The sequence below is a fragment of the Trichoplusia ni genome, chromosome 17 (genome assembly GCF_003590095.1).
Source record: "Trichoplusia ni isolate ovarian cell line Hi5 chromosome 17, tn1, whole genome shotgun sequence".
Lineage (NCBI taxonomy): Eukaryota > Metazoa > Arthropoda > Insecta > Lepidoptera > Noctuidae > Trichoplusia > Trichoplusia ni.
In genome coordinates this window covers 2,784,805-2,928,983 of record NC_039494.1, presented here as the reverse complement: position 1 = coordinate 2,928,983, position 144,179 = coordinate 2,784,805, and the positions used below count along the sequence as shown (strand labels likewise).

The 144,179-nt window shown below is 34.5% G+C and overlaps 1 protein-coding gene across 1 annotated transcript; it reads right to left on the bottom strand.

Moving 5' to 3' along the window:
• Positions 1 to 24,399: 24,399 nt before the first annotated feature.
• On the bottom strand, positions 24,400 to 136,389 carry LOC113502284. The gene is made up of 31 exons (XM_026883792.1): positions 135,294 to 136,389; positions 73,988 to 74,148; positions 73,571 to 73,650; positions 68,698 to 68,820; positions 67,361 to 67,530; positions 64,448 to 64,602; positions 63,084 to 63,252; positions 61,640 to 61,799; positions 60,747 to 61,491; positions 60,220 to 60,363; positions 58,306 to 58,506; positions 53,756 to 53,937; positions 51,882 to 52,028; positions 50,805 to 50,923; positions 45,657 to 45,835; positions 40,421 to 40,544; positions 39,271 to 39,382; positions 38,603 to 38,881; positions 36,349 to 36,520; positions 36,001 to 36,119; positions 35,665 to 35,925; positions 35,260 to 35,430; positions 34,823 to 35,017; positions 34,389 to 34,587; positions 33,941 to 34,078; positions 33,668 to 33,754; positions 33,280 to 33,424; positions 33,000 to 33,072; positions 27,271 to 27,375; positions 26,778 to 26,856; positions 24,400 to 26,127 (listed from the first exon to the last, which is right to left on the bottom strand). Exons 2-31 carry the CDS (start codon positions 74,097 to 74,099, stop codon positions 26,111 to 26,113), a joined length of 4,962 nt encoding a protein of 1,653 aa, XP_026739593.1. The 5' UTR covers positions 74,100 to 74,148; positions 135,294 to 136,389; the 3' UTR covers positions 24,400 to 26,110.
• Between the last annotated feature and the right edge of the window lie 7,790 nt (positions 136,390 to 144,179).

Sequence of the window (144,179 nt, the reverse complement as noted above, 5' to 3'; positions counted from 1 at the left end):
CATTCGGGTTTGAATACGCTTCTGCGTTACGCGTACGTAAGCCGGAATTGTGTTTGTCATGGGCAGAGTTTTTTACATGCTGTATGCAAATCCTTTGTCGGTATATGAATGTTCATTCGTGTTTCAGTGTGTCGGATGTAGTCATATACAAATTACGTACTTTGGTTCCGTTTGCGTGAGGTAGGTACTTAGGTACTTACATTGCTATTTTCAATGACGGATTTTGGACTTTTGATTTATCATGCTACCTGAAAATACTTCCATTAATTTGTTCTTACTCTGTACTTTAAAATAATTGGTAATAATTGGTAATATTATATTGAAACATAGAACGTACGGCATTTTTTCATTTACGCATAATGAAATTGAATATTTGCGAAGCGGGGGCTTTCTCAAATTTTCAAGTCACATGCGCAAATACGCCCAGACCAGGACAACATGAACCGGCGATATGTCGCTTTCATTGGGCTTGACGTGGTGACCTTAACCACTCCACTATCCATGCATCTAAAAATTATTGTTACTGAGAAGACAAGTGACCTATTCCTACTTGTACGAATATTTGTACACGGATAAGGCAGCTACGAGGGCTAAACAGTATTTTGTTTATACGATATCCCAAAGTATCGAAAAATTTTTCGCTTCTATCGCAACCTTTTTAAATTTCAGTACAATTTTTTGGCAAACCACAGTCTGACCCTAATTTGCATGCCAAAGAATTACATTAAGAACCTTTAACAAACAAACTTTTTAGATGAACGTAATACCCAAAGGGAATATTGGAATATACAAGTAAAATTACTTTCCGATTCTTTGGCTGAATAAGGGGAACTGGGAAACTGAGTGACGAAGTCAGAAGTAAGCAGAACTTTATTCTCTACCGAGTTCATGTTAATCGTTGGTTGACCAAGCTTCAATGGGAATGATAACTTAGGAAAATGAACCTTATTGCTTTGCTGAAGTTTGTGTAGAAGTCAAAGATTTTGTATTTACACTAAGCTATTAGGAATTAAAACTAAATTTAGGAAAAAAATGATTTTTTTTTTAGATTTAGAATGGCCGCTGCTTGGTGGGATTTTTTTTGCGGATCGTATAATATTAACCATCGCCTCCCGCTTTGGGTTGATCGGAATGTGTCAGACTTTTACTGACTTAAACCTACCCATGTTCCTTTGCCCTTTGTGCATAGGGGCCGTGGTACACAAAAGGCAAAGGACAATCCCGCTGGCCCGGCAGTGCCTGTTGGGCCTATGCATTTAAGGCCTCATTACCGAGGATAAAATTATAAGAGCAAATGATATTATAATTTGCCATTTGATATGTATAGGATTATTTGAGAGATAGTCAGAAGTCACGTAATAAAATACCAAACTTATCCAAGGGCAAGCAACGTTCCACTCCAATGTGTGAGAAAAAGACCTGTTTGACTTTCCAGTATGTATATTAAAATATAGAAAAGTAAAAGTAAATCTTGAAATCGTAGCTAAAATATACATGATATTTCCACTCACTCGACAAATTGGTACGTCGCAAGAATTTGAGGACGTATTTTGTGAAGAGAATCTTGATTAAAGTCATAGCGGTATTTTCAGACGCAAACGCACGTATATAATGATCAAATTGAATAAGAACGCCTCAGCTTTGCAATGAAGCGAATAAAATGATAATTGAACTGTTTGAATCGAATAAGATCTTGGATATTTTATGAAGCGAAATATAAATCTTACCTAGATTTCTTCTTCCATGTTGATTTTTAATAAATCAGTTAATAAAAAATGAAACTACGTAGTTTAGGTCAACAAAACCTGTCCAAAATTAGTTAAAACTATATTGATAACTTATGCTTTTAAATGATATGCATTGGCAAGTGACATTGCATTTTTTATTTGCCTAACCATAAACCTTTTATGTACAAAAAATAGCACAGATTTGATATCAGAAATTGTAATAAATAATGTAAATGGTTTCAAGAGGAGAATCTATGCTATGAATCACTATGTACCTTAATAATGTTAACATACCTAATTGAATTAACCTAAACCAATCTTCTACTGGAGAGTACAATTACATTTAAAATCATTTATAATAACAATAGCCACTAGAAGGCTTTTAAGGTAAAATTAAACTTATTTATTCGGTCGTTAAGTACATAATCGAATGTTCACTCAAATATATTGCCGCAGGTGGGAATCACAGGCGGTATCTTCAAAAAAATTGTTTTAATTAGGACCATTAAAGAAATGGCCATTTTAAAAGGCAATTCGGTTTGGATTGAGTGTTATTCTCCGTTACTGGACATTTGAGACGAGTTATAGTGTTTTTAATTGGTTTTCTGTTATGGTGGTATAAAATAAATCTTATTACGTAATTGTTTTCAAAAGGAATTCAAATGTTATTGAAAATAACGGAATAATGACTAGAAATTAATAGTTTGAACAAAATGAGGTTTTATCAATTTATTACCTTAAATTTATATTTCAATTCTTTACTGGAATAGTTTAAGCAATTAATCCTTTGATAAGTTATGTAATTAAAATTGTACGTATTTCTGTCCGTGTATTCTAGTACTTCGTGAGGATATCTATAACTGTGGCTCAGGTCAAAGGCCAAAGGCCAGAGGTCAAAGGACATGGATTACAGGAAAGATCTGGCAATACTCATACAGACCACATAAACAAGCTCTGCGATAAACCCGTGATAGTGGGACAAACCGACGATAATCTGATAGAAATTATGATAATTTTTTTGAAAGATATCTTTGGATAACTGTCTATTATATAAATTTCTCTTCCGAAAAGCCTTGACCGATTCTCATGAAATTTTGTACGAATATTAGGTAGGTCTGAGAATCCGACATCAGGTTTTCATACCTCATTTTGTTTATAATTCCCTAGAACTCATTTATATGGCAAAACAAACTTTTGCTTCGACAGCTAGTTTACTTGATCATGCTTAATCCTTCAAGAACAGACTACAAGTTCCCAAAAATCTCCTTAATTACGCAACTTAGCGCTGACAATGCTTACACAAAATTACCGCAATGAAAACACACTTACAGTATAATGGAAGTAAAACAGATCGCTAAATCTACAAAGTGGTGGTTCTGAAACAGTTAGCAAGTTTGTGTGTTGCAGAGTGATTGGAAATAAAGACAATTTAGAATAGTTCTAGGAATTACCTTTTTATAACGATTGACGATGACGAACTTTGCATTTTATAACGATTTTCATTAGATGACGCGGCGCACGGTCGAGACTCATATTTTTAGGTTTCGGTTGGGTCCGAAACTAGTACAGAATTGTTTTCATAATTCTAGGAATATTAGGAACTTTTGAGAAATACAACTTCTGGTTCTCCCATAGTCATGCAAATTACATAGTAGTTAATGGGTACGGGTAAGGATTTTTTCACCTTACGACGAAAATCATTACCTAATTACAATCAACATTCAAAAAATAAAAACTTCAACAGTTCGCAACTTGGCAAAAATAGGAGGAATTCGCCCGTCTAACTAGTTAGGTATGATCGTACTCATTCGGTAACACGTCAACTAAGCGAATTTAGAAATTTCAGGGCGAGAGAGAATTCAATTTTTAATTTGCAGCCTCGTCTCTTAGTTTCAATTATTCATTCGGGGTTCGGGCCCCGAACATAAAATCTTCACGAAGATTTGCCTAAAAATACCTACCTTAGCTAAAGTCTTATCTACTTAGATATTCGAGTCTATTCTGAGTTAAGAACATTGTTAAGTTTTGTTTTTAAGAGATTTGAATTAGAAACATTGAGAACCAATTTCGTTGAACTTAAATTAGTATCGTATTTTTACTGCCTCATCGCAAACTGCTAAAACAAAAGACGGACTTTGACCAAAAATAGTTTTAGTGTTAAAAATTGTTTGTATTTCGACGATACATAGATTTAACCTACAAAATACATTTAACATTTTCTGTTTAGTTTCTACATTTCCGTTAAGGATAAGCAAAAAATCGATCCCATTCCCTTTTATTTTATCTTCTTTTAAACACACTACACACTTATTGTCTGCGCGAAAATCATTGTCTTATATTATAATTATATTTGTTACCTAAGTTTAACTAGTAATTCAAATTACTTTAGTTTCACATTCGATGAATTGTCACCGGTACAATTTAGTGAAACTATGCTCAGAGTTACGAATCCTTCGTCTCGTTGCCATTTGGACTGGTCAGCTTGGACCTCGAGAGAACTTTGATAGTTAGAATATTGTTTGATTGTCAGAATTGTTTCTATGACCCTTGTTTTCTATACCTTTTGTGCACGAGGCTAAGGCGACTCCTAGCCTCTGAAGTGTGCTAATAAAGTAAGTTTGTTGAAAGTCTGAACGCCACAGACTAAAATTAAATAGGTAACCAAGGGTCTCGCGTTGCTACGTAGACAAATCGGTAAGTATTTTATTATAAGTATAGGGCTTCCGCTTTAAAGTTTTTAATCCATACGTTGCGGGTTTTTAAAAACATTTGGCTCCCAGATTCACTCATGTTCTTTTCCGACGCTGCGAGTTAAAAATAGTATATCACTCGGCTATCGGCTAAATAATGATTCCTATTGTATTGCTTTTTTTGGATCAAAAATTTATGAAACAGCATCCAACTACTAAAAATAATGCGAATTTTAAACACATTAATAACCATAAGTCGATTTCGTAAATCAAAAAGTGGTTATAAATCATCCTCTTTGACGCCTCCTAAATTCCAAAACCGTTTAAGTATTATGGCATTAAGAAAAAAGCAACTTAATTCTTCGAATTCTGTAAATACTCTTAAACATAAATAATCTTAAGAACTTGAAGCCTTTGAAATGCGTCTCAATGAAAGAAAAGGATATTTGATCCCTGCTATAAATTCTGGGAATGTTTCAAAAATTCTTTATTTTAAGAAAAATAAGCTTCTTATAAATTTTGTATTTTGTTCTCCAAGTAGGTATAATATTCCAGACATATTTCAAATTTCAAACAGTTTTTTGCCGTTTTCATAATACACTCTGAAGGTATCATTTTAAAAGATTTATTTTTTTATCTTTAAAATTCACACGCTACAGTTTAAGCCTAGTTCAAAATTTGTAATTCCTAGATAGTTTTAGCCTAAATACAGTTTGGGTAACTTTATAAGTTGGTATACTTGGTATTATGAAATAAGTTTAGCCTGCGGTTAGAACTTGACATGTAACAACTAAAAGTTTGATTCAAGGATCTATTCTTAGTTTAGCTTAATGTGTTTGATAATAAGTTGTTTCTAAACTTTGATAGTGGTAATTTAGTTCAGTAATAGTAAGTGCCAAAATAGCTGTAATGTACATAGAGGATTTTTTCTTATTTTATTTTTACATTGCTTTTTACTCTGTTCGAATGTGTTTTTAATAAATTATTTGATATAATAGTTTACAGTTTTGGCAGTATGAAAAATAAACGTTTTTACTAAAACACTTATTTAAAAATGTTATTTAGTTATATTATGACAAAACTCTCGATTCGATTTGCACTCCTAAACGCTGCTCAGAATCGTGAGACGTCGGTGAATCGTCAAAAAAAAATTACAAGTATTTATTGGTTTATAAGAAGATTATTATCTATAGTATGAGACGGTTTTCAGGAACAAGATGAATAGCCCGTTATAAGCTATCGTAGCTTAGCTTCGGTACTAAATCTTGTTGCAATACATATTATGATATTATACATAAAATGACAAAAAATACCTTATTTTTCATATCAAGTCAATCTATCTTTATAGTTTCGCATGTTTGTCTTCAAAAAAACCTTCGTCTACCAAAACTATTTCTTTTCTTACATCTTCATTTACCATTGTAAAGTGTTCCTGAATTAGTCTTTATGGCTTACATAACAGCGAATACCGAAACTTTTATGATAAACTCGTAAAGCCCTACACGTGCCACGCTATCTAGTACACAAGGTATCAATACAACAATGTCATATGATTTTACACCTATTGTAATAAACGTTTTAGGTTTGAATTCGGTTACAGCGTTTGCAGTTGCAATGTAACGCATTCGTGTGTTAATTGTCGAGTGCTTTAATCAGAGAAGAGATTAATGTTTAAGTTGGTATTTAATTTATTTTAAACGATAGTTTTTTAAAGTTAAGTAAATGCTTGAATTTGTTCAAATACCGATTACATATTATACTTATAGAAATGTTACTATAATTACAAATCAAAAGTAAAAAAAAGGTTTTATAAAAAAGATTCAAGCATGAAATACTCACACAACATACACATAGAAAGTCGTTGTTATATACAGATTTTGTTTCAACATTTAATCGGACTCAACTCAACTCAGTGCAGGGGAAATGAGAAAACTTCCCGATTGCCCACACCTACGCAATCGTGTCCTGTATAAAAAGTTTTTAATTGATTAAGCCTTACAATTATCGCAAAGACCTCACGTGACACCTTAAAACTACACTAGCAGTTGTGGAAGCGAGACAACACTATATAATTCGTAAAGCATCATCTCTTTCACACAACCGAATCAATGTAACTTTAAAATGTGGTAGGTACGTATCAACTTTGAGGCCGGCTGAATGATTGAAGGTAAACATACTAATTTCAAGCGGACACTTTTGGGATAACGACAAAACTTTTGGCAGTTGTTATTGAAAACGAACGATATTTCATATTGGAGCTGGGATAATTGCCTCCAGTTATAGTCTACCTGTACCTATAAAAAGAAAAGGCCGTCGAAATAGTGAATTCGCAAGCTTTTGTGAATTTCCCTTTTTTTGCTTTTGATTTTAAATTTTAATAGCTGTCCTGAGGTTTTTGTTGCATATAATAATCAATAAACTTGTACAACTTAGCATTATTGTAAGAGTTAACTATGAAGTTTCTTGCCCATTCTTCTCTAAACCAATATCATTTTGGAACGTTCTAAGGCAGCACTCAGCTACCGGAATAGTTATAAAGATTTAATTTACAAATTATTTATCTTGTTTTTTTTCCTCATATTTTTCAATTCTTCGTCCTTATTTTCTTTACTACAAAAAAATCCAAGCACGAAATTAGACGACGTCGTTTTCAACCGAAACTAATCAAATCTTCCGAAGCATTATGCTTTAATGCTACATATAAACATTAATACCTTTCTTATAGCCTCATTAAGGCAGCCTAACTGGTTTCCAGGAGGCCTACCATCACATCTCAAAGAAGGACGGTTGCAATTGTGTGAGCGAGATACCGCATTTCAAGGCATAGAGTCTGTCTCGTTTCCACGACACCAATTTACTTAAAGAGGTGGTGCTAGCCCGCCGGTTCGCGTAGTCGTAAATATAGCTCAATAGCATGCGAATGTCCAATAAACAGTACATTAACGAACAATTAACTTGACAAATAATTACCGACTGTTTATAGAGTTTGGGTTTGTTCGATTCTGAGGTTTAGAAAAAACATGAGAGTATGTATGTATGATAAACAATGAAATATATCGTTGCATTCTTAATCTTAATTTTTGTTAACTGCATGCCGTTCATTTTTTACTGAAAATTCAGCGTTGGGTAAGCTCGCTTTTGTATCTTAATAAAAAAAACCTTAGCTTAGAAAACACGTCAAAGACACACTTCTTTAAAAAACAAAATGTTTAAATGAATACATGCATAACACGAGCTTAATTTATTGCGACAATATAAAATCTGAAGCAACAACGTATTCAAGTGACACTTCCTTATAAAAATCTGACCTACATACGACAGCCTTTCCGCACACAATATTTCCCCTACCGCTTGAAAATACACCCACATTACAAAATATTTCCCTAAAACCAAACAAAACAGAATAAATCCTTATTGATCACAACCTCTGTGTCTGGCATGCCACGATAACGGCTTTTGTCTTCGTTCCATAATTGAAATCGTGTCAAATCGGTTCTCCTAGTTTATGAATTACAAACAATATGTGTTTGTGTGTGCGTGTGTGCGTATGACAGGTAATGTGGGTAATCAAATAACTGGACGCTTCAAATACTTAGTTGTTCCTGAAGGGATAAAAACAATGAATATTTAAATGCTTATTTGAATTTTGTTCCAAATCGTTATGACAATCTGTTTGCTGCAAAAAATTTCATCTTTTTTTCTCTAACAATTTGGGGTATCGGAAACTTACCTAAAACGTAGGAAAAAAAAAATCGAAGATTAACTAATCAGAGTGGTCATCACATACTACGTTTTATGAGACTTCCAAAATTCTAAGTGTTGGGAGTACGACTTGCACATGACTATTTTTACTAAATCCAAATTAATCGTTCTACCTTAAATTCATGACATTTCTTTATTTGCCCTATAACTCTTCACGCAGATTCATTTTCTGTAACATTAGATTTGGACAGACTACATTATTTAGTTTCGTTTCAAACTATTTGAGGCGTCGAATTTATTTAAGGCTAGTTTGCCAAAGTAATGTATCGTAGAAAATCTCATAATTCAACATTCTTTTTGAATTTCGAGTAAGGTTTCCCGTACGCAACGTGAGTCGTTAGACGAGACGACTTTATCCTCAGAGCGACTAAAGCCGCAAAATCTTACGGAGAGAGAGTTAACGCATGTACTAGGACGTTTCGTGATCGGTCCCAAAACTATTGGATATCCCAAATAGGAAATGATCCGTCATTAGAAACAGGTAATTGTTTCTATCAGTATAATTAACTTCGGATAGAAGCAGATTCACATTTTGGCTTAATCTCGTCAGCCGAGTCTTTACACATAATGTTACTAAGACGTAGTCTTAGTATTTAAAATGATTTCGTACCCGAAACTGGATACCATATTAATGCAGAAAATAAATTCGATTTTGCTATGCCTAAGACATCCCTCGTACATACCCTTAACTTGGCGGATTCTAAGTCATCGTACCTGACTCGCGTTGCCTCGTGTACAAACGGCCTTACTTACCCGTGGGAGGTATCGAGTCCTTTATTGAAGTGAGCGGGCAAAGTGCACTGACTTCACACTTTATTAGATTTATATTAAAGGATTTTTCATTTCTAGCAACTAAATCCCTATTGGAGATGGAGGTCTTTTACTTTTTAGTTTAAAAAGCGAAGTTCTTAAATACCTAATAAACCTTTTTTTAGATAAGAGTTAAATTTATGCGATTTGTGTAAAATAAACTTAAACGTTTAGAAATCTGTTTTGACCAAAAGTTTTATTTCTTTTATTTTTGGACAGATTTTGTCGCGGCTTATTACAATAATTTGATTTTAGATTATGATAAAGTATATAAGGATTAGGATTTGTTAATTAAAATTAATGTCAATGGAATTAGTAAATCTATTTCGTTAGGTAATATCCAAACAGCAGCACATAAAATTAAACAGGAAAACAAAAACAAAATCTTTTGCTGGTTTTACAAAACATTAAAGACAAATCAGAATGAATATATAAAAAATGTATTTGATAACTGGGTACATAATATGTTCTGACGTCAGCAATAGCCATGTCGATTAGCCTTCCATATCAACATATTTAAATAGAGCTCTTGTTTTTATACACATGTTCATGCTGAGCGATGATAATGATTGATTGATAAATACATGTAGGTACAATTAATATGTAATATCATAGCATATAATATATCTGTACACCTGATTTTTCTTCAAAACAACATGATTCGTCGATACGTCACATTTCTTAACATTTGGTAATATCGAAATGTAAAATTCTAAGATGGCGTTTGAAGAAATAGTCGAGTTATATAAAAAAGTATGTAGCTTCAGCTTCATAGCTTCTACTCAACGCAGGTTAAAACGTATTGCCATACAGACAACTTGAATGACGTAGTACGGAGGTTTTGGTTCATCATCATCATCAGCCCATATTCCTCCACTGTTGGACATAATATATGCATCCTTAATTGCACGCCATCGAGATCTATCTTCAGCATCTTAGATAAGTCTGACGTTACCCTCTTCTTTATCCAAGGAGGTGGGTGACTATGAGGATTTGCCAGGCTTACCAGGAAAACGGGTTTCCAGAAAGCGGGCTAACCTTGGACAGCCCACATGCATATGCTACCAGCAAGCAGCGTCAGCAACCGTTAATCATTTAGGTTGTGTATATAAGAAATGTGTAGAGAAATGAGAGCACAAGCGTTAACAAAAAAATATACGATAGCTTTTTGTTTGTGGAAACTAAAAATTGAATACGTATGGAATTACAACTGCGAGATGCTCACGGTCTGTGTCAGACAATCAGAGGGTCAGATTGACGACTTTTAGACCTGTAACTTTCCTAGAGAATTAGGCCATAAACAGCGTGTTAAGTTATTACAACCGTAGAATATCAGTTTTTATGTATTAGCCTCCTACAAAACTTTTATATCTCTGGGAATTAATTGGAAATTCCTCTCTATTACACGTGCCGTTATAATACCCGTGAAAACATAAAATGCAGGCGGTGTGATGGATATTTTATGGTGTAGTTACGGCGAGCTGATATGGCTTGTTTGATGACCATTGCAACAGACATACGTTACTGTATAAAATATATGTGAATAATCTGATTACTCGTCAAAGGATTAAGATGATTGTGTAATGATTTTAACTCATTTGATTCTACTTTTCTCTTCGTGTTGATGTTCTTATTATTTTAGTGTTGATACTGCTTTTTTTACTGTTCTTGATGACAAAATTACCTGATCAAAATTTTATTTAAATTAGGCTACTAAGTTGCATTTCTTGGAAGTAAGAGTCGAGATCGAACAGCACCTTGATTCGCCCGCTCTTAACCACTTGATCAATTGATCTTTAAAAGATTTTAGATGTTATAAATGTATATTAAAGAGCTACCAACTCATCTTACTAATTTCTTGGTGGCTGTTATACACGGTGATTTTTTAGTCGTCTTACAAAAGCAGCCCAGTTCATGTATCCGACGTAATACCCCTAGGCGCGATTATAATTTTTTTATCATCAACTAAGATAATAAGTACGAAGAAAATTAAACAGGAAAAATCTGAAATATACTCTTAAAAATGATAAAAACGCCGCCGCCCGCGCCCCTCACCATTGTTACAAGGCTGGGACCGCGCTCGCAACAGAGCTGTGTTTCCAAAAAACTACGAATTGCATCATAATATTGAATAAAAATTGCATTTAATTTTTTTTTCAAACCTCATAAATACCTATTTTTTTATCATGAACATGTTCTAGTCATTGGATGCATGAACTGGGCTGCTTTTGTAAGACGACTAAAAATTCACGGTGTATATGTCTACTTTATATCTTCTTCAGCAGACTGTCCCTTTAAATCTTAGGCGAAGTCTTCAAGATGGCAAACTTACATAACGCCTTATGCATGTATACAAACCTCTTTGGTATTTCGCTTTATTCTTCTCAAATATTGCACGGAATGCGTGGCTAAGGAAATGTTTACGTTAATATTCTTGATTAATACTTTCTCTGATAACGGTCATACCTAATCAGCTAATTAAGTCTTCATTAATGCAATTATTGCGATATAAGCTTATTTTGTGTGACGTCACCGAATATTATAGATTATAGTTTTTAAAGGTGTGTAATGTGTATCACATGGAATCACCAGATGTTACTGAACTATTTTTAAATAATATATTTGTTATTTTATTTTTTGTTGAACTATTTGTCAAACTGTGGGATAAAAAAGTTAAGTTTAATGTCACTATCTTTTACGATTTACGAATGTTACTTTAAGTCTAAGCTGCTCATACAAAGTTAATGAAAATAAGATAAAAAAATATGATCGGGGATTATTTAGACACGTTTAACAAAAAAGCGATAAGTGCGTTTCACCCTTCAATTTTATGACCTCTATAATAGTTACTTACCCATCTGTTGTTATACAGCTATGTTGACAAACAGCGTAGCCTTAGTTATTCTGTTCCATTTTTAAACTTTTGGGTACCGATTCTCTAAACAGGTTTTTTGATTGGCAACGTTGACATATTGAATTTAAAAAAAGAAAATATTTTCTTGCCTCACATTTATACGGCAAAAAAATAAAATGAATGACCGACCCTAAGTTTATTTTGGCTGAAGTAATGCGAAATGTAATATTGTATTTTCAACCGTTTCTTAGGTATCTCTTGACAGGGATGTCTTATAAATGTATTCCCGTATTCAATTCGTAATGTTTGTTAATTAAATAGTTGGTGTTACAGTTGTAACTATGGAACAATTCATAATGGAAAAGAAATATTGCACTAAAATGTGAAAAAAAAGTTGTTAACATACTAGCTTATATACTGTAGCTATGATTTATTTAAAACAAGGATTTCAAATTGTTTAAATTTGTGGAATACGAAAAAAGAAAACCTATTTTCTTTTCATATTTGTTTTTTATTTGTCATTTGCACGGATCTCTTCGTGTCCTGAGTCCGAGTCCTAATCCAACGTTTTTTTTTACAAGAGGTTGTATTAATCAATCAACTAAGCTTATCCACATCACTTTAGACATAAACATGGCTGAAAACGAATCCATCAAAACAAAATAGGTTACATACAAACACGATCTTTTAAAAACAAAAGGTTCTCAAAATAAGAACGTCGTATTTATGAAATAAACCCCTGTACATTTTGAATAAAGAATTGCAAATAACGGAGAGAAGCCAGCTTGTTTACCTGGCGTTGACTCACAGTTTAGTTTGAAATATGAATTTACTGTGAATTACAGTGTTGCCAGGTTGTCCTGCGCTGTTTTGCATAATTTATTCGGGACATCCCGCGAACGGCTTGTGGTCAGCGAGCGAGTGGGCAGCGCGGGTCAAACGCAGATGTGCCCATGGCTTTATATATCTACAACATTGTAGCGATGTTTCCATCTAAAATTATATTACAAACAGAATTTGGAATGAGCACCGTCAATATTAAATTGGATTGCAAACAGTGTTAGACCGCGTATGTATACAGATAAGTTGTAGTGCATTTTGATTTGAAATTTCATACGTATATTATAAATCACACTCGCGTTTGTTTGTTTTTTTTTTTGTCGTATTGACCTCCTAATTTGACATAGTAGTCTTCATATTTTATTAAAAGGGTTACGGAGTTCCGCTAAAAGTACCGACATTTACATTTTTCTCGTATATTCTCAGAATGTATGCTTTGGGACATTGACGTCGCACTTCCAAGGTTTATGTACCTTGAATGGCCCGGGGTGGCTGAATGCGCTCATAATTATAAACCCTTCATATTGCTGAGACAAGCTTTATGCTTTTTGGACGTGCTCGTTGGCTGTTCTTCTTGTATATTTAAAACCTAGGTTGTTTCGAAACATGACTTTAAAGCGTTTTTTGGTTTCATTATACTTAGATCTATTAGATCTGATCAGCTTTGAGTGGAAGCTCTTCGGTCAGAAATTATTTCAATTAAATAAACTTGTCGCATAAATCGAATGCTACTTACGTAATTAATGTTAACGTAATTAAATTAAATTAAAATTAGTTTCCTCATACTAATTCATATTTTCACGGTACGAAAACACAATTTTTGCTGTTGTTACAGTGTATAGTGTTGCCACAATATACTCATCGTTACAAAAAGATTGGACAAAGGAAGTAAGGAACACATAATATTTCGTGATTACCCTGCCTACTGTTCCTGTACGTTGCCCCAGAATCCGTCTGAATTTCTCGGATTTGTCCTCATTTAGCCTTTGTTTGTGTTGTAAGATGGAGGTTTTTAAGATCTGTTATTTTTTTTATTTAACAGCCGTTATGTGTTTGTGCAATTTCATTTAGAAGTTCTGGCATTGGCAACTCTTGTACTACGGCTAAACGGAATTGATTGACTATCCCACGAAACGTGCCATTATCACCTTTTTAGATCTTGAAGATTGTTCCTCAGATACAAAAGACGATCTCGAATCTTCAAACGGCTAAAATATGAATCGTAATCATCTTTCATGAAAGTACTTTTATTCTAGTACCCTTTGTCTTTTTATTCATGACTGGTTTAAAAATTTCAACGGATTTTGCGCTGACATTTTATCCTGCGATAAATAAGTGGCGACTCTACAAGCAAGTATGAAGCTAAGCCATCACCCACTACCAATAGTAAGACTGCTACAGATGTAGAAGAGAGATGCCTCTCTATGTTGTATAGTGCTGTCTCGTTCCCACAGCAGTAAACCCGCTTTAAGAGATGGTGGTAGGTCTACAGGTATATGAATCCCTGTCTGCTAGAGATTTTTCCCCTTCTTGCGAAATAAGTGAGGACTTCCCGCGTTTCTCATTAACCTGGAGATCGATGTTGAGAAGCGCGAATCAGCGTAATCCTGTGTGCTTTATAAGCGCTGTCACTGTGAGGAATGTGTGTAAATATTAAGAGTTTGGTACTTGAGCAAATGGATCTAAAACATTTTTTTTGGGTTTTTACAGGGCTCAAGATTTTATATACTTGCAGGCTGTCCCAAAAATAATGTCACATGTTTTTAAAATTTAGGCTTATTTTAATAGTGATACGGTCACTATTAAATCCCCCGTAATACAAGCATGAAGTGCTCTCCTATTACGGGGTATTTTCAGAACATTCTCAGTCACATACACAAAGACGATTGTCTCAACCATGCGGAAAAAAGTAGTTGTACATTTGCATTCTGTGCCAATATTACTATTTTACATACAGCTTCATAAATTAATATACACAAGTTAAGAGCATTACAGTTTCGATGTAAAGCACTAAGAAGTTTAAATGCCTGTCGAAAGTGCCCTGTATGAAACTTGCATCAAGTCATAATAGTTGGAGTATACTTGTTCGCTAACCATTATTAAGTTTACAGAAACTGCGAGTTCATTCTGATGTTTTAAAGTTTATTGTGATGTCATTTGATTTGAATTTCGTAGGATATTTGTGGTGGCTGGTCATTTTCGTCTGAAATATGTTGATGCATGCCAAGATCTCTTGCATAAGAATGTTAACGAAGTAACTATTTAGTAATTTGTGGTTATTATTTAATATTAACTATTTAGTATTTTCAATTAATTAATTGGTTTTTTATTCTTTTTTTTCCATTTAATTTTACACCATTGCTCAGAGTTTACCTAAATCATGATAAATATAGGTAGGTATCAAACTAGCAACTTAACGACGTACTCACATTCGGCCCTTTCCTAACCCAAAATGTAAGGTCAAAGGGAAAACTCATCAAAAACCCAAACGTTTATGAAAAAATCCTTCATAAAAATGTATGTTGAATAATTATGCACAAGTAGGCAACATGTCCTCGTTGCCGGGTGGTTGACATCGACTCGTGGGTAGCTGAGACCTGTCAGTTCCGTACGCGACTGTACTGTGTACACACCAAATTGTGGGCGGAGGTTTGAGTGACAAGCGACGGCCATTTATATTTTGTATGAGATAAACGTCGATAATATTGTAGGTTTTTATAGTCTGGTGGACATTCGAGGCTTGTATCCAGGTTACTACTGCATACTGAAAACTGATGGCAATAATAAAAAAGTGGAAATGCTGCTTTTGTGACAAAAAAAAAATAGCAATTTGATGGCAATAACGATTGTAATCAAAATGCTAGTTTTCGACACGAAATTAAGGACAAAAAATATATTTTAAGTCTTTATTGATATAGTGGTTTCTTAGGTTTACGCGAATGTTAGACATTGAAATGAAACTACTTTTACGGATTTTATCGCGGATTAATTTTGGATTTTAGTTTTTAGTCTTTATTGATATTTAGATTATACCATGTTACACCGGTAAGAAATATGTCTATAAGTTAATTATTTTTCTATTACTCTTCCGTAAAGTATGACAATAAATTATGCCGGATTCTTTTAGACGTTGAAACGGGCACTTTAAGAAAGTATTTCTCATGTCTTGTACCAAAAAGGGAGCTCTATTTCACCTGAGAGCTTTCCTACTGTGTAGGATCAAATATCACTCGCTTTCTTCAACAACTCACTTTAATTTCACAAATAAACAGTGACACATTATATCGATTTAATGCATGGTATCAAATTTATGTAATTATTAATGATATAATAATAAATAACTCTGTAATTAGGTATTTTTTAGGGTTTTGTACCCAAGAGTAAAAGCCGTATTTATGAGGGTTCGCTGTCTGTCCGTAAGTCCGTTACTAGCCTGTATCACACGAACCGCTAAGTAAACAAGCAAGACAGTTGAATTTTATGTAAATGACGTATTTCTATAGCCGTTTGATGCTATAACGTCAAACTAAAAAGCTTAATTAGCCTGTTTGTGCGAAACCGTCCGTAACGCGACACACTTTTAACTGGTTTTAATTCATGAATTCATATAGTAAGTATCCGTTAGATATCATCAAAAACCAAATCCTCGATTGCTTATTATATTTTCATAAATTTTGGTCAGAGGAGCTCGTGGCTAAGCTATAACCGCAAAAGTGATTTGATCACAGGTTAAGCTATGCTTGACGCGGTTAGTCCGTAGATGGGTGACCATCTTTGTCATAACGGGTTCGACCCGTGTTTCGGAAGGCACGTTAAATTGTGGGTCCCGGCTGTTATTCCTACATCTTTGACAGTCGTTACAAGTAGTCAGAAGCTTGAAAAGTATGACAGCCAGTCTAACTAAGGGGTATCGTGTTGCCCAGGTAACTGGGTTGAGGAGGTCAGATAGGCAGTCGCTCCTTGCAAAACACTGGTACTTAGCTGAAACCGGTTGATCTGATAGCCGACCCAAACATAGTTGGGAAAAGCCTAGGCCGATGATGATGATGGTCAAAGTTAGAGCAAAGTCAAGAATATGCAGCATTGAATACATTCTAAATTTCAATTTCATCGCATCAAAACTTCCTTCACACATACATACACAGTATACATACCTATACGACACACCAGTCAGCTTTACCTAAACTTATATCTAAGTCGGATATCTTTGAAGCAGTTCGAGGCAGTTGGAGAGTCCTCTCGAACCGACCGCACTTAATCTTTGATCAAACATAAACAACGATACCAGCTCCCTTTCTGATCTACAAAGGCAGAGTTCTGTACATACTTGAGTTCCAAGACTATGGATTTTTTAATTAGAATTTTTTGCTGGATACGATCAATAAATTGTGGTTTTGAATTTGTTGAAGTGTTCCACAATCAACCCCGGTTTTTATCTGCAATTCATTCTTAACCCCTGTATTTTGTCCGGACTCAACCCCTCACAGGTTGAATTTTGGATTTGTATCGAATCAAAATTAAACTTCCCAAATATATTTTTTTAGTGGAACTATTTCTAAGTATAACTTCTGTTCTTTCTCTTAGTAAATAAGCGTCCATTCTGCAGTATTCAAATGAGTTTGTATTCAAACGAATATCGTAGTTAAATCATGACACATAAAAACTTCGCATCACAATGAAACGTTTTGATGTAAAGGCCGACCTCATTCGATTTTATCGAGTGTTTTCCACAATACTGAACATTTCAGTGGTTTGGCATCCAATCAGTTTCGGGCAAACTGGTTGATCAGATCAACCGAATTTTAAACAGTTGAATGTTGAAGTAAGCTGTGATTTAAACACGAAAATAAATGTATGTAATATCTTTTACATCAATTAACTATCAAGTATAAAGCGGAGTGTATTTTTTACTTGAACTTTCAAGCAAAAAATAGGTAGACGGTAAAAGAGAGCACATAGTCCCAAATGGACAAACTACGTAGCGATATTCTTGCAGAGTATGTTGCAGTGTCTGTTGCATATCATAATTTTATACAATATCCAATTACATTATTCTATCTGTCGCTGTCTATAGAGTTTTTCACCCACTTTTTTTACAGACCATTACATCTATAGCCTTCACCGATGCCGATTTGTCGTCCATATTTGCATTCGTCTACGTATCTTGGTCATCAGGTTATATTTTTTCATCAACAGCTATTTATTTCTTTTAGCCGTTGACTAAGTTATGATTTAAAAAACAAATAAATAAAATTAATCCCTCCATATCCCACAAAATACTTTCCCGTAATTAACCCTAGACAAGTTGGAAACCTTTACGTTTCATAATTAATTACGTCAGTCACCTGTTTGACACTTAATTAAAAGGCAAAATGATCGCAATGAAGTCAACGAGACATCAAATACATTTCCGTTGCGACGCGAATATTTTTAACGAAAGTTTATTTATTTTTCGGGAGCGAATATTTTGGAGAGTGCTCGAGGCTGCTCTACATGTCATCGTGTTGGCACCCAATCAGTGGTGTGTAGTGGCGAACCGGGTCGCACTTAATCTCTGATCAAACGTAAACAAGTCCCCGACATGCGCCGCGACACGTGACAGGATTCAATTAAGCCGCAAAATACTTTTTTTCGCCTAAATAATACAACAGTTATCGGTGATTGGAACAACAGTTGGTTAATATCAGCCTGTTACTGCTTCGATGTTGGGAAAACCTCTTTGCTGAATGAAATCACGTTGGCTTAAAAACGTTCTGGGTTGCTGTTGATTGGATTCCGGTTACTCGTCCTATTGTCTTCCCCTGCTAAAGTTGTCACTAAATTATTAATCACTAATTATTATAAATGGAAAGGTGTATGTTTGTATGTGTGTATGTATGTGTGTGTGCGTTTGCTCTTCACGCGAATAGGTTAGATTTTGTTGATTTTTAGTAGCTGACACTTTGGAATAACACAGGCTCCTTTTATCTAACGTCGTCAAAGGAGTTTAATATTTTTTTTGCAGCTATACCAACAACGACGAACTGGAACGATGGCGCGATAAACTGGATGCGTACCACAAACAGTGGATGGCAAAAGCAATAGACCGGACAGAGTGGAAGAACCTAAGGGAGGCCTTTGCCCTGCAGTGGGAAAGTAATGGCTGAAAAAAAAATTAAAAAAATACCAACAACCAGACCAGAGACTCTACGAGCACCAGCTAGTTTTGACATATTTATTTTTGACATATACCGTAAAGCATTCTTGCATTATTACGTTGTCTTGGTAAATATTTCCTCCGGAAAGTGCTAGACGTAAACGATTAGTTCGAATTAAGAAGTATAATCTTATTGACGTGTGGTCCAGTTTGCTAATTGTGTTGGTATGTTTGACCCAATTGCCATCGTGGCCACTCTGCCTTTATTGGACTAAGAGGGAACCCATGTTTGGTCGTTTGCGATGTCTTGGAGACTGTCTATGGAATATTCTGACTTATTGAGGTGACAGAGTTGGGGCCTATTTTCGGAGTTATGAAAGGAAAATTATGTCAAAAATCTTTGCTTTTCAATCTATAATTTAATAGTTACTTTTAAATAAGATAAGCAATCTTAAAAGAGTTTTAGTAGTATTCCAGTCCATCTGTTTATTCAAGTTTGCAACTTTACATTAGTTAACTACCAAGAACTTTGTCAAGGTAAGCAAGAAAATCGGTAAAATTCGAGTCGGGTTCCGTGAAAACAGGCCAAATATCTTTATTTTGAATGTTCGTTGTTATAGCGGCAGCAGAAATACATCAACTGTGAAAATTTCAACTATCTAGGTTACAGTAAATGAGGTATAGCCTGGCGAGGGACAAACAGACTGACAGACTGACGAAGAGATGGTTGAGTGCGAAGACCTAAAAACAGAGCATACTTGATTCCAGACTCGTGAAACTATATGACGCGTTGTAGACATTCAGACAGACATGAAAACGACTTAAGCAGCGGAATGCCGTTACCCTCCTTCCAGTCCGTTTGTCACAGGAGACACACTTCCATACAAACCACTGTCCATACTCGCCTCGTAAAATATAACCTCCATGGAGAAGAAATCTGTTACGTATTTATCGTAAACGTCTCGATTTTATGAACCATCATTATTTTTATGCGCCATAATCCCTCTCCGAAGTTTCATTAAGAAAAGTTTCCTTATAAAAAAAATGATGCCAGATCGAAAGTAGATTTGAACTTTATTACGTTGTGACAAGGTCTGTTTTGTGACTTTTAATTACTTTTTTTTAAGGAAAATTACATTATCAGTGGAACATTGTTTTTGGGGATCTTTCGGTATTTGTTTGTTTGTAATTGGAATTAAGAACTGATTGCTGGATTTTAATGAAATGGAGATTATTCTTTGAAGTTTATAATTTTATTATTTAGAGAACATTATCTTCTAAGTAATCGTTTTCTTATACTGAATTTAATTCTAAAACTTTTTATGTTTACTGATAACTGGCTTGAAATATAATCGACTTTCAACTGTCACAAAAATGCCATTGAAACTGTATAAAAGAACACTTTCAGCTTTCAATATACAGGCTTAAAACCTGTATAAGAGTTTCTAAGATGTGTTCAGCCTACTCGAAATCTTGAGGCCCATTTCTGGCGGTAATTTAGCACTAATTACGAACCAATTTGGGTCCGCGTTAAGCACATTTCCAGCTCAATTAGTAGAGGTTCGGTCTCATGTTACTCGTGTTACGTTCAGTTACGTATATATCGAATGCTTGAAATGTATTTTTAAAATTGCATTCAAAATTATAGGTCTGGTAGAATTGTTTTTGCAACGGAAAGACATGGGCCTTGAAAAGATGTTTTTACAAAAAAAAATCCCTCATAATTAGATAGTATGATTTATTGTGAAATATAACATAATTATTATAAAGATCCTTACATAAACAGTCTAATCAGATTTCGTAGTCCAATTTTAATAAAATTTCAAATTATGAAAACACAAGAGCATAATTTCCTATTTAGTAATACATTTAAAACAGTACACATTATCTCGTAATCATGACACATTGAAATATAATCAGTTATCTGATTAAGACTGATCTTAGAGAGCTTAGAAAGATACAGATTTAGACGTTATCACATGTCGCCAAGATCCATTTTCCTGAGACAAAATTTCGCTTTTTATTAAGCAGCTACGAATTACTAAATCTTGTACTTAACCGTATTTTATCACGCAACCCTTTGCCTCGAAACAGCCACAATTTTCGTGTACTAGCGTTACCGAGCACCCAGAATGTTATAGAAAATGCACAGTGGTACATGGACAAAATGTTACTGATCAAAAAAATGGTTTTCATTACACCACTGCTGTATGTGGTCCTGATGTAGTAGAGCTTACCTATATCAACAACTATCTGATAAAAACCAAACGTGAAAATCAGCACGATCATTACCAAAATAATCCGCCTGCAATTTTCTGTTTTAATACTGTTGGTCAGAATTGATTTGAGAACCAAAATTAGGATTACAGCATTCGCGATTAAGACAGGCCATTTTAAAAGTACTAAATATAAGACAAAATACTTATAAAACTGGTCGCCACTGGTGAATAGAATATAGAGAAATGGGGTTACCATTCCGGGTCCCATCCACGCGCACAGTGAGACTACCCATATGCTTGAATTTTCAGCGAAAACTTTCACAAGACTGATGTACATTTGACGACTGAATATAAACATCCATAATACAAGGACCATCTCGGTGTAAAACATGCAAAAAATGTCTAAAGAGACGAACTTATTGGTCAGCGGGCATTTCTGGAACATCGTTTGAATATCCATGAAGAATCGGAATGCTGAGTAGAAGAGTCTTGCGAACATTAGTTGGATGAGCAGCTGATTCTTGTAGCTTTTTCTCCATTCGGCGAACAGTGAAGCGGTTAGGACGAGCAAGGTCAGAGCCGCTGCGGTCAGTGCTATCCCGATGGAACTGCATACTAAAGTGACAATAGTCCAAATCGATGTCTCGTTACTTGGTGTAAACACTAACATGTTCTGATGGACGACAAGTCCTGGCATGCCCCTCACGCTTGCATTAACGACATATTCCTGGCAGGGGCTGAAGCTATCGTTCTGCATAATGGACTTCTTTTCATTTCGACAAGTTTCTCAACTGACGTAGCACACACCGATAATTGTTAATCCACTTTATCACGACATTCACTTAGCACGGTGGGCGAAACGTGAATTATCTTTGAGTGATAAACAAAAACACTTTTTGTATCGTCAAATTTGTGCCTTGAATATTCACAAGTTTTACAAGTAGCCGGCTAATGCGCTCACTTTCCCTAAATGACTAATATATTTTATATACAAGCTGTAAGTTGATAAAGCTTATCTCTCATTGATTAGATTGGATATTTTGGTATTACCAGAGTACTTATAGATATGTAATTAGCTTTATCTACTACTGAACCAGCGGGATCATAATATTTACGAAATAATTATCGAATGTCGTTGACATACACTCTCATGTATGGTGAATAGAGTTTATCATTTAATCCTTTTAGAGAATGAAACTACTTGAAAGTAGTTATCGCTAGTCTATTTCAAGTATCTATTATGAGGTGACTTGTGACTTCCAAAATTGCTGAGTGCAACATTACAATACCATTTGTAATTTTGAAACAATTATTTTGGAACTTAAAATACATAAGTATTTGTCTTTACTGCTTTTGCCAGCTACCATTAATAAGGAAATAAAGTAAATCAATGGATAGATTGATTATCTATTTGTATTGATGTTATCAATGTTAAACCAATTAGTCACTCAAATTTTATCTTACTTTTAATACAACACTATTTTGGTTTATAACCGAAATATCTAATAATTATTGAAAAAAAAACTTATTTTGTATTGAACATTAAGTCTCATTTCATTCATCAGATAAGCCTTTTAGCCCAACTATGTTTTGGTCGGCTTCCAGTCTAACTGGATTCAACTCAGTACGAGTGTTTCAGGAGTGGGGCGACTGCCTATCTGACCTCTTTAACCAAATTACCATGGCAACACGTTACTCCTTCGTAAGACTGGTTGACATTTTATTAAGAGGAAAAAAATAAAACCACAATTAAGAAACACAGAGGATATATTTTCAGATATAATGCCACGACAGGTCAAAAATAAAACTCACCTTAGTGAGGAATAAGAAACGATAAATATATAAAACTCTATACAAATAGTTAACAAGGTGACAGTGTCTAACGATTAGTAATAAAACTTATTGCGAAACCTACTGTACACTCGAGGACAAAAAAATTGACCACACAAAGTATACACACTTGAGAGTTTTTCAACAACACTTTCTGGTAACTCTTCACACTTTCGAGAATCATTTTATCTCGATGTTTCTCTTTTATTTTGTCCTCAAGTGTAAACCTATCGAATTCCCTTTCAAAACACTTTCAGCTTGTTTGTGACAGATTTGAGAAGCGTAGAGTGCCGCGCATTGTTCAAATGTAACACAGAAGAGAATTCAGTCCTATTCGGCTACAAGTAAGTGCAACTACTTATGAAATATTATTGCATTGTCTAATTTATACATACATAAGTAACATCTATTACCAACATTAAAACTTTAAAAATTCTACACGATAAAGTAATCTACTAATAGCGTTACGCTGCGCCAATTTAACCTCTATTTAGATACAACTAAGATCGATAATCGATTAACGTAATGTCTACTAAAACTGTCCCACATGTAACTTTATATGTTAAATGAATTATACGAAGTTACTTTGAGTTGTAAAAACATCGAGTCAACAAAATCTCTAACCAATAAGTTTGTTATCTCGGTTGACAATTCACTGATGGTCACTAGACAAATTCTGTTCGAAACGTTATACATATATTGTGACAGTACTTGTACAAATTTTTACTTTAATAGTTGTCGACGTTAAGTTGCCAAAACGATTTTTAATTATATCTTGAATTGAGTGACTTACTTTTGGCTCGTCAACCAAGATAGCTTATACCACATAATCACAAAATAAGTTAGATTTTTTCTATAAATTACAGTCGTTCTAATCAACTTTTATCGTAGGGGTGTAAAAGCCTAGCATTAGGTTTTTAAATCTTTATACAAACGTGTTTTTCTTTGACTTTTTTGTATACAAAGGGATTCCAAGAAAGTTACTTTTTAGTCCTAATATGTATTTTTTTTTATCATTGGTATTTAGAGCCCTCTACCACCGTTCTTAAAGTAAGACAGAGGTGTGAAAGCAAGATAGCGTATTATACGGTGTAGAGCTGTCTTGCTTCCACATCTGATGGTAGGCCCAGTCGGTTGAAATGTGTGATGTAGGAAACAAATAAATAGAAAAGTGTTCAAATGTTTCGTTTATAAAACATTTCAATAAGGGTCTAACAGACGATTATTACTAACTATTCATAAGGATAACTCTTGTTTGAATACTATGTGTACTTATATAGAAGTCTTTATAAGGGATCACAGTTGGAAAACACTAGTTCGATACACAAATCGGGAAAATTACATCTATACCTACTTACACGACTATAATTTAATTAAAAATATTCTTAATTATTTAGAATTCAAACAATATTACCAACAAACTACATTAAATGTAAGATAAGAATTCATTTATAAATTAACAAAATTCAACAATTAATTGTAATATTTATACAAAACTTATTAAAATTGTACATAATTAAACAATACACGTTAAATTGCATTCATTAAATTAACATACGTTTTCACGTTTTTTAAGAAAAGTAACCTAACTTTGGTACAACGATACTGATTTGAAACAAATATTACTTGTAGGTGTGTTACAGCATAAATTACAGCGAAATTCGTTTTAACACCTAAAGTGTACTTTAAAAATAGTTGCTTGATTAAAGCTCATAAAACCAGTGATAGATAAAGACATCGAAAAGCTTCTCAAAATAAGGACACGGAGGTGTATTCTGATGTCTCATTGCTATCACAGTTCTATCGTATTAAAGAGGTTGGAGATTACTATGCAATACATAGTTATAGCATGATATATTATTTGAATTTTTTTCGCTTAATATTGTATTAAAATATGATATTTGATAGACATTAATAATAGAAATATGTTTAATGAGTGATGTAAAGAATTGCTTTTACATTAGTGTTTTTCCTTATACAGTCAAATAATTGTTAACTACCAAAGTGACGTAATTCTTTAATCATGTTTACACTTTATTTAATAAACATGGCAATTAAATTTGAAGTAATCTTTCTTAAAAGCGATGAATGATTTCATAATGTCTTTTATGCGATAGATCAGCGATTGCAATAAGTTTTCAGAATAGGACCCCTGAAGAGTAAGAACTACATTCTTATACATCTAGTTATAATCTATATTATACCTACATAAATACTTATAACAATGTGCGATCGTAACTTTATCAATTGTGAACTATTTTTACTTTGAAAAAACAGAAATCGTTTTTGATTTGTCAAATCAATATATGCCTTGTGGTTACTGAATAGAGTTGAAAATAATATTCTTAGTACATATGCATACATAATGTAATTTGGAAATGGAAAGACATTTTTTTTTTGAAAGAAACTACTCCCGAAAGGAGTCTAATCAAGTCTAGAAGATCACATTGCGTACATTTTAAAGGTTACTTATTTTTTATAATAGTTCTCTACGTAAGCCCACACTGAAAGTTCTTGACTATCGATGTTTAAAGAATTATCGCCTTAACTTCATTACGAAAACATTATAAACCTTTCTGACGTAGTTGGGAAAAAACTCAAGGTTGGAAGAAGAAATATACATATTAAGTTTCTTTTGAAAACGTGTTGTTAACAAACCATTCGATTTTTTATATTGCGTCTTTTAGAATAGGTATTTATATTAGGATATTTTTTCTGTAGGTTTAAGTGCTTGTGTAGTTATTACTCAAACACTATCACTGTGGTGGAAGCAAGACGCTGCTATGCAAATTATATATTCGCTATCTCGCTCTTACGAAAGCCGTCACATCTATGGCACAAGACTTTTGGAACTTTCAGCGCGGCTCTACCACGAGGCATTTAGTGTTTACTTAATTCGTTTATTTAAATTTAAATCTTATTACCATACAATTAAATGGATTTAATTTAAAGATAATTTCAATATTTAACAATAAAAACAACTGCGAAACGTTCTACCATTTACCTCGATTCAATATTCTGACAGACTACATTTAATCATAACAATTGATAAAATTATTACAATTCTAATAAAGACATCTTCTGATAAATTTGTAATTAAAACAGTGTAGACGATAATGTAATTTTAAAGTAATCATTGTTCGTCGAAATTAAGCAATAGTGCAATCAAAACTGAGATCTACTGTTACAGAAATAAATCGTATTTTTAATTAACAATTAATTTATTCTCAAACGTTTCCCAATTACTCAACCATGTGCTCTGTGAAAGAAATTAAATGTGTTATGCTATGTTATATTGAATCTAGGGTTTTCTATATTCTACAAAACTTAAGGATCACTACAGAAATTAACTAAAACAAAAAAAAAATAAGAAGCATAACACTATTTGCAAATTGCTGGGAAGGCGTGTTGAAAAAGGAAACTAAAAAAAACATAATGGTATAAATCTGTACTATGTAGCTCAAGTTATGTTGTCTTTGTGTAAGCAAGACGGTGCACTGCACTTCGTATAAGTATTGCTATCTCACTTTTACAAAGGCAACAGAGTACATAAGCAGATAAAAAAAAAAAACATAAAAATGGACGATTCAAAGATAGAACATCAACAATTTTTACATTTAATTTTACTTTTACAAAAAAAGCATAAATTTTCGTAATTCCGCAACAGTTGAACACAAAAAGATGTGTCCTTTTTCCATTGTCATTCTAACAATAGGGACCTACTTTCTAAGGGTAACAAAATGGGCTTTATTAAACAAAGGAGACAACAGATGGCGAACCATCACATCTTAAAGGAATATTGTGAATGAGGAACAGAGACAGATAACACGGTGTAGAGCGGCGTCTCTTTCCCTCAATTACTTTAAGACGTGAGAAAAGGCCTAAAGATGGGAATTTATACGAAGTTACCTTGTTCTTCTACCGGCGTGTGTTCTTCATCTGACGAATCGAATCGGCTCTCGATTAAAGAACTTTGTTTCGTCAGCGACTGTTACAAAAGATTTAATTAACGAATATAATTACAATGTGACATTGTTCGAGAGTTATTTTGTCGTTATTCAATTTGTTTGCTCTAGGCAATGAGTTTTAAGTTTAAACAGAGTTCTTGATGTACATATTTATAAATCTATTGGAGTCATTTACTTAGATCTGATCAAGTTATGTGACTAGGACCAAACGATAGTGCGCTTTTGTAAGTAGTGGAAAGAAAAATGGATATTCAAGAATTAAATGACTCAATGCTAGAAAAAATCAGCTGAATTATGATACCGTTAAATACGCATAAGTTAACCTGTAATGGTTAACTATTAAGAGATTAATTTGAAAACAAAACCCTTAGGATATAAAATCATATTTCGGAAAGAACTTATAGGTATAATTGAATAAAAAATATTCATGGTACCTTATTAGAGCGCCGTCGTGGCGGAGATATCTTGTTCCATAAAGCTTCAAGTTGATCGAAGTGCTGTGACTGCGCTATCGCCGCCTCCTCAGGACCTAAGCTCACCTGCATTTGACATTTATAACATTCGTTTGAGTTCTGGGTTCCGCAAATTGAAGTAAAACCAAGATTAGAGTTAAAAATAGTCTATTCAGGCACACAATGTTCATACACAGTAAATATTCTTAATAACTAGTAACGGTCGCGAGCGCAACGATTTCGTGCGCGCTGCGGCGGTTGGCGGGAGCGAACTGTCGATCACGCGAGCGGCGAGCGACATCGCGCGTCGTCCTGCGCGGGGCGGGAGCGGGACGGGAGCGGGAGGAAGGAAAGAATTCCCGCGTACGCGCTATGTTAACATAGAAACGACGGTTGGGCAGGGCGTTACACTCTCCCCCTTTTGACCAGCGGAAGGTACTCCGAGTGGTCAAATACAAGAAAAGCGCTGCGGTTAGGTCACCTTTCGAGGGCGACCTCTATTACGTTTAGGGATAATCGGCTCAGGACATTCACCCTCCCTAGCATGGTAAGGACGCAAATCTGATACGTGATACTTGCCGATGATTTCTCCTGTCTTATCATGAGCTAGGAGGAATGTAGTAGGACTCACCTTTTTAGAGACGACGTACGGTCCATCCCGTTTCGGATTAAATTTCGAGGTGACACCTTTTGATGCGTTACTGAGAGTATGGGTTCGCATTAGGACTAAGTCTCCTTCCTGATAATCATGAGCTGACGACCGACACTTATCGGCATATGACTTACGGACATCTTGCTGCCGTTCCAGAGTCTCTTTGGCCGTCGAGACGGTATCTGCGAGTTTCAGCAGATAAGGCGTAATTTGGGGAACAAAATTCTCCGATTCCACCACTACTCGGAGATCTGCCTGAGCAGTTAAGGGTGACCGCAGCTCACGACCGAACGTCAAGTAAGCTGGGGTACGATCCGTGGATGTAGTCACTGAACTATTAAAAGCAAACCGTACAAACGGTAATACCTCTGGCCAAGTCTGATGGCGACCTTCCACTAAGATGGCGAGCTGAGCCTTTAGGTCCCTGTTCTTTCGCTCGACTGGATTCGCCTGTGGGTGATATAAGGGCACCAGGCTTTGTTTCACACCTAGAACATACATCGCTTTTTGCATAACGTCTGCAACGAATTGCACTCCGTTATCAGAAATCATCCGCCTAGGAAGACCGAATCTCATAAATACCTCATTGACCAAAGTTTTAGCACACGTCTCTGCTGTAGCTTCGATGAGAGCGAAGACTTCCACCCACTTGCTAGTGGTGTCCTCCACGATGAGGATCCATCTCTCACCTTGGAGTCCTTTAGGCAACGGACCAAAAAGATCAACTGCGATAGTTTCAAACCTTTGAGACGGGACAGGAGTTTGAAGCAAGCCGGCTGGTTTGAGAGTTGATGGCTTGTAGCGTTGACACTCGATGCAAGTCTTCAAGTACTTGGTTACAAAACATCTCATACCAGGAAAATAGAATCTTTGCGCGATACGATGTATTGTTCTATCAATCCCACCATGAGCGGCGGTAGGCGAGTCATGGCATTCGAACATGACTTGATTCCGCAGGCTCTCCGGTACGACGAGTTGAGGCTCCTCGGAATCAGTATCAGGGACATACCGATACAGGACACCTTGATTCAGGAGATAGCCTCTCTCAGACCAACGATTTATGTTAATTTCATCATTACCTTCGAGGTCATGGATGATCTTCGCAACTTCCGGATCAGCTAACTGCGCATCACGGGTGGAAGATGCATTCCAGCGCGGTACGTCAACAACAACAGGACAGACAGCCGATTCTGATGCAGGACCATCGTCTGTCACGGGGCGGCTGAGCGTATCGGCAAGAACGTTGACCTTACCTGGGGTATACTCGATACGCAGGTCGAACGATTGCAACTTCAGGGCCCAACGTACTAATCTGCCACTTGGAGACTTGAGGGTAAAAAGCCATTTTAGGGGCTGGTGATCGGTCATCACGTTGATCTGGTGACCATCGATGTAACCTCGGAAACGTTCCACTGCCCACACCACTGCGAGAGCCTCCCTCTCCGTGGTGGAATAATTCTGCTCGGCTGGAGTGAGCAGACGGCTGGCATATTCAATTGGATGTTCTTGATTTGGTGACTCCCCCTGGAGTAAGGCTGCGCCTAGTGCGTAATTACTAGCGTCAGTCCGCAATACGAATGGTTTCGTATAGTCCGCTTGTACAAGAATGGGTGCTGTGGTCAGAAGTTTCTTAAGAGTTTCAAAAGCTTTACCTTGCTCCGTACTCCATACCCACGCCTGAGACTTCCTAGTTAATCGAGTAAGTGGTTCGGCCACTTTCGCGAAGTCTGGTATGAACTTACGAAACCACGAACACGTCTGGAGGAAGGTGCGCAGCTGTTGAAGGCAAGTAGGCTCTTTCATACCTACCACAGCAAGCACCTTCTCCTCATCCGGGGATATACCTTCAGGTGAGATCACGTGACCGAGGTACTTAACCTTCTCTCTGGCGAAGACACACTTGTCCCGATTCGCACGGAGCTTAAATAAGCGGAGACGGTCAAATACCGCACGGAGATCTAGCAAATGACGAGCATATGAGTCAGATATCACCAATATATCATCAAGGTACGTCAGTACGATGACATCTTTGAGTGATGATCCTGAACGGAAGCGATCTATAAGCCTCTGGAACGTAGCCGGCGCGTTCTTCAGACCAAAAGGCATTCGTAAGAACCGATACGTACCAAACGGCGTGACAAACGCGGTTTTATCCTGATCCTTTACTCTGCATTGCCAATAGCCACTCCGAAGGTCACAGGAACTCATCACGCAACCTTTCTTAGTAGACTGGAGCAACTCGTCAATACGCGGCATAGGATACGCATCTGTTTTCGTAACAGCGTTGAGGCGTCTATAATCAACACAAAACCTGTACCCACCATTGGACTTAGGCACCAAAACAATCGGTGCAGACCATGCAGACTCGCACTCTTCAATAATTCCATCTTCTAACATTTTATCTAGTTCCATGCGAATTAACTCCTTCTTCGCTGGCGTAACACGGTACGGTGGCACGGCAATAGGAGGATGATCGCCCGTATCAATATGATGTTCGGCAAATGGCGTCGGTTCCCCGTTTTTATCAAAAATATCGGAATACTCACCAAGTAAATTCTCCAAGCCACCACGCTCCTCCTCAGTCAACAGAGTGCCCTCATCTCCCCTCAGTAGGCTGAGAGAAGCACACTCCACCACCGCCTCGCGAGAACTCTCCGTCAGTAGGGGGTGAATGACCTGAGGCCGATCAGCTGTATACCATGTCATAGAGGAAAAATTCAACACCAACTTAGACTTTGTAATGTAATCTATCCCTAATAGCGTTTCGTTATTTGAGGCATCGGGAAAAACCACAAACTCAATGGGAATACACAGAGACATACAACTTACATTAACACATGCTAACAATACGATATTCGTACGAATACTACCATCCGCAAGTCTAACCGACATCAGCTGAGACTTAAATTTGACACCTAAACGTAGAAGTAGTCTATATAGGGTTGAACCCGCGATACTACGCCGGGCGGCAGTATCTATAAGCGCTGAACCACTATAACCTAATATCTCAATATTTAATATAGGTCGGTCTTGCATAATGATACTATTCGTGCTTGTATTTACATTAATACAGTCTTCTGCCGTGGTAAGTGAATAAAATACATTATGTTGAAGTTGTGGTTCATTTGAATTAATAACATTACAACTCAAACTCGATACATTACTTTTACAAGTAGGACAGTTTGCTCGAACAAACCCTTTTTCACCACAACCATAACAAATAAGGCTAGATTTATTATTACTAGACGATACTTTAGAGTCTTTCTTTGGACACGATTCACGCGTATGACCTCGACCTTTACAATACACACAAAACAACTTTGATACACTCGCGGTATTATTATTATCGGCACTTTGCAATTCGTTGCACATATTACGTACGGATCGAACCTGCGAACGCGAGATCGACTGCTGCGCTAACGCACCACTGAGCGTCGGGGTCATTGCACCGTTTCCCGCCGAATTGATGCACGGAGCAGCAGCGCGCGGCGGCCGCGGGCCGGCCTGCGCGCAGCGCGCGGGCGCCTGCGTCGTCTCCGTTGGCGCCGACTGCGAGGAAGTACTTGCGTTGGAATGTTCCGTGATAGATTCTTCTATATCTCGGGCTTTGTCGATTAGCGACTCAATAGTGTTAACCGTGTCCCGGGGTAATCGCTTTCGAATACGTTTATGTAATAATCCGTATATAATATCTAACTTAGCTTCTTCGGGTAATACGTAAGGTAACTTAGTGATCATACCTCGTAAACGTACAATGAAGGAGTCCGCGAGTTCTTCATTTTGTTCGTTTGCGAATATCTTTCGATACAGCTTATGAGCAGGACACGGAGTACCGTACATACTACGTAGTCGTTTGACGGCTTCGGACCACGAGGACACCTCCGTCCGGATCCCTCTCCACCATACTGCAGCCTCGCCGTGTAGCAGCATCGGGAGACCACGAAGCGCAAGGTCATCGGTAACCAATGCACACTCCTTATACATTTCGACGGAGTCAATGAAGGCTTCTACCATTTCAGGGTCTCGGTTTTGACCATCAAAACGTGCCGTACACTTGGACATGTTGCCTGATTTACTAGTTGACGACGACGGTGTCGGTGAGGGCGTCGCGGTATAACCACGCGCCGCGTGCGATGCCATGAGGGATTCAACGAGCTGCCGATTTGCTTCCGCCTGAGTGTTCGCGAAGGCGGTCAGAAATGAAGTCAGCTGGTCCCCAGACATGAGCACTGACGAAGATCTTCCAGGTTCTTCATCCGAGCTGGCCTGCGCGTCAAGGTCACCTGGGTCAGTTCGTACTTTACGTGGAGGCATCTTCACTCTTAACGTGGGTACCAGAGAACAGGAACACAGGAACTTAACACCGAAAAATCGTTACCGGTCGACAAGCACAAACTGGTTTAAACTGGTTCGCGGCCACGAGTTGGAGCGCCACTTATAACATTCGTTTGAGTTCTGGGTTCCGCAAATTGAAGTAAAACCAAGATTAGAGTTAAAAAATAGTCTATTCAGGCACACAATGTTCATACACAGTAAATATTCTTAATAACTAGTAACGGTCGCGAGCGCAACGATTTCGTGCGCGCTGCGGCGGTTGGCGGGAGCGAACTGTCGATCACGCGAGCGGCGAGCGACATCGCGCGTCGTCCTGCGCGGGGCGGGAGCGGGACGGGAGCGGGAGGAAGGAAAGAATTCCCGCGTACGCGCTATGTTAACATAGAAACGACGGTTGGGCAGGGCGTTACACATTTTAATAAATTCTAGGATCATAGGAAATATAAGATGTTAGGTTGTCAGAGAAAGAGAAGAGAGATTTGATTAAATGAGTAATCATTTTGTGGTAAAGGTGACATATTGATAGAAAGAAGAAAGAATTTAAACGAAAGTGATCATTTAAAAATGACTTGAATTCTTTTGATAAAGATTAGTGAATGTCGAAATGTAGTGGTTTATAGAATCATAAATGGCGGGGAAAAGGATAATTTAAAATTCATATCCTTTTTCTTAAGACAAAAATAGTAAATCTTATTCTGAATAAAGTTATCATGATTTACGTTACCTGCGATCCCAAGTCTTTGTTTTTAGCCTCTTGAATTTTTGAGATTTCTTCCATTGATGCTGATACCGAGAATCTAGGAAATTTTAAAGCATTTAAGATGGAAATACTAAAATTATTGAGACTTAAAAAAACTTTTAAAAAGTTTACAAAAGTCTGATGGAGAATCAGAAAGGGATTATAATATAGCATTTATGTTTATAAACGCTTTTGTGTAGTCCGCTTGACAGACTTTCATATCCAGACTAGTCTTAAATTAAAATTAAATTTGGAACGTTGTTACCTTCTCTTTAAACGTTCGTCGACTTGCGCCATCATGGCCGCTGACGTCAGATGTCCATATTTCTTTTGCCACGTGTACGTGTCTAAAGAAACCTCCTTCTTCAACAATCTCCTCATTGGCCTCTTTGGTGCCAACGGACGAAGCTCTGTAAAGAAATGTATTGTGTAGATTTCTCTGCGTCAGTCCTTACGTATTTACGAAAAAATTTCCTCTATTAAGATAATGAGAATTGCTTTTGTTAATACGGTTATAAAGGGCAAGTGCTCTTACAAGTTTAATCCTGATTTTGATAAGGTCATCTGGATGTTAAGGTATTTTGGGATTTTTTCATAAAATTAAAATTAGTATAATTTGTTAGTATGTTATGCTATAGACTTACTTGACTTACCATCTACATCTTTAGTAGGGGCGGCATAAGTAGGTATTTTAACATACGTGGCTGGTGTATTGTGGAGGCAAATCATTGGAAGACAACCTGTGGGAAAAATCAATAAAAACCAGACATTTCATTAAAAAGCATTTTTTTCATGTTACCTTGTGCATGTTATTTAATAAATAGATTAGAAGCACCAAAATTCATCAAAGCAATATAATTTTTTTTATTTTTGTTTTGTTTAAACATCTCAACTTTTCAATTGCCAGAAAAGTAATCATTACATACCTCTGTCTAACAGGTGAACAGCGATACGTGCGCAATCACTGGTTATCTGAAAGCCGAGCAGGGGCACGTGCAGCGCCAAAGATGTCAAAGCCAGACCCCTCTTAGTTTCCCAGATGATAAGTGTTTTATCTTCCGCACCTAGATTGGACAACAATACAGCACTTACGAGAAGAAATCTATGAAATGTATTTGAGTTTAATTTAACGATCCAATACATAAAACATGTTGAAGTAAAAATAAACAAGAGTATTGGCAATTAAAAGGGCATTTGACTAAAAAGATTTTAGATATTTTTCATGCAATCACATCATTAATCTGTCTGACTTACTAAATAGATTGTTTTGTCATATACCCTATTGAGGCATTCAGCTGTTTTATTTCGTGTCCTAACGTTCACAGAGTTTGACATAAAAGGAACTTAATTTAAAAATAAAAAAAAACGACTTACTAGAAACAGCAATAGTTCCGTCTCCAGTCACTTTAACGCAAGTGACTTTTCCAAGATGGCCGGACAGCAGATGTAAATCTGAACCGGTGTTGATGTCCCACACTATGAGGTTACAGTCCCAAGACCCGGATACGATTTGAGTCTTATTTGTGATGGATACGGCCACGCATGTGACTATATCCGAATGACCTACCAAGACCTGTTGGGATAAAGGTTTAGTTTATTGATGTTTAAGTTCGGAGTAAAAGAAGAAAAAACTTCACGAAAATTTTACTAGAAAGAACAAAAGCCTAAAAAAAGAATCCAAAAAATATTCACTTGAATTTTATTGTAATTTGCGGACAAATTAACATTAAGATCTAACCATTAAGGCAGAAAATTGTATTAAGGAATTGACATATTTGTGTCGCAGCTTAGACAAAAGTACGTCATACCTGTGACAATTTCCCTCCATCGAGCTTCCAGACTTTGAGGGACATATCCATGGAGCCAGTGACGACATGCTGCGAGTCCGCCGTAAGAGCAAAACAAGTGATGCGTTCTGCGTGAGACACGTTCCTCTTTTCCTCTCCACTATCCCCACCCGCTAACGTCCAGATACGGACTGAGTTGTCACCGTCTGACAGGACCTATAGAAAGTATACTTATGAATAAAAAAAGTGCTTGATGTTTGAAGTTTTCATTAAAGTGGTGTTAAGCCAAGTAAAGTTCTAGAAAATGTAAAACGCTTGAAACAAATTGATACTTAGAAAAGGGACCAAAATCTCCGAAAATTTAAATGACATAACTTTAGGGTCGAAACCAGTAGTAAAACTCGGAATGTATTAATCTAATGCTGCGGTTTTAACGGCGATGGAAGTTAGGAACTTACTGCGAACTTCATGTTGAGAGTGACGTCAAGACTGGCGGTTGGTGCGGAAGTTGAGTGAAGGACTATTCCTGAGTCGACGAGCCATACGTGCACGTTGCGAGCTCGGTCGCCAGACATGGCGCGTCGCCCGTCAGACATCATGAGCAAAGTTTGGAGAGCTGCCGAGTGCCCCTGTGAATAAGCTTGCTTAGTTAAGTTTAGTTTGGAGTTAGTAACTGACTTAACGTGTAATAAGATTAAGACTGGAAATAAACAAGATGCCATCGATGAAACTAAAGTTGATTTTAAGTATAAGAGCAAAAACACGCACGAAAATAAGTAGAACCGTTATTTTTTATATCGTTTAGTTTCTTATGTAACAAAAAACTACCATTAAAAAACACTTCTTGTATTTTTTTTACTAACCTTATACGTTAGAGAAGGAGAATTATCAGCTAGTTGCCAGACCACCACCGTTCTATCTTCCGATCCGCTCAACACCAGTAAATTGTTTGGCGAGAATGTAACACAGGTTACATGCCCTATATGTCCATTTAATGTGGTTTGAAGTCGATGGGTGGATAGCTGCCAGACTCGGACGAGACCGCGGGCACAGCCACTGGCACCCAGCTGCCCGTCCCGGGATACCTCAAGGCAGCTTATTGGGATCAATTCACTTTGTTCCGCCTATTAAGACAATAATCATGATTAGTAGATTGTGTTTTGTTTTTAAAAGCTGGGAAAATGTAGAGCGTGTCTTACCTGTAACATTGAAACGTTAGTCATTGATTTTGTTTGACGTCTCTTAGTCTGTTTTGTAGGTCGGAAATTCGTCAAGTTATCTTCTGTGTGGAAGGAGTATATTGTTACTCGGTTACCCCCTGAAAGCAAAGATAAGTTAACAAAAAAGACAAGGAGCCATAAAAAAAGCTTGTGAGAATTACACAACATTATTGTTCTATCTAAAACGATAAATCATTGTGTACAAGTATATTGTACAACACAAAATTACCCATTGTATTTATAGCGGTGTCAGTATTTTAACCGTAATAGTTACCTCGATTTAAAGAGTGCACATAAAAAAAAACACGATAAACACAAAAGCCTTACCTGCAGCTAACAAGAAGTGGTCTTTGTCAGCTACAGCCAACGCCGCGAGGTCGTGTGCCACAGCGAGGGTCCGGAGTAATGTTGCTGTGTGAAGACTGTATAGGTAGATACGCTGGTCAGCGCAGCCGACAGCCGCTCGGGATGAGTCGTGGGCCACGCAGAAACACTTTACCTACGGAGGATTCGTTGATGATTATGTAAGCTTGGTACATGCCATACCTAAGCATATAAAATATAACATAGCGTACAGTTCAGTTTTTACGAAACAGAGACTTTTGTTTACATGGATTGTTCCAATATTAACGCTTAAAACATTTCTAACATTTATGACATCAGAAAGTAACTCAACCGAACACAGTTAATAACTGTTACCAACTGGGTCACCAAAGCGAGCAAAACTCTCTCACGAAAACAAAAATGGCGAAAAAATAAAATGCCGCTTCAAGTATAATTCAATATCGAAGAATCCAATAAACAAAAGAAAAGTTCTTGGAACCTCAGTATATGTGAACGTAACAGCACCGCTTAGCGGCAAGTTCCCACCAAATGTAATAAGAGATGGTTGGAGAGCACTTAAAAGAAATCGGTGGTAATCTATTTCCCGTAACGAATAAAGTGGGAGCTTAACCAATTTGATGATCCTCAATTATTTGGGTCGACGTGTGGAAGCCACGATGAGGTTTCAGGGAAATTGCTTTGAATATTTTGGGGTAGGCGTCTAGTTTGCATTGAGGTTAATTTGGAAGGTGATTGTATCACGTAATTATTGTTACGTGTGATAAACATTATTTTATTACCCTCAGTTCTTGTTGCCTTTAGGAAATGTATTACCTTAATTTCAGATTTCACTGAATACGAATTTGCTGTCCATTTAGCTTTTGTGCATGGAAGAATTAGCGTATTCCTGCACTTAGCCTAACCATATTAATCATGGTTTATAAACAAAATCTTCGTATAAACTTCAAATGGCTAGCAAATTAATGGATAAACTCACAAAATCCCTAGTTTATCTACGGATACCCTTAGTCCCAAATAATGGAAAAGAATTGCTATAACTAAGTTTAAGATAAAGTTATTGTGGGAACGCGACGGGATCCCGTTTCGCTTAACTTGTATTTTTTGCTTCCAAACAAATTGAATTGGATGGAATAAAAGTGAAAATGATTCGACGCCGAGAAGATTAAATTTATTGCGGAAACCAAATTAACTGCAGCGAGGGGTCTAATGATACTTTGGATGCTAAATGCTGAAAATACTGGGGTTGCAATAAAGTTCAAAATTGTTTGTTGAACACTTGACCTGATATATAAAGCATAAGAAAACCATGCACCTGAAAGTTAACCTCCATTTAGATTTGTGAAAGGACATATAGAAAAGGATCTCGTCTAATTTATTTGAGTTGCATTTAATAAAAACTAATTTGCCATATTACTACCACTTAACACAAGAAAACAGATGACAATATTTTTAGGGTTTTTAGATATGAAATTTTGGGTACGAAACAATTTGATACAGGTTTTAGTGTAGGGTTCCTACAAATTTATACCCAAAATATAAATTTCGTGGATCACGGTACAATCAAATAATTCAAACAAAAAATAAACTTGCACTATTGTGCGAAACTGAAAATTATTTGATTATTTATACAGGTGCGTCGAAGCTAAGATTTTGGATACATTTTTATTAATGGTATCTGATAGTTTCGTTCATAATAACCTCTCCTCCAGGGATTGGAAGTAAGATATTGAATTATCCAGAGTAAATAGTATTTCTCTGAGCCTTCCTATAATTAAACTCCTAAGGGATTCGCAGTGGATCTTAGACAATAGCGTCTCTTTCTTTACTCAGAACAATAGGTTTGTTGTTTGTTCTCAAAATTAATTAGACTTGGAATAATTAGATTTTTTTATAACTGCTTCACCACTGACTCGGAATTTGTTATTAGTAATCAAGTTGTGCATAAGGAACTGTAAAAAAACTTTTATGAAACTAAAGTTAAGCGGATTTAATTCTATCAAACTTCCAAAAAATGAACCAAGTTCTTTTTTTACTGTTTAACCATTTCTTTGTGATAATTTTTGGGACAATATTTGAAAAAAATTACATATGCAAACTTTCAGAAACACTACCGTATTTCATAATTCATACCCACACAATACAGATAATATTAAATATACTACTCATTCTAATGATAAAATGTTAATAATAAAAAACTCACTTCTATACGTCAATCTCAAAATAATCAATAACTCACCTTCGCCTTATGCCTCTTCAATACATGCAAATGAGTCCCCGTTATAAACGTTCTGACATGAAGTTCGTTCTCTCCTTGCAGAGTGATCAGGAACACGTTGTCGTCTGTCACTTCCATCGTATGGATCGGTACTCCTGCGTTCACAGTGCTGAGCAGTGTGAAGTTGTCTACATTCCAAGTGCAGACTGTTCCGTCTTGGGAGCAAGTGACTAATATTTCGCCATCTTGAATCACTTTGACTGTTGTCACTGAGCCGCGGTGGTGGTCGAGTTTTGTTACCTGGTTAACATTTGTTTTTATTTTTTGGTATTTGCATATAAATGTAAATGTTTGTCAAATATTCAACCGAATAGTATATATACATTGGTATCAAGTAATGTCTTGAGGAATTTTATGGTACACTTAATGAGTATTATGTTTTGTAACAGTTGCAAACTATTACGATTCTTATGTGTATCTTCTATCCATAGTAATACATTTTTTTGATATATTTTTGACATAAATTAAAAAAATCTGTGATTGGATGAAACCATCTGTAGTTGAAAGTAACAATTTCGTTGAAAAAATATATTTTAAAATCGAATTTCTGTTCAGCGATATTTTTCAAACTCAATTCAAAACAGCATTGTTTACAACAAGTCCAATAAGTAAATTGAATAGCTATTTACCAGAGCGCCATCAACGAGTGACGTCACAATAACCGCAGAGTCCTCTCCCCCGCTGATCACTAACGACCTGTTCACGATCGCTGCCACACACAGCACCGGCGCTATGTGTTCCCTAACAAACAATAGAAATTACAACGCATTAGTAAACTCAATATAACTTGAAAGAAACAGAAGATCCATCAATAGCAAAATTTGATGAAAAGCTCTACAAGTAAGATGGTAGCTACTACGACCGTAGCAATCGCTACGAAACTCGTAGCAGTTAACGGATTAAAACTGTAGTTTCTAGTGAATGAAAATAATGTACGAGTAAGTTCTGGTTTATTTAGAACAACTACTCGTATTGATATAAAAAACAATGTCGAAAAATATAGAGCAGTTAGTTCAAAGATTAGTTTTCGAATTTCAATACGTCGCTACGTTTTTTGCTCGTAACTGCACGTGCAGAGCAAACTTTTTACCGTTATTTGCTGTGTATACCTTTTATTTATTTTTACTCCTGTGTTCTACTATTAGAGTGGATACAAAGCTTTATGTAACATGCGAGAGCTGCTTTTGTGAAAAACAAATGGTATGGTATTTTTTGACGTTCCGTTTTTCAATTTGATTAAAAATGTTTGTACTTTTTACGTAATTGGAATGGATTAAAAGCTGTAGTTCGATTCCTTTACTCTATGGAGGTTTAATTCTTACAGAATTCCTCTTTTTCTTTAAAACCTTTTTCGTCTTTTGCGATAATTGTTTATCGACTTTTTTAAGTTGTTAAGAGTGAGGCTTTTGCATTATTCCTGCTTTTTGATTCGCGTTAAGCCCCGTTAATTGTAGTAGATGGCCGTAAGTAACCTGATTAACGTTGTCGGTTGCTACTATACATATGTTAGGCTGTTAATTTACAACATTTTTTTGTGGCAGTTATAATATTTCAAAACTATCTTGAAAAAAAAGGTACAGAAAGTGCTAATTTTTGTTACTAGAAGTTTTCTCTACCAAATATGGTGTGAGACACAAGTGATAGTCCAATAAAGACGATGGAGACGAAAAGATAGTCAAAATTTGTGTAACTATATAAAAACCGTCTTCATAATTTATATCTACAGAAGTTTTAAGAATATATCAAAAATACAAACCAGGTAAATTATAGAATACTTACAAAATTTTAGTTTTCACAGCCAAAGTATGTAGATCCCATACGATGACGCTGGTGTCTTCAGATCCAGTGAGGAGATACTGCGACTCTCTCGTCACACACATACAGAGGATCCTGCCTGAGTGACCTGATGACAAGAAAGAGTAGTTCAATATCAAAATCCAATTCGTTTTTCCACATTCACGCTTTTCGAAATTGGACAGCACAAAAATTCGCCCTTCACTGCTTCCAAAGTGGTCTAGTTGTGATGAAGAAACGACAACAGCAACAAACTCCACGGCATAGAAGTTGTCTAACAATGATGTATGTATACACCGTGATTTTTTAGTCGTCTTACAAAAGCAGCCCAGTTCATGTATCCAATGACTAGAACACGTTCATGATAAAAAAATAGGTGTTTATGAGATTTGAATAAATTTAAAATGCAATTTTTATTCAATATTATGATGCAATTCGTAGTTTTTTAGATACATAGCTCTGTTGCGAGCGCGGTCCGAGCCTTGTAACATTGGTGAATTATTTTAGTTGATGATAAAATAATAATAATCGCGCCTAGGGGTATTTTACGTCGGATACATGAACTGGGCTGCTTTTGTAAGACGACTAAAAATCACCGTGTATTGTAGCATAGCATATTCCCGAGGTATATACTTCATAACAAATTTCTCGCAAAGGTTCTATATACCCAAAATACAAAGTAAAAATTCGCTTTACATAAATGTGCTGAAAAGATCATCTTCAAACGACGTCCGCGATATTTTGTCAATAAATTATTACAGCTTACACTGCCTTTTGGAGAAAAGCATATGTTAGCTGAACAGAAAACTGCGCGGTTAACGTTTTCATAGAAGCTTGGAAAGCCTTAGCGAGTGGAAAATATAATATGGACGTCCGCTAAACTCTACAGTAAATTTATAGCCAGATAGGGGAATATGCCAATCAATGCATATTTTGCAAGGAAAAATTGTAAACAATTTAGTAAATTAAGTAGTTTTTTTATTTTTAAATATGTAATCGTAGATAATATTTAAAAGGTACCCAGTTTTAACAGTACTTTACCCACCAATTTAACTGGTTTTTTTTTATCAATTACTTCATGTAGAAGAGGTAATGATAAGGTTTCGCTTTATGTTGACGCTTGAACTTAATCCTTACTAATTTTAAGAAACAGATAAAGCAAATTCGATATTTTCTTTCCCGTTCATAATATGCCACAAATTAATAAAAACTATAACGACTTAAAGCTATCGCTGCCATAAAATGATGAACTAATTGCATTTTTTTATATCATATGTAAAAAACCGATTTCATGCAAAATGTGTTCTATTAGTTAAACATTAAGATACAAATTGCTAAACTCAGAAAAACAAAGAAACATCATTTTCTCATTTGTTGACTTAAGATTGCGAAAGTCTTAGCTTTTGAGACAACTTAGTTTAACATCTAATTAAAGTTCTGATTTGGTTTAAATAAGGACTAAAATGGAATTGGAATCGTGCAAAAGTTAATTATATAATTTTATAATTAGTTAAAACTATTAACAACGAAATGTTTTAAGCAATTTTTCAGACAATTTTCTTCTATTTCACCATTGCACCCAAAAACTATAAATTTCCCATGTTCAAATTAATTGCCGTAATTATTTTAACCGGTGAAAAATATAGCTGCATTGAAAACCTTTCAAAATTAACAGAAGCCTAAAACATTAAACGTTAAAACAATAAATAAAACCTTTATAAATCGTAAATACCAATACCTATTTAACATGTTCGTAAAAACTCGAAGCCATTACTCACTTTGTGTAATACGGTTATAAAATTTACAATATCGAAAAAGGTCGGTAATGTAATCGGAATTTTTGTACAGACAGCAACAAAGCGATTATCAAAAGTAGATTTACAAACTGTCTAAAAGCTTTAAAACTACTTTAATATTGGTGTGAAAGTTTCTAGTAAGATTTTAGTCTGAAACAGACAAGTTACATTTCTCCAAATGTTGATGTTGACGAATCGCTTAAATGTACTGTACCTTTATGTTGTAAACAAGAAATTTTATTTGCGTACATTTGAAGTTTTCTATTCGTGTATCTTTAATGGTATGTTACTTTATCTATGGTAGTGTCACAAATGCTAATATTATTCTTGATGTGGAAACCTGACAATACGGCGAAGAAACGCGATAATGTTACTTTAACACGTGGTTGAGGGCTGGTCCGGTCTATTGTTTCAAATTTTAACTTTTTTTCTCGTCCTCATTCTCATTACTGTTCTTGATTACACTCTGCAACATTTAAATTCTAGTTTCATAGTAATCATGCAATATTGTTGTCGACAGTACAATCCAATTTCCAATCGAGTAGACTTACAATAATGTTGAGTGGAATCGTATCAAGATAATTACGACTGGATATCGAGTTTAATCTGTTACACAAACAAAACCCAATGGTACGGTTTAATGAGCACTTGTTTGAATAATAAGTCTTTGTTGGTCAAGTAATTAAATTCACAATAAAATTGTTTTTGTGACGTTGCATTCTATGTAATTATGAAATGCGTCATATCATCTCAAAGATACTTTATACATGGCCCCGATTCTCCTATTGACAATGGCTGAATCGCGTTATTCGTATCACTCCTCTCCTCTGCTCTACGCCTCTTTTATCTGTGCATATTAGACTGCACAAGTTCTAGTAGAGTATAAGGGCGCCACATCAATTGCTATGGGAGCGATCTCTACTTTTCACAATCCTAAAATTATGGTTTAAATTCGATCTTTGTGTTTGTACGTTAAAACCCTTGATACAAATCGATATTGTTTTCCAAATTGAGGCACCAATGAAACACTATCTTTATTTATCTTAATAAACATTCTAATAATTTCTTTATAAGGTAAAACATCTTCTTCACAAAACGATGCTTTAAAAATCGATGTTTTGTTGAATAAACTTAAGATTGAAGAGAGCAAAATGTTTTCAAAAGACCAATACGTTTGAACTGAACAAATCCAATTTTCTAGATCGATCGCGGACATTTGCCGCGTCGTTGAAATTGATAGAGGAAATATATTTATTGGAATAAAAATTGACGAAGTAGATAGTCCGTGGGAAATACTGGCTGTATATTGCACTGAATTTTAAAATGGATTTATATTACCAAAGTCATGGCATTTTAAAATGCGAAAAAATGTTTCTCGTCGGTTCCTTTCTGCAAAATTCGTAAAAGAAACATTTTTGATTACTTCTTCTATTCTTCAATTACTAATAAAAAAAAATTCAATCAACTGTTAGAATACAGGACGTTATTATACTTTTTATATATATATTCTTAACCAATTTTAAGAGGACGTCCTTTATTTTTCTCTATTCATTTTCCACCTTAACTGTTTTGTCCATAAAATAATTTTCAGTATAGTTTTTACTACATTTATTTATCAGCTATTGAAGTTTTTTTCCAAAAACATTAAATAAAAACTAAATGGAATTTCATGCCTGTGTTTTAGTTTCCCCAGTACTGTTCAATCCCTACCAACTCGGTAATAAGTCGACCGTTATTCATTTGCTATCAGAAGGCGTTATTAGGATGTATGCAATCAAGTCACGTCGAACAAAGGCCGGCTTTCATATTATATATGACCAGGCCTGCGAACCTTGGAGTGTAATAACCTAACCTAACCTGTAGAACAGTTTATGAGGCTGAAACTGTTCTTGGTTTTATATTAGAGGTAAGAAACGCTTAGAACAATTTATTTGTTATGGTATTCCTTTTTCTAAATCTTTTAACTCAAATCTGAGAAAAATTAAATTACGCCATGTTTTAAGTAAAGGAACTCTTTTAAAATCACTTTCTTTCACAAATCCATCTGTGCGGCGGTCATTAAAAGCGCGGGAAAGAACTACTTTACTGAATAAGAATATACTATAAATTCCATGACTAATGTTCACGACGAGATTAATGTTCGTAATAATCACAAATTCAACTTTTACTTTATTATTATTATTGCAACTTACGTAAGGTGAATTCAAAATGATATACGATTGAATTGTTTAAGTCTTGATGCCAATCATTAGTTTACAAGTATAATCTGACTTTGACTTCTTTAATAGTTTACCCAATGATTTAAAACTATGTGGTAATATGAATAATCTATCTTCAAAAGTAATTGAAAATATTGTGAATGTTCACTATAAAATTAACAACTCTAAAGGCAAAACCCTTATATTTAAGTGACTTTCGTGAGGCTGATTCTTTATTGAATGTATGAATACCGTTGCACGGTTTACTCACGCTTATCGGTATTGGCCGACTAGTTGCGCACCCAACTGGAGTTCTTAATCATGAGTCGAATTCGCGAACCCCGTGACTAAACCGTTGCTTATCTAATAGATGGACGTACTTACCTCAATCTAAGCAAACTAGTATAGAATATTCTAGCATAGAATGCCTTATTAGATATGAAATTCTATAAACACAATTGTATGTACTACATATTCCGATAAAATATAGAGCTTAATACTAAAGTTTGCAATATCGTCGATAATACAATAACTGTCACGCAATCAAACCTCCGAATCTAATATGAAATAGGACAACCTTCGTCATTCTGACAACCAGTACTGAATATAGAAGGGACAATATTTTCTTAGCTGATAAATATATTGATACATTTTATATGAGTCGCAGCGTATGTGAGGCCGGAGACCCATGTCCAACAGAGGATTGGTGTAAGTTGATATATTGAAATGTTTCAACTGTTTTGTAAGAGATTGCGCTATGTAATGTGGAATAGAAATCTGGTGGATGGATGGTACGTGCTTCGGAGAAACAAAATATGGCTTCTGTGAGTTAAATATATAACTCTTCGGAATTAAAAACAACTATTTCCAAAAATTAAATTCGGGGGTCCCATTTATATTTCCGTTAGTTGATGTAGCCATCAACTGCCTCTTTAGGATACTGAAAGTCCTCCGAAAAAAAACTTTTTTAAAAACGGCTATAAGTTTTCGAAACATTACCACTTAGTTTTTTTCAGTGAAATATTTGTCTGAACCTAAAAAAACATACAAATTAATTCAACCAAAGCTTCATAACAAAAGCCTTCGGATTAGACTTTTGCGCTTTTGGAGGATGTTCTAATGGCTGGACTGACAGTCCAAAGCCCCAAAGCCAGTCTACTGTCTCAAGGGTCCGATTCGGTGCCTACATACGGAATAAGGAACTCACCACAATTCTGAAATGCTTACCTTTAAAAGTATGTACTCTGGAGTTGGACATGACATGCCACAGTTGAGGGTCACCAGCTGAGGGAGCTAACACCAGGTGCTGACCCGACGGCGCGAGCTGAAGTAAGCGGGCGCCGGCGCCAGGAGACGATCCACCGACCGATACCACTCGCACTGTTGATGCTATTGGTGGTTGTAGCCTAGGAAGATGACAATAATTTGTATTTAATGATTGTGAATCAGACTGACTGAACGGATAGCCCAGTGGTTGAGGTCAGTAGTTGGGTGGTTGAGCATTGATCACCACGCCAGCTCACTGCGGGTTCGCGATTTTAAATTCCAATATTTGGAATCCGAAATCTTCACCGTTTTATAAAGTAAGAGTGATACGCTTATTGGTGCGTGAGGCTTGGATCTGCACCTCATGCACAAAACCATAAAGCCAGAATTACTAAGTTAGGTACTTATAACAGCTATTAGATTTGAAATACCGCAAGGCCGAAAGAACAAATAATAACTCATAAGTACCTAAAGCTAGACACATCAATACTAGGCTCCCCTCTTACATCATATTGTATTTCAAGTACAAGAAATAATACGAAATCACAAAAAAGATGTCGCGAGCAAACTCCCAAACAACGGGAAAGAAGTTATAACAGCTTTATCGATCTGTAATCCAAGTGATAGAAAGTAAATGGCTCTGTAGAAATCTTTCTGGGTGTTCATTTACAGACATTGATATAGCTGTGATAGAAGTGGGCATCTATAAAAGAAAATTTGACGCGTATTATTGATGATGTAAAAGTGGACGTGTACATATAAAAGAAAAATTGACGTCTTTTATTGAACTTCTGATTTTGAATCAATTTTTGTAATTATGAAAATTAATTTGTTATGTTTTTATTTAGATGACATATCTCATATACTTATAGATTTGCACATTTTAATGCTTTGCACCGCCAAGTTAAGTGAGTCTCATACTTTTTATCAAATCCTCATGGACTCGAGCCCCCTCGGGGGAGGAAGAGGGAAGTGTCTGTATCTTATTGAATAAACCAAAAGTGATACGTCCTTCCGCCTTTCAATGCCGATACACGGTAATGCTTTACAATCCTCCAGACCAAATATTTTACACAATCTGCTTATTTGGAAACACATACAGAACTTTTAAATCAAAAGAAACAAATTTTTAAATCAACTTACATAAGAATCTATAAACTTAACCAAGCAAAAACAAAAAAGGACCTTGAGTTGAAGAGATCAAGTCACAAAATCATTTTGCGCAAAAAAAGTCCTAGTACTTTATCCTCTGTAGGCTAACGGTCATTAATTACACAAAAAAGAAAAACTTAGGAAGATAGATAAGTGGAAAGATTAACGAGTTAATTAACGTTTAAGGACGGGCGGGGTCTCGCGACAATATTGCCGTACCTTTCTCAAATATATCATTAAGTCTTTATTTCTCCAGGGAGAGCAAAAATGTACCACGGCGAAGTGGGATTCGGTATAAAATATTGACTTTTATGAAGACTTATCGTAAAAATGTTGTAATAACAATGCAGCCTTCGCAATATCCAATAATGTGACAGACACGACTAATTTAATTGTTAGTAAAAAAAAAGTTCGACTGAAATCGCAAATATTATGACGTATACAGATGGAATATGTTTGGTACAAATAAATGAATTGATTGATTAAAAATGTGGTCAAGTACGAGTCAGACTCGTGACACTGGATTGCTCCGTAGAAGAAGGATAAAACAAACAAATTTGCAAACGAAATTGGTGAACCCTCAAATTTGTAACATTACAACATTAAAAACCAATGCTTAACCTCAATACTAATCCCTACTAATATTAAAATGCAAAAGTAACTCTGTCTGTCTGTTACGCTTTCACGTCTAAACCATTGAACTGATTTTAATGAAATTTAGTACAGAGATAGACTTGACCTTGAGAAAGAACATAGGATAGTTTTTTTCCCGGACTTTTGAAGAGTTCTTTTGGAAACGCGATATAACCGAACACGACGCGGGCGAAGCCGCGGGCGAAAAGCTAGTTGTCTATATTTCTTTAAGCTCTCTATTAACAGATAGACATAGAGTCAGGGGTACATTAGTAACAGGGTTCCATTTTTACTCTTTAAAAACGGAACCGCAAAATATCTACGAGTACTTATCATTGAATACTTTCCAGTCCATGTACTCAAACAATGATTCAAGTTTAAAAAAAACATGTGATTATTTAAATACCAATATTCATCTTACAAGTGCCAGCCCTATATTTTAAAGCGCGTCACGTCGCCTGTCAAAAGTTGTCTCTAGTAAGTCACTTGGCCTTAGGGAACGGACTTTTAGGCGGACTTGCGGACCCTTTTTAATTTACTTTTTTTTGTAGAAAAACTATTACGTCAGCCAGCCTCCTTGTTTATAGACCATTAGTATTTTTGATTGTTTTTTTTTTATAGCTGAATTCAAATAAGTTATTTTTAGGAAAGAAAGGTTATTGTATTTTAGAAGTGCCCCGTTGTTCTTGGCGTATGTAATATACTTAGCAACCATAGGGTAAATTACAAAAATATTTTTGGCAGTCCATTTATTGTGAAGGCTTATTAAGCAATAAATAAGTGTAATATCAACATATAAGCTTATAAACATCCTTCTGCTAATCTTCAAAGGATTTGCCCAGCAGTAGGCAATATAAAAAAAGAATAAATTCATTCCATATAAAAAAAAAATACGCATTCGAGATTTATATAAAGGGCTTTACTACAATTTCAGCGTAGCTATATACGGTATACACGTAAAACGCACATATATCACAAGTCTCGTGGAAAACAAACCACTAATGGGTTTAAAACATACACAGTTTCTCCATTTGGAAGCAACACACTGGCTTTGCACTTAACTGCGTATTTCTTTGATATTTGTAGCCAATTTTGAAACGAAAAGAGTCCTTAACAGTAACTTTTTGTATTAATTTCTAATGATATTTGTATTATTAGTATTTATGGAGATTTTTAAGAGATATAAGAAGTTTAAGATGATAATTCAAGAATTTAAAACACAACTAAATAGAGACTTGTATTTTAACGATTCTAAAAAGTTCCTACTTGACTAAATCGGTTTAGATTATCACTATGTGTTATAGTAGTATATGGAATCACGTATAATTCCAATGCTACACATGATGTCAAGAAATTGTGTTATTATAAAAAAAAAACCTTTAAGAAGGTGTAATTATTGACAAAAATAAAAAATGCAAATAAATTAAACGTATTGAATAAAAAAAAATCTATTTACTTTTCTAACCAATAACAATTAGCGAATACGAAAAACGAATTCCATTTTCAAAGTAAACTTTTAGTTCCACGTGTGTGATCAGGTGCGGCTGGTCGCATCCAATTTTAGCTGAGTGGCCAGTATGTAATTGAATAAAACCGGACAGTATTATTAGCTGTATCGATTGGCACTATGTTATCGAGTTGAGCGCTAATCGATCACTCGTGTTGGTTTTAGCTTAGGGCAACATGATTAACGGTTTCGATTTTGGAATTAGCCCTCTCTGCACAATGTAGTGTTGTGTTTCGTTGATTGCGTTTAGTTTATTAGTACATCATTGAAATCGTGTTTAATATGATTTGTTTCGAATTTGTTTTCCTATACAAAATACATCGAATTTGTTGCTAGTGTATTTGAGCCATTGGTTTTAGCGTTGCGGTAAGGTCCAAAAATAAGTTTTGAATAAAGTAGCGATTACGTTTTTCAATATTGCTGTCTTCAAAGTATAGTATAAACAAGGCCTTGAAATAAGTAAAAGGAATATCCAATTTTACCTAAAAGTTAAGCCGAACTTGGGTAGCCCCTTTGCGACCACTAGACCATGTACGGTCGGCAACACAACACGTAACAGGAATTTCAAAACAGGACCTTAACGCTTTGAGTTAAAGATATTTTTAAGATTGACGTGTGTTAAATGTGTGGTGGATTGTACAATACTGTGATACATTAAGTATGCAGCTATCGTTCCCTTTCCTTTTATCGTGCTTACCGTTAATATATCACGGCTGAGGTCTTAAGTAACGGTCAGGAAATTAAAAGCTTTTCTCAAGAGTACTTAGGTGGAGTGTTGAGCAATGAATTATAGTCGTTAGGAAGTAGGTACTTAGTAATTTATGTAACGGCCATTTTGAGATTTAATGAATAAATCAAGATTTGAATAGAAAGTCAAAAAAGGGCGATGAAAATATCGAAACTAAAACTTGAAAAAAAAAGTTAAGTTAGCAACCAGAAATCACGTTTTGCAAAAAAATATATTTCAAGGCTCTAAAAGCTGAACCAATTACGATGAAAATTGGTAATAAATAGCTGGCACCATGAAATTATAAAGGCTACTCTTCATATCCGTTAACGACGACAATGCGGACGAAACCACTTCATCAACAGCACCAGCAACAGCTTCATCAATATCATTATCTTAGCCTTTTCCCTACTATGTTGGTGAAGGCTTGTCAATTAAGAAACAAAACCCTGAGTTACCTTTAGCCCTTTATTAGTGCAGTGACACGTATAAACACAAGCTACGAATACCTGCACTCACTCAGTCATTTTAGCCCCGGGCAAGCCTTTGTAACAACATCGATTCTCAAATGAACACAGTATTTGGTAAAGGATGCAAAGTGTAGCCCGGGGGCCTGATGTATCAGTTGTTGTTCAATTACCGACTGTATTACAAAGAGTTAAGATCACTATTCGATGTGCTAAAAGATATACTTTGTTAGCCTTGATACAGTGTTTCAATGACGTAATATTTTGGTTTTCTGGTAAATAATTGTTTGCAACAATTTAAACATCCACAACATCCTTGACGTTGTTTTAAATTAAAAAGTAAATATGAATATGTGCACGGAACTCGTACAATTTGAAAAAGGTTACAAGGCAGAAGAAAAGCCCGTAATGATAGTTTGCTTAATAGTTATTACACTTTAACGGAATTAAAGAACTTTTAATACGAAACTGTTAATTACTAAAAATCCCTTAGTACCGCAAAAACGCGAGAGAGCTATGACGCAGATGAAATCTCGATAGTTTATAATAAAGTTCCAAAATATACTGTGATACTAATTGTTTTGAGCAAAATGCTATCATATAAAAGAGGTTTAATAACTTACCATCCATTGAGAGGTACGAGAAGAGGTTTATCGTATCCATCGCACCAAGCCATCGCCGAGGTGACGAGTGTTGCCAGAACGCCACGCCGAGCCACCGCTGGCCGGAGCCACGCTATTATCTGTTTAAAACAATTTAGTATTTAATTATTTTACCCAAAAAATAATAACATTTAATTCAGTCCCAATGTTTAATCCAATATACAATCTGGTTTCTTGTTTTTAATATAACCGTGTAAAAAATGTGGTGTGCTGATTTAAGCAACTTTGTAGTATGCCCATGATATATTAAGAAAGTTTATAAATCTCTCTGAATAGAAGCATCATTCATGTATAGAAACGAAGAGAAGAATATAGGACAAAAGTTAGTAAGCCATTCTGTATTAAAATCGACCACAATATCCTCAAAAATTAATTCATAAATTACTTTACCCAATATTTAATCACCAATGAAATTAAATAGAAATACAAGCATAATTCAAGAACAGCATAATTTATATAACAGAGCCTTCATAAAATTCCAAGAGCCGTGCGACATCAGACCGTATATTGAATTTTGTAGGCAGTATAAACGTATCTCAAAGTTTGGCTTGAACAAAGGCTTATTGAAACTTGTTAAAGGGCTTTGTGGCCTGCTGACATCGAGGGTGCTTTATTGATTGCTACTCGATGCCAGATTAGATATCTATCTTGTTATATTAATAGCTGTATATGTAGGGGAAGAAATAGCAATCATTTTGAGCAAATAAATGTGGTATTACAACAAAAATTGCGGGTTGACGGAAGGTTGTGATGCCAGAGGCTTTAATAAAAGAAGATAATTTTGTTCTTAAGTTTGCCGAAATTTTAATCATGGACATACTGAACAAATTCAAGAAGAATCGGATAGTAGTTTTTTTATCGTGACTCTTAAACCGGGAAAATTCAGGCCTAAAATGTTTTATAAATGACCTTGTGACCATATAATACGCTTAATAAACGTCCATTCTTATTAACACTTCCTCAGAAAAGTTTAATATAATTGTCAACCATTTTTTCTCAGCATTCCAATATCTTTTACTAGAAACTCGCCAGCCTTACCTGAGCCCCCAACTGCATGGGATCCCTGGTGAGGATGTCACTGGCCTTCCGCACCGCCCCGTACACCAGCTCCACGTCTCGGTCCAGGATGTAGCAGCGAACGTGCTCCAGGATACAGCGGAGATACGATATGGTCACTGTTTGTACCTGAGTGCAAAAACATCGAGCATTTTACACAGGATTACTTAAAAAGAGAAGAAATAATAAATATTGTAGGACAGAACTTTAACGCTGCAGATCCTGTTTTTAGGCCTACGGTTTATCTGTAGATTTTTTTCCCCGACCCTAATTACTCCATAATATTATGTTCAGATAGGAAGAAAATTTAATAAACGCTATTTCTTCCATTTACTGCGTGACATGATTCGACGTCGAACTCTCATTCCTAATGAAGATGTATACAGTAATTATAAACAATAGCACTGTCTCATATAAGCTGTATTAATCAAAAGTTACCAAACACCTCAGAATTGACCTTACGCGGTCAAAACTTTACGAGACTTGGGCAACTAGAACCTGAGTATACAAGAACACTTCGCTATCCAGTTCTAATTTTATACTTCATATTAATAAAATACAGAACCAAACTAAATTCCCTCTACTGGAAGTAATGTATGTATGCGTGTATATGTATCTCAGTGTAGTAACGGGCCAGACTTAGCGGGTGGGTTGTGGAAACCGCATGCGCTGCCCAAGCCGCCTTACTAACCGCGCGACCGACAGTCCTATCGCCACAACATTATAGAGGTTTGACATGAACTTAAAAGATACTCTTCTGAATCATCGTAGAAAATTACTTGGCACTTAATTAATATTTAGATATCGACTTGTCAAGGTACAGTCTCTTCTCGTTCCAAAACAATATGACAGTTTAAATTATTTGCTCATTCTGGAGAATTTCATTCGACGAAAAACTATGCACGAGTTGTTATTCTTTTTATTTACATCTTTTAAATTCGTCGAAATATTTTTGATCAGCAATAGACTCCTACCAAAGTTTATATTTTCAGATTATTATATTATCATAGCCCAAGCTTACTCTCCACTTTGATTCGGTTTTCAAAAAGAAAACAGCATCACTTATCGACCCAGTGTTATCAGCATCTTTAAATGTCGACAGAATAACTGTTAGCTCTCGAACAGGTGCCACTGCGAGAATAAGCACAAGTATCGACTACCAAAGCACCAACTTGATATCAATCCGATTCTGTCCGGCATCCTACTGGATTGCCAATAAAATACATTCCACCTTTCACGACCAGCGGTTTAATAGCGTTAGTTTTCCAACTAATCGATCATTTCAGTTCAGGAATTAACGTTTAATGTGTAGGAACCGTCTCGTAAAGTTTGCGAGGTCGCCCATTAACTGTGGAACTTGGAAAACTATCTGTTATGTAGTCTGCGCTAATTATACCTTTGGACATTGTTGTTTGTGACCACTGTGTGACCGTGAGAGAGTGTGACACGATTGATGTGAGTCTTCGTAGGAATTCTGGCTGTGTTTATGTACCGTGTATCAGTTAATTGGTTACTATTTATGTTTGTAATGTTCTTCTGATTAATTGATGCGGGAGATGTTCAAATTAATTTCATTTGTTTTTCTCTCCGTACAAATTCGAATACCATATAAATGAAATACTTTAAGCATGTACGATATATTCATGTAAGCAAAACAAGTCCTTAAATCTGCCTCCGAAGGTTCTTTTTTAAATAACGTTTTGAAGTCTGTGTGAAAAAGTGCCTGTTTTTGGACGGTGTATTATCAAGTTTAGTGGCAAAAAAATAATCACCTAAAATACTTTTAAAAATAATCGTAATTTGCTAAAATAAGCACTAAACAATGTCGCATAAAAAGGTTAGTAATAATAACTTACCGAAGCCAAAAGGAAGTCGAAATTGCAGACAGTAAGATCCTTTAGCTTCGAGAAGTCCCCAGCTAACAAGAGATGAAGCCAGGACTCCTCGACGTGGCGCTGAGTGAAGGCAGCCGCTGTCCTGCTGCCGGAGTGGAACGGAGTCGAGTCCAGCAGAGCATCATCGTCATTGTCCACACAACCTGTTAGAAAGAACAAAGTTCAAAATTAATAGATTAAAAAGAACTCAAAAAACCCACGTTTTTACATGTCACTCCATTGAAATTTTATCAAAATCGGCCCAGCCGTTTTCAAAGTTGTAAATTGCATTGTCATCTTGTTTGGAGCTACCCTGAATATTTCAGCCTGCTAGCTTATCGCGAAGTACCTCATAATTGAGTTACAAAATTCCAACCGGAACATACAAAAAAGAAAGTGAGTGTATAAATACGTGGGAAGTAGAAAAAGAAAAAAGTTCAAAGACTATGAACTGGGGTTCTATCACCAAGATGAGATACGTCATGTCAGTAGGAAGTTGTATGATGCGTACTATATGTACCACAAAGGTTTAATATAGGTCATATACTCAAATGCAAACCTGCTTTTATCCAAAATTGAAACTTGTGACGACGCGATGAGAGGCAACGGAATAGTAGTATACTCTACAGCGAGCAAATTTCATAATTATTTTCCTTCCTCTTTTATTATTACCGATTGAGATATATTAATTAAATATCAATGGATTTTTCTTTCATAGAGCGCAATCCAGGCTTTCTATTTGTGTTGTGTGGAAGCTAATTTCCGTAACCGAGCTCCCGCGGTTATAAATGATAGCTTGATACAAGATGAGTGCACTTACATTTGTTTTTTTTTCTGTTTAACGAATGCAAGTACTTAACTTATTTATTAAGGTATCTTTGCATAGATATATTTTTTGCGCCACGTAATTGCTCATACAAATACCAATTACCACAATAAAATACCATTAAATCAAAACTAGTTAAAATTAATAATTTATCGACTGATTTTTATCAAACACATCTACATCGACCTCCAATACAAAATACATTGAAATACACATATCTCAATCCTTTTGGGAGCTGCCACAGTCAGACGGACTGACATGTCAAAGATATTTAAAAAAACTTCAAGATAGAGAATAGACAAGTAGGCAGGTATCCTGTGAAAATATTTACGTAGTAATATTAGTTTTCTGTGCGAAACTTTCTGGCTTTATCTCCGATAGCTAAAGAGATTCCGCTTTGTGCGAAGTGCACAATACGAGTAGTAGAGGTACGGAATTCAATCAAATAGAATTGAATGACAGTTCCGCGTTTTCTGTGTTACACGAACACATTTTCGTTTGACTTTCTCATATATTGAACAGCTTTTGATAGATTTCGATCTGCTGGTTTTGATACTCTTTTGTTATGAAGCCTGGAGCGATTCGAATGTAAGGTATAGGTAAAATAGTAAAAGGGTCGCATTGGTACTAGTTTGAGAATGATTGAATTCTCTTCTCATCCGACTTCAAAAAGGTGGGGATTTTCAATATGTCTGCTTTTTTATGTTTGATACTTTAGAACTTCGGATAATGAAAAAAGAAATGACAAAAGAACTGATGAACAGATTTTTTTCATTGAATATACAATAGCTAGCATTTGGTCCCATAAAAGTTCATCAAGTTTGTTTCAATATAGTTTTATTGGAAGAACACAGCTACCTGGGCCACATGATATCCCTTAGTAAGACTGGGTGTCAGACTTTCTAACAACCGTCACGACTGTCAAATATGCGTAAATTCCGCCGGGACCGCAATTGAACGTGCTTTTAGAAATACAGAGGAACTCGTTATGAAATAGATGGTCATCCAGCCACGGAACCGACCGTATTAAGCTTAATCTAACCTATGATCGATCAACTTATGCATTTGTAGTTTAGCCACTTTTGAGTGACGTTTACATTATTAAATTGTTACCTAATAGTATTTAGAGAAAGATACATATATTTTAAGTTTAAAAAAACACGTTGATATAAAGTTAGATCAAATCCTTACATATTATAAAACAAAGTCCCTCGCCGCGTCTGTCTGTCTGTCTGTTCGCGATAAACTAGAAAAGTACTGAACGGATTTTTATGCGGTTTTCAACGATTGATAGAGCAATTCTTGAGGAAGGTTTTAGTGTATAATAAGTTTAGGTTTTGTGTAAACTGACGATATTACAGCGATATTAGTTAAACATGTCGGAAAAAATTAAGCCATTCGAGAGCTTTCATCGAGAACGCTGCCAAAACCTTTCGAGTTACAACAAAACAATGTATGGCAAGTTTGTACCTCTTTAATAGATCTACAAAAAAGTCCGCGGTGGTATATGTCTATCTTCCAAGGATAACCCACAATAACCATTTTTATGTGTTTTCTTAATACAGTAAAATTATTGGTTACTTACGAACCTCTTTTTAACAATACAGTATTAATCCTTATCCAACTAAATAAGTTAGATATATTATGCATGTAATATAGAACAAATTGCCTTTTACACTACGCCAAAAACGTAAATAGGTAATGAGTTATCGTAATATTAAAATCTCCGCGCGAGAAATTAAAAATCGATGAAACGTAGCAAAGATATCGTTGGCATCTATATACTAATTGTACTATATATATACTAATTACTATGTATATACTATGTATGTACTATGTTTATACTAATTGTTTGTTTGAAAGCGCTAATCTCAGAAACTACTGGTTCAAATTGAAAAAATATTTTTGTGTTGAATATACCATTAATCGAGGGAGGTTTTAGGCTTTATGTATATCATCACGCTGCGACCAATAGGAGCGAAGAAAAAGTCATAACTTATATCTTCTAACCACGCAGACGAAGTCGCGGGCAATAGCTATCCTTATCCTTCCTTATCCTTATCCTTACATATTATAAAACAAAGTCCCTCGCCGCGTCTGTCTGTCTGTCTGTTCGCGATAAACTAGAAAAGTACTGAACGGATTTTTATGCGGTTTTCAACGATTGATAGAGCAATTCTTGAGGAAGGTTTTAGTGTATAATAAGTTTAGGTTTTGTGTAAACTGACGATATTACAGCGATATTAGTTAAACATGTCAGAAAAAATTAAGCCATTCGAGAGCTTTCATCGAGAACGCTGCCAAAACCTTTCGAGTTACAACAAAACAATGTATGGCAAGTTTGTACCTCTTTAATAGATCTACAAAAAAGTCCGCGGTGGTATATGTCTATCTTCCAAGGATAACCCACAATAACCATTTTTATGTGTTTTCTTAATACAGTAAAATTATTGGTTACTTACGAACCTCTTTTTAACAATACAGTATTAATCCTTATCCAACTAAATAAGTTAGATATATTATGCATGTAATATAGAACAAATTGCCTTTTACACTACGCCAAAAACGTAAATAGGTAATGAGTTATCGTAATATTAAAATCTCCGCGCGAGAAATTAAAAATCGATGAAACGTAGCAAAGATATCGTTGGCATCTATATACTAATTGTACTATATATATACTAATTACTATGTATATACTATGTATGTACTATGTTTATACTAATTGTTTGTTTGAAAGCGCTAATCTCAGAAACTACTGGTTCAAATTGAAAAAATATTTTTGTGTTGAATATACCATTAATCGAGGGAGGTTTTAGGCTTTATGTATATCATCACGCTGCGACCAATAGGAGCGAAGAAAAAGTCATAACTTATATCTTCTAACCACGCAGACGAAGTCGCGGGCAACAGCTAGTTTAATATAAATTGATTGGCATGTTACTGCGCGCCATTGAACGTGTCAACAAGATTATTAAAACAAGCTTATGCGGTTCGCTTCCTTACTATGATCAACGTTATAATTGAATTTTGAGCGCAGATGAGCACAAAGTAAATTTTATTACATTGTACATTACGTTATACAGAGACTTTGACATTCATTTCAGATGATAATGTTTTAAATGAACGTCAAGAATTTGATATTACCGTCTCGTTTTGAACGGCAGATGAATATGAATGAGTGTTAACCTTACATGCCGAAGAAAGTCTAGTTAATATATTCTTCTTTGTCAATTAAAATAAAGTTTAAGAATAATTTACTCTAAATACCAAGGTTATTATTTTTTGAAGCTAATGAATGGCATGCTAACTTCTATGTTTATTTATTGCGGAATCATTTGTGCGGCGTTTTTGTTCATATAATAAAAATAAAATACCTCTTAACTTCCCTACTGTGCTTTGAAATAATTAAGGAATATTGTATTTGATTAAAAACAATATTTTTCATCCGAAACTTTCCCAAAAAAAATTAATACGTATTTTTCAATTTATTATTCCACTGTATAGTGGATACAGTGTCTTTTATCATTTACCAGATAAAAGAAAAAGTACGAAATCAACATTATTTGGAATGGTGCCTTACGAACTCAACCAATTGTTTTGTCAAATATTCTACTACTACTTTCCAGTTAGAGTCTTATTTATGATAATCATATCTAATGTATCAAATTACTTTCAACACTTCAATACGGTGTATCAAACTCACCCGGTTCTTGTGCTTCAGAAGTGTCAGTATCATCGGCGTCTTGTAGGAAGTTGGCGAAGTGTAGTGTGGCGAGGTCTGAGTGTGCGTCCCTCAGCGCGGCCTGAGAGCGGACGTAACGGCGGCGGGCGCGAGAGCCCGCGGCCGCCGCGCGCCAGCGCCACGTACACCGACCCGATACCACGTTCTCAGATATTAGAGTTCCTGTAGGAATAATGTAATTAAAAATTCATTAAGATGAGGCCTGAAAACATGGAATTAACGCTTGTATAATATGTTGATGTCAATTTTTGTCGCTTTTATTGCTGGGTGGACTGTAAAAATAAATTTAAAAAATATTGAGATAAGGAACACATGGCGTAAACGCTTGAATTATGTTCATATGGAAATATTTTTATCCATGTTTTGATTTTCAGGTGATTTTAATTGGACTTTGGTCGATAGAAAATATTTTTTTTAAAAGACATAATTTCATTGACAATGCGTTTAAAGACCCTTCGGTACAATACGGCGATAAAAACACTCGTCGATTTGCGCATCAACGTTTAACGTATAAGAGAGTTACCACCAAAATTAGTACAGCACATTCGACGAACGCGAACAATAACCCAGCTTATTTGATACACAATTTCATCATATTATCATCATAAAAAAACTAACAAAAGACGAACGATGACAGTAAAAGTAAGTGCCAATTTATTTTTATGTATAACGAATCGTTGTAATATAAGCCAGTGCTTTTCAGATGTATAACAATGACAAATGAAACGCATATCTGGAATTCGCTATTCAAAAACGCGTATCAGAGAATACGCCAATTGAATTATTTCAAAGCCGCGTCAGGTTTTATTGAATATGTTATTATGCCAAAGTTATATTGTTAAGTATGTAAATTATTTTTTTTTTGTTTTCGATTTTATCGAACGAAATTTCCGAGGCATTTCATTTTTACATAAAAAAATAAATAACTTATTTTTCACGTAGGTACTTTAAAAGGACAATAATATTAAATTCGGTTTATAGTCTTTTCTGTACTTATAAAGCAACAAATCTCATTTTAATAATTAATAAGTAAAATTAAATCAAAACGAGTATTTCTGGTTTCAAATTACAGTAAAATCACGTTAAAACGAAATTATTTTGTTATTAAAACCCAATCTATCTTAATTACAGCCTGATTAAAAAAGTTATTGGCCGAGTTTTACGGATGGACGGCCTGTTTGCCTCTATTACCCATTTGGTTGAACTCACGTAACTCAATAATTAACATGATGGGATTAAATTTGGCGAGTAAAGCTCAACCGAGCCGATATTATTACGATAAAATGTTATTACGGGAATAACAATAGGGGCGTTATGGGTATTGCGCACAGCTGATATTGAATTTGAAGTTTGGCCGTACTTTTGGGAAGTAGATTCAAAAATAGCACTTATTATAATAGGTACAAAATGCAATGCACTGACAAGATTATTAGTCTTTAAGTAAAGATTGGTTAGCTTTGTCACGTCTTAACCTACGTATAATATTTAATCCAATGATTTATTAAAACTGAACTAATGTTGTTTCAAATCAAACAATATTAAAAAAAATCCACATACTATTTGACACTAAATTGTAATTGAAATAGTTTAGATACGACCAAATTAAGATTTAGAAAACCCTCGAAGATAAAAACTTTCACCCACCACATCTCTTAAATGGCCCGCCCTATTTTCATCAAACATATTTGATGTTTTTTCGAACACTCGCATATAATTCACAGACAGGCACCCATACACATCCAATTTCAGTTTCAGGTTAACAGTTTTTAATATCACGCAATTCCTTAAACCTATTTTGAAAGTCGCTACTATTTTTCATTCACAAATACGAATAATGCTAAAATCGCCATACCAAACATCCAAAAACATACTTACTCATCATACATTTCGCTACACATATAGTAGAAAAGTTGAAGTTAGCGTCCTTCAACTCTATAACTGCATCGCTGTTACTGGTCGGCATCAGCAGTTCCAACAATTCCAACTCTGTAAGGCCGAACTCCGAACAAGTTATGTAACCTAGAAACAATAAGAAATGTTACTGGCAGTTCGTTTGTTTTAGACTTAATTGGAAAGCTTTTGTTGTTATGGCCGTAAAGACTAGTTTTGCCAGCTCGTGGAGGGTCGCAATATTAGTCGTAATAAAACTATTTAGATTTGGTTTCAGTTTCTACTAGGGATACGTAGCGCGGAATTTGTTTTAAAGGCTAAGAGAGTCGTTTCATCAATAAAAATCTACAAAAGGCTGACTAGTAGGTACAAAAATACATCCCCAATGCTATGCATCAGGTGCAATTCAAGCTTAAGACAATGATAGTCAATAAGAAATAAAGTTCAGACTCTCATACAAAGACACAATTATACCTACAGAAATAAGATGATGAATGTCTTGTTCCACTTACTCGCTAGTTTACTAAACGCTTTAGCACCGAAGACAACTTCCAAGTTATCGAAGGCACCATCAATATAGTCTCCGTAGCTATTATTTTCCGGAGTCTCCTCAATTTCGTCTAACAAATAGTAACAGTTCTGAACTTTGAACTTTTCCTTCTGGGCCGGCGTCAGTTGCAGCTGTTCCAAAGATACGGCGCTAGTACACACGAGGAATACGTTTCTTGGCAACGACATCGGCAGCCAAGATAATCCAGTCACTATGTCACACTCCAACGGATTCACTCGGTGCACGTTGTCGATAAATATCAACAATATCTCATTTTCCATCTCCTCGCATTTCCTAAGCAGACTTTGGAACCAATTGTTGATATAAAGAGGATCAAAACTTGCGTCTTTCGGTAAATACCCTTCAGGAATGTTTAAAATTATGGATATTTGTTGACACATCACTCGCAGAAGCTCTAAGTTGTAGGCCGATCTTGGTGTGGAAGCAGAAAACCTTACTATCCTCAAAACTGGTTTCGGGAAAATTTCTTCGCATTTGAAGTAAAGGTGTGTTAACAAGGTGCTTTTTCCCGAAGCATCTGGGCCGTATATGAGGGTTGGAGGATGTCGAGTGCGATTTTCATAATTTTCCTTAGCATTATTTAGAATACTTTTGGCTGCTTCTTCAATTTGTTTAACGTTAACTTTATACAAACGATTATGTTCTATACATATCCTAAGGTGAGTAATGTGTTCCAGAAATACTTCCTGAAAGTTAAAACGTAAGTCTATAAATTATTCATGCAGGAAAAGTTATGACGTGGGGACATCGAAGTTTGTTCGATACTTAAACTTGTAAGTTAATTGTGTTCTTTGGAATTCTTAATTGCTTTTTAAATACTAATGGTGTTGGTACCTGTACAGTCTTTTTTCTGCCTTTCCCTTGGTCGGGCTCAGTGCTAAGGCTCTCGTCAACCAATGAACTGACTACGACTTGAACCTTCTCCCTGAAGGGAGCTAATTTTTCTTCATTGTCCGAAGCTACGTCAGTCCTCGAAGAATCCGCTGATGAAGACCTGTTAAGGAATTAAGTGTTTGAATGTGGGTGCCTGATATTGTACCAAAAAGTTTTTTTAACAACTTTGTATGATGGAAACTTTTTAGTACCATACAAAACCACATGGTACCTTTTTATTTAAGTACAGAATTTCAGTTAAAATTTTCATTATAACAATTGTTCGCAGACTGCGACCCTTTTCACCTTAAACTTCATACTTATACTAAAAGCTTTCTCAAACAAAGGTCCGAAAATTGATCATAATTACTTTATAATTATTTAAAAGCCTCCAAATTAATTATTTTATAAACTTTTGATTTAATTAGTGAGATTGAAAGTTCAATCGTAGGTGAACTTAAATTACCAGCCCTATACATTTTTAATTCATTTAGATTAGATATTAGTCTCAGACCATGCATCACATAAATTATGGACTCTTATATGCTTAGACATTAAGGATTAGAGTTGGATATATTGGTTCAAATGTTGGCAGAACACATTTGGCCAACCATTAGCCTTTTCATAATGCATGAAGATGTATCTCCAACATAAAAGCACATATTCCTTTCTCAACATCCCTTAAACCCCACATCAGTCATCCTATTTAGATCCAACGAGGCAATAAAAATATCACAAAAATATATACAAAATGTTCCATTTTCACACCTACAGGAATAAACTACTAATCGTCAAAGGTTTTGTGTTGAGGAAAATATTTTTTCTTTGTGACTATCCATGACTCTTGAAGTATACTCATATGTAGCAAATAGGATCATATAGTTATTTGACGTAGACTTGTCAAAAAACCTGAAAGTATTATAACCTCCTTTAGGAACAAATAATACCCGCACACATTGTTACTAAAACTAATTTGTGATGTGAAGAACAATATGAAATATCTCTAAAAATATAATCTTGTTGGTCTGAGTAAGTCAGAGAGAATAATCTGTCTAAGAAACAATTTTTCTGCTTGCTTTTTTAAATCTAGGTCTCGGAACAAGGTAGTATATAGCTGATTGTCTGGACTTTAAAAGAGACTGTGACCCCTTGAGTTTGTTTCGACATTTCTTCTCAGGGTAGTCAGATAGGAAATGTCGACTCCAGCGATCTCAAAAAAATAAGAAGACATGTAAAAGTGATGATATATCCTACTTACAGAATAAATGATTTCATTTCATTTCATTTCATTTCATTCAAGTTGCTGATTTTTGCTGGTTGTTTAAGATTAATTGGTCATTACATCTAGATAAAATTTTCGCAGAAATATTTATACCCTTGTATGTAAGTTGCATCTAAAACTTACTCTAATCTGATGAAATGTGTTTCAGGCAACGTGTCTTCAAGTTTCCTAATTAATTGTTTCAACCTGGCATGAGCTATGGCTGTTATTTTAGAATCATCGGGCTCAAGATCAGGTATATCTCGTACTGCTGCTATCACACCTTTCGGATGATTACCATTTGATAAAAGTTCTGAAAGCAAAAAAATAAATTAATTTTCTAGAATTAAGAAAAAAACTTAAAAGCAAATTCAGAGGCCAGAAGATTGATTATATTTCTTTGAGTACGCACGCTGATGAAATTGCTCAAATTAATTGAACAGAGAAGTTTTACCTACGTCACTTGTCGAATAAGAATTTCCTACTACTAGGTACTCTACTAGGTATAAGTAATTTTATCATGGATTTCAAACAGTCTATTCAATTAGTTTCACATAATTTCAGATTATTCTTACAGTAGTTCCCAACAAAGTTAGGTCCAACATTCCCCTTAACCCCGAATGACGGCTGGATACTTTAGAGACTAACGGCAAAAAAAAGAAAAACGAGTTTTCAACCGGCCTGCGTTGTCTGTGTAATTGGATCACGGCAACGTTCCGTTTTTAAGTTTTCAGTGATATTTTTTCAGGGTTGCGTACTCATAGGGTAAAAACGGGACCTTATAACTCAGAAACCGCTGTCTGTCCGTCCTTCTGTCACGACTCTGTACCTCAAGAACACACAGCTACAGGGATATTTCTCTTTTGCCATAACAAAAAAAAATACACTAATAATAATGATCCAGGTTAAGCAATTAGCATAACTGTTGTGTAGGGACAACAATGTTTTATTGCAATTTAGTTTTCCTTTAGGCTGAATGAACGGAACTGCAGCGGAATGGTCAAATTCTTTGTGACGTTTTAATTGAATCATTTTCGGAATTCCACAGGGAATTCATTGATTAGCCGACTCCGTAACTTTTTGTTAGAGTAATAAATTCTTCTGACATCCAATTTTTAATCAGTTTTTGTCCATGGTTTCTATGTTTGTATTTTTATGGCATTAATTAATAATTCTTTACCAAGATGATATAAAACCGAGTTCATAAAAATCGGGAAGGTGCGAGTCGGACGCAGGACATTTTTTTATATATATTTTTTCAGGCTTAAAATATAACAAATTGCAAAATTATATTTTAATCAATCATGAATATTATTTTTTGTAACAAAAAATACTTAACCTGTAAATATTTCAACCTTTTAGCTATGACGTTTCATGAGATACTGTCTAGTGACAGACAGTCGTCAAGACGGAGACACAGTCTTACTTACGGGTTTCGTTAACAGGATAAACCCTTTGGATACGGAACCTTAACGTAGAGATAATATATAGTTACATAGTCTACTTACCTAAAGCTAATTCGCACTGTAATTCAACTGGGCTTTTCAATAAGCCAGTAACTTCAGCTCCATTTTCCAGTGCTTCGAGCGCTATAGTGTTGAAGGCTTTTTGGACCTCGAAGAGGCGATTCCGCTGTTCCTCCCGATCGAGCAAGTCGCTGAACCTGTTAAATGATGTAAACTATTAATATTCAAAAACAGTTTTTCCTTTTAAGTAAAACGTTTTTAGCGACTTGGAGATAACTGGACGACAATGCATCGGAAGTCTATTACGACAATATGGCATAACGTTTCTGTACGATCCGGTTTTTAAATACTATCGAATTTATCAATATATAGTTAAAAAACAATAAATCATTTTTTTTTAGTTTTAGTTTAATCGCATGTGATGATAATTATAATATAAAATGCGTGTAAACGCATTTATTTGAGAAATGATTATAGCAGTCTACTTCATGAAGTGGTGTTCACCTGATGAGGTGCATCTCTACCAACAAGAGACATGAGACTAATTGGAATCTAAGTAAAAAAGTTAAAGCTACCCTATAACACATCTGCTTATATTCATTCTGAATTGTGGCAAGATTAGAAAAAAAAACATCTGAAAGAGAATTTACTCCGACCGGTTTTAAAGTAAAAGTAAATAGTTTATTCAGGCTTGGTGTCATAAAGGTTCTGTGTCTCACTGAGAGAAGGCTTTTTCTCTTACCTTCGTTGTTTTAGATTTACCTAATGAAGAAAACCAGCCTTGTGCAAAAATGCTCTGTATTAAAGAAAAGACGGTAAAAATCCATTCCTTGACGTCATAAACAAACTCCCGAAAATCGTCAAAATCATTCTAGCTAATAATGTAATAAATACATTTATATTATGTGTCCCCAAAACTTATTGTACGTAATACATGAGTAGTTATCACCGAGACAAAGTGCCCGAAACTTCATAAAGTCGATATTGTGCCAAAACACGTAGACAGTGGCAAAACAATAGCTTATTATGATTATTGTTATGTAAATGGTATTGCTTTGGACAGTCGGCAAAAGAACTTGATTAACAAAATCCGATTTAAAAATGGCCAATATTTTTTACAGCTTTTTTATGTTCACATCCCTTTGTCTGTAATCAAAATTTGTATGTTAAATTTGACCTATTTTCCGGTTTCCGATTAAATTGAAATTTAGCTTGTGTATTGCGTACAATGTAATATTCTGAAATGTAATCTATAGTAATATATAAAGCTGAAGAGTTTGTTTGATTATTTGTTTGTTTGTTTGAAAGCGCTAATCTCAGGAACTACTCGTTCAAATTGAAAAATTCTTTTTGTGTTGATTAGACCATTCGTCGAGGAAGGTTTTAGGCTATAAACCATCACGCTGCGACTAATAGGAGCAAAGATACAATGGAAAATGTGAAAAAAATAGGGCAGGTATAAATCATAACTTATATCTTCTAATCACGGGGACGAATTCGCGGGCAACAGCTAGTGTACTATAAGAGCTTTGTAATGAATTAACATAGCCCATCGAGTTTGTGCTTCTTTGATTCATTTCGAAGTACTTTAAATTAAAAGGTAGAAAACAAGCCAAAAGTGTTTTTTTTCTTTTACTTGTTCAACGCACTTAGTAATAGTAGTCATTGTCAGTTAGGTATCTATTTATGTAAAGTACGAGTCGAGTCTTTTTGATTTCGCAACAGCAAATAATTTAATTGTATCTAAGTATTTAATTGTGTACAGCTTTTAAAATCTAATTTTGTCAACCGACTTCTGTTCCTGACGGTACAACTCAAAACGCTTATGGTTAAGATACAGAATAATATTCGCAAATGTATTTTGTATGCTGTATTTACACTTCGTTTCACTTCAGTTAATATTGAGTACGCATCGCGGCGCTTCCTTTGCATTCTGATATTTGTAAGGCATATCTTATAGAATTTTCAAGTTTCGGAATTTTTTGGCGGTGTTTTCATATACCAATTTTTATGTAAAGTTCTTTAGCTGTATGAAAACTCGAGAATAACTAGATTGCTACTCGGTTATTTGATTTATTTTTTTCAACTACTTCTCAAATGAGCTCGTTAAATATCTCAAATGTGACTTTAGCAATAATCATTTGTTCTATCTACTTCATTAGCAATAATATAATACTGCCTGAATTGCCTTCCAAAGAGCCTCATATTCATAGAAAAAGTTTCATCTGCCTCAATAGCTACTACCAAAGAAAACATCATTCTATTTTCGGTACAATAAAAGAATTCAATATCAAAAACATGAGGGGGAAAAAGCGACATTGTGCCAAAAGCCCAAGAATATAGCTTATTAACGCATTTATTTTGATCGTCTATTGTTCTATTATCATATACGTGCTCTCACAGAATGGTCCATCGTGTCGCGTGTTGCGTCTTTATACCCTCATATTTGGGTTCCGCCGCAATAAAAGATAACCTGTGGGACCTACTTGGAGGTATATTTATGTGGACGGAACCCTCGTGGCGTAAAATAAATTATTTATTTTACGATCCCACTGAGTAATCGGACCTCGGAAAGGCAAGGCTCGTAAACTCTTACGACCTACATGAGAAGAGACGATGATACGCACTCTTTGAAAATTATTAAATAGAAAGTCAACGCGCAGATGCGAACAATCAAAAGTTTCAGGAACGCGATACAATAGCGACTACTTACAAAGTGGAAAGATTGTAACTTTGTCTTCCAAATGAATTTTTTAAAGGGAAAGTTTGATTGTCCAATCCAGAGCTTTTAAATAAAAAGGCGATTAAAAATAAAGGCATTACATAATAGTGGTAAGAAACGAGAAAAACATAATAATGGGAAGGCCAATAATTAATGATTTCTACAAGTCAGCCAATATCGTTATTATAACGTCATAAGGTTGAGTTTCGTAGTCAACTTAGCCTAAAACTGACCATTTATCTTCTCCTTCGAGATGATAGCTGCCATCACCGTTCAGTCTGTAGCAGGCCCTGACGAGCGCAGCTTGAGCGGAGTCCGACTTGACCAGCTCGTCGAATGTAGGCTCTGGAATCTTGTAGGGAAGCACTGGCTGGTAGGAGGATGCGTCGCCGCCGATGAGGCACTAGATGGGGAGGAAGAAGTAAAAATATACCTATTATACACGGTGATTTTTTAGTCGTCTTACAAAAGCAGCCCAATTCATGTATACGACGTAAAATACCCCTAGGCGCGATTTTTTTTTTATCAGCAACTAGATAAATAGATAATAAAAGTACGAAGAAAAATTAAACAAGAGAAATCTGAAATATACTCTTAAAAATCATAAAAACGCCGCCGCCCGCGCCCCTCACCATTGTTACAAGGCTCGGACCGCGTTCGCAACAGAGCTGTTTTTCTAAAAAACTACGAATTGCATCATAATATTGAATAAAAATTGCATTTTTACCTATTTTTTTTATCACGAACGTGTTGTAGTCATTGGATACATGAACTGGGCTTCTTTTGTAAGACGACTAAAAAATCACGGTGTATATATTTTATTTAAAATATTCAAAGAATATATTACAATACCATCAAAAAAGACAAAACCCCTTCTTCATTATCATAAGAATTTGAATAGAATATTCCTTTCCATAATACATTAAATTTTTGCTATTAAAAGTTAAACCACTTTGTAATTTTTAAAAGTAATGTAAATATTGTAAGGAGCGGCTTCTAAGTTCAAATTACCCTTGCCAATTAAAAAAAATAACTTAGAAAGTGCCTTGTACTTGGCTAAGGCATCGCGTAATGGATTGTAGACAGTTTGTTGAAGTATTTAATATTTAATAGACTAGACACCGGTGGTCTTGTGATAAGAGGGTAACCTTCTCGGAAAAGTAAGTCTTGTTATGATGTTTATTTGAATATTTCTTTAATAAGGCATTTTGTTGGGTAGTAAGATACTTGTGACTTTTGATAACTGAATGTTTTAATTTGATTTGATTTGTCTGAAGCTGTCTTTTATCTTGAAAATAAAATTATTCCCGTACCAAAGAATTATTTTTTTTTATCGCGTGGGGTTTCACAAACATTCAAGTTACATACACAGAGACCCAAAGATTCAGGACAAGCATTCGTGTATCGCACAATCGCTTGTCCTACTAGTACGCAGGGGGCGGTTATTCGTGGTTCAAAAACATCGTGTATTACAATTTCTTATACTTAACATCGCTAATTACTTGAGGTTATATAACTTTAGGTTTCCTTGACCACAATGAGATAATAATATTGTTCTAGAATTACTTACAAGCAAGTATCCGGCTTTTGAGGTATGATTGCAGCACTGTATTTCGTCGAGATAGTGGTGTAGTAGTGCCGGGTTAGTTTCGTCGCCTCCGTCGGTACCGTAGTGCATGTCCACGAATTCGATCTAGGGAAAGAATGAATAAGGTCATAATCAATGTGAATGTCTTAGATAATTAAAATATGGTATAAAGTTCTTATTTTATCCCTTAGCTCTTGTACAAATAATAAATCATACCTGTATTGTATTTACATCACTTCTTTTTATTTTTATAATAACTATCGTGAGACTGATTCATTATTAAATGATGTAACGGTTTACTCACGCCTATTTATCAGGGTATCAGTTCGTCTCGCGATCTGCTCATGATTAAGGACTCCGGTTGGGTCCGAAACTAGTCGGGCTACCCCGATAAATACGCGTGAGTAAACCGTTACATCATTTAATAATCACTTCTTTTTATTTATCATAGTTTAACACAAGAAAAATTAAAGCGGCAGAAAATGGAATACAAATAAAAATGGATAATTTTAGCTTAATATGGTGATGGGATGTTAGATACATACATAATATTCATGCATTCGGTAATTATTTTCGAATTGCTTTACTAGAAAATGTGTATTTTATATGTGTCAAATATTTTTGAATGATACTTTTAATACGCTTTTGTGAAAAACCTAGAATTCCAGTCATAAAATTTTGATTTGTTTTTTGATAGTAACATTTTTAGAGTGGAATTTACGAAACCAATAAAACAGCTAGTATAGTTTTGAATAAAATACATACTCGTAAAAAAGGGAATAAACATTTAAAAGCTTTATAATTCGGAAAAGGTTTTTTTTTTATTGTGCATTTACAACATATTATTCGGAATATTTCAGAGAACTTCGCACCAAAATTGTCTATTGTATGTTTACTAGACATTGAAATAATGAAAACTTAGAATACAGGAAAATTGAAGTCTTTTAGTTAGCTTTTTACTAAATGGTGTTTTAGTAGAGCATTAGTAAAGTACGATACAGTAGTAGTGTTTCACGTAGGTAGAACAAACAAAAAACCATTCATTGCAACCTATGTCAATACCTCATACTTAATTGATTGATAAGTTTTACAAATATAAAGAAAAAAAAATAACAACACATATTTGGGTTCGTTTATGTTTCTGAACTAAGCCAGGAAAGAGACATAGAGATGTTAAGAGATACTATATGAATATGAGCTACCAGTTAAGGGCGAGTTTTTTTCTATGTTGCTCTACAAGTTTACAATTTTAATTGAATGTTTTAATGCCACGATTCTATTTGCCACGCTCTGTATATAACCTATAAGGTCTGTATATAACTACGACATTTAATTCCATCAACAGTTCCAAACCTCTTTCAAAATAAAAACTAATTCAGTTAAATAAATCTCAAGTGTTTGCTCCGGAAAGCCTTAAAACCGAACCGTTCGGAAAGTTTCTTCACAGACCACATCCTACATAAGTTTCGCATTAACTTACTTTATTGTGAGGTTACGTAGCGTTTGGGTTTTATTGATTTTGTTACATTGAGCTTTTAAATTGTACTTTTTAAAACTGCTTGTTTTAGGGCTTCTGAATCCAAAAGGTAAAACGGAAGCATGTATCTGTCGCACTGTTGCAAGTCCGTCTGTAAGCAGGCTGAATCTCATGAACTATTTCTAGATAGTTAAAATTTACACAGCTGCTTGTCCTATGCGGGGATCGATCCCGTAAACCGACAGCAAATGTTTGACCTCAACCACCCGGCTACCCACGCAGTCAAATATGAAAATATGATTCTTAAACTACATAAATCGGCTTGTGTGAGAAAGAACGAAAATGAGTAGAGATCAAGAAAAAAGCAAGTGCAAGCAAAAATCTCTGGTATTTCGTCCAGAATTCTAAAAAACGACAAAAGAGGTATCGATATGTGATTTTTGTTGCTTTAAAACATTATGATGCATGTCACCAACCTAACCCCATAAATCATTCCACTAAAACTAAACACGCCTGATTCAGATCGTCAAACAAACCTAGCAAACTATTCCTCATTAGTACAAACAAGAACATCCATTTAGCACTCAACATCTATTAATCAAGTCCTATATCCTATATCTCCTAAATTTAGTTTAAGTTCTGAATACTTGCTCAGAGATTCGGCTTTATCAATTATGTGAACGGCAGTTCCAAGGATCCTACTACAAGCTTTTGAAGTAAGACTGTTGCATTTGCAAGAGCGAGATGAAACACAGTATACGATAGAGCGACGTCTCTCTTTTAAGAGGAGGGGTATTACCCCGTAATGACGTCAAAGTTTCAGTTGCAGTTGAATAACGCGTAATAGGTGATGCGAGCCGAACTGTAGAAGAGAGTAAATATATAATGATGAGGAGTAGTTGGATCGGTTTTTGGATCGGATGGATTGTCAACTGTTTTTTTTTGTGATATTAACAGCTTTAGTATGCAAGTGAATATTTCACACCTTTCACAAGACGCCATCAGGTCCCAAACTAAGCAAAACCTTTGATAAGAGTGCTAGACAAATTTAGATTAGATTAGATTAGAATATCCTTTATTGTACACCATGGAACTACAGCAGTGATTCTCATTACATACAATGTTAGGGTACAATGGCGGTCTTATCGCTAAAAGCGATATCTTCCAGACAACCTTTGGATGGACAGGAAAATTATCAGTATATACAAATTTAATGATAAGCATACTTATATTTTTGAAATAGATACATACTATAGATAAATTACACTCAGATTCGTCTTGGGAATTGTATTGCAAAATTTATATGAACAGAAACTTTTAGGTCGCTATATTTAAAAGCGTAGATTAATGGTTGGGTTACATAATGCCAATGTCACTCTCAAGTACCGGAAAAATTACAGTCTATTCTAGAAGAGCTGTTTATTTTCCCTCTTAAATTAATTGCAAAGATGAATTTACTTCCTTGCACTAATCAGGAATCTCATTTAAAAGAAAGAAAATGTTTTTTCCTCCCGTAGTTATTCTATAAACTAAATTAATGTCTGAAGCGCCAGTGAGCAAACAAACGTCAGATAAAGAATAAAAAATCCACAGGTCACGTTTTAAATCAGAGTTCCATTTATCTTTTTTTATCTTTTACAGTAGGTCACGGAAAGATTTCAATCTGCAGTTCGTTTACAAAGGAAGCATTAAGTATATTTTTTAAAGGCAAGTCCTTTTAATGGTTTCGTTTAAAAATCTTGGACATCGGCCAAGGATTAAAAAATATGCATTTTGTATACATCCTTTGATACCCCATTTCTGCTTGATATTCAAACAGCATTAAGAACATTTTTTCATTTGTATTATACTAAAAAATTGTTTAAGTTTTAATCGTATTTGAGACACTGAGTATTCCGTGCACGTAGGCTACAGAAAAACAAGTCGGTTCGGTGACAATTGGTATAGGTAATCACAAATTTATTGGTCAGCATTTTATTGATAAAAATTGATCATTATTTTGTCAGATTTCCTTTATATAACGTTAAATATAGACATAGCTCTATCTTCTCAGACACAGTATGTATGTTTATACATGCATCTCCTATTTGTCGAAGTGGAATTACGTTGTTTGTTGTTGCTATGAGCACGGATTCTGTGACGTTCTAACGGCAATAAGGCAAAGCAAGTTAATAGACAGACCAATATTCTAGGAAGTTTGTTATAAAAATATCACGAAGTTATATACATATATTACAAATATCACATCGATTTAATTAAGGATTTTGTAAATTCAATACTTGTATTGAAATACAAGAATGTTCCGTTCCAGTCAGTGAAACAGTTGGCAGTTCTTTTATACAACGTGCCTTGTAGCAAACGTTTGAATACATAGAGAAGACAAGTCACCTCCATACAATCAAGCTTTTCCTTTCGACGCTAATGATTCTAGAAATATCAATTTGGTAATTTGGTAGAGGCATCTGGACCACATTATACTCCCATATTTGATATAATTAATTATTCATTACGGATTCATCTAGGTATGCGAGGTCAAGTGTTATCAGACCACTAATCCCTCTGTTGATTAAATATAATTGCATACTCAAATTTTAATTGGATTCTACAGTCGAGAAGCGCGCGTATACAGAGATTTTGCATCTTTTTTCCATTATTTTAATTGCTACAGATTGTAGAACTTATTATTGCATTAAGCTGTTGCCTGATTTATGTGGCCATTTTCATGCACCAAGTTTATAAAGTACCGAAAACGTGTTCCACATTTTAAAGCAGATATTTTTGTATGTTATTTTGGAAACTTTGAGTTGTGGTGTGGTTTGCATTAATAGACACGCATAAATGTTCTTCTGTAAATTGTTATCTACTTTATCGACTATATTTCAAATAATACCTAAAAAAGAGAAAAAAGCTAGTAGAACTCGTGACAGTGAGGTAGCATAACTTTTGTAACAGAAATCAGTTTTTACTCTAAGGCTAGGGAGCCCATACAATCGAAACAAAAGTTACAAACTATAAATTCATTTAGATTTCGCTAGCTAATACGTTTCCTAGTAACCACACCGCATTGAAAACTTCAGGTAGTAAAGCTTGTCCAGAACTTTTCCTCGTCCGGGATCGAACATTTGCGGTATGTAGTTAAATGGTAACTTTGTGTACACAACTTTGTTAACTGTAATGCGATAGGTATATAGATGGCGCCACTGTTGCCACGCTGTGTTTAATAGAAGTATTCTAAACAGGTGTTCGGGTTTACATACCGGGCTTATCATGGTTTACACTTCGGACAACCGAGAAAGCACTTTGAGAAAGTTCTACACGGCTTTGGGAGTTGGTTAAACCAGTTGTTCAGCTTATATGTATGTAAATAAGTAATGTTACCTCAATGTATCGATCGTCGTACGTGGACTGCAACTCCGGTCCGACCAACTCCAGGATTTGTCTTCTCTCTTCGCGGAAATCTGTGACAATAAAGGAAAGTGTTTATTTTATCATTTTATCTACTGCAACCTTAAAGTTTAAAAATACAGTACCGGACCCTGAGGTGAATTACAAATGACAAGGGAAAACATTGGGCAGTTCAGTCGGAAGTTGAAACTTGATGTCGTTATATTTCGATCATAGGTAGTCCTAGTTTCAATAAAACTACTCTTAATTCAAGTGGCTGTGACTTCGCCCTCCACCCTGACATAAGGTGTATAAGTTTCTCAGATAAATCTACAACAGCTCTACGAAGTTATTTCTTTTGTATATAATTGGGATTAAAACCCAGTACTAGAAGATATAATATAAACGTACCATTGTATACAGAGGCGACATAGATCTTGACAGCCCTTGGTCCGGGCCACTTCTCGTAGTTCTGCGTGAAGCCTTTGAGTGCGTTGAGCACCGAGGGCTCCGGCGCGCTCATCGCGCCCCTGCTGCCTCACCCCGCGCCACTCACGTTATGAAGCCGCATTCTGAGGACAAAATTTATGGTTAGATTCGAAAAATATTATATAAGATAAGACTGTCAGTTAACTTCAAGAAGGAACCTAGGTATACTAGCTGTTGCCCGTAGGCCTGTCTGCTACCAATCTTAAATGACGAACTGGAACAAAAACTAGGAATACAAATATTTCCTAATTATAAACCATCTGTGTACCAAGTTTCGTCTCAATCCGTTCAGTTGCTAATTAACCTATTCGGTTCATTTACAAAAAAAAACCTAATTTCAATTTCCTGTATATCAAATTAAGAAAATGAAAATACATGAATTCATAAATATGGACCCCACTACACACAAATCCATAGCTAAAATATTCAAAACATGTTATAAACAAACTAATATCAAATAATCCAGTATTCAATGGAACAAAATTTCAAAACTGACAGTTCCACCTACTACTTATGCACGCGATCTGATAAACGACCGCTTTTGATTAAAATTTAAACAATAAACGCGCGAATCCCGAATTAGTTTCACAACTACGTTCCAAAATTAAACAAGTAGTAATTTACAAACTATGAAATCATAATTTTCAATGTGTCGGTTGCCAGATACCGAAATGCTTGCTACGTCATTCAAAAGTTGGACTTGGTTGTTGCGGGAGCGTGATAGCACTCTACTCTGCGTAGAGCGGTGTCTCTTTTGCACAACTGTAAATTAATTATTAGCCCCGAAGCTGTTTGAAATAACTTGGCACCTTCTAAAGGTCTATTATTATAGTAAAGGAAGGAAGGCACGGTAGCTCTCGTTGCAGATTGAGCTGAATACAAAGAAGGCTAATCAAAACCTCTTCGACTGGAACCTTTATCTAGACTCAAAGTTTGAATCCCGATGGATTGTTCACGGAGATTTTATTTTCAATCGTTATGGACGATTCTTGGACATATTTTTCTCAGATATGAAAATGGGTTGGTTTGGTTGTAGAGTTATTTAAAAAGAACAGAACATAAAGGTCAACAGTTCATAAGCATATTGGAGGTTACTATTATCTCATACGGAATAGAGATGTAAATATGTTCTGTAGGCAAACATGTAAAAACTTCGGTAATGGACAGTTCTTAGTAACAAATAAGGTGAAAAGATATGATAATCATGATCAGAGTTTAGAGGAATCCATTTGTGTTACATGATCTTAATAAAATGTATAAATCATTAGCTGTTGCCCGCGACTTCGTCCACGTGGTTAGAATGTTCCCCGTTTTTTCCATATTTTCCATTGTATCTTCGCTCCTATTAGTTCGCAGCGTGATGTTATATAGCCTATAGCCTTCCTTGATAAATGGTCTATTCAATCTAAAAAGAATATTTCAATTCGAATTAGTAGTTCCTGAGATTAGAGCGTCGATCTGTTTATCTGTAATAAATTGAAGCTTTCTGATTGGAATGAAAAATTAACAAGTAGAATAACAGGCATTTTGATATCCAAATCTAACTCCTCGATTTGCGGTTGAAGCAATGTTTAAAAAACTTATAAAACGAGGTTTAATAGCCTCACAAATATACTAAACAAACTGTTTACGTAAGACATGTCATTAGATCAACTAAATAGATTACAGTTAAAGCAATCTCAATGTAACACGAGAGCACAGATAAACGCTTTGAATGAAAGAGAAAATGTTATTCGTTAGGAATCCGGATCGGAAACGTCGTTAGTATAAATTACTAACGCTTTTGAGACATCAAGAGACTGAATCGGATTCAAACGTAAATACTTATGAAAACTCAACGAAGAAACGTGAAATGAAGATGGGTGTTTATGTTAGACAACTAGCTGTTGCCCGCGACTTCGTTCCCGTGGGTAGAAGAAGATGTAAGTTATGATTTATACCCGTCCTGTTTTTTTTCACATTTTCCATTGTATCTTCGCTCCTATAAGTCGCAGCGTGATGGTTTATAGCCTAAAGCCTTCCTCGATTAATTGTCTACTCAACACAAAAAGAATTTTTCAATTTGGATCAGTAGTTCCTGAGATTAGCGCGTTCAAACAAACAAACAAACTCTTCAGGTTTATATATTAGTATAGATTATACGTATGTAAGGATAGTGGTTAAACGGGGTGGTAATAAGATCTTATTAGTCATTATGTGGACTTACACCGAAGAAATGTGTGCATCTCGGTAGATAGGTAGCTCGACAAAATAACTTAAAATAATCTTAAATTTAAAGTACTAAGACGGTTTATTGAATATTTTTGTAATTCTCATACATAAAATTTGTTAAATTCTATAATATTTTTACAATAAATTAAACTAAACTAATATTTACGTTTTTAAAACTATACCAATATAAAAAGAAAAATATACATTATTTACAAAGCGTCAAAAAAGACATCTTCATCCCTGCCAAAGTCGGGAAAGTTATTGAATATTGAAATTATTTAATGTGGTAAACACCTCAAGAATAGTAGTGCCGTAACGTGTTACGTTACGTAACGTTTTACTCTTCCATAAGAAGTTATAAAATCTTTGCATCACGTTTCGATAACGCTACAATTGGCAGGAAAAATTGCAAAATTTGTTTTAAGCATGGCATAGTTTTAATAACAAATCAGTTTGGAGGTTGGCACATGATGGATTCCAAAAAAAAAACATAAACAGGCAAAAATGTTGAATTATTGTACCAGTTATAATATCAATTAGTTCAAAATATTCCCTTTACATTACAGCATCCAAAACCTAGTATAACGTCGAAAGTATAGTGACCGCTAGTATGCGGGAACCAGAATTAATTGCTTTACTGAACACTGCATATGCTCAAAACAAGCTGAATTGGGATTAGTTTAATTATATATGGTAATGTATGTTACGCTTGGTACATACGTTTATTCGTATATTAGTGACGTAATACTATTTGTATTAATGTTATTCCACAAGTTTCAATTTCATCTATTGTCAAACCAAGCAAAGCTTGTATTATGAGTGCTGAACATTCTTATTTCTTTATGAATACATGCATGATATAGATAAAATATACCCAGATATAGTAGAAATGATCGTCTTCATCACTCAAACATTTATTTTGTTCTTGGTTTACCTCCAGTGTTGCAGTAAGACCAACAGGGCAGTAGAAATTAGTAATATAACCTTGTGTAGTTTTGTTTTCGCAAGAGATAGGCGAAAGTTTTATATTAAGAGCTATGTGCAGCAATAAGAATAAATATATATTGGTAGATGCTTTTAGAAGTCAATTGTTTTCAATTCGCAGTGCAGTGCATCGTCCTGCTTTTATAACGGACATAAATAAGTGACAGCCTATAGAACGCGTTCTGTGTATTTCTGTGACATATAGGTACATATTGGAAGTTGGGTTTTCGAGTCATTTATTTAGAGTAAGATGCCAGTATGCAAAGTGCAGTGAGTCCTCTCACCTCCACAAATTTTATGAGCGCATATATAAGCGTACCGTGTATGATTGATATATAACAATATTGGCAGTTGAGTTTCATCAGTCATTTGTTTAAGTCCGCTGAAGAAGCGAGTCGCCGCTAAGCGTCATACAATTCGCTTTCTCTCTTCAACAAAGGCAACAATTCAGTCAGAGCAAAATTAAATAGTAAACTTGCTAATGTGTGCGAGTAGCATAATATACATTTATCTGATATTGAGTTTTCGATGGTCATTTGTTTTGAATTTGCGTAATCAAGACCGATTTGAAATTATCGAAAATTAATTGCATTGCATTCACCTAATAATTCCAATTTTGGAACGAAATGAATAGTTCGTTTCGGGTATTTGAAAATGATAAATTAAATGTTAGTTAGATTATCACGAATAATACCTACTTTTAAAAAGCAAAAAAAAACTTTTTTTGCGACTTTTCCATATTTATCATCGTTTAAACCTTCCCTGGACTTCCACTAATATCAAGACTAAAATAGGCCATGTCAGTTCAGCTGTTCTTGAGTTTTAGCGAGAATAACGAACAGCAATTCATTAGATAGATACAGATAGATCTACCATGCGGCCGAAGTCTTAGTTAGTAGTTTTTTTTTTATAAACAGCTGCTGTTAACAAAAACGGTAAGCTATAAATAAATAATACCTTTACACCACTCCACATCTTTCCATTTAGTGTTATGTAACATTAGTGTTCATATTACCACAGCTAAGTGCTAGTGCCTACATCAAGTCGTGTTTAAGTAGATACGTAATACCTAAGTATGCTAAGTCTGAGGTGGGATAATTAAGTTAAAGTTACGTGTTTGCTAAGTAAAGTCAGCGACACAAGTCGGTTTATAAAATCTTATTTTCAAAGTAGCAATTTTTGTCTTCAAGTCATGTTAAAATTTTGTTTATTTGTTGTGGTGGTGGAATATGGTGAAACTATTACAATACATAATATCGTAACCCGGAAACTTCGCAAAATAAATGAATTTAATGAAATTTAATTTGGAATGATCATTATCACCATCATCATCATAATTTTTCTTGCCTAGATAAAAAAAAAAACAATTTATACTAGATGTTAAGTCAATTTTGCTACCTAATATCACAACAGCTCCTTTCGGAGTTTGACTGTTTATTTCTAATTGTGTTGCTGACCGTACCTACGTTTGTTAGAAAGCTTACGTGTTGAGGTTTCGTTTTATTTGGCTGGTTGCCTTTTGTTTTTCTTTCGCTTGAATTATCTATTTAAATTATTGAAGTGACATGAAAAGATAAAGACAGTTTTTACCTTTTCAATGAAAACTTTTTTAAAGTACAAGCAAACGAATCGGTCGAATGTTAATAATCATTTTATTTTAATTTTCTTTTTTTTAAAATGCGGACAACATCACATACATTGTTCTGAACCCAAAGTAAGTTGCCAAAGCACTTGTGTTATGGAATTCAGATACAACGAAGGTACCACAAACACCCAGACCCGAGACAATGTAGAAATATGATTTTTTACATTGACCCGACCGGGGATCGAACCCGGGACCTCAGAGTTAGCGACATCTTGAAACCGGTGCGTACGCCACTCGACCACGGAGGTCGTCAGATCAATTCACTCTTAATATATTATACAAGCGGTCAGTCATTTGACTGATGAGGTGATCGACCCAACAAATAACTCATCATATTTGTGACCTTAAGAAACGTTACTTCACCCCAAACTTTATTTTCAGTATTGATTGTTAAAGCTTGAATAGAAATACGTCTTGCGATTTATCGGTTCATGTGATATAACATGGTGAAAGACGGAAAAAAGGAACTTTAATAGAGTTGCATTTTAACCTTTGCTCCTTTTTGATTGAACTAAAAATAATGGCTTTAAGACAAACATCACTAGCACCTATTTATGTTTTCGAAAAGTAATATAAGAATTGAGTATACTATTTTCAGTCTGTGTGAATTATTCATCTGTAGAATAAACCGCTGTATTCTTAGCCTTTTACAGCCAGTGCTGAAATGGAAGTGGTGTTACATTACAGACATGCGATACGGGAGTATAAAGACAGAATTACATCACTCTGTATTTTTATTATGTGTTGTAAAGTAAGATATAGTTGCGTTGTTATTTACTTCGTATGTCTTTGGTAAACAAGATTATTATTCTGAGTGATTACTTGGATTCAATTTTGATTATTTGTAAGAAAATTTTGGTAGTTGTGGCAGTATTTCAATGCATTAATTGGAAATTGAGAACGATGATTACTAATTTTTTAAATACCTAGAATGTTGTTTTTATTATTAAATCGCGTTTATAAAGCAAGCAGTTGTGAATTATGTAGAAGCATTGCAGTGATATTTTCGGACATAAAAAAAATATATTTATTTAATAACTCTTGCCTCCAGCATGTTTTCCAGGATTTTTCGGTTAGTTTCAGAACTTGCTAAAGCCGAGTTCAGTTCGACAAATCACGTAACCACCTCACGAAAGTTATTATAAAAATAAATCTTACAAAACCAACAACCATACTTCTATTTGTACTATAGTTACAACAGGTGAGATCTATTTTCAATTTAGGCCACGTATTCATCTCATAATTATATAAATAAAGATACTATGAAAATGTTTTCAACCCCTGACCCTCCCTTTTGTGGGAGCAACCCTTTCAGTATTTATTGAAGCTGCTTTATTTTACGCGCCCCAAGTTATTCTATTATGATTGCTTAGCTGGTTATGAAATATTCACGAAACATGTTTACTTACAACTAGTTTAAGTTTGTATAGTGTAACATGCGTATAGTCTACATACTATAATTATCCTGTGTATAAAGTGGGGGTAAATAAAAAGTATTAATACAATTTTTCTCATCCTAATTATCTAAGAAACAAAGAGGTAGATTCTCAAGTTATAACTGTGTTTTTAAAAGCAATATTAAGTGCTATTAGGGTTAAATATTTCTGACAACAAATATTTCTTATTTGATGAAGACTCAAGATAAAAATAACTCTTTATAAATTTGGCAAAGTACTGTGACAGAATGGTGGTCAGGATAAGGAGAAGGGAGGGGGTCCGGAAAAAGATTGGTCGATGACATAGTAAAGGTTTGGAGTCGAGTCTGGATGAGGCTAGCACAGGACTCGTAGAAATTGGCAAAAGAAAGGGGAGGACAAGTGGGTGATGATGATGACGGTCTAAATATCTAACAACTTAAATCTAAAACGAAGTCTGCTTATGAATATTTTCTTCTTTTCTTATCATTTGACATGCAACCAGGTTTAAGGGTTGTTAAACAAATGCTTGTTCTAAGGGATCGAACGTTTGACATGACCTTTACCACTTAGCTATCTGTGTAGTTATAAATAATGCACAAGTTCCACAATTAAAAACTTCTAATGATGTGGTGGAGCAGATTATACATACGTCAATAATTAATGAAGGTTCATTAATAAATGTCTACATAATTGAAGGCTCCGGCTGAAATTTAATTGGAAAAGCTTTGCTGAATTAGTGAAATAGTTTGTAATAGTCATATCAATATTCATTTTAATTGCTCGTTAAAATTATGATCATTAAGGTTGTTTGTGGAGAGAAAGAGATAAAATGGGGTCATCACCTTGGGGATTGAATTAAAAACAATCCTGCCTTAATGGTCTCTTAAAGTATAAAAGGGACCTGCGTGAGAGTTTTTACAGACTATTAGTTAATGAGATGCGCCTGTCCAAACAAACCAGAAAATAAAAAGAAGTCCCAGAAAATCAGCTTGTTTTACGAAAAAAAAGCAACCATTTTAATCCGTAATACTATGACACGGAACAATGTTAAATAACGTAGGTATAAATTAAAATAAACTATGTAAATTCTGAAAAATGTGGTCGTTTTGTTTTGTCAGTTTTCAAGCCTGTCAGACATTCGTTGATTTCCATTCGTCCGAGAAACATTTTTGTTAACCTGTCTCAAATAGCAAATAAAGTGACTGGCATAGTTCAATACAATCAGTTTATTTGCAAGCCAGAACAATTGATTTTTTAACAGAGTCATTGATACCCAAACTGAAGCGTGCATTCTGACTTTTACAATTCTTATGATCATGCTCATAGTACCGGCAATCTGATCAAAATAACCGAATAGATACTCCATATTGCCACGACATTTATTACATAGAACAAAACGAAATTCATTTGTTTTCTAGAACAAGGTTACTGACTAAGCTAACATTTTTATTGTATCACACATTTTCGTTGTTTACACATTTCCCACGCATCATAAAATCAAATAAAACAGTTGAGAAATATGAGGCAGTTGTTGATATAACTGGAGCCATTAACTCTAGAATTGCCCTACGTTACGTGAATAGCTGAAAGAAGTCATTATTAGAGGTATGAAGTTGATACTTGTATGAAAAAAAATGTTTGTAATACAAACCAATTGTTTGTACATTTACACTCGCATTTTTAAATTGTCTGGAATTTCTAAAAGAATAGACCCCTGAGTTTGTTTCGACATTTCTTCTCAGGGTAGTCAGATAGGAAATGTCGACTCCAGCGTTCTCAAAGAAGATATGTAAAAGTGATGATATATCCTGCTTGCAGAATAAATGATTTCATTTCTTGTAAAATAAGTGTTATTCATTTGATTAGGTAGAGGTACTTAATAAGGTGAACAATCTTGGTCTTTTGAAACTAAAACATATTCAAAAAATAAACGAGACATATTTCTGTGAAATATTTGGTAATCTTGATTGTTGTTTTACCTTTGTTTTTTTTAAAGATACAAAGTACTTCAACAAATTTGCTTTCGGAGCATGCTATATCTATTCCGTTGCTTGCTAGCTAACGTGTTTGCATGTCTAGAGTTAAAGCTGTTTAATGGCTTTTGGCTGTTTTGTTTATTATAGAACTTTCAGACTGTTAACCTAGATTTTTATTTACATACAAAACGTTGGTTACAGTTACAGACAAAATTTGATTATTTTTATTTAAGCTCCGGTTCGAGTATGAAAGGAAAATCCACAATAAAACAGCAATGTAGATTGCTTTTTAGGGTTCCATTCCCAAAAATTAATAAAGAGTGACTTAAAAAAAAATTAAGAGTTAAAAATGTTTTATTTGACTTTATTTTAATAATATTTAAAATTACATTTTCTAAATTCCACTTGGACGAACTCGCTGGTACATCTAATACCCACAACTACATTAGACCAAGATGTGGTCTATAGCATCGGGCCATCAGCAAACGTGCCTGTTGCTCGTCTGTTGACATGACAATTGATGGTCGCAATTAAGCCGATCGAAATGCATGACAATCACACCATTAGGCCTTCTGGGAATTCTAACTATGTAACGACTGAGTTAGGTGATATTGGCTATGAGGCTTAGATATATTGAGGTTATTAAGTGAGCAAAGTTGTTTAATGTTACAATAATGCTTTCGTTTCAAAGCACATTAATTCGCGTTTATGAAATATTGAAAGCAACGGTTTTTAAGATCATAATTTGATATCGTTGTAAATTGGTTCTTCCTTCAACCTATTTGTTTGGAATTCTCAAAGTCGCGAGGCCTATTCTTGAGCGCTTAATTTACAATACTTACACTGGCTACACTGCACTTAATAATTAGCAATGTTAACATTCATAGCGTATCCACGCATTAACCTAACGTTCACAGAAACATAACCCTTCTTCTCACAAAGTGGGGTAAAAAGCGTGTTATCCCTTAACTTTCAATTACAAGCCATTATGAAGGCTGGTTTAATTAAATTTGTGAACGTGAACATTCATGACGTCAGCGAGCGGTATCTGGTGTGACGTCATTGCAATACCTTTTTCTGTATCGCGGTGTAATCCCGTGTAATCCTGTATTACGTAGGTACATAAGATTAAATTTGGTGCGTAAGCTTTGATAGTTAGTTATGCGGTTATTTTGGTGTTTAATTCATACGATAAATGTCTGAAAAGATTCCGTAGTCGAAGGGTAACAACAGAAACCGGTCAAAAAATTGAGACAAGACACCTTGTTATAATGTAAATAAATAATAAAAGCAAAATATTAAGATCTAAAAACCGGTCAGCGTACCAAAATTTTCTTGCACCCAATTCCCCGCGACAGTTTTCTCTAGACAATTTAGCATAACAATGTGTTTCGCCGTATAATCATGGCACTAACGACCCCCAGAAGCCCTGCGTCATGGTATAATGGCACCAGCGCGCCAGTGCCAACCCACAAATGTATTTACCCCGATTAGGCAAATTGCTTTCACACTTTAATTGTGTCGGTATTTCCCGTGGCATGTCGTTGCTGCTGATGTTATAAGCGTGAAGAAATCTAGGTTTTAAGGCTATTTTTGGCGCTTATTCTCTGAATATACTTATAAAGAATTAAGAGTTTACACGTGGATGGATGGAGAGGGAGAGGTAGGCCAGGAAATAGATAGATAGATTGTGTAAAAAGAGATATTAAAGAAAACAATGTAAGGAAAAACTTCTTGAAAGAAACAGGACAAAGAAAAATTATAAAAAAAGAAGGAAGAAGAGAATTATGTGAATATTACGTACTTAGTTAAGATTTGCGTCAATATTTTGTCGTAGATGTCATTTTAAGTTAATATAGGATAAAAATGCTAGTCTAGACTATAAAACTCGCAAATAACATGACTTCCTATACCTATTGGCGAAAGATTTTAAAATTTCAATTTATTTGATCCCCAGATTACCCATAATTACCACGTAATAAATCAACAAACTAATCGCTTTATAATATTGTCGATTACAAATACTTTTCCGCACGATTAAAGAGTTAATCAAAACTGAGAAATTATCGGAACAAAAGACTAGCTATCAAAATAACCTAAAGTAGGTTCTATTTTATAACTAAATTACATCACAATTCAACCTAACACGTAAGAGCTTCCAATATCTAGGTCACACTAGAAACAAACTATTTATTTAAATTACACCAAAGTTTCCTATTTAGCCTGGCTTCTTAGTCCCTAGAGCCAAATAAATAAACGCTGGAAACAAGCCATAAATACAAATGTCAACTAAAATGTTCACCGCATACAGTTCTGGCACTAAATTTAGAAGACTAGTAGAAGCTCTACTAAATGCATTACAAAATAACACTAAAATGTGTATGGACACAAAATAATATCTTAGTGTAAGCATATTGCAACTCATAGGGTATTCGTCTTTCGGAAGGCACGTAAAAGTGTAGTCTTGAGAGAGATATATCTCCCGTTATTTCGGATTGCCGTTATATCTGGCTTAAAGAGTTAGGAAACAGAGAGTGCACCTGTGTTGATACATAGTTTGTGCATCATATGTCCCGTGTAGCTGGTAGATGTCTTGCAACACTAGCCTTTGTGGCAAAACTTGATCTGGGAATATTATGATCCTCAATGATACAATTTAACGGGTTTTCACCTGTCATATTAGTTGAGACGACATAGTTATGGATGATAAAAAATATTCACGCTTGATACATGTGCAGTGATGAGTGGTGGTTATTTACAAGAAATAACCAAACCATTTTTATTTTTGTTTTGCCGTTTTTTTTCCTAACGTTGTAAAGGAAAATTCGTTATGTTCCAGCCTAAAATGTCCCACAGCCGACACACGAATGTATTTCAGCACAATTAAATTTTCCTTTCATCAGTTCTTTACAGGTACAATCGCAATAAAAGCCTTGCAACCAGTTATCTTTTTCACGTACAAAATCTGCACGCTACTGTAGTATTGCGTGACCAAAGGTACTGCGTCACGGTTGTAATAACCGTAGAACTTCTGACGGTTGAAAACCGTTTTGTTGAGGTTTAATTTCAACCCCGACCTGCTATTGTATGGAAAATACCGATAGCTTTCGTTGCTGGCTTCGCTTATATGGAATGATGTGCTTTTTGTGACTTGTTGGGTATGGTTTATTGCGGTAATAAAACTCTTTAACAGAAAATTTTAGTTTGACATTCCATTTAGTAGGTAGTTTTAGCGGAGGAAAACTTAATTCGACTTACGTTTCACGTTTAAAAGATAAACTTTTCAGCAAAAAGTAGTTTTTTTCCAGTTTCCAGATTAGTCATCGAAGAGCAACGCGGCGAGCAACTATGAAATTATATTTTCGATAAAGTACTATCAACTTTCTAAATGAAAACCAAACGTTCTTTCTAATCAGAGACGACACGATCTCCCAGTAGAGCAGCATCCCGCTCTTTCATTGAACCAGTGTTTCATATTACCCAACCCTGAATAAGGGGTATTAAAATGCGAACCCTGTATCGTTGGCTTGTAATAACAGCAAACAATAGACGCGAATACTTGCTCGCTAATCCTTGCGCATTTTAAAACGGAAGTAAGTCGGGCCTTTTGTTCTATTTATGGAACCAGTTTTGTTTAAAAAATACAAAAGGGGTGAAAATTCTAATTTATGATGACGCTATTTTTTAATTTGCGTTTTTATTTTATTTTTTTACGGTGAAGTTAGAATCTACAGTTCTGAAGCTTATTTTTAGATAAGAATAGTGATGTCATGTTTGATATGCGAAACCCTTGATTTCCCTGTACTACATGACTCAAAAGGCTCAAATAGAGAAGATAAGAGTGAACAATGAAGTACAATCAGAAAATCATCATCACTGTAGTCTCACGGAATGCAGCTATGTACCAGTGTTTTACAAGGAGCGACTGCTTATCCGACCTCCTCAGCCCAGTTCATTACGACATCCCCTAACGTAAGACTGCATAACTAATGTACAAATAAAAACTAAAATAAGATAAAATAAAATATGATTCCAAATTACATGTAGGTACGAAATATTGATCCAGTACCCAGAACAAAATATAAAAAGGGTGCGAATAATAAAAAGTTGACGAGAAACGTGTTACGGAAAAAGAAATGGATGGTTGAGCAAATGTGTTAAGATTTTCGTTAGTCAATGATCCAAAATGATTGATTTGATTTTGGTACATTACGTATGTATGTATCGAAAGATAGAGAAAATGTCGAAGACAGACTAATCTGTTTATAAAAGAAATTTCTTCATGATTTATGAGTGAGCATTATTATGGGCGTCCACTGGTCAATTTATAAATTGGTCAATAAAGACCGAAATAAAGGGGTCGAAATGGAACTGATGCTAGACATGTGATAGACCTAAATAGATATTGATTATGTAAACCTATGATAGATAGTCGAATGGTAAACGTCACCACGCCAGACCCAATGTGAGCCATGTCTCCCGGGCTCAATTCCCGCGTAGGACAAGAATTTGTATGAATCAGGAATGCTAGTTCAGAGTCTGAGTGACTTTGTGCATGTGACTTGGATTTTTGTCGAAGTGGAGATTTTAAGCCTGATGCCTTATGGAAACGTGAGGCTACGTCGCACGTATAAGGGAAATAGAAAAGAAATGAAAGTTTGTCTCAAATTGAGAACTTATGTTAAGCATTGGACAGGGATGAGATAAGGTAACATACTGATATTAGAAACCCTTACAAAGAGAAAAAATTACTATGCTATGAAAATGCCAGTAACAGCTTTTAAAATATATTATTTTTTATATGACCAAGCATTTTCAAACACAGCGTATAAAACAATTCATAAAAGAAAGAAAATTACGCAGCAATTTGTGCACAATATGGTAGATATATTTTTAATAAATACGTTTCGAGCCTTTAGGCATATTTCTTTGAATTCCGTAGCCTTTGTAAGCCTGTACACTCGCTGTAGGATTCCAATTTTACTGAAAGTATTCGTCATTGAAGTACCTACATACGGTATATGGGGCATGTATTCGTAATATCCAGACGTATAAAGGTCTTTTAATATCGGTTCCTTTACCCTCTTTTTTGGAAAACATCGATATCAGTTGTAGATGATACGTATCTAATTATTATCTAATGTTTTTTTACTTTGAACAACGGCTTTCGAAGTAAGGAATTTAGTATTTTTATCGCGGTAGGTTTCACAAACTTTCAAGACACATGCACTGAGCGAGCGTTTGGTTTGGTGACCTTAACTATGCGTCATGCCATAGGATATATAAATTATAATTACCTTTCGAGACAAATATTTTTTTAGTTTTACTCTTTCTTTCTTTATTACACCTACTTACGTAAAGGAACGAGAAGCACAATTATTATTGCATTTGTCTTTAGAGCGGGTTTCTAACTAACATAATAGCGACATAGGTCGCTGCACTAAGGACATCCGAAACTTGCTGTCACAAAGACAATTCCGCTTTGAGCTGTCAATTATATCACTGTCAATAAATCTATAACATATTCAACAGGTATTACCCATTAAATGGATAAACAGATTCCATCTCATATGTCCATAAGACACCAGTAAGATACAGACTTAAGCCCCATAAACCATCTCCAAAAAATGTGGGAGCATATTATCCTTGTGATCTCGTAATCTTCGTGTAATACACTCCGGATTCCAGAAAGCAAATACTTAAGCCCATAACCAGATAATGAGATTGAAACTTTTTGATGCGTACGTACGTAATCTTTGTAAAATGATATTAAACTTGTTTAATTTAAGGTTGTAAGTTGGTTAAATTAAATTGTGATGAAGTGGTTTGGTTGTAGAATGTGAAAAGTTTAGTGGAAGATGTTCTTGTTGTGTCAGTGCTCAAATCTGTATGGTAAGATGTGTCGAGCCGTGGGACTTTTAAAGGGTCATGACAGTACTTGCAGTGTTCTTAATGGTTTACAACAAGATAAAAAAGAACCATAACTTCTTGCTAACTTTTAAGATTTTTTTAAAATGTTGTAGTACCTAAATGAATAACTGTTATACCATCAAAAATAATGCGTTTAAAAACATGTTATAGGAGACCTTATATTAATAAAAATGCATTAATTGCTATACCAAAATAAGGTAAACAGGAATACTTCACAAAAAAAACCCGCATGTTGTGATAAAATTATTATTCACCTCAATTTATCCAGATTTGCCGACCAACAAGCATCGAAGCTCAACAAAATTGTAGGAACGAATCCCCGGACTTTGCTATTTGGGTCAACCACACACATGCGTACGTTTCCCTTCCACAAAATACCTACGCCTTAAACAAAGAAGATACAGAATAGGCAATTAGTGTGTTATCAGAATAGCTGGTGAGGTAATAGGAAATTAGGGATTGTTTATGCGACCTTAATTAGTGGGAGGAGCAGAATCGCGTGACTTCATAGACGTTTTACGGTAAAATATACCTGTTAATGACTGGGTTTAGTGTTTTCACGCTTAATGGGCGTTTACAACTGAATTTACGGTGCTAGGCTTTTTGTACCGTACCCGTTCGTAATGATCTAGGTCTGAAGTGCATCGTCCATTAGGAGTTTAGCTATTGGCTCGCTTGGTACTATCAGGTTGTATATTATACTTCACCCTTGGTGGATTCCCTTCTACCTATAGAGGCTTAAGCTAGGTAGGATTCCTACCAAGTACTTCAAGTGGTAAAATCATTACCATTAACCGTTCCTTAACCGTGATGTTTATTTTTTGTCATACAACATAGAAATATACTATTTGTGAAATTTTCAGCTGCCTAGCTATCACGGTTTATGAGTTAAAAACTGATGGCGGACGTACAGATGGACAGCCCCACAGAATTAGGGTGCATTACCCCTTAAAAAGCGTCCGAAACACGGAGGAACTCGTTATGACAAAGATGGTCACCCATCTACGGACCAACCGCGTCAAGCATAGCTTAACCTGTGATCGAATCACTTATGCGGTTATAGCTTAGCCACGAGCTCCTCAGTTCCTCTCCTAGTTTACAATAATAAAGAAGAAAAATAAAAAAGAAAATGAAATGTACTAAGAATAAAATTACGGATTTCATGAGCGCTTATAACCCGCAACTCATGCAACGCATTGCACGCAATAGCTTGCCATGATGCAAGCAAATTATAACCACGTTTTTTTTTAACCTTTTATATTGGAAGTAGAAAAGTAATTTGCTTTATAAATGGCAGCAGAACGGAACCTCTGTAATATGGAGATTTATATATTTATGCTTGTTCGTGTACTAACAAGCTATATCTAGAAACAACCCATTTAGTTTATAATTGTATGTTTCTCTTAATGTAATTGTAACTAGGGATTTTTCCTTAGCCTGTTCCCAAACTACGTTATGGTGGTGATCCCAGCTTACTGATGTTTTTCTAATGTCTCAATAATGAATATTTCTGGCTAGAGAAGTTTCAAAATTTCAAGTCATATGCATAAAGAAACCCTCAGTGTAAGCATGCGTAGATGACACAAACGCTTTTCCTACGCAGGGATTAAGCTCATGACAAGTCGTGAACATTCGGTTCTGCGTCGTGACCTCAACTACTTGGCTATCCTTGCAATCAATTGGGAATTGTTGAGACCAAAAGAAACAATCAAATTATACTTGCTTTCTAGTGGTCATCATCAGCCTATTGTTATGCTTTATCTGACAAAAAAGCCATTATTTAAGCAATGTTTTTATCATACATGGTAATGAAATAACACAGCTTATCCAAAATCCCTTTTCACTCGTCCACTCGCTCCCACATTTCGACCAATTTCCCCTTCCAACATGTACGACGGTTATATAAAAATAATTTCATTATGAACTCGTCCATTAGGCTTGGCTAGCCCAGGACACCTGTTGCGAAGCGCAATATCGATCCCAACGCTCCCAGCCCAGCGAATGTTTATGATAAATGTATTAAATATGATAATACGACGGATAATTGTCACGGATGGAATTGATCCGTTTTGGCTTTTTCAATTGTTTTTTGGGTCATTGCAAAGTCGTGTTAATTGAAGGCGTATGTTTTGTTACGGGATTTGAAAATTGAGGAATATTTTTAATATTCCACAATTTTTGCAGACCGCTATCTAGACCCAAAACTGAGCAAAGCAACTAGACAACTGGTCACTCGTAAATTAACATTTGTAAAACTAAACACTAGCCCAAAAGATACTACATATTTATACGTAAATAGAGACAAAAGCTATTCTTAAAGATAAAATCTTTTGACTATGACTATTCTCACTAGTCAAATACGTACTTACGTATTATCTTCTGCAAATATTTTCCATCTCCAAGTATTTGAGCGTGAGTGCGTTCCTGTTCCCACCTACACATTTATGCGAAGAGTCATGCTCATAACTTATAACCAGCATTACAATAACGCTACCTGTATACAAAACCACGCCAAAAACATGATATTACAAGGCCATTACGCAATACAAGGATTGTTTGCAAAAGTGCGTGCACGAACAGTCAAACGCACAACACCGTAAACACTCCATAGTCAAAATCACCTTTATTCCCTTATCATAAGGTCGGTTTTTATTTGTTCGTCGAGGTTAGTACTGTGCTATTGACCGTACCAGCTCCCTAGGCGCACCTGTTGCGGCCATTAATATCGATCTATCCAATCTTTACGTAGCTGCCATCTTAACAACCGAATCTCTTTTACGAACTTTTATAGTCGGCATTTTCGTCGCGGTATGAACGAGTTTGTCATGAAAATGTCCGTCGTGATCCACCCTGTTGGTTCAGTGAACTTTATGGGTGTTTCTTTTGTCTAGATTTTTAGGTATTTTAGTTAGTTACGTTAACGAGTTTGCGGTTTGAAAGGGGTTTGTGTACTTTATGGCTTAAGGCTTTCGTGTTTTTCGATGAGTCATGTTTTATACTGAAATAAACCTGATGTTGTAATTTTAACATTTAAATATGTTTTCGTAAATTACTTTCTGGAGTGCTATAATACCTTCTATTATAATTATGTAAGACATCCAACCCTTTACTCATGATTCGAACGCGGAAGCTTTGACTGATAAAAAAGGAAAGCAATATTAAAATTTCAAATTACAGAACAATTATTTCCATGAGCGATTATTATTTAGCAGATGTTCCAGTCATATTAGCTCATCAACAAACAGTAGTATCGATTACAAAATTAACTATAGAAAAATTCTTTTAAAAGATTCCTGTAATACGCTATTTGTTAATTGCGAAGTGAATTTCAGCGTTTTACGGGCGCTCATCACTTGAATGGGAAATAGCTGTAAAAATCTGAACCGACAGCTAATTGAATTACCCCGGTACTAAAAAGTTATGAGAATATTGAAATGTTTTGTTATATTCCGTAAGTATATTATAACAAAACAGAATAGAATTTACTTTATGTTTCAGTTCAAATTCCTCGTCTCACTGCTCAAAGCATAGCATTACACACCAATGCTCTTCGGGCGAATATGCATCAATCGTTTCCAGCACATTCGTAGCGAGCAATACGTTTCAAAGAACCAATGCTATCCCTTCATCAATAGTAGATATAATGTAACACTTTCGATCGAAGAAGACACCCTTTATTAAATGATGCAATGGTTTAGTACCCACCAGGAGTCCTTAATCATGGGGTGACTCGTTCGACTCGGTCTCCGGTTGGGTCCGAAACTAGTCGGACAATCCCGAGAAATACGCGTGAGTAAACTTTAACCTTACCATCTTTTGTAAATGAATCATCTTAATGAAAAGTTGCTATAAAAAAGATTCGATAGGACTTAAATAACGAGATGCGCGGCCGCTGACGTCAGTTCGACTCGCGATCCCGCCGCGTCTGATCATGATTAAGGACTCCGGTTGTGGTCCGAAACTAGTCGGGCTACCCCGATAAATACGCGTGAGTAAACCGTTACATCATTTAATAATTAAATAATAGACATTAAAAAAAATATACCAATTGATCTCATAACATGCAAATACTTTTAGACGATGGATACTAATCTTAGTATTTTATTTTCTTGTTTTGACTAAACAAGTTAACATTTTCCCTTCATAGTAATAACATTTATTTGATCAACCGATTTGAAGTAAAAACGATATTACTATCATAACTCTTAATTTATTGGAAATGTAAAACTGCCGGTCTATTGAAACGGCGTGACCCTGTGGAACGAAGCAACGGCAAAATGTTAACCAATAGAGTTATATTTCTGGAAAGGATCGAGATTCCATGCAACCCTGTTAGTTAACGTTTCTCAGTTAAATAGATAGACAGAATAATATTGAAAAGAAAATAAAACATTTATTTTGCAAGTACGATATATCTAAATATACTTTTACATCTCTTTTTGTGAGAACGGACTCGACATTTCTTATGTGACTGCCTTGAGAAGAAAGGTCGAAACAAATATGGTGGCGATACGGTTTTCTACCGTCTCTCTAAAATTAATGCTTTTTTCTATTTCTTATGGTTCATGTAAAACCTGATATCAGGCTTTTAAACCACGGAATCAGATTCAGAATCAGTTTATTTGTATAGAATGTAGGTATTACAAGAAGCTGGTAACACAAGTAGCCAGGCACTTGCCATGGGCTAGTACTCCACACCTCTCACGATGTTTTCCACCATCATTTTCAACAAGTGATAAGAATATACTTTGTGGCAAACACTAAATTATTACACTCATATGGTTTGAATGTTTGTGAAACCCCCGCGACATACATTAGGATTAAACTACTTAGTGTTATCATTTGTAAATAATGCTATTAATAATAAAAAAATAAAACATAAAAAGAAAATAATGAATGATTAATGTGTTGTATAATTAGTTTCTGTTTTAATAATTATCCAAGTTCGCTTCACAAGTTTTGACTGTTATAAATGATAGTATAAAACTCAATTTATCTGAGGTTTTCGCTTAATTATATATACTTTATCTTTGTTAACAAAATTAGGAGTGACTTTTAATATTTTATCTCATTAGTTTAGTTAATGAGAAACGAAATGACACGATGGGAATTGAAGATTAACTACATAAATTTTGTATATTATATACTAAGACACATCTAATGAAGGGATGAAAAAATAGTACACAAAAATTGTGAGAAGACTTGCAGCGTAATATAAGGCGTAAAGCTATATATCTATCCACACCTATAATGATAGTACTTTAATTCGGTCTTGGATCCATCCAGACAATAAAAGAAAAAAAATAGAATTATCAACTTAATTATCTGAAAAATACCAGAAGTTACAATAGTGTATCTACAAAGACAGTCCTCACTTTAAATATTTATGTCCCAATTGTGGGTATATGGTTAAACGTACCCCTCAGGGGACTTGGTCCTTTGAAGCCAGTTTATTTACCTTGCTCGCAGAGAGGAGGGTCACGAGATACGTGGTAATGTGGCCCAAAGGACCATCGTGTGTTATGAAGACTCCGTGGACCGTCATTAAATGGTAAAATCTGCGGCGAGTAATTACAGTTGTTTGGTATTCAATAATAGATTTGTTTTTGTGGTGGTTTTGTGTGTATTAGGTACATCATAACCTTAAAATTCACATCGATACTTTGGCTGAGTTGGGATCGAACCAATACATGCATAGAACCATGCGACACCTAAGTCACGAACCATAAAAAAATATAATTTCTATAACTTTAAGCACTTTTTTTAATTTTAACTTTTTTTACGGGTGTCAATCTGTTTCAGACCAGTACATTTCCCACAAAGCCCGTATTTCCTGGACGCGGCACCTACCGGTTTCCCTTTGAGTTTTGTAGACTGGCACATGTCACTTGCATAGACCGATCAAACGCAGAACATTGCCAGACATCTGACAAAGTACAAAGCTACCGTTAGAAGTATTTTAAATATTTTAGGTGGAATTTGAAGGAAATATGTAAGGTTCAATTTTAAATCTATTTTAGGGTGTTTTGTCACATTTTTTCTAGTTACTCACTGCTTTGAACAGGCAGACCTGTTTAAAGCAAGTGTTATTGGACTTAGCGAAATATAGGTTATATTAATGCACTCGCTTCTGCCCTAATACATTTTCCACGATGACGACGAAACGATCATAATATTTGTAAGAAACAACTTTCCGAGTACCTTCCACAATCGCTGTGCTATCAAGAACCAGCGCAATCGATATTATTAATTAGGAACTGAAAAAAAAACATTTCATCATTTAACCCTAAAACACAAGGTGTTAATCCCAAAAGTAAGCAGACGCCTTATTAACGAACTCTTTACAAGAGCATAAAAATAAATACGAAGCAATAAAAGTTTCAGCCGTCTACCTAAGAACATAAATAACTACGATTAAAACAATCGAAACACGCCATGGGAACACCATATTATTGAGGCAGTAAAATTTTATATGAAAACTTTGGTGATAACAGGAGTTTTATTTTTTTGAGTTCCGATGTTATCGGGCAAAAAAGCGTTTCTCGTCACCAGCCATAAGAAATGTACATTATTACAGTACTTTACACTCTATATTTACTGGATTAGGGGCGTTTGGGTTATTATTTCAACTGTTTATTGTTCACGTTTGAATTGTTTAGTGAATTCGTTTCGTGTATTATTGGCTGTCGAGTTGTATTGAATGGGCTACGGTTTTAGACGATTATGAGGTTGAGGTTGAATATAAAATAATAGGTAGACAAAATGACGAGTCGGGTTACGGGCTTTCTGGTTTATTAATAACTTTATTACATTTGTATATGGAAAGAACACAATGGACTAATTATAATTAATGTCTTCATATGATATTATTAATGTTTGGGTTTTGAGTATGAAAAAGATGTGGTTTGAGTGCAGTAATAATATAACTTTTTCTTTTAGAACTTAACCTCGATGAAGTTTCCCTATAAACTAAATTTTGTGTATGTCTGTGTCCAACTTATTTAGATGTAGAAACAGTTAACTGTACAAAATAAGTTTCTCAATTCTCTATTTAAATTTTCAGTCTGTATACATGTTCTTCAGCCTTCAAATTGAACTCAGAAACATCTTTGTCTATCACTTTAATTACTCAACAGATTAATCAAGCACAATCGTTACAATGTTATCACGGATCGCTCATAAATTAATCTGTATTCATACATTTTGAGTGCGCAGCCATTATTCCCGTTCATCTCACTGACGGCTGGTACCATAAATTACCGACGACTCATCATGCTCGCTGAATTTTCCCATTAGGGCCGGCACACATGGTGGAAATCACAGCAGCAATTTCTTTATGTCATTCGAAAAGAGATTTTATAAAAGTCCAGTGCGAGTCAAAATTTCTTACGTCTTATAGTTACCGTAAATTTCAATTTTTTTGACAATTGTAAATGATGCTTAACTCAGATGTTTATATTATTGCAAAGACAAAATAGTATAAATAACGGAAAAAACGCCAGTGAAAATTTTAACTATCTTACTATGACAGTTCTTGAGGTACAGTTGGGTGACAGACGGACGGCTAGACGATCAGCGGAGGCTCTTTAATGGGTTCCATTTTAATCTCTCACGGAACCTTAAAATGTTTCTTAAGAGAGAGTATAATAGATTTTGAGCACTGGCTATCACTCGCCGTCATGTAATTGTGAACTTTCCCCCAACTGTGCGCCGGTCATTACTACAGCAACGAATATCAGTGTTGTTCTGTTATTCATGGATAGCACAAATTTTAATGAAGATGAATCAGATATGATCTAGTGCAGGTATGGCAATAAATTTTATGACGGGAAAAATATTCAGTGAATATGGCAGGGTTAAAACAATACCGTTGTTGTTGCAACGATAAATAAACAAATGTTAATTGAAAGTGAACCTTATGTCTGAAAGAAAAGGTTTATGCATGGTTTGACAAGCTTTTTAAATCTGGCGTAGGTCGAGTCCAACCTTGTTCATAATCAAATATCAAACTTATAGTAACTTATATATCAAACGTATAGGCTTGTCTTTTAGTCAATAATATTCAGTTGTGTAATAAATTTGACTTCAGATGATCAAACGCAAAAACCAAAGTACGGATTTAGACGAAACTTGGTACGCAAATAGTTTATAACCAGGATTAAAACTGACATTTTGCTCCAGATTTATTTTCCCGTGGGGTCATTTTCAATTCGTAACGGACGGACGCCAGGTAACAGCTACTTTTTACCAAAAATTCTGCGAAGGCAGGTCAAACTTTCTGAAATAGGATAACACGTCAGATTTTTCGAAACCTGGGTGTTTCTATGCATGTGATTTACAAATAAACTAAGAAATCGCCTTTTGTTCATTACTTGTATCATATTGTTTGATAACTATATTAGAAATCTATCCATAGGCAGGTTTATCATTAATATTGGCCAATAATTATAATCAATCATGTAAACCAGATAGTGATCAAACCAGGTTTCCACGTTTGAATAGATTTGAATCTCCATATAATTACTATCTATGATTGAATGGGTTTACCAGTAATTTGATTTAATTAACAAATAGTCAAAACAGAGCGTATAAGCTTAGAATTGACAGCAGAATTTTGAATTAATTGAATGTAACTTTAGTTTAGTAGATGAGTGATAAATTAAATAGAATTATATTATGTTATACATTAGGTACACTCGATTTTGGTTTGAAAAAGTGAAATGTGATCAGGTTCCTTATATTTTCCTAAGGTTAATAGTTAAAACGTAAAAAGTTTAAATATAGTGCTTTGTGGATTCAAAAACTCTTGTTCCACTTCTTAGTTTCAAGAAGAGAATTCGCTTGAACTATAGGGACAGCACGCTTTAGTTTCATTCGCTGACTAATTTAATAACTATAATCTAACTTTACTAATACAATAATCCAAAATTAAACCGCGATAAAATCCGAAAAGTAGTTTCTTTTCAATGTCTAACATTCGCGTAAACCTAAGAAACCACTATAATTTGATAAACTTATGTTTTGTGGGACAAAAGCAAAATACGTAGGTAATCATTATTATTTAAGAAACTACAGGACTTACATTGAAAAAAGTATCGCCGTCTTCCCAATTCGTTTCCATGGTAACCTATAACATACTCATACTATCAATGTTTCCCGAATACACAAAACAAACGTTACATTTTCAACAAAACGAATAATTTTTGGTATTTATTAAATAGGGCGGCATGGCGTTATCAGCCCCTGATATTTATTACTGGGGGCGAAGACAGCTGACGCGCCATAAATATTTAACGCTGACAGAGAGTTTAAGGAGAACGTTAATTATTCCATTATTTATCGTGTAATGTATTTTTTTAAGCTGGAATGAAAGGAGGATAAGTTTCTATTGTGAAAGAATTATTTCAGGACGTTTTGAAAGTTGTATTTTAAAACATGTTGGGACGTTTCAATGTTGTTTTTTTTTTTTAACACGCTAAGTAATTTAATCCCTGTGTCGCGGGGTGTTTCGCAAACATACAATTCACATACACATTTCTTTTTGACCCACATATAGCTAAAAATGACCTACAAATTAATACATTAAAATTAAAAAGGTTTGAAGGTATTTTCGTATTTTATCAGCTTGTTCCTATGTGTAATGTATTGATTGTATTTGCTATCGATAATTTATTAATTGCTCGTTAGCCTTCAGGGACGTCACAAAAGAAAGCTTTTAAATAATTGATATTGTGTACGACTGCTACTTTAGTAGATAGTTGGTATGTTGTTTGGTTCATGTTCATGTTTTTGGGTATATTTTATGGTTTGCCGTCACTTGCTTATTTATGTAATAGCTTTTAATTAATTCGTTATGACAGGCCAACGATTTGATGCTTGCTGTTATGTTGTGCATGTAATTTGGTAGATAAATGTGTAGAGTTACAATTTTTAATTTTAATAGGAAATACTTTTAATTTTAATAATGGAATTTATTTCATTTAATTTTCTTCCCCTACTATCGCACCTATTGTAAAACTCTTTGTATTTCATTAAAAACATATTTTTTTTCAAGCCCACAGTTTCCCAATGCTGGACACACAATTCTCTATCCTGAGTAAATTAGGACCAGCCAACAAAAAATAATTACAGCAAGAAACCCACGGTACGAATTTTGAACATCACTAACAACTGAACATTTCATTATTGTTGACATCTGATTGTGCCGATAAATACACCGCAGGAAACATGTCAACATGTTAATGATAATGTAACCATAATTTACAATACGTGAACCTGACATTAACAGAAGCTTTCGTAAATAATATATTGGGAATTCGAATAAAATTCTTCGGATACTGCGTGAAAAACAAAAAACGATCGTGAAAAATGACTGTGACGGTGAAACGTTGCGATAATGCGCGGAGTTTTTATTTATTTTTAAAATAACCACTTATTTATATTACTTTTGCTGTGTGGAAATTTAAATAACGAAATCATAATTCATTGATGGTCGAAAACTTACATTTCTACGAGCGGCAATGGTGATTGAATCGCTCAAATGGTAACTAACACGTAAGATTCGGATCACAAAAATAACGTTTAATTTGTCTCTTTACATTACAAGTTTATATACATTTAAGGTTTTCTTTCATTGTTACATAGCCAAAGCCATCTGAGGTTCTGCGACAACCTTTATAAGCAAAACTTCTCCCGATGAAACGAGATAGCACACTACAATTCGTGTAGCACTGTCTCTTTCCCTCCCAAAAACAGCGACACGATATAAAATGAATTTATAATTTCACTGATGGTATCGGAAACGGGTAACCGCATTAATATCTCGTTTAAAAACTGATATGACACGAGCGAATATTAATTTTGTTAATAAGCTCGATTGTGCAATCAAGTGCAGCTTAACTCACTGATAACCTGGTAGCTGGTAGCGGGTAGCTCGATTGATTTAAAGAAATGATCTGGAATATTCAGGATAGAATTTAAATTTTCAGACTGTTCTTCATGTTGAGTTACATTTATTGTTTGCTTCTATGTAGGTGATATTGGTGTAATATAAAATTTATTGCACAATACCGTAAATATGGAAAAACTGGTGACGAGCGAGCCGGACTCGCGACTATGGATTCGATACAAGTGGATTTAAAATGAACAAATTAATTAGGTGGAAATTGAATCAACCAATTCATTTGTCACCCATTAAAAATGTGTGACCCTGAGAACAGTTGCTTAACGTCGATCTTTATTTTATGTTAAACCGACAACAGAAATAGATCATCGGTAAAATTTTTAAATACCTGTCACAGTTAACGAGATTAAGCCCGACCGTTGACAGACGAACAAACATCGAAAAAAATGGAATGGATATTTTAAACTAAGATCTTGTAAATTTGTGTCTGTGTGCAGTCAACAGTATTTAATCTAAACTGCAAGCAGCCTTTGATATCTTAATGTAATTGGTTGGTAAATCTCAGTAACCTCAATAGCTTCCACAGTAAACGAGGACCGTTAACAGTTACAACAAAGTTAAACAAGAAACTGTTTAACCGACAGTTCAACTTAACCAAGAGATAGCGTAACAAGGAATACTGATAATACCATCCTTATCTAATATCCTTGTTTCGCGTATTAAGCAATAATCCACATGACCTTATTCTAAAACAATTACAGTTCTCATTCAAATGAGGCGAGAACTTTCGTGCATTTGCAATCGTGCATTACTGGCGAAGATCTATAGCTTTTGATACTAGATCTTGGTGAGTACGCAATGTATGGCTCTTGTTCAATATTTATCGTCTTGTCTAAATGAAACATAACGGTCGTGACGAGGCATACAAGGGTGATAGAATAGAGTCTGGCTCAGTGGTGTTTGTGCATTGAGAGAATTTGAATGCTATAGTGCCGTATGTCAGAAGCTTGGTTGTTTCGACATACGGCACTTGGTTGTTTTAGAACGGCCAGTACCTCGTGGCTAAGCTGTAACTGCACAAGTTAATCGATCACCAGTTAAACTGCACTTGATTTGGTCGGTCTAAGGATCCGTGACCATCTGTAATAAGGAGTTCCTCCGTGTTTTGGAAGCAAGTCTAAAATTAAAATTAAATTATGTTAGTCGATTATTTGTGAGTCTATGCTGTTATGACATCGTCTTTGACAGTAGTTACGGGTAGTTAGAAGCGAGAAAGTCTGACAACCAGTCTTACTAGGAGGTAAAGGTAAGTTTAAGGGTTGAGAAGATTAAATAGATAGTCGCTGTATAACACTGGTACTTAATTGCATCCGGTAGGACTGAAAGCCGACCCCAATAGTTAGGAAAAAGTATTTAATTTGTTAAAACTAACTTTCCTACCTTGCTTGTACAAATAATTTGTTCTGTAATTGTAATTTAAGGTGCTTTTGATTTTTGGAACAAACAAATAAATTATTATTATTAATTATTATACTGCGTTTAAGATACGCCAAATTTTATATCTATCAAGATAATATATCATTTTAATAGTTGAGTACCGTTCAAGATGCCAGTGCGGTAATCTCTTTAGTTCATCTCGCATCGCTCACCTCACTGCGCAGATAATATTGTCTTGTCTGCTCTTATGTAATTAGATGAAAGGTATGTACGTACATACATAGTTTATGTATAGGTATAAACACTATACGTAGTTTATATATAGAATGTGTAGGGTTGAACTACGTATTGTCTGGCACGTAAGTGACTCCCATTGTGGTCGCTACCGTCGGAAACTTACAATAGGGATGACGACAATTTATTTTCAATGCGGACTATTTAGGTAAGTAATCTTTTGCCGTAATGTAAATTGTTTGAATTCCAGTAAAAAGAACTTTTGCGTGACGTCGCTCCTTTGTAAAAATTTTGGTTAGCCGTTACGTCACATACTCCAAAACTTTTAAGCAGTTTATTTCCGTCAACTTTCATTGTTTTAATAAAGACTTAAATATGAGTATATTATTATTTAATTATCAATCTGACGAACTAAATGTAGAGTTTGACGTTCTATAATTAGTTGCCATACCTGTCAATTCCACATTTTTGTTATAAGAATGCCTTGAATTTATGGACATTTATTAAGAAACAATTATTACAAGTATCACTTCCATAATGAAGAGAAAGAAAGAGTGAAAAAAGGTACTGTTTTTTTCTTCAAGGAATATAAAGTGTAAATTTAGTAATGTATTACTAACAAGTAATTGTGTAAGAGATTTTTTGTCTCTTAGCAACGCTATCTGCTTTAACTTATTTTGAAATATCGATCTGCAAGAGCTAGAATGGATCAAAGACCAAATACCACGTCCTTGCTTGTAACATCTGTTACTATTGCCGGTATTTTCATTACCCAAATTTGTATTATACTGTAATATCAGTATCTCATCTTGTGACACCAATCGCATGGTATAGTAAACAAATTTGTGCCGCTTCGCAACACGTGTGCTGATTATAATAGGAACGTGTTTCAATGTTATGTACGATGATAACAACATGCTGGTAGATTCTATTTTAAATCTACTTCAACAAAGAGGTGGTTCTCAATTCTGTCTGTTTTTTGTGGCAGAACTTCGGACTGAATGAACAGATTCCGTTGTTTTTTTCACGTAAAATAGCTGATATTAGGTCCCATAATTTCGTCAAGTTAAGCTCCGTAGTTTTTATTTAAAATCGGTTGTATGTTTTTGTTAATATGACCAAATAAGACATCAATCGATAAAATATACAGTTTTTCATTATTTATAAATTTTGAAACATTTTAAATAGTAAAACGACTCGATGATAATGCAACTGGTTTAGGCTTAAACAGACATAAAGAAATTAAGAGATTCAACAGCACACCATTGACATTCAAAAAGTGACTTTGTACGTTCAATTAAAAAAAAAGTCTTAATTATACCAGTGTGGGGCGGAAAAACCATTTTTGTTTCCATTTGCTCTTCAGCTACGATAGCCTCTTTTCTACAGTTTTAATAAAATCTGTCCTTTAACAAAAAATAACATTTCTAACAAAAAAAAACAATGGCCAAAAACAAACCGATATCTTAAAAGAAACAAATCCTCAGATCTGACCAACAGATAATTGATTTTAAACCAAAATCTTTATCTTAAGCCCTTCAAAGAATTTCCCCGATCAATATTGGCTCGCTTCAGCTCACAAAAGGTTTCATAATAAAAACAAGATAATGGGTCGATCAGCACAAAAATAAGTAGGTATATTGTTCCTCGGCTTTTATAGAATCGTTGACCGTCAAGGACTATGTTTTTCTACGAGACTGTTTTGGATAAAGGATTGAAGTGAAGGAAATATTCTTCGTATTATTACGTAAAACTAGCCGATCCGGTTAACTTCGTTCTGTAGGGCTGAGTTGCAAATCTAGGAAATATGTACAGGCACCACACAACAATAACAATTCCTCCAGTCAGGAAGAGTTCAGTGACACACAGACCTGAATTAGGTATATAAAAAAATACGTTGACAAAAAGACAAAAAAATAATATTTTTATTCTTAGCTAAAGGGTTCTCACTGTGGTTTCAAAAGTATATTATGATGAAACATCGAAGAATTATTTGATAATGCCTCTATAGGTCACTGTGTACTTAGTTCATAAAGTGTTTTAAATTCTACTGAAATAGATTAAGAGCCACAATTGTAACCATGGCTGTACAGAAAAGGAATGAAATGCTGAGCTTTCAAACTGTGTTACAAGGACCAAAAATGATTTCACATGAAAATTATACATCTAAAGCAATTAAAACATGTTGGTTACAATGTAAGTACCGTTTTTAGAAATCACCATTAGAAATCAACTTCTAAATATAGACAGACAGGCATGATGAACTTTTAAACAGAGAGACACAATATATTACACATTTTAATCAGAAATAAAAGGATCAACCACAGAGAACTGATTATACAAAGACATAATAAACGAGCATTGATAAGAAACGGAATGAAAAGATAAGAATTCTATTATCTATGGAACAAACTTCGGTTAAGTAAGTTAAATATTTAAGCGGATACCTTTCCATTTACAATCCTTGTTTGTTATGCAAACAATGGGAGATGTAAACACAATAGCTAAGTTTAGGTGTTGAAGGTTTGCACGAAGTTCAGGTAAGTCCAAGACAGGTTCATGACTGAGGACAGCTAACTTCATAGCGGTTAGTATCAGGTGTTGTTGAAGGAATTTAGAAATTCTCGAACAACTGTATGTTCCTACTAAACGATAAAATTTTGAAAAAAATATAAGGACTAAATTTGTGAATGATATTTAGGTGATTGGAAAACGGATTATCTACTTGTGATGCTGACTATAGGTAATATGAAGCTTGAAAAACTAAATCATAAAGAGGTTTTCTTAACCCCCGTCGTAAAAGAAATAATGTTGTAAGTTTGGCCGAGTTTTGGATCTAATATTATTATATGTGTTTGTCTTTGTACCTGCCTTTGTGTGGAACCGTAGCTCTTAAACGAGTAAACCAATTTGGATGCGTTACTTTTTGCCTACAATTTAAACTTTTCAATTTACGTGTCTATGTGTAAAATTTATCCACTTCCGAGTTTTAGTCGTATGAGATGGAATGAAAAGGACCTTTATTTCGTGACAAAACTTCATCAACAACCAAAGAACCTAGTTTCAATAAGGATGCCAAAAATGTTTTATTAAAGCGAGAAGTGAAACGAAAAAAAGGTCCTATTTCTTATTCAACCGGCATGCTACCCCACCCTACACCATAATTCACAACACACGTGTACCAGTTTTTCCCAACCCTAGTTACATTATGACTAAGGTACGATCAGCTACATCAATCAGAACTCGGGGTACAACTTTTTTTACGCCGTAAAAAGGAGTTCAAATAGGAAAATATATTTTATACGTCCACTAAAACACTTGTTTACACAACATAATCCACTTTTTTTGCCATAATTTTCACCTAATAAGGTGACCTCTACAATATTTGCGCTTGGTTTAATCTGTGTCTTGGTTTTAATTTTCGGTGACATAGCATATAGCTTCGTTTAAACCTCTTTGGTATTTTGACCACTAGCTTAGGGGCAAATGGACTTTACCTTACCTTACTAACATAGGGAAAGCTGTACCTACCACGCATACTGAGTTAAGGTACAATGAACTGGTATGAATGCTGAACACATTTATAAACATAAAAATGAAATGCAGTTACTTTACTTTGTTAATTTTTTATTTAACGACTTTTCTTGCTGTCTGTACTTCGCTACAAGGTCTAAAGTAATAATCGGTTTGTTCATATAACTACGTAATCTATGGTTTCAGTAGCCGTGACAACGTCCAAGTAAATAACGTAAATAGGTAAACGTTGTTCACATATTACTTAAATAAATAATATATAATGGAACGTTATACAATGGTATTTACTTGGCATGTATGTGTATGTGCATGGTTGCTATAAGTCGAAGGTTTTGTAAGAAGATTTTAATAAAAGTCATAATTTTGACTGCACGAATAGCCTAATGGTTGAGGTCACCACGCCTACCACACTTTACGCGTATGTAACGGGTTCCAACCCTCCTTAATAACAGCGTTTGTATGAACCACGCACGCGTGTCCTGAGCCTGGATGTAAATAATTAAATACATTCAATTTGACGAACTGGATGCGTACCACAAACAGTGGATGGCAAAAGTAATAGACCGGACAGAGTGGAAGAATCTAAGGGAGGCCTTTGCCCTGCAGTGGGAAAGTAAAGGCTGAAAAAAAAAAAATTAGACGTCGCTGAAGGCTTTTGTGTCTCGCAAATATGTAAGTTCGGTGATGAAAGCGCAGCGAGCAACTATGTCATAAAAAATATCAATTTAAAATGTCTAATAATTAACATTCATATTTAAAAATTCACATAGTGCGTGTCATATGTAATCAAACAAGAAGTTAACATAACTCACAAGAATTAAATAATGAATCATAAAAAATAACCTATACTCTGCATATTCACAATTTATAATAAACACACGTTTATTTATAAAGCTACAATACACACACAATTTATAATACTGACCTGACTTCTGAACATAAATCAATTCTAACTTTAGCACATCAAAAAGCCATTTTTTTCGTCCGACTATAATGAATCATGGTGTAGAAATATAACAGTTTATAAAATATATATAGAACGACGGAATGAACAGGTTAACGTATAAACCAGTTTATGAAGTTTTGTCTTACGTATTTTAACGTATTCCTTTCACATGTAGAATACTCTAAAGTATTCATCTTAACTTACTTAAAAAATGTAAGACATTGAAATGAAACAACTTTTACGAATTTTATTTAGTATTTAGTTCCCGACGTTTCGACATCTTTGCAGGTATCATGGTCACGGGCAGACTGAAACAGAACGTCGGGAACTAAAATCAAAAATTAAACCGCGATAAAATCCGTAAAAGTAGTTTCATTTCAATTACCTAAGAAACTTAATATTTCTTACATTGTTCAGTCTATACCAACATTAAAAAAAATACAATAAACATTTTATTTCATCTCATTCTTCATTTATCATTCACGTCACGTTTAGGACCATTAACCTATTTTTTGTTTAATAAATTATGACATTATAATGATATAATTTATAAACTCCTTTTTATATTATTAAAGTGCATTTTCAAATAAGATTAGTAACGTAAAGCGAAATTAGGTTAAACAAAACTTGTTGCTTCGAGAAAACCCTTTGTGAAATTTAACCTTTTTGTTCAACTTTAATAAGATTCACTTTCGCTTTGATAATCTCAGACTATTTATAATTGCCTTTGTTGAAGAAAAGGGTTTAGAAAGATTTTTAGTTTTAGTAAAATGCAGTAAAGCTGCACACTCAATACTGAAGCTTAGCGTCTTGGAATCAAACAAAAGAATGCGACTTTTTTAATATTAGTACGAGCTGTTATAGGGTTTGAGAGGGTTATAGATAAAAAAATCCCATGAAAATTATATTGCTACTTTAAAATGAGATGTAAGCTATCCTATCTTTCAAGATATAGCAAGCTGCACATGGTGTGCTAATTTGATTGAAATTGAGAAAATAATGAAGAAGTCCATGGTGGACGTACAACATGACATGTTATTCATATAATTTAGTTGCCAGCAAACGTGGTTTTGCTTAATAAATTATTTCTAGTTGTTTGTATTTTTTAATGCCACATTATATAAATAAAAACAAAAAAAAATCGTCCAAAATAAAATATATTTTTTTAGTGTGAGCAACCCTTAACACTTAGGGGTATGAAAAATAGATGTTAGTTGATTCTCAGACTTACTGAATACGCATATAAAATTTGGTAAAAATAGGTTAAGCCGTTTCGGAGGAGTACGGTAACTAACATCGTGACACGGGAATTATATATATTAGAAGATTAAGATAAGAACTAATTCTTTCACTGGATTTTGAGTGAAAGAGTACCTTACAAAAATCCATCTACTCTTGCAAACTTTAGCGCATAAAATATTTATAGAATTACCAAAATAAGGGCGTTTATACAGACGTATAAAATGATAGGAACAAATTATAAAATGTTATTCAAATCGTACAGCAAGTCTTGATGCATGAGTGATATAATTGTATAGATTTGGCGTCGCATAGACATGACGCAATTAATCACGTATCTGATGGGTGAATTGAATTAATTTAAGCGGAAACAGAGACGTCTGTATGTATTTGTGTGGTAGTTCTGTGTTTGGTAAGCCCGTTTACCGATTAACACTAGGTTATAGTAATATTATTTTAGAAAATGTTCATAATTGTCTTCTAAACTATGATACTGAACGGACTGCTCAAATAAGCGGAAGAAAAATGATACATCATAGAAGAATAAATTGAATAGATACACTTTTTTCGTAATTTGTATTAGTTTTAAATCTGTAGGGAGTATTTTTGAGCGTACTGCAAAAATCTTTGTGCTTGAAAATGTTTGCATGAATACACTGATATTTTCTACAAATCAAGGATTTTCCTAAATTCTGATATTCGATGAAGTTTCAAGCGAAATTACTCAGATAAATATGTACCTATCTTTAATAAATAACTGACTACGTAGAAACTTGCTTGTTTCAAGGTTTTGCAAAAACTCATGCAACTCTGTTCATGGGATACACTCCGGTACAGTCCGATAACAGATGGAAAGACCGCGGAGCAAATGATTCCCATTTAACGTTAGGAGTATGGGACACTAATCAGTTATGTTTTTGACATGCCTAAAATAATGTAATTTTACTTCTTTTACAAGTACTACAAGTTCATTTTACCTCTACATCCGTACATCAATCACGCCAATAGGGTTTGTCGCCTGTATTTTTTACGAATACGTTGACAACCCTGACAATGAAAAATAGGGTGGACAAAACAAAGAAATTACTTCGCCGAAAGCCGAATTGGCGATTGCGAAACGAACCTTTATTTTCGGCCTGATTGTTTGTTTGTGTAGCTCGGCCTTTGTAATAGAATGCCAGTAGTTAGCCGAAGACGGATCTTGTTTATTTATTACAGAAATAGATGGATGTTTTTAAATATATCTGCGATACCGTAAGATTTTGTAAGTGACCTTGATTTGAAAATTAGCGTTCGGTGATTCGTTCAGGTGAATTTAAAAGAGTAGAATATTTCGAGGATTATTTTGCATTGAATACTTAGGTTTTAGTCAAGTACGGTTCCCTTTTAGTTGGAAATGTTTTTGTTGGTTTCTGCTTCGTAACATACGTCATAAGATCAAACAAAACTGTAAGTGGTGTACAAAATAAATTTGAGTAAATTTATTATGGAACGAACAAAATTTTTCACTTGAATTGTGCTCCTTTCTCAATTCCTTTAAAGCTAGCTTTCCACTGCACTTTATTTAAGCTATTTACTCACGTGATTTCAAAGTGTGGAGTCAATATTTGAGATGCAATCTCAAACATTTTTCAAACTCTTTGGCTTTTCACGTGGCATTGAGAAAATCTAAGAAAATACTGTATGAATTGAAACGTTGCGGTTACCTAGCGGTTATATACATGACCAGCTATGCGAGAAGAGGTTCGATCTCAACTCAGACAAAATAATTAATTAATTAATTTATTTTAAGATAAAACATTATACATTGAAAAAGTATTTGGTACTGGCTGTATTTTAATCGGACGGCCACCACGATATCAAAGGTGTTAATTATTAATAATAATCTAACATTATTAAACCCACAGAACAGATTGCTGTCAGAAACAATGTTTGTGAAACAACAGAGATGGCACTTGAAATGTTAATATTTGTTGTGACAATATTAATACGCTGTCACGAACAGGGCTGCGTCCAATAAAACCATGTTACAAGCTACGTATATTACGTTTGCTACGTATAAAGTGCACATGATACACGTGATCTATCAATTAATTTTGTGATTGTGTTTTGTAATTGATTGTGAGTGAAAGAGACAGGAATCGCGACACTAAAAAAATATTTGATGGAAATAATATAGCTATTTTATTACACATGGATGGGAGCGAAAGTAAAATTATCAAAAAGGACAAAGAAAATCGAATACTTATGAGCAGTCGTCGGTCATATCTGGATAATATAGTTACGAGAAAAAAAGTAAGCAACATTTACAAATGCCATCCACATTGAATATTTAAAAATAAGAACTTCTTATGGGAGGGTAAACCGCTTCGTAACGCAACGTATCACGGTGATTCTTTGTCTGCTTTCCCTTTCTCTCTCGCATATGACAGGCTTCTAGTCTCTCTCTTTTACCCACAGCACTATGCTTAGGCATAAACTAGTCACTAGACTAGTTTCAGTTAGATAAGTTTCAGTTATCACATTTCGAGAGGCACATGTTTCATTATTAAATATCAATAGGATAAAAATGAATATCAAAAACATTGTAACCAAACATGATCCCAAAGTCTGGAGTTTAATATAAATAAACAGGGGTTGACGAAAATAAACAATGTCCGAAAACGGACAGCGAGACTCGTGCGCGAAGCCTGAAGCGATGAACTGGAACCGAGTTCTATTCATGACAATGCTAAAATGTTTTAACCAAAATATAGACTGAAAATATTTAGGTAAGGTGGTGTTTTAAAATTCTGAATTCAGAAAGAAAGTAGTTGATGTTTCCAAATGTTCGATGAAAGTATGAAAATGATTTTATGGTAGTTTTTCTTTTTGAGGACTTGACTTTACTATACATATACCCTATAGATAATGTGTACTATTAATATATAAAATAATTTGATGATCAGAAGGCTGGTCTATATTTTGGCCAAAGAATTCGCATTGCCATACAACGTGGCAATGCAGCCAGCCTTCTGGGTACGTTTCCCGACTTTGGCAAGGATGAAGATGTCTTTTTTGACGCTTTGTAAATAATGTATATTTTTCTTTTTATACTGATATAGTTTTAAAAAAGGAAATATTAGTTTAGTTTAATTTAATGTAAAAAAATATTTTAATTGATTATGTATCTTGTAAATAAACTAAAATAATTTTACACATATAGAAATTACACTTGTTCAGGCGCTTTAAAAGATTTAGGCCATGATAAGATTAATAATGAATCTAAATCATGCTGTGTATTTATATTCAAACGCAAGTTAAATAAATAAACTATTTTTTTAAGAACCTAAACAAAGAGAGAATCTATAAACAAAAATGTAGGTAAAATTTCACATAACTTGATCACAGCAAACACAACAAACAATTGCTGCTTACCCTTCACATAACAGTCGTAGCTATCTCTCATACATGTTTCGTGCCTCGTATCCGCTTCAGATACTCACGCTCGACAGAGCGAATCGACAAACGTTCCCAGTTTAAGCAAGCGTTAGTAACCTGATTGAACGCAACCAAAAAGGCGTGATACAAGTATTTATCTTGCTACGCCTCTAAATTCTATTTGTTTCTTTCTTTCAACTGTATAACGGCTGCTTGAGACGTTCAGATTGCCCTGTTTCTCCCAAATATGTAGTTTTTAAGAACTAAGTTCTGTGCGTCTGTCTGACACCAAGATTATTATACGGTTCGTACAGTAAAAAAATATCCCTTGTCCGTAAATTGGACTTACTGACGATAGTTGATCGTGACAACGTCATAAGAAAGACAATTGACACCGCCTTAAATGGATCGCCTCAGAGCGAGGCAGTGCCGCATTTTTTCATACGTGCAGCCTGCTCCATCGAAATATAAGACGTTGTCAAGTCAAAAATGTGAGTGATCAATTTATTTAACCATTTTTTCCTCAACCTATTTGTATAATAGACCACGAAAGGTAAAAGCAGGTACCTACTATACCTAATACAATTTCCACAATATTTATTATACGAGTACGTAGATCACCCCTTGAGCGATCACTGTATACCCAAACTTTTGTATTATATTTTTCTACACACTTACCTATTGTGTTTTGCGGTACCTTCGCGATATTGATTCCGTACCTATATCAATTGCGTCAGGCTGTCCAACCTAAAAGGTTTCCGCATTACGAATTGTTTTGCTTTAAATGCCTATAGCTTTAATTAACGCCTTTGTAAAGTTTAGATATTGACGATTGTTTTTCACGTAATACCACGGAGTTATAAAACATAATAGGGGTTTGGATGGAAAGATTATATTAGGTATAAGTTTGAATGCTAAATAAAAACTAACGTAGCAGAGTTGCTAGTCGGACGATCACGATTAAAGACTCTGGTTGGGTCCAAAACTTGTCAACATCTCGATTGACACGGTCAGTTCCTGAATAGGGGACCATGTGTTTCATAAATAATTCCTCTGTATTATGGAAGGCACGTTAAAAAGGGTTTTGGCTGTTATTTATATATGTTTGACTGTTGTTACGCCGATTTCGAAGCGAAAAAGTCACCACCGGTCTTACTAAGGGATATCGTGTTGCCCAGGTAACTGAATTGAGGAGGTCAGATAGGCAGTCGCTCTTTGTAAATACTGCTACCTTGCTGCATTTAGTTAGACTAGTGGCCGACCCCACATATTTGGAAAAAGGCTGGGATGATAATGTGTAAATATGCACATCGCATTTATAAATTCTAGTAAATTATTCACAAAATATGGAAATCACGATTTTCGGATGTTTCTTTAAATATTTAGCAGTCCATTACGATGGATTACCTAATGGAAACACTGCTTTACTAAAATAAACTTTAACGCTTAGGTTTAAAAGGCGTAAATGGATTAGGAAATGTTCTTTACATAAAATTTAACTATAATAGTCACGATCCGTGCTAATACCAAAATAGTCAGATTTGTATATTGACAAAAGATTTTGTAGATCTAAATCGTCAAAATTCGTCAATGTTAAAACGTTACTTACCGAAGTGATGTTCTAAAAAAAATTATATCTGTCTCTACATTCCGCCTGAAAATAATAAAGACAGCACGATAAATGAATACTTTTTGCCATGCGTCTTTCTTGAATACGTATTGGGAAGAAGTATTAAGTGTATTTGATACTATATTGAAGGTCATAGGCATTTTATTACTTACGAGTTAGGTCAAAACATCGCACCTAACAGTTGTTTACCTGCAAAAAAAAACAAAGTAAGGTTAGTATTGGCTGTTTTTCAGAAACATATTTCGATGACGTAGCACCTTCACAATGGATGATGGCTATATTTCAACGGTTTTTGATTGATCGCTTTTCCAAGTGTGGGTGGGAACCAATATCGGTAATGTTTTGTTTTTCAAGATGGGTCTTTGGGTGGGTAGTTAAAAGCTGAATATTTTTGCTGAATATTTCTAAACCGTTAAATAAATTATGAATTTTAAAGAAAGTACCTTTGAAATACATAATTTATTTAACGGTTTGTCCGCTTCAGGTCATGATTAGGAACACCGGTAGAGCCCGAAACTAGTCAGGCAATCCCAAATTAAACACAGAAAAAAATAAAAAATGCTCGTATCTTGTAAAATCTGACCTATGTGGGAGCTGAAAATGAACAATCGCATTCGAAACTGTCCTGTTGATCTTTAATCAACATTGGCATTATTCATAATACTTCACGATGCTTGTGAATTTTATATTCTTCAATTTCGAATTAGCAATTCCTGAGATTTACTAGTCTTACTATGTAGATTCAATTAATAATCATTTTATTTATTCAATTTACTAAAGCAAACAATTTATTAAATCTTTTACATTCACTTTATAGATGATATTTGTATATTGAACCCAGGGAAAACCGAAAAAACATGTCTAGGCATATAAATAAACATTATTTCAATACAACATAAAGATAATATTTGTTGTACTTATAAACAACTAGAATAATATGTTATTCACGGTCGAATAAGGTTTCACAAGGCGATATAAAATAACTGACACAACATTGAACATGACTTTGTTAAGAAAATAGTATCGTAATAAAACTACAAATAATGTTCTTCAAATTGTGTTACATTTTATTTTATTGCTAAGCTTTAAAAACTTCTTTTATTTTTGTGAACAAAGTATCGTCATCCTCTCCATCTGTTGTTAACGACTAGAGTAACTCGCAATGGATAGCAGTCGAGTAACTCGCAATGTTTTAACAGTGAGAAACGTTTGTGGCTTCCACGAATGCTTGTCTGAGTCTGTCCGTCTCAGTGCATGTGACTTGAAGGTTTGTGAAACTCCCCGCGACACTAGGATTAAATTTCTTAGTTGGTACGGGAGCCGTATTTCATAACAAATAAAATAAAAATACTCAACTTCAAGTTCAACTCAACTTCAAGGTGTTCTTAAATGGATATCTGTCATAATATATACTGAAAAGTTTGTAATATATACTGAATACTGAAAGGTGTTCGGAGTTCCGTTCACGCTAAAAGTGGAGAATGAAGTTAGGCATTGCTGTTACAGTCACAAATTAGTTGCGTGTTAAAAAAATTATAGCTAATTAAAAATAATGGTTTTTTAGCCTATTTGTATAGTACTGTCAGTGTCATATCTGAGACTCGCACTTTGTCGGTTATTTTAATAAATAATATTTTGGAATATTCCATAAATGCTATCTTAAATCACTCATTAACAGCCAACCTCTAAATTATAATAAAAAAAAGCATTTTGACATTTAACAAACTTACAATATGAAACAAAAGTATGGATCGCAACAATATTTCTCCAACAACTCGTTACAGAATAGAGTTACACAGTAAAAGGTGCAACAAATCTCATAATACATCGTATTTCGTGCAAGCGAAGCGGATTTTTTACTCGAACGGAGATTGCAACCGGTCCTTGATATGGTCCCGGATATTACCAGAGGGCCTATCATCTCTTAAGGTAAATCTGTCGCAGCAGTGAAAGCGGGACGTCGCTCTATAAAGTGTAATGCGTTTGTCTCTCTTCCACGCATCCATCAGTTTTAGTTAAAAAAAGGGTGGTAGGGAATCAGGATGGAAAAATTATGTCACTATTTTAGAGGCGTTTTCATGTTCCTTTTACTTGTTACTGGCTGAGTAGGTTACACTGGCAATATGGGCAACTTGTTTACCGGACTATAGGTAAGACTGAGTTCAGTACAGTACTAAGAGTTTCTAAAATCTAATCTAGCTGTTGTTGTGAAAGTGACGTAAATAACAATAGTATTTGCTATTTTAGATTGGGTCGAATTCCAAACGATTCAGTTTTAGTATTTAATAAAGAGTAATACACCATGAACAGAGCACATTTTAATAATATTAATTATAAGGTTATACTCATATAATTATTTGACAATGAGATGAGTTGAATCCTTAAATTGACAGTCCCTAACAATAATTACAACATTTCATGAGGAAACTAATATAATTTTATATTAAAATATCATGAGCCGTGGAAAATAACTGTCATTAAGAAATAAGCGGAAAAAGAACTAAAAACTTAATACTCAAGAAAACCTCTACTTCAATGTATATTAAATCAATAATTTCGTATCAAAAGATGAGAAGAATGTATTGTATTTATTATTGAAATAGGAAGTTCATATTGTTTAGTTTGTCTATAAGCCAAGAAAACTGATATTCTCCAAATGTACGGCTGAATAATATTAACAATATCGAAATTGTTTTCCAATTGACGTAACGTATTTATTTTAAATCAGCTGGCTTATCTCGAAGAGCGAGGGATCTATAATTATACTAAGGCCTTGCATACACAAGGCAAAGAAAAAGAAAATGTCAGATTGAGAGCAACTTTAACGGCTAACGACACTTGAGTATCTGTATAGAAATAAAAAGTAAATATATTTTTAATGTCTCATGCGTGCACTAAGGAATTTTGTGTCGCTGGGTTTTTACAAAAAATCAAATTGCATGCACGAGACATCCAGACTCAGAACATGCATTCGTGGATCTCTCAATCACCAGTCCTTCGCGGGGATCGAACGCGCGACACGTCGCCTTTAGTGAGTTTGGCGTAGTAACCTCAAACACCTCACCTGTCCGCGGAGTCAAAATAAAATTCGTTAGTTGAATTTGTGTGTCAGTAGTCGTCAGGTATAGAACATTTGCGTTGCCTTATGTGCTAAGGCCCTTAACTAAGCTCTATAAAGGTCAATCTTTTTAATCAGGACATGTCGTAAACTTAAGTGGTAGAGCAATTACTTTAAGTGATTCCTAAATAGAATAGCGTCTACCATTTACATGATTACCCAAATATGAGAGACATAAAATTAATAGAGATTATGTTATTTATACTTGTTTGTTAACTGTATTAGGAGTTTTGTAATGTATCATTATGCTACTATATACATGTTATTTGAATAATTTGGTATTCAAAGGCTCGACACCAAGTTCAAAAGTTCCTTCTCTTCAATGTCGGTTTAATATATCGGGTACGCGATAAAAAGCAGAAAATGCAAAAAATAAATTTTGCCTTGAAGTCGTCACGTTACACTTAGTCCTAAAAATAACATACCTACATCTAATAGGCAAGACATCAAAGAGCTCCTTCTATTTATACTCATTTCGGAGGTCCCAAATCCTTTGATAATATTTACGTATACTTAACTTCGCCACTACTTAGGGATTAGGACCATAATTAAAGACCATTAACTAGAATTAGGAGGATTACATAAAGAGAAGTTTTCTTGTAACGAAGCACGCATTTTCCTTAAAACCTTTTATAAATGAACCAACTTTGTCTACGCATTGAAGTTGAATACAATCGATCAAGCCGAAAAGGAAACTGGAGGCCTATTCTAACATCTTAAAGCTTTTTTTAGTTGTGGGAGCAAGATGGCACATGACTCTTTGTAGAGCGCCATCTCCCTCCCGCAATGTATCTGTTAATCAAAGAAATAGTAGAAGGCCCCTTAAAAGGAATTGTTGTAAAAGTTCCTGATAGAAAACCACTCACAGATCGATCGAGCCCTGTAATTACCAAAAGTTTGGGCTGACTTACAGCCGTATCTTCTTCGGGATGGGAAATTAATTACTTTTTACAATAGATATTGAATTCTTGAAGAAGATTGATGATTACCGACACTTGTTTTAGATTCATTACTAAATTATGATTTAATTTTAAATATAAAATGACTAAAGAATATTGTAGGATACATTTTATGTCGTCGTGTGTTGGGACAAATCAAGTAGCGGTAGATGACTCGGATCTTAAATAGAACGATACCCTTAAACTAGGTCATTCACAGATTAATTTTTGTGTTAGTAAAATGTTCCCGACTACGAGAAATCATTTACATTTTTTTTACTCCCGCTCTATCATATTTCATTCTGGTGTTGCGAGGAATACAAACGCACAAAAACTGACTCAGAACTAGCATTCGCGGATCACACAATAGCTTGTCTTTCGCAAGGATCGAACAGGTGATACGTCACACGCAGTAAGCATGGCGTGTTGGCCATACCACTCTGCTATCCAAGCATCAATATTAAATGCTTATCTATTATTCCTTACCTTACACAGTTAGATAAGACAAACAGCATAAAAAACGTTCCAGGAAAGGAACTGTGCTGTGAAAACACAAAAATGTATTAAATAAATATGCAGCAAAACATTTCCCTATTCAATTTTATTATTAAACAAAATAAAAGAACAAGTTATACGATTGTTTATTTAAGTAGCACGGCGGAAAAACATCTACCTACTTACACAAAAATGGTATCGTTGGTAGAAAAAAATCTTCAAAACCCACGAAAGTCGAACAACTTGGATTGTACCCGGAGCGTAGATTGCGAACTTTCAGCGACTTTTTATTTATATTTTTCCCCTCTCATTGTTATTTGAATGGGAAAGAAACTTTTTCAATGAGTAGTCAGGTTTTAAAATATACATTCATACCGTAGTAACAAATGTTGAATGATTTTATATATTTTTTTGTTTTTCAATAAAAGGAACGTGAATGCAAATTGGAGTGCTGTACGAAAAAAATTCATTGATATTTTTAGTACGCAAAATATTTTGGTTATCTGTCTGATATTTTAGTACTTTTTGTAATGACTATGAATTAATATTTAACATTTTCACTAGAGGAAAACATTCGTAATAATAAACCAGCAGACCGATCCATCGAAATTAAAGTTGTAAGTAACTGTAAGCAAGCAACTATCAAAATGAAATAAGGACACATAGGCATACATTTATAAAAAGTAGTATATTAGATAGTTACTCAAGCCGGGACAGCCTGTGAAGGCAGAGATGCGCCTCAATTGGCCACCTGAGGCTCAACCAACATCTTCTAAAGCGTGGCTTGTAGAGTGGAAGCGAGACAGGACACGTGTATCCCCACATAGTGTAGAATGGCATCTCTTTCACAATAAAAAAACTGTTTGTATCTGGTAATTATCTCAAAGAAATAAAAATACATAACAAAATCAAAGATGAAGATCCTTCAGCTGATGACAATTCATGCCTCTTGATTATGAAAACTCTGTTAGGCAAAATGCCCATTACAAAAAGTCGATGCTGTTTACAATGTTACCAAAAATATTGATCTCATAAAAACAATTACTTTTGCCGACCACAGTTTACGTGATACCGTTTTCACGTAAAACCTAAAGTTAAATAAACAAAAATTCAATTTGCCGTCAGTCAAACTATTTGTTTACTCAAAAATTTAAAATGCTGGCTTGTCAGGTGATCTGTCAGTCAACTATTTTTGGTTAAAGCCAGTAAAATAGGTGGCAACTCTAACAACCCAGTGTTGCCATAAATAATTGATCTACCACTCGGCTGAGGCAGTCTATCATCATTATTTATTTATATGCGACCTTATTTTGTGAAAATTTTCGTAGTTTCGACGCTGAAATTCAATTAATGTTACCAACAGTGAAATTTATTCACAAAATGAAATTGGATTAGGTTCTATCATGGTATTTGTGATAAATTTTAATAGTAATGTTATGTGTGAACTAGAAATACGAGGAATTATTATTATAGTAAAGCTGATATGTTTTAAAAAAAGAGGATTGGGTATTGTGGTGCAACTTGAGGAAGGCCTATGTCCAGCTGTGGACCTCGATGAGCTGAATTGAGAAAAAGACTGTTATAACAAATTAAAATTTTATACAAAGAATATACGTTTTCTTCAAGTATTTGGTATTCGCCTATCTTAGAGTCGTACCTGCAACTTCGTGACTCGTGCACAACACCTCTAACCAAGCGATATTTCTACAATCGCTAACGTCAATAAATAAATCTCTAAAGTGTATATAAACGATACTTCGATAGGTCATTAGAATTTGATCTGTCTTCTTCATACATTCGAGCGTTTTAGCAAAGATATATTTTATCTGATGTAGAAATATCTCTTTGCTAAAAAAGTACGGTCTACTCTTCATTAGACGAATGATGATTTTCGACATCATAAATATTTTTCCCAAATAATTAAAACTTCATTCCAAAAAAATCTTTTAGAACCTTTGCAAAAAGGTCGACTATTCGCTTCCACAGTTACTAGCATCCTCTTTAAAGACTCTTACTCTACTAGTGTGTTGTAATAATAAAATGAATAAGCTACTTGGTAATAAATCTTTCGGGCTTATTTAGACGATGCGAGAAAAATCGCACGAGTTGCAATACATTACTGAGCCGCACAGATCTGGTATCAATAGTAATATATTATAGCCGGCAATGTATCGCGCTTTGCCCGATATCGTACCACGTCAAAATAAATCTTTATACTCTAAAACCATGTGTTCGTTCCGATCTGTTTACGATTGGACTCATACCTTTCACTCGGTGTTTCCATCATAAACTTAAATCAGTATATCTCAATATGTTTTAAAGATAAAGTGGAACGTACTTTAAATAATATGAGTAGAGCACCTTGTCCGAAGCAGAGTATTTACAAAAGTATGACTTGCAGGGTTGTTAAACAGTTTTTAAAATATTGAAAAAAAAAATATTTTTCATCATATAGATATTGCTTCGTCCTAATAAAAAAATACACTAAAATTACTCTGTTTTCGTACCTCATTTCGGGTTGATATGACGTTCCTCTCAAGCTGAAAGTAATTTGCAGACAATTTGAAAACTAAATGTCTAGTTATCCTTAAAGATTTCAATTTACCTCTAAGTAATTAAATTCAGGTTGCTTTTTCTCCGAAGATAATTAAGATTCTTCTTAATAAGCGTTTTGTCAAGGTAGAAAAATCTGTAATGAAATTTCTGAGTGGTAGTTTGTTTTTTTGTCATTTTTACTACACTTTTTTAAAAACTCATTAATAACATTCCTATTTAACTGTGCCCATAAAATACGTTCGTTAAACCGCTTGTCTTTGGCTCTGGTATTTTAAAATGGAATACAAATATCAATAAAGGCCTCTTTATCCTTTTAATAAGCTATCGAACATCGAGGCAACCGAATTCCATTAAAATCGTTAAAGTGGTTTAGGCGTGAAGGTGTATCAAACAAACTCACCTTCGTATTTGTTATTATAGTTACGACGAATATTAATTGAACCAAAATAGTAATGGTATTGGTTATATGAGGTCAATATACTGTATATTACCTATAGCTCATTATAGATACAGTAATTTAACTCATGCGGGTTTGCTGTAGATATATGAAAGGCAAACATAGTATGTGCTTTTGTTTATATACCGACAGCAAATATTTGAAATTTTAACGCCTCTGCTTGTACACGGGAATCCATTAATTATTAAATAGATAAATAGGTAATTCGAATAATTATTCGGATTGCTGTTCATGAAAATATTTTTTATTAGTTTATTATATACAGGATGCGTTAATCCAAGTTAAAATCTATCTGTGTACCAAATAGCCTTAATTGCTACAGTGGGTTTTTTGTAAAATAATAACAAACTGAAACAAAGGCCTTTACCCAGCAGTGGAAGGATAAAGGCTGTGGATGATGATGATGATGATGATGAATAACAAACTTCCATCTACTTAATTCTATCTAAACAATCTAAACAAATTGTCACGTTTGTCATATTAGTAGGTTGCAATGCCACATGCAAAAAAAAAATCGTTATATATCATCATCATTATCAACAGCCTTTATCCTTCCACTGCTGGGTATAGGCTTCCCCTTTCTCGTGCCAATTTCTACGGTACTGTGCCAGCCTCATCCAGACTCTATCCGAGACCTATATATATAATGATAAACAGGTTATACATATAATAATTATCCTAAAGCAAATTGCTAAGTACCTATGTATGGCTACTTTTAGATTAATGGCTGGCAATTCTAAAGGTCGTAAGGTAATTCATTTTTCTACGAAGAAAGCCGCTTGAATGAACAAGAAGCACATTTTTCAACACCAACTGACCCTTCATAATTTAAGAGGTCGGGCGTGGTCAATATTTCTTTTTGAATACAGTAAGTAACTCAGTATGAATGGATGTTTCTAAATGATATATATTTTTCGTTGCTTTTTCATTTATCCTTTCATTAAATGGGTTGCTTGATGCATGGATAGAGATTAGCTGATTACACGGGTTTGTAAGAAGGACTCGTGTTTTTTTATACAGAGTCCTTGTAAGATTTTTTTTTTTTGTATAATGGCTAGACTGGTAGGAGAAACAAATATTTACTCTATAAAAGTCGTTTTTAAACCACTTTCTTTAACAAATTAATTATGATTTATTTTCTAAATATTGAGATACATACAATCAAGTGTACTCTCTCCTAAACCTTTCTTTTTTGTTTATGTGAACGAAATTTAAATAATTTATTCAAATATCACTATTAAATTTTCAGTCATAAAATACCTCAACACCGCTGCCAATTTTGACTCTCAAAACAAGAGCTGAATACAATTTAGCGTTCTTTATACCAACGAGTATCTCTGAAATAAGATTATCCACACCTATATAATATGTTTCATAGCACACAAGGAGGTATTAATCAGACCTCTCAAATCACGTCATACCCTCAAGGTAACACCTACCACCATCTGTGAAAGTGAGACTCTCACAGCTGTGTGAGCAAGACAACGCTCTACATAGCCTCTAGCGCCATCTCTCTCACTCTTTCAATACCTTTAATAATCTCGAATACCTAACCCTCGGTATCTCGAAGAGGAATCGTCAAATATACATTCATATGCAAATCCCTGGCTCTACTTGATCTAAATACATTCGACGATGAACTTTAACTGATGAACTCTATTTCTATGATTAGATCTTTCGAAGTATGAGGAATATGTGGTGGTGACTATGATTTATGAATACCAACCTTATAGGAAAGATATAAAGTGCTTTTTACATAATTTTAGAATTAAATAAGTCAGGTATTCATTTTCTATTTATGGGTGTATGTTTTGATATTGTATAATATAGAACATTGAAGACTTTGCTGGAGACAAATGTTTTTTAAGTTTGATTAAATAGTGTTAAAGCTCTTCTCACAATGACAGTTTTTTTTTATCGATGTCGATAATTTGTATATCAGAGCAAAAAAATCAATATTTCAAGAGAAGTTAAAACGTCACCACATTTACAAAGTTTTCTTAAAGCAAGACCGCTGTGAAAGCGGAAGACCTCTACACACACAGGGGATATTATCGCGCCATCTCACTTACTCACTTACATATATATTGCTACAGTTTTCTTTAACAACTCATAGTACAGCCACGGTACTAAATACTTCAACTTATTTGAAAAGGTACTCTGTAAAATAGTTGAGAATCTCCTGAAAATCTTAACTAAAGCCAACGAAACTAAACTCTACAAACAACTGAACTGAATATTTTAAGACTAAACTTCTTCTATTAGGATATTGGATAGTGATCGCTGGCCTGTTCGAAGAACTTGTTTACAAGAGAACCTACAGAAGTGACGAAAAAAAGGGGTTTGATTAATCAATTAAACTATAACTATAAATATGGTATTTACTTCAGCTTTGCTAGATGAAAATCCTTTATATGAAGATTTAATATTTTAATCGTATTAATTATAAGGTTTCACTGAAAATAATATGTAAGGCAGTAATTTTCAGAGACAATATACTTAGTTATTTAATAGTTATTAAATGAAAAATGTTTCTTACAATTACAATAAACGTATTAAAAAAAACGAACGATACTAAAGATCTATCCATATATGTATCGTGTTTGTATTTAAAAGTCTTAAAACGAAACCGTTATTAAATGTCAAAACGAACTTTAATCGCCAGCTTTAAATTTAATTTCGCACAGAAATATTGAAGATAGAAACTGCAAAATAGAATTATTTACAAGAAAACAGATTCTCGACTAATACCTTTATATTGTGTAACAATTTTCCAGGAAGGTATTGTTTAAAGGAAACTATACTTTCAAAGAGAAATATAAATGACAACACTAGAATAAAAACAACGCAGTAGAGTAAAATCTCTACGTTACGTTTTTCACAAATTTTCAATTTACAAATGAAAGAATTTTTTTTTTGTATGCAAAACATGTTTATTTTTGTTTATTTACACTTCTCATGTATAAATATTGTGAACAATCTCCTATGGCGGACTTAATGCCTGAGGCAGTATCTACCGGTTGATGTATAGAAAGCAAGAAGTGGGTACAGAAATAATTATTGGCGTAGTATTATAAAGGACTCGGTCTTTTGCCACGATGTTATCTCGTGAACGAAAAATATAATTATAATAAAATGAGATTTATTTTCAGTATATTACACAAAATTTCTTTTTGTGATTTTCCCTTTACCTCTCTGTTAAATGTATCTTCCACTAAAGGAAATCGTATTTCATTGACGCTTAACAATCAATTTGTGAATCACTTGAAAGTTTATTTCCATGCGGGTGTCGATAGCATAACTACGTCATTTGTTTAGGTAAATAAAGAAAGCCAAACAATCTCAGTGTGTCCTTTTATATAAACAACACCTCATCGGCCTAACCTTTTCCCAACTATGTTGGGGTTGGCTTCCAGTCTAACCGGATTCAGCTAAGTACCAGTGTTTTACAAGGAGCGACTGCCTATCTGACCTCCTTAACCCAGTTACCTGGGCAATTAGATACCCCTTGGTTAGACTGGTTGTCGCTACTGACTACCTGTAGCGACTGTCAAAGATGTAGGAATAACAGCCGGGACCCACAATTTAACGTGCATTCCGAAACACGGAGGAACTCGTTGTGACTAAGATGGTCACCCATCTACAGACCAACCGCGTCAAGCGTAGCTTGACCGGTTATTATCTTTTAAATTGACATTTTATAGACGATGATAGAAGACATTTAGAAAATTAATCTGTTAAACACAATACTGACATGAAACATAATTTACGTACGTAAGTACAACTTTACGTTTAAAAATGGAGTATTGCACAAACTTCTTGCTTCCGTGCGTCATTCATTGTTACCCCGTTTATAAATAGGCAGTCGTCACGACATGTTTGTACACACGCCATGTACTTAGAAAAACTACGTAAAAGGCTGTTATAGAAGGTAATCTAGATTTTAAACTCTACAAAGAGAAATTAAGTTTATTATGACCGAGCCTTCAAAAAGACAGTGTGGTCAGTTTTGGCTTGAAATCTGAGCTAGTTAGTCCACGATTTAATTACATGGCAACCATGATACCAATGATTATAAAAACAGCATCTATGACTATGACTCCGCCTCACTAAACTATTTGCGACCATGGACAGTGAAACCTAGTAGTTCAGAAACGTCAAGTCTCCAAAAGTAAATGCATATTCGCGTTAATTTTTTATCGCGAATATTCATTGAGCCTAACATTTTTCTTTACATAGTAATATTAAGTGCAATATACAATGTGAAAGAGTTGATCGTACAAACTAACTCTGTGATAAATAAGACATAGTATACAATACATAGAAATAGCCGTTCACTATACTAGCATAAATAAGTTTCTATTGTGTCAATCTCCTAGAATATCACCTGTAGCAGAGTATCCATCTTACAAATATGGGAACAATAATACATTGTCTTTATACCTAGAAATCCTGATGCCCGTAGCTCAGATGGAACAACGGAATATACTGAATACCTTACAATAGTAGATAAATCTCTGTTATAACAATTACGGTATATTTTATGCTTAAGCTTGGCTAAGGTGAACGAATAGTAACGGGAATTGTTTGTATTACCCTAAATTTTAAATTGTATATTTTTAATTTTGCGGGTCTGCTCGAAGATACGTCTGTCATTAAAGTTGTCAGTTATAGCTATATAACATATATTATACAACATGATGATTTGATGATTTTATATTATACATATAAAATCCAGGTATCATCATCCTCATCGTTAATTATATTATGATATGTCTGGTGACAGACGGGCAGACTTACGCTAGTAGAGCTTAGTATTATTACAGTTAGTATATATTTTTACACTTTGGCTATGAAACTCAAAACATTACAAGGTAGGGGTACTTTCGTAAAAAAAAAACAGTTTTGAAAGCAATATCGCTATTATGTTGGCACAAAAAATCACAAAGATATCTTCAATCTTCACGGTGCCAGATTAACGTCATATTGTGTTCTTCATTTGTATAAACCGACGCAAAATCACGAACGTCATCGGAAATACCAGCGAAGCTTCAATCGAGCAACACTGGCTCTTATTATAATACGCTTAACTCAATATTCCTAAGCCCTCCTTTCAAAATGACTGATGATTTGATTTGATTAGACAATCTGTCTGGGTACAGGTAAATAATAAGATTATTATTGATCCATTTTTTTTAAATAATATTTCACTACGTTTCTGATCAAAGCTTTAATAAAAATAAATTATATGCTTATAGTTAACTAAAACCTACAAATTTCTCATTCCTTTACTAAACCTACGAGATTTTAGTAAGATGCTTACTTTCAAGATACGATCAAGATGATGTGGTAATTTTTATTTCATAAGAAATACGTAACATTCGACAATCCACAGCACTTTAATACAGGCCGTGCCGTTTACAGTTTATTTGTGTTACCACAAGTTTTCATAAATACTTCGTCGGTTCACCGCGATGCACTAAATCGTGCATGCCGATTCAAAAATAGATGTTGATAAAAATCAGACAGTACACAGAACATTCGTATGAAAGTATATTCAGAAGTGTAACTTTAAACAATGTGTTTTAAGAACGGTATGTTTTGTTTGTTTCGATTTGTTCAAAATGAAAAGGTAAAATCGTGTTTTCTTTCTAAATTTAGTTTTCCTCAGGATGATTCATTATTACACGATGCATCGGTTTACTCAAGAGTATATTTCGGAACCAAACAGAGTTCTTAACCGTCATCAAACTCTGCCGTCCCGCCTTATTATTAAGAACTTCGGTTGGGTCCGAAACTAGTCGGGCAATCCTAATAAATACGATTAATTCAGCCATCATTTAATAATTTCTTATTTTGTCTTTGTTTCCAATAACAAGAAGTCAGTAGAAGATAAACTGGAATGATGTAACAAATACTGAAAATCTATCAGGTAACTATTAATTATTTCTTTATTATTATGCTTCTCCTAACATTTAACATCATTAGGGATACATCGAAAAATGACATAAATTTATCATCAACGCGTTTGTAAAAACTCAATTTATTATCAACGAATTACCTCTTCATATTTCTAGTAGACCTTCTAATCAAACCTCCATACTGGCACTAGAAAACGTTCACAAAGTTTCTTAGAAGTATTGAGTTCTCGTATTCAAATAAAAGTGATGAAAATAAAACACCGAACATAATGTTTAATCGCATTGAGTGAATGCTGCCGCTGTTTGCTCGTCGTAACGAGTTTTGTTCTAAATGTTTGTGTTTAATTGTATAAATGTATTTTCTCAATTTTGTCTTCGGTTCGCGTTACTGTTTTACAGAGGCGGTAGGTTATAGGTTTTATTATAGGTTTAAACATTTTTGACAGTGGTTACGGATGGTTAGAGGCCAGTCTAACGGAGATGTTTCAAGGATATTTCGAATAAAGGTATTAACCGCTAGGGTAGCTGTTTACTCACTATTACAAACATGAACCAAATTAGCCGTTTTACTTGGAACAAATACTCATGAATTGACTGCACGTGTAACCGAAAAACCGAACCGATCCACCGATCACAACTCCAAACCCACTGTGGGTTACTTGTCGTGAGTTTGAAATTCGCGTAGGTCAATTTCATTTTCATTTTTATTCCACGAATGCTTGCGCTTTATCTCGGTAGCTTGCGCATATGACTTGAACGGTTTAAATCCTCTCTCATTATTACGGTCTTTTTAGCTTGAGAGACTTTCAGAAACGAACAAAACAAAAGAACAACTACAAATTATACTCCAGCAGCAATCGTCTCGGATTTATAGCAAAAGAGTAAAGACTGTCCGGTCACGTTCACACCGTGTTTCAAGCATCCACTATCTACATTCCGATAAACAGTAAAAACAACATTTTACAAAGAATTCAACAACTCCAGCTTCTATTTGCGATCCTCAGTTTGTTTAGGACCAACCAATCTTGACTTTCGGCCTCGCTTCGGTCAATGAAAAAATTCTTCGCGTTTCAGAAATGTAATTCAGATGCTTTAAGAGATATTTTTCAATCATTCTCGAAGATAAAACAAGCTGATTCTGTGTTTTAATTTACTGCTGAGATGTACAAAAAATATTATTGTTTTTAAGGAGTCGTTTTTTGTTCTGATTTTGAAAAAGATTTAGAAATGTCTTAATCAGCATTTTGAAGTTTCAGTTTACCCATTTTTTTTTCATTTTACTTATGTAGTAATTCAGTTAATAACCTTAAATATATCTTTTTTCATTTCATTATAAAATGACTGAAATATATTTTCTTTAAATGAATGTCTTTGTCATTGTAACTACTATCTACTTCACGGTTTTCAATTATTCATATATTTTTAATGTAATAAGGCCTTATTTTAATGCCCGATTGTCATGGGAAACCGCACACCTTGACAAGAAGGTCAAGGATACTTGAAAAAATATTTTAGACATGAAGAAAAAAGTTTCAAATACTTTAAATTTGTTTGATCAACTGTTTCCAGACATTCCTTTAAAATGGTTGTGCAAAAAAAAAAACAATTTGAGCGCTATTCGACTTACGAATTTCGACATTGTTTAGGTATTTTCGATTAAAACCACAAGAATTGCAATTAGAGATGGTAAGTAATGCTTTTAAGATACTTTAAAACAAAATATTTCATTCGGAGAAAACTTTCTACATTCAGTTTAAAATAATGTATTTTTATTGTAGTGGTTACTCGTAAAATTTCTTCAAAGAAGAAAAATAATTGTTTATTTTGATTATTTTCGATTTCAATATAATTATAATATTTTTTTTAAGCCCATCGGTAATAAACAACCACAACAAAATAGGTATATAACAAAATTCATTTACCACTTTAAAAAAAGTGTTACCTATACTGATATGGAGTAAATAATAAACGATCGAAATTCATTGAACCACAGCATAATCACTTTCTGGAGAACCATCAAACAGTAAGAGGTTTCGAGTAACAAGTATTAGAAATGAGAAGCAACGCATTTAGCTTTGAGAACAAAAGCTGAGCTTTTGTAGAGTGCTAAACATTCAATCAGGTGTGAATAAGTAAGAATTACGATACCTTCTATTTGCAATTGGTAGCAACTGTGACAGTTAAGGATTACAGTGTAAGCTATAAAACTGAAGGATGAAATCAGCCTTTTTGAAGCATAAATCAGTTATTAAAATGGATTATAAGATTATTTTCTATCAAATAGACCTGTTTTTTATGTCCTTCTAATATTATAACTGCGAGCGTTTTACTCTTTATGGCAAAAACTACGGAACGGATCCACGTGGAATTCGGGTGCTTTTTATTCGAATTAAAAAAAACAGAGTTATGCGTTACATATGATACAAGAACATGGAAAGTTCAAATTAACACAAAACGAAATTAAGTCGGACACTATCTGGAGAAAATCTATTTGACTTATTGCATCTCTAAATAATAACGCGAAGTGTTTCGGCACAACATTGAATCATGGCGAAAACAAGATAAATGAATTACGAAGACTGATGAAACAGATCGATAACGATTTCGAAGATATTTTTCCCGGAATGTTTGTTTACGAACTCTATTTTTGAGAATTATTTTCCTCTCGAAACGTCTGTGGATGTATCTTAGAACATATGTGCTGGTATTGACCCTATGCGTTACGTAATGTAAATGTAACTGAATTGAGCTGAACAATTACGAAGTTCCTTTATTTGTAGGGCTTATGTCTAGCAGTGGACAGAGGATTGCTGATGATGATGATGATCATGATGTTTATATTAAGCTTAGCATATAAATAAATGTCGGAAATCAAATAATAGAGTGTAAAGATTAAAAAAGAATAATCATTTAATTTCCTCATAATAAACCACGAAAAAATAAGCGAACCACCAAACAATAAAATACCAGACTAAATACTATTGATAATCTCAAATCGTATTATAGACTTCTTTATTCATTCATAAGCTTTCTTTCATAGCTAAATCCGGGTAGTGATTAAAAACGGTCTATAAACAAAATTTAAATCGTGCCACAAAGCAAAATATGCAGAAGGCAAAACGCCAAAAAATACGCAATACAAAAATGTTTCGAAAATATCGGTAGCAAATGCTGAGGACTCAATTAATACTGCAATAGAATGAGAAGTACATCAATTGCTTGTATATTTCTTACAAAATCGGTTTTTACTTGCTAACAAGAAATACTAAAAAGGTAAGTATTTGAACGTCAAGACACATTTTGTAATTTGCAAGATCAAGGCAAATTATTAAGTTCTATTTTTAATCTTTACAGTTCAGTCGCTTTAACTTGTAGGTCGGAAATTAGCATTGTATAATGAATACTAATTGAACTGATATTGATCTTCTGCATGTTGATTGTACGACGTTCTATGGTATAGATACATGCGCGTGAGCATCTGGTTACTGTGACGTCATCGGCAGTTTAGTTTTCTTAGTTCAGATGATTATAACATTGGCAACACTTCCAGTTATGTCATCTGTCATAACATTCGTTCTGGTCTGCGTTTTTAATGATCGATTAATTTTCATAATGAATAAAATTGAGCTATTATTTTAAACACATTTAGTATAAAAATAAAGTATTTAATAAAAATTATTAGCAAATAATCCTTTACTTCAGCCCAATACTGAATCTAAACTGTTATAATTGTAAAAAAAAAACAAGCAATGTCAATGTCAAAAATCACTCCATTAAAATCAAACCATTGAACTGTGTATAGAATATAGTATGGTATAAAATGGATTCTCTTTAAGTTTTAGATTTCAAAGACCTCTGTACTAGTGAAAGCTAAGACCAGATTCAAAGTTATAGACTTGCACTGCACTATGACGTTCCTCTTTTGATACCGAATACTATTGATGCCGATTTATAGTATCTTCAGACAGGAATCAAATCTCTACAAAATCAGTGGTAATATCAAATGTTGAAGTTAGCATCCAATGTCCTCAGCCCATGTTTTAAACACATTGCTTAAAGAAAACACGAGTCTAGAATGTGAAAACCTGCGTAGCAGATTTCAATGGTATGTATGTAGCTTATCCCAAGTAGTGCATGTTCTTATGTTATGCACGATGCTCAAAGAAAAAATGATTAGAATGTGAAAAACGTAGCGGATTTGGATGGTATGTGAAAAATACGAAATATATAGGACTAGATTCTAAAACCACATCTTAAAATAAGAATGACTAACCCATCACTAGTCATAATTAATACCAAGAAAACAGGTTATCGTATTGTATAGATCACAAAAGGCTTGACAAATAACGCCTATCTATCTACGTTCGTTCATATTATGCTTCCATTGCTTTTCAAAGACTCATTCCAATAAATTATCTATTCATGCCTAGTGATAGTTGGCAAACCCATATAATTCATTCACACTACTTATTGTTAAGGTCATAAGCCGAAATGTGGGTCGCTGTCTTTTTATAATAAAAAAACCGGCCAAGTGCGAGTCGGACTCGCGCACCGAGGGTTCCGTACAAACCTGCAAGGTTATATATTTTGTAATGTAACCAAAAATTTAAGGTTTTCGGAATTTTTCCTTTATGTGTGCTATAAAACGTTGCTTCATGCCAAATTTCAAGATTCTAAGTCGACTGGAAGTACCCTTTAGGTTTTGATTCCCTTGCGAGTATTTGCGAGTTTCAAAATATGCAGCTTAAATTGCTGTTTCTTTTGATTGCGTTGACATAGAAGTTTGATTTTGTTACAGCTTAAAGGTATTATAGACCTGAGTATTTGGTATGAATTTCAATTTAATACCTCTACGCGTTTATGAGGAAATAGGTAGTAAGTTTAAAATTATTAAAAAAATATATATTATGTGATATAACGAAAAAATTATGGTTTTCGTAATTTTTCCTTTATCTATGCTATAAGACGTTGCTTCGTACCAAATTTCAAGATTCTGAGTTCACGGAAAGCACCCTGTAGGTTTTGATTCCCTTGCAAGTGTCGAAAATTTGCAGCATAAACGGCTGTATCTTTTGATTGCGTTGGCTTAGAAGTTTGATTTTTTCACAGCTTCAAAGGACAGTAGACCTGAGTAATTGATATAAATTTCAGCTTCATACCTCCACGCGTTCCCGAGAAAAAGGGTCTTGACAGACGGACGGACGGACGGACGGACAGACGGACGGACAGACGGACAACAAAGTGATCCTATAAGGGTTCCGTTTTTTCCTTTTGAGGTACGAAACCCTAAAAAACCTGGTCAAGTGTGAATCCGATATGCGAAACTGACGGTTCCATATGATAGGCTAAAAAAAATGACTTAAAAGGTCACCCATCAGTCTACAAAGCCTCGATTTTCTTGTTATGATGACAATAGAAGTGTATCTTATGTTTTAATTTCAATGGTTTAGCAATCCCATTCCATGAGATACAAACGGTGATAAACGCATAATCATAAAAAGGTATGGTTTTTACCCACAAAAAGAGTTTATTGTCACTTTTAGCAATAAGACCATCCACGTTATAGCAATTTTAAGAATGAATGTTTTTTGAAATTCATGTCACCTGTGTTACGATAAAAAGAATTACGATAAAACTTCCATTGCTTTCGACAATTTAAATTAAAAAAATAATAAATACTGGCCATCAAACGACTGGCTTAAATGTACGCCTGAACAAACCTACTATTAGAACGAAGAATTAAAAAAATATGTTCACATGTTCAACCGCGTTTAAAAGTTAATTATAAAGCTTCTAGTCCCCATATAGTAAAAGAGCTAAGTATATTAACCATTTTGCATAACTAATCCTCTTTGTTATGCGTGCAAGTTACCTTGCGTGAGTTTCATTTGGTCATAAAGATCACAGGTCGTTATAGTTCAGTGAACCCTTGACCTATGTTAAGAGCGACGTCCCATAAGATCTGTGTTGTATGGAAATGGAATAGGTGTTTTGAAGGCCTGTCTTAAGTGAGAATAAGTTACGAATTTGTTACGCTTGGCCCATTTTTGGTTATAGTTCAAATATTCCAAATTTGTATGTGGAAAATGAGATGAGAACTTTTATCTACACCCCTTTATAGTCATTGTAGGGAGTCAAAAGGAAAAAAGTCTGACACTCGTTTTGGCTATCGTGTTGCCCAAGTATCAGGGTTTAGGACTTCGTATTGCTCCTTCTAAATATACTGGTACTTAGATACATCTGGTTACACTGGCTGCCGACCACAACATAGCTGAGAACAGACTAGGATGATGGTAAATGAAATAAGTCTTATTTCATATTTACTAAAGCTCTCCCTCAGAATGGCCTTTGCCTAGCTGTAGGATGTTGTGTTATTTTATTTCAATATAAGATACAGAATCGAATTGTATATTGAAGTCCAAAAAGTACACTCACAGGTGGTTAAAATCAGAACAGTGAACTGTCATAACATTTCCTGTAATCTAGCATAGGTATATTAATGCATATTATGAATACAATATTATTATTATCGGAAAGTTGTGGTTTAACCCAATTATTTATGTAGATACATGCAGTACTGTTCATAGTTTCATTAGCATTAATTTATTTGTACTTGAAATCAGAGATATTGGAGCAAATAAAATTAATGTTCGGCATTGTATATTATTTGACGTCATGCATTCATGCATGCCAATATACAGTAATATTATAAAAAATCATTGTATTTCAACGTAGTTTTTATATGTTTTTTTTAACCACCCAATTTCATTAACGAATAATGAAATCTCTTAATCAATGGAGATTCAATACTGCGACTTGTAAATAAAACGAAATGGCAGTATGAGTCAGGACGTACTTTGCCACTTTAAAGTAACTAACATTTCTTACATTTTTGAAAAATTAATCTATGGTTTACTGTCCTGAAACAAGGTAAAAAAACCCTTAATGTTAAAAATAAAATTGCGTGTTCTATTTAAAATCTAAATCAACGGGGAAAAAATTTATTTCACATAAAAAAAAAACTTTTAAGTAAAAACGCCTCTCATCGGCCCCTTACCCAAAAGGTGATTCTAATGTAGAGGCTCACACCGCCATATATTATGTTATAATGTGATCGAGGATACATGGCGATTCTACCGCCATTTGTTGAAAGCAATACCAATCCCGAGCCGTGATTGAATTTTTTACTGTGGGGAAAACCCAATTATCCTTTTACGAGATTTGGGGTGGTTACCAAGATCAAAGAGTGAAAGTTTCACGACTCATGAGCTCTTGTTGTCATATGGAAGAGAGTTTTTGCTGAGAGTTTAGGGACCAGATTCAGTGGAAAGGTGTTTCTTGGTTTATTGACAGAAGTTATAATAATATCAGGGAAAATATAAGAGCTGCCAAATCCTCCAGATATTGTATTGTACCTAAAATTTCTGAACAAATTATTTAAAGGAATAGGTAGTCATACAATTTAGGAAAACTGAACCACTTAGAAAAAGTAATAAAAATAACGTAAAATTTTAGGTTTTAATTTAATATCCGGAGTAATGTGAAGGGACCCAGAAATATAGCGTCAAAACAAGATAGAATTCCATTTCCAGGCAATAGACAATTTAGGTTTGAATTTATTACCTAAACAACGTTTTCAAATTCAGATTTAGTAAATTCTATTTCGTAGATTGTATTTGAAATTAGAAATCTCGTCCATCTTAAATGAGTAAAGTTCGGTTATCTAATGAAAGAAACTAATTACTTCAATTTTGACAAATTATTTTAATTGTTTCAGTTTTTCTTCAAGTAATTTCGTCAGTCCTATTAAAAAACGTAAAATGGAAAAAACCAAATGATTCTACATGTATCTACATTACAATTTTTAACATTAAAAGGACATTAAATTCGTTCATACAAAATAAAGCATCTCACACCTGTAGAGTGCGCTAATTATTTTTTGGGATTCTATTTCAAATATTTTTATTTTACTTTTCTTCCTTTTTTATTGAAAAAGGATTTTTCATTCACAATAAAAAGGGATCAGGAGTCTTGCCTTCAAGGCAGTAGTTCTAAATAGAACTATCATTGATTTGTGTGTTAATAGACTGCTTCATTACCCAAAAATATTTACTAAGACTCTTTAATTCAAAGAAATTTTGGAAAATACTATCAAAGATGATAGATTAAGAAAAAATAATAAACATCACCATTACTTGTATTATACTTATATCGTCAATGACTTACAGATTTAACTCCTCTACATTTCTTTAAACAATTGAGTATCGACATATATTAATAATGCTCTGTATTCCCACGGACTGGACAAAGGCTCATGTGACAATGTAGATACTTGGTGGATAAGTGCCCTTACAATATAAAATCCCGCTCAAAGCTTGATTGTCACGGCACGCTAAGGATATCAATGTATATGGGACAAAAGATGTCAAAAAAACGTTTTGTCTATCGACTTAGAGTAAGAAGCAACATTTGAAAACCGAAGGTAAAAAAATAAATCTCTGTATTCTTGGTAATTATGAGATTTTTGGGGATATATCGTCACGTCTTAATGTAACGTGTTTATGAAATAGATACCGCCCTACACCGTGAATTGCTTTAACCTACGATAGTTAATAATAGCATACTACTTTAAGACGTGTTGGAAAACCCTCATATGTTCCTTATCTAATAGGTAAGTATTATTCCTTGGTGTTGTTCAAGCCATATCCATCAACAGCCGATCTTTCGTAAACAAGATACCTTTCGACCTCCATTTTGCCATTTGATATAAAAACGACATAAATATTTAATTTAGCAACCATCTACTATAAATAAAAAAACCTCTATTTTCATATTTTGCATCGGGATTCTTTGTATCCAATATAATTATATTTTCTTTCTATCTTTCATTTCATTTATGTGAATAATGTCATAATCATCATCATCATTATGTCACCTGCCATCATCTACTTCTGCTGATTCAATAAACCTTCATTCTTTTCCATCACTTTTTTAATACCCGCATCCTAATTAAAATGTTCGACAAATATTTCAGTCTCGTCAATTCCAAGACATGTATTAAATTAATGTTTTCCTTATTAAACGTTCGACATTTTAGAGCAAATAATTAGAGTACCTACTCTAGGTTATCTTATCTCGTCTTATCTTCTAAACACAGTGATAGATTATGTTTTACTATTGGGATTGTTACGTTACATATGGAAAGATGTATTTGAAGGTTAATACTGGGTGTGTAAATATGTGTAATATTGTTTACTTGATACCTGGTATATTACTGTTAATCTTTAAAAAAATATCTGCTCGTTATAAGTTATCCAATTTCGTTTTTCATACTTGGATCTATGTTTGTGTAAATCGGGATAAGTCATCAGCATGTATATCAGGGTCCATGGTCGTGACTTTATAATACAAACTATGTTCTTATACCTTTTTTGCTTTTGTACCAATACTGAATTATATCCATACCTATATCTTCCATTTCAGGTATTCTCATGGCCTCATAACCTTTTTGGTAGAGACGTGAGAACAACAGCATTTTGTGACAGCTGATCAAATACTCATTTCTTTTCAGAGTAAGCAAAAAATGGACATCAGAATGCAATATCAGCCTCAGTTACCAGGTGTCGTTAAATCCACAAGGCCTACACAGTGTAACATTACATCAGGAAAGATACTATCTATAGAAATCTTCTTGCCTGTGTACAGGAATGGCATTCCTTTCCTACAAGTTACGCGAGTTTCAACATTCACTTCAAAGCATTTGAACGGTTCGTCTACATTTGGAATCGTAGAAATGAAACTCGTCTACATGCACAGAATGTCTAGTCAGACAAACCAGGTCAGAAATACAAAAGAAATATATAATTACCATAAGGGATGAGTAACGAAGAACCCTTAAAATTGTTGAGTACCTCCAGAAAACACTAATGAATCAAAATTTACCTTGCGGACATCAAACTTACGATCCCTCACGAAAGAGTCTAACACTCTTAACTACCGATCTGTGAATAATTAATCATACATTAAAGAGACACGTAGTAAATAAGATCCTTGGCAGACCATGACTCACCGATGGACATACTGACACACTAACCAGGATAAATATTTAAGTTCCAATTCCTTCAATTTAGAACGAATGTAATAAACAAGCATACTCGTAGGTTACACGAACAAAATGATTCCCAAATTAAATCTGTATAAAATTCAACGTAAAATATCTCAAAAAAAATGCTTACCTTAATTCAACAAAGCTCAATTATAAACCCTCGGTAAGAAGCGACTGCGATCACAGAGGTATTAAAATCCACAAATTCGAGAAAACTTTGCCACAGACACTTAGAACACACTAAGTATATTCGGGATCGATGGAATTTGTTCACTGGTATGCGAGTTTTAATTCACGAAATTCGGCTTGAAATTTGCGCGGTTGCGAGGAGGATCGAACGTCGGGCAGCGTGCGTCACGGCCGACGGTTGGTGGGAGACTGCGGTGCGGGCGGAAGGCGCGGCTCTAGGGTTCGGGCTCGCCCGCCCAACGATACCTCTTGCTCCGCTAATTTCCTGCCTCCGTACATTGAGATTTTATGATGCCTTGTAAAATTTAAATATGAAATGGAATTGATTGCGCTGATTGTACCCCTAGATTGTTGATTGCGTATTGCGATACAAGACGTAAATTTTGTTAGTCTGTAAATGTTTTTGGTTTTGTTTTGTGTTAAGAGGTTTTACGGTATTACTGTTCTTATGATAATTGTATTTGCTTGGATTCGCACGTAATAACAGTAGGTATTTTCAGATGCCGATAAACTTCATCCATCCATAGTGCTTCATGTGTAAGTAGGCAAAGACGTAGATAACTAGTGTTGCGTTGAGTGTAATAATAATAATACCTGTATTTTACGTATTTATCCCGTATTAAATTTTCTCTTACTTTCTCTGTTTTTAATTTTCACTTTTTTTTTGCATTTCGCCACATCGTTTTCCTATATGTCCTCACTTACTAACTAAAGAGTATTCTTATACTTAATTATATTTATATTTTTTTCTTGTCAAAGATACATTACACATGTTATTTATTGGTTGTTCCACCGATACTATCATTAAGCACTTCCTCTATGATTCATGTAGATTAAATACTTACATTGCTGATATAAAACCTGTTTGTGTTATAAACCTGTTTGGAGATGGCCAAAACTAGATCAACTTGTACACCGTTACTGAGAATTAATTGTACGGCAAATACATGTAACTGTTATTAGGTAGTAAACAAAACGGCTCTTAATTTACTTTCTATAATAAAATATATCTTAAACTAGCTGTTGCCCGCGACTTCGTCCCCGTGGGTAGAAGATATAAGTTATGATTTATACCTGCCCTGTTTTTTTCACATTTTCCATTGTATCTTCGCTCCTATTAGTCGCAGCGTGATGGTTTATAGCCTAAAGCCTTCCTCGATGAATGATCTTTTCAACACAAAAAGAATTTTGACCATTAGTTGCTGATATTAGCGCGTACAAACAAACAAATAAACTCTTCAGCTTCATATATTAGTATATAGAGTATAGATATGACTACTAATAATAAAAAAATGAGAAATTCAAAGTTAATGTTGGTTAAGTCTTCCACTTTAAGGATTGTTTTGAGAAATATTTCTTTTTTGTTCAATATCAAGCAAAAATAAAGCAATTTGAGCATTACCTACATACACTCAAGCAAAGACGCGGTTTTAAGCTAGCCTACAAAATAATTTATTTTACTTTTAAAACACAAAATTGTATTGAACATTATATTCTCTCGAATCTCGAACACGACGATCAATTCAATGTAAGAGTATTATTAATTTTGAAATATCTGCTCATTTCTATTTTTAATAAACTTTTAACTTATACATTTGCATAATGTTCTATTCAACTCAATATAGACAGACAAGGTTTCCTCGACACGTTCCTACCCTTTTAAACGCTTTTTTGTAATTATATCTAAGGAAACTTTTTCTATTATAAAACTCATTTGTGCCCGCCTCATCTTTTATTTACCGTTATACTTTTTGTTTCAAAGTATAATGTGCTTAGGTACTATATACAGATCTGATGAAATGTATTTTCATGAAGGGTTTCAAGGATTTGTGTCGCTACTACAATAATAATATTTAGTTTTTATTTGGCATATGAATTTTAGTTTTACTAAACTGACATAGATCTAATCGTAAATTAATTCATGGAATTCTCAAGCTTCAGACAAAAATCATCGATTTAAAATAAGTAAAACCAAGAGCCTTATTTAAACTCCGATAAGTACACATCATCAAAATGAACCACGAGAGAATAGCCAACTAGGCCATGCCATGTATACTATTGACATGTATGAAATTATATGTCATCGATAACCAGTTCTAAATGCAAAAAGAAAGTCAAGGAGTGACCCGCAATCGGAAGCCCTTTGATTTCAAAAGCAATCATTTCGCCACGAACCTTAAAGAACATTTTGACCCTCAAAACGACGGTCTTGAGAAACACAATACCAAAGCAGACATTTTCACCACGCAAAAGGCGCTCAGATACCACCAGCCACTGTTACCTGACACATTAGAAGTATCAATCGTATTTACAATTATTTTGAATCGGAAACCTATAGAGATCAGCAATAACTGGCTGATAAACCCTATTCCCTTTTACATAATAAAAAGTGCTATTGAGGATAAAAAGTTTGGCTTACTCTCCAACACCTCCTGAATTATTTATTCAGTAAAACCTTTAAGTTTATTGGTTGTAGAAAGAATATGAATTCTTGAATATTTAATTCTCAGTTTGGTATGTTTTATTCACTTTGGCAAATACGGCAACTTGTAGCAAACGAAACATTTTGCTTATAAAAGTCTTCAGCATACATTTTGTTTCGGTATTTGAATATTATTACGTTCTTCGCCTACTTTCAGATTTGATTAGCATAACATTATACTCTGTTTAGGTCCATCCAAGAAAAACAAAATCTGATTACTGGAACGGACTATTTTAGCCTCCAAAACATAACACATGTAGGTGAATTACGCGTTATATGTATTTATAAGATAAATTATCATACTCGACGTTACCTCAAAATATTTTTGGAAATAAGAATGTAAGCAAACTATTCTATTTAACATTCCAATTTCCAGCTTGGTTAAAGCAATTCAAATTTCATGGAAGTGTCCCGAAACCGACGTTGACTGGCAAGTTCACTAACGCTATCCGTGTTATGTCGACTGTCGGCTAGTTTGCCAGAAGTGCAATTAATATGTCCTAGCATCGGGATCCGAACAATCTTTAACAACCTCTTATTTGTGAAGGTCTTGTTTAATAGTTTAGTTTTTAGTTTTTCACTTAATGATTCATAAGCGTCTAAGTAAAGCTTACCAGATTTTTTCCAGTACCGACATCGAGGAAATAAAACAGGTCTTTACTAAGGTCGCCTATAACGAAAGAGTAAATATGAAGTAAATTACTATAGGTATCAAAAAACATTGAAATGGCTTCAAGAACATAGAAATAACTTTTGTGTGAGAAGTTTAAGTTTAAAATACTCAGTGTTCAAGACTTTGCATAAAAAAAAAATACCAAATAAATCATTCATTAATCACGAACTTCCTAATTTTGATATTCAATTGTTATTCTCGCTATCCGCTCCTCGTACTTCGAATTACAACAATTAGCATTCCAAAACATTTGACGAAAGAGCTTCCACTGGATGTAGATAGATATAGGTATATCTGTACTTACTAGCAGAGTGGATCCAAACAAAGTTATGGAGCGTTCCCCAGTGCGACGTTCGTTAAGATTAACAAGGGCTGGTGTTCAGAGTAACGAATCAGTTCCAATCAGTGTTGTCGTCTCCATAGAGTTTCTATTCGAAGAGCTACCATGATATTAGTTCTACTGGCCAAGATGCCAGGAGAATTCTTTCACGAAATTCCATTTGAATTTGCCGAATAAACTGAAATGGGAAGATTTATTTTTATTGTTTCCAGTTCAATGGGCTTTTGAGATCAGATATGCGTTATTTACTGGGTCTTTTAGGATTATTAATGACGATGATTGGGTACATACATTATTTGATTTAATGGAATGTTTCTAAAGGGTGATAAAATCAATACATTTAATATGATTTGATATAATTTTACTTAAACACACTATCCTAAATCTTGGGTCATCTCCGAACAAAGTATTTTCCTCTCTCTTCGTACAAGCTTCGCCTTTAATTTAGCCTTCATCCATCAACAGCTTCAATCCATTTATTCTAATCATTGATTTAAGTAAAACAAGCATAATTAGGTTTCTAATTAAACAAAGCACGCCTCCCTAATTTAGAAAGGAAACAATCAGTTCAAAAGGAAATCCTCAGATCCCTTCCAAATCTTTTATAGGGTACATGTATATATTTGTTTTTATAAATTCATCCTTAAATAAGCTTACTGGGCTTGAAGGAACACTCCCGAATGAGGTAATTTGCATGTTATTATGAAACAAGTGAGGAAGCATTTCAATTTTGCCAGCTCATAAGGCTTGAGCAATCGACTGAACTCGTACCCTCATCAAAGTTTGGGGTGACGTTCCTTGGTACAGGGTCGTATCTAATTCTTAGTGCTTATCAGGTTAACTATAAAGTACTAAGTATTTTTGCAGTTGTTAAGTTATGCCAAAGAAACCAAACTTCTCGTTGTTGTACGATTGCCAATATTCAAATAATGTCTTGGGCATAATCAAATACTTATGATAAACTTCTTAATTAACTTAAATAGAAAATTGTCGTTTAATTTAAATTCACCAGATTTAATTAATCTTTTCTGTTTTTAACTGCCCAAAATTGAGACCAATTAGGCGACCCTTGAAAACTTTTTATCTTTCGCTTCCTCTTAATGATATTGACAGTTGGTGTTTTACCCTAAATTCGTCCCTGGCCTGAAGCGGTCTCGTTAATTCTCGGTCTTGTTGGGCACTTCTCGCTTTTACAGTCATTGTTATTCTTGTCTCGAGCGCTGCCCTCAATTGACTTGCTTTTGCACCGCAGGAATTTTTAAACCAAAACCCTTTGGTGAACTATAATCTGGCCCTTTGTGACTTCTTCAGGGACCTATTGTTTCGTTTAAAGCGCAAAACCTTTTAGCGATAGTGGTGTGGTGCGCGATAATGTTTAAACATATGAGCACAAATATCTTACTCTATTTTCTAAATTTGTCAAACTCAGTTCTTGCATTTTGTTTTTACAGAAAAAAAAAACTGTTGGTACGATAAAAATATATATTAATGGTCCATAAATAATAATGCAAAATCTCTGTGGAAAAGGCTTAATCCATTTCTGGACACTTCTCATACAGGACTGAGGCATTCTCTACCAGTCAACAATATCTTGCAGGGGGGCAAAATCTTAAACATCAATATGTATTGTAAGTCAAGTCACCAACGTAAATGAATAAATAATTCACATTCGTGTACACATTAAAATCAACTGTATTGTATTTACTATCTATACTATTTTATGACTTCAGCATGTGAATGCATGTGACGACTTACGTCAGTCCAACACATCTGTTGTACAATAAACTTTTAAGACAACGATAAAACAATGATAGATATTCCAGCTGAAGTTTCAAAAGAACGAAAATATCTGAAACCATACACTTTAGTACAGGACTTTAATGGCGAGACGATGATTAAAAACTCTTAAAAAAAATGATTAAGCGACTCCCGTAAGTATTCATGAATGTAATTCTTGTGTAACAAAGGAGTCCACAAACATTCGAGTCACATGCACAAAGACACCCAGACTGAAGAGACCTAGACGTTTGTCCTACACAGGGATCGAACCCGCAACATGTCGCGCACAATGTTTTTCGTGACTTTATTACACAACTAAAATAAAAGAAAAGACAATTCGACATACTGTTGACTAACTTTTCTATCTCAAAATATGCGTGATAAAATTTTGTGGCTGAAAATAATAATGTATTGAAAAACTTCAAGACGTGTCACATTACCATATTTTGCGTGAGTTGAAATTGAACTTTGGAAAATTTGGTTGTCAGTGAAAATTATGAGTATATTATTATAACATTAGGTATTTTCAAATTACGGGTAAATATAAACCACTTTTCCATTTTTGAAACGGTCCTTTTTCCCTCTCAATTTTTACGATGTAGGTACAGTCAGCATGACGACTTTTACCATCATATGTATGTATAATATATTATATTATGTAACATATCAGGTACGTTACTTAGAGCTGTTTTTATTTTCATAAAGAGCTTTATGTAGGTCAAAACCTTTCATTTTCACACTTCTTTTTGTACTTCAAACACATGAGAAAAGTCCATTTAAAAAAATGTGGTCACCGTAGCGTCGAGTTAAACGTTGTTCTTTTGTTGCCCTGAAACGCCTTGAAAGCCTTTGTGGGTAAGCGTTTCCGGAAAACGCTCGACCCCGACTCAACAACTTCTACTTGCGATACATATTGTTCCGGTAGCAAATATACGTTGTTTTAGATGACGAGCATAGTCTTTGGTCTATAAAGCTGATATCATATCGGCCTTTAGTAGGCTCAAATGTAATCCTCCATCTTCCTGATAGCATCATCGCGAATAGCATAAAAGCATAGCAAAGATTTAAGCATCACACATTTAAATCTAGTTAGGGTGGTACATGTGAAACAGCCTGATTATAGATGGATGGACATAATAATCTTGTTCCGTTTTTACTCCCTAGGCTTAGAACACAAAAAAAATATAACTAAACTCGTTTCAAACAGAATGAGCCATATAAAAGAAGGTGAATTAATGACATATCAAAACTGGTTATCAGAATTTTAATTAAAAAAAAAGTAGTGTCATAATGAATTTAATTTAATTTTGAGTATTAGCTCCAGTTTGTATTTTCACAAAGGGACCTTAATCCTTTATAATTGTTCACGAGTAGTTATCTTACATGTTCTGACAATGGATCCGTTCCTTTGACGGACACAGCTCTATCTGATGGTTTCACAAGATTAACTTAATATTAAACAATATTGTTAAGTCAGGAGCTGAATAAAGTTGAGACCGATGATTTCAGTTTCTAATGCGTTCATATGTAGGTACAGACAGCAACCATTTATAAACGACGCAACTCAAGTTCGATATATGTAATCCGCGAAATAAAAAGGTTTATTAACATCATGATCTCATCATATCTGAAAACAATTAAGTCCAATAACTGAGTCTTGAGAATCAGAAACTAAAGTAACTTAAACACCAGCATCTTACTGAGAACTTGTTATCCACAAATGTTATGTGCACCCGAAGGGTAAAAACAGAATCTATTCACTGAGGCTCCACGGTGTGTTCGTTTTCGTCGGTTATCGGAGTCTTGCGTTAGAGTAATCTAAAATATATTTAAGTAACTCTTCTGAAATGTTTGGGCATTGTTTACTATGACGACTAATTGTGTTTTCTGATCTGATTTGGAACCGTATCGAATTTTCGGATAAGCTTTAATAATATGAGTACGCAGTTGGAATAATACAGGATATGCAAGATGCAGTGACAAATGTGTATCCTGTTAACTTTTAACTGCTTTTTAAGGTAAAACATTCCAAAAGTAGAAGAGCGATATACGATAGAAGCAAAATATTAAAATTGAATACAAAAATGATTCCTATCGATTAGTCGTAATGGAACATGCGGAACATCGAGGAGGAGATGTTTGCCTTTTTCTGGTATCCAAAATAAACTATCTGTGTAATAATTACCTTTTAATATTCCAGGCTCCTTAAACTGACTTACTCACAAGACTATACAATATAAGTTCAAAACCCAAGACACCATCATGTAACTAAATTCCATAACCAATACACAGAATACCAATGAAGCCTAATCCAAAAACCCTAATACAAAACGGAACAAACGGGGTCACAAATACCAATCCACGTGGAATCCATTTAAAAAATAATCGTTTACTACGCAAACAGAAAACAGGTCGATGTGGCGCGCCCTCAACTTTTGACATCTATAAACGATGGATGGGCAAACAAAATTATGATGGAATGTCCCTAGGCGCCCCACTTTGCCCACTTTGCGATACGCTTGGATGTTGCCAACGCGAATGCGTTGAGGTGTCTCTTATTTTTATTAGGTTGGAAGGTACTAGTTGTAAAAAAAAATTATCTATAATGGTAAATATTGAATGTGAATGGAAAAGGAACGTGTGATATTTTATTAAGAAAACATAAAGACATCATACTAATACACATACATCATATCACAAAACAAAGAGATACAATTAGAAATATTAGACGTTACTATTATCTGCCCGATATTGGAACGACATTACTTTGAATACAGACACTGCATTCAAAGAGCAGAACCAGCTTTCGTAATAAATATTTTACAAAATCTCCGATACGATAAAATACAGATTTCAACAAGTGAAGTTCCTGTTGAGCACTGAAGGAAAAATCTTTTTGCTTTGTTTTCGTCTTTCAATTTCCTATGAAAAGTTAAGACGCGATATCGACAGGAAATCAGGCACTGGATAATTAAAAGCGGGCGTGAAAGCAAGAGAAGGTGCGAAGTGAAGCGATTATGTTCTTTTTTTGTCGTTCCATCCACATCTTCAAACGACACGACAAAATGAACTTTAAGGTGTTTATAATAAGGATGTTTTCGAGGTTGAAAATGATGCTATTGATTACTGATGAGTGGTCTACTGTGACTTTTCTGTTTTCAGGTTTGATCCATTTCTGATCATTTGACGAAACATTGTAACGATGCTTGCCAAAATGAACTTTAAGAGCTTTACTTTAAATGCATAGTCGATGTTCATATTGATAGCTGATAAATTTTCTACTGTTATCTTTAAAAATGCAATATGACGATATTCTTGAAGACAAAGCGACAACAGTTAAAAAAATATATTATATACTTTTTTTCGAACAAGAATTCAATACCTGTAACAATGGAAAATAGCCATTCAGACACATTCTAAATCGTTAAATATTCTGAGTTTATGAAATACCTAACACATGTCACGTTTTACAACTACAGCTGATTTGTATTTTAACAGGAAAGGGCAAACTTTACGTGCTATTTGATGTTTATTATTCTGGAAATTATTTCCG

Excerpts from the sequence above, each read along its gene's own strand:
- LOC113502284 (XM_026883792.1), bottom strand. The coding sequence starts at position 74,099 with ATGAGCGCGCCGGAGCCCTCGGTGCTCAACGCACTCAAAGGCTTCACG. Across the intron at positions 35,431-35,664 it reads CTCCTTCTCTAACGTATAAG|GGGCACTCGGCAGCTCTCCA; the intron begins GTTAGTAAAAAA and ends GCTTATTCACAG. Across the intron at positions 35,018-35,259 it reads CTCTCAACATGAAGTTCGCA|GTCCTGTCAGACGGTGACAA; the intron begins GTAAGTTCCTAA and ends TACTTTCTATAG.